Below are 144,179 nucleotides of genomic sequence, written 5' to 3'. Positions count from 1 at the left end.
CAACATAACCAAGTTGTTTTTTTTGCCTAAACCTAGCAGTGAGTGCATGTAATGAGCAGAAATTGACACATGCAAAACTGATGTGACTGAGCGTAATAGTTTCGAAATTGATTTTATGTTTTATTTCTCATTATTACAATTATTCGAGGGACATGATCTGTAGTGAAATGTCTGCACTGTCTTTTTTTGGAGTCAGATGATTATAAAAGACTTGAGGTTTGTGTGGCAGATTTTGTTTTTAGAGCTTGGCATATGAGACAGAGTTATTTGTTAGCAATTGCAAGCTGTATGCCCGACTTTATGTTCTTATTTGGCACTCTTTTTTTTACCACTTCAATGGTATTCTATAGTTGAGTCACTTTGTGAAAAGTGATTAGAAATCTGCCTTTAAGATCACATGTACAACATGAAAAACGTGTGTTTGCAGCTTGTTTCCACTGCTCCCAGGTGGCCAAAAAGGTAATTGAATGCAAGTTTTGGTTTCTCCATTTATTATTATTTTGGCCATTTTGTGCGTTTATTAGAAAACATTAGTGGAAAGATGAGGGGAAACAAGGGAGAGAGAGAGATGCAACAAAGATTCAAACCACGACATTGTAGTTCATGTTGGGCGTCTTCACTCCTAAGCCACGGGGGGGGGGTATTATCTTTATATATCATTGAGTGATATACCTAATTTTACCTTTTTTTCACATATCAACGCCAACTACAAAAGGTGAAACAGCATTGAAAAGTGGGGAAATTGTATGAAGTGACTGCCGTGTCCTCCTGTTCACAACAATAAATTCCTCTTGCTTTGTCCTGGTTTCACCTCCCTCCAGGCTAAATATTCACACTCTCGTCCCTGCATTGAAATTTATGAATATCATCTCTGTAATATTCAGCCAGTGCCCGCCCGCCTGCTATATATATTTATATATAACAACCTTATTAAATCAGTTCAAAGTACGACGATCCCATGATTACATTGAAGTGGAGGGGGGGAGTACAAAAAGAGGCGAAAGGGGGAGATGGAAGAAAAATCAATGCCACTCGGTAATTGCATATTACAGCGTTATTTTGTGCATTGATATTGATAATACGTATGTTTACATTTGCCGTGATTAAAATCAATGCCGTAAAGTGAGTTATGACAGCGTGGCCTGATGGGACGGCTTTCTGGCTGAGAGGGACTAATGAGGTGGTTGATGGTGAGGAAGGATTGCCTCCATCCATCTCTCCACTGAAAACTTCCTGCGAGGGACCGAGGGACCGATTCTCTGTAGCATGCCATGCAGGACTCGTTTTTTTAATCTCAAGATACATTTTCACAAAACATCTCAAAGATTATGTCAGTGGTGAGACCGTAGTGACTTTAAAACTCAATGCATGATGTTGTGACCCGTTAAGGAACAATTCAAACACCAAGAATTCATTATCTGTTCATTCTCATGTGGAGCAAAAGAAATCGGGAAACTAACGGGTTCAAATCAAGGTTAAAGAATGACAAAAAAAATGACTCCAAACAGAAAAAAGCACAGCACATGATTATTGTTCGGAAGAATTCAGAAGTCCGAGATACCCTTAAATATTTTAAGCCATGTTAGTTGCTGGGGTCTGTCGGTTGGTCCACCACTTTGGTTCAGACTGAAATATCCCAACAACATTGGGATGGAATGTAATCAAATTTGTGAGAGATATTTACATTTACAGACTGAATTACACAGACTTTGGTGATCCTATAACTTTTTATTTGGCGCAATCATAAGGTCAAAATTTCAAATTTGTCTAATATGACAAAATACCTGCAAAACTAGCGTCATTTCCATCCGCCTCAGCTGTTATTTGTGCTGAGTGATAATTAGCAAATGTTAGCATGCTAATAAGCTAAGCTAAAATGATGAACATGGTAAACATTTGACCTGCTACACATCCGTACGTTGGCATTGTCACTGTCAGCATGTTCAGCCCGGTCCTAAACAAACACAGGACTTTCAACTAGGAGACCAGTGTTTGTCTCCCAAAGTGGTGTTGAGATAGTTTTGAAGTTGCCTTACTTATTTGTGACATGTTTTCTGTACTTATGTTACGTTGCTTACGTTTCACTTAGTTTACATACTTGATGTTTTTCACGGAGCTACTAGCTAAGCTGTAGTCTTGTTAAAATATCAACCAATCTTTATTATTTTTGCCCTAACTGTATAAAACATGTTTGTTCAGTTATTATTTCAAGCTGTGTGAACTGATCCTTTAATTTCAACGATGGACCCCCCCCCCCCCCCCCCCCCCCCCCCCCTTACTATCTCTCCTTCTAACAAGCCAAAGTCCCTCCACGCTGAGAGCTGTTGAGCTCAATTCCTTTACTAACACTGTTATGTGGCTTTTTAGATGATCCGTTTCACGTTGGCTGCTAATGTTGGCTCAGTGTTTTTGGCATCAGGTGCCGCCGCTAAGTGTATGCTTCTCTATTGTGTAAATGTGTTAGAGGGTGTTTCTGAAATTAGACCCACAGCAGGGAAGCACAGCGGTCTAAATGCACTCTGGAATGCACACATACAGTATGTTCACATGCATTTTACCCACAGCAACAGACACAAATGCACATCTGTGTGGTAACCGCAGCTTCTTTGGAAACCACAGACAGCCATCTCTGATGATGGAGAGACATGTGAGTGCTATCAGATATACACACACTGCCGTAAGTACATCTATGCCCTGGCTGTGTTCTCACTGGTCTGCCACATCTGCTTTACAACGCAAATCATGTGTTGATAGAAGCCAAATCGTTTATTTCCTGAATCCGATTCTTACTTTTAACTTTTGCTTTCGCAAGTAAAACGCAAGTCTAAAATTTGGTTTTAGAGCACCAGTGAGAACAAGAAATCCTGGTCCTACATCAAGGTTATAAACATGGTGAGAAAGTGTAATGCTTTCACACTGGCCAAATTGTTGTTTAATGACTGTGGGAAATCACTCCCGACTGAGAGGGTTGTACATTAACTCGCCGCAAAATACGGTTTGGTTTCCACAAACAAGTCAAAACACTCCACAGATCACAATGCCTTGTGGTTGAGTGTGTGTGTGTTTGTGTGTGTGTGTGTGTGTGTGTGTGTGTGTGTGTGTGTGTGTGTGTGTGTGTGTGTGTGTGTGTGTGTGTGCGTGTAAATTAATATGGAACACATTTGTCCATAGACCAGAGTTTGGGTCAGAGGGAAGCACTTTCAGTCTGAGTGTCAATCCATTGTTGCATATTAGGGACACAACCCCGTCCATTAAGTCAAATTCATGGAAATTGCTTTTTTTTTTTTGTTTCCTTCCACCACAGATGGAGGGAGGGAGGAGGGAACAAGAAGTTAAGAGATGAATAGAGGAAGATAAAGGAAAAGATTGGTTCACAGGTAGAAGGGAGGAAAGCAATACCCATCCACTCATCCTTTAGTTGTCCAGTTGTCAAGGCTCTAACTTTAATTAAAAGTTTCTGCAGCAGAGGTGACCCATCGGTGTCGAGGTGAGCGAGAGGAGAGACGGAGAGTGATTAGGGGAAAGGGAGACGATGGAGAGCAAGTCAAAATATCATCTCTCTTTCTATATATATATAAATATGTATGAATATGTATGTGTGTGTGTGTGTGCATGAGCATCAAGTGTCTGGATAAGTGATGGCGTTTGAGGTTATACCTTCATTCAGCTCAAATGAAGAGAGGGCTTTTATTTGCGACAGGCCGTTATTAAAAGCCGGTGTCACCTGTATATTTGATCATGTTTTAGCTAGAAGCCTGTCCGGCTCCCATTTGCTGCGTTAATCTACTGCTGCTGCTTCCACTGCTGTTCCTCAATCTGTTTCACATTAAAAGCTTCCCAGGTTTTTTAACAGGACTTCACATCCCTAGAGGGCTTTTATTGTGAAACATCTGCAGGACGTGTTTATTAACAGCAGGCCGACTGCTGAAAAGTGTTGTAAATTTTCGAATGCTAAGGCAGCTACGCATGTGTTTGAGATGGGTTTATATTAGAGACACATTTTTGGAAGATGTCTCCCTGCTTTCTTAGCTGTTTGCCTTTTAATATGCTGCTGATGTTGTTTGTTGTTACATTTTAGCATATTGGACATTTCCACACCTTTCAATTCGTCAACAAATCCACTCCACTGTTTTTTCGTTAAGCTACCTGCACAGATGTTTCACATTAAAGGCCTTCCAGTGACCTTCCTAGAAGGCTTTGAAACATTTGCACAAATTTCATTGACAGATTACCGTCGATCAAAAACACAGCAAAGTAAATGCACTTGGAACTAGTTCGTGGTAAAAGTATTACTGTGGAAATGTAGCTTACATTATGCTGAATTTACAATCTCAATACACACCTTTATTCGAGAATTGGCAGTATATGAGAAAATACGCTTGTTATCAGAGAGACTTTTGAGAGTTCATGGTGTTTTATTCTACTGAAGCTGAAATGCATTTATATCTGGAAGCAATCAAAGAGCTCCGGTGCACCCTTTCTTCCTCTGGCCTTGATGGTGTGTACGTGTGCTTTTACGGTTGAGCTGAACATGTGTATATCTGTTTTCTTGTCCCCAACCCCATCAGTACTTTAGGTTGTGAGGGTGTGTGTTTGAGTTTGCGTGTGTGTGTGTGTGTGTGTGTGTGTGGCTCTGCAGCAGACCAATGGATCGTTGCGGTGTGCAGGCCCCGGGGACAGTGAAATATAGCCACAATTAGCCCTGGACACAGTTCAATGATGATAGAGAGGCTCGGCACCCCTTAGACCATGATTAAAAGGCCTGCCCAGCCCACCGCTGATAGAGACAACTGATCTCACATTATTAGTAGTACGATCACCACCAAGCAGCAGCAGCAGCAGCTTCATTCTAATGTGATCTGTGACGGTTTTTGTTCATTTATCATTCACCACTGAACGTATTTAGCTCTTAATTGGCATGTTGGTTTTTTTATTCCTGTTTTTAATGCTTTGCATGTTAATTTATATCTAAACCAATCAGGGCTTCTGCTGTCTACTGTGTCCTCCAAGTGTGATTTCTGGAATGTCAGATTTTTTTAGGTTATTTCCTGATAAAATAATACGTAGCGGGGATGTCTGTAGGTTGTATTTCAAATCGTGTTAAACACATTCATTGCATATATTATGTATTATAGTTGTTATAGTTAATATACATTTGTTGTAACCAGATAAGGAGAGAAGATGTTTTTGCTTTTTGGAAGCATAGGACAAGTTGTGCTTTGCAGTTGGCAACCAGAATTGCTGGGTTTTAATTGGTCTACAGTCTTTATTTGTTTCTTCCGGGTTTATATCCTTTTTTATTCAGTTTTATGTTATTTGTAAATGTCAGTTTTTGGCCCCAGAATTAGAATAAAAAGATCTTTTTTTGGGGAACTATTTTAAATGTGTCTGCAGCCACTCAGCCCTCCCACCTATTCAATATAGGATGCATTCTATTTTCCATTCGCTTCCTCTATTTTCTTTTTTCCCCCTTACTTCCCATCTTCTCCTCAGTTGCCGTCGCGCTCGTAGATCAATGCTGAGACCTTCTTTATCTTTTACACATCAGTAGTGCGGCGCCGTTCAGCCCTCCGCCCCATTTATTCTCAACACCTTTCTTTTTACATCCAGACCTCTGATAATGCTGCTGCTCTGTCTCTATTCAGTGTTCACATCGAGTCTGCACGGGGACAACTCTGCTCATCTGACTGACCCCTGTGCACAGAGAGACAAAAATAGGCATTCAAGCACACACACACACATATATATATGGACAGTAAGTGTATGCAGGCGTGTCCATGTGCTATGGAGGACATTCAAATAGTTGCAGCAAATACAGCAAAGCGGGAACAAGTACAAACACAAACAAGTGCATAAACTAGTGCAAGACTGCACCTGTCTGTGACACACACATCCAAACACTCATAGCCACAACAGCAAGGCAGGTGTGCAGGCATACACACACACACACACACACACACACACACACACAGCTGTAGTGACCATGGGGCAGATATACAATCACAATCACAGCGTCCCTGTCCAAAAACTGTGTGAGGAAAGTCACTCCTTACAAAAAAAAATGGGAAAGGTTGATAGATGGAGGCCTGGTAATGAAATGGAGACATCAAGAAGCATGAAGAGGAGGGGAGGGGAGGGAGGGGAGCGTGGAAACAAGCCGAAAGGGAGAGAGAGAGAGAGAGAGAGAGAGAGAGAGAGGGAGAGAGGGGGAGAGAGAGAGAGAGAGAGAGAGAGAGGGAGAGAGGGGGAGAGAGGGGGGAATAAGAAGAATAGCCTTTCGCCTGTGTTCCATCAAGGGAGAAATTACACATTTACTAAGGTTTTTTCTTAAGACGACGGCCCTCATAGATCAAACCGCTTGGATGTACCAGCCAATTTTCAACATGAAATATAGACACCAGAAATCTATTACACCTGTGTTCTCTCTCTCCCTCTCCCTCCCAAAGGTTGATGCATCTACATCACTGTCTCCCCCCGCGTCTCTCTTCACCTCTTCCTCCGAGGCTTTGGATCTCCCACCGTCTCTCTTGCTCTCTCTGACATGTACACTATGTTATCTGTCGGTACATCTGCTTGACAAATGGAGAAGTCGATCATATTCAATAATTATCTGACCTTTTCCTTTTGCGTTGTATTCCTGTTGCTTCTTTTCAGTGCCGTGACGTTGAGGAGACTTTTTTTTAGGTGCGTAAATCAGAAGCTACCAAAAGCGGGGGCTATTTTCGAGAATCCCATTTTGGAGCAATCTCCAAAAATTGTAGGTTTTTGACTTTGATCTGTACTTTAGGGTGCATTGTTTTTGAAAAATGTTGGAGGTATTGAGGGGAGAAAAAAATTTTTTGTTTTCAAATTGTTGTATTGTGTTCATGGAAAAATATAGCTGACAATGTGGCTAGAGTATAAAGGCAAACCAAGTATAGACATTCATCCCCTTATTCTGAAGAAATGCACCAATACAAGTTGAGTGCAATATGGAATTAAGATGAATAAAACAGTGATGGATATAGTGAAGATCCATAGATAAAAGCAAAAGCAGAATCCCATGACTGAACTGCAGATATTTCTTTTGTCGGTAATTGAATCTTTAAAATATTTTTCTCAAAACAAGTGGTAAAAATTCAGAATATCTTCTTTTTAAACAACAAACATTTATTTCTAAAATCAAGTTTTATTTTCCCTGAGTGCAGCAACCTGCCTCCGTCTTTCTTTATTAAGAAAACAGACTCATTTCGGTAACACTTTAAATGCTCCAATCACCATTCATAGGCACTTTAAAACATTATACACACTAGGTGTACGCGTGAGGATATTTTGATGTATTAATGAAACACAGGATGACTTTGTTATATCTCATGCAGTTTGTTTCCTGTCTGCGCATACATATACACTGTTACTGTCAACTAAAGAGAATACGCCTCAAACTTAAAAAACTAAATTGATATGGCACAAAGGGAGCATTCATTTATAGGGCCCCTTTCAAGATACTCAGAGGGCAGTTGTTATTTACTTACGGTATTACTTTTTAACACAGACCATGATGAACCTGAACCTAACCAATCGTTTAACCACGTTAACCTCGTGGTGTTGTGCATTTCTGCAAGAGAGATGTGAAGCTGGTGTGGAGATATTTATGAAATGTATTTTTGGTTCAGAGGATCGACATTCTTCGTATCCCCGTGGTTTGCAGAAACACACAACGCCAACATTTTTTACCCGCAGACTGATTTGCTTTTCAGGACTTTCAGTACTGTACTTGCACACGTGCTACAATAGTTAGTGCTGATGGACATCTAGAGATCACCTCAACTGAACTGCAAAAAAAACAAACCCCAAAAAGGACACTATTTTTAATCCACTGGGCCCTTTGAACACCACACCTGACAAAATAAGGAAATTAGAGACGTTAAAGTGAAAAAAAAGGAGCTGATATCACACGTCCATTGTTCAGAGAGCTTGAGCTCAATGATGTCAGCGAGGTGTTGTTACAGTCTGACCTGTTAATGGGCAGTGCAGTGTGAACAAAGTCAAACAGCTGACACCTGGACAGCAGGATGTGTTTAGTTCACCGTACATCCTGGAACACCCACTCACAAATCTAACACACACACACACACACATACACACATTATGCTCACGCAGGTTGAAAGTTTTGTGTTTTCAGATATGTCTCTATATGTCAATACAAATTATGTCACAGAAAACGTTAGACATAAACTATTTGAACGTCTTACTAGAAACATGATTTCACAGTGATGACACAGGTATAGCAGCTTTATGGATATTTTGGCACAATATTTATTGGGGTTTTTGATGCTGGTGCAGCCTGTAAAAAGTGTCAAGATATTTGTCGGGCTCTGTGTGCAGAGATAAAACATTCAAACCGGGAATGATGAAATGATCTTCCATAATGATTTGGTAGTTTATGACTCACAACCCCTGCTTGTTGTTTTTGTCCTCACAGTTCTGGCTTTCCATCAAAGATATTTGTCATTCTCAAGCCGAACAAGTTGGTTTCTCAACATTTTACATATTGGAATTGTTGTCCAACTTTTAACAGCTTATGAAACTGTCTCAATTTAATACTGATGCCTCTATATGACCTACATAAGTAAATCAGACCATTAGTGAGAAGACTGTCTATTTCTATAAAGTTATCCGTAATGCTTGTCATCGATACCTTCTGGCGAAATCAGACAAAATCACGTAGGTTCACCAGAGACTTCCTGTCCTGCAAGCCAGCACCGACTCCACGCTGCTGGGGACCCAGGCCCCGCGTTGCTGGGCCCGTTGGAGGAAAGGGAGGCACCGATGAACAAGGACTGAGCGGGGCAGCTATCGGACCCTGCTGCAGTAAAATGAGAGGTTTTCTAAAGGGAATCTGGTGCTCGGAAGCACGGAGGGACTGCCAAAATAAACACAAAATAAAAGTTCCTTGAAGTAACTTTAAAGGTACACATTTAAAGCTGCACTAATATATATTATTTTCTTTAAACTCACTGTTTTGGTGTACGTCCCTCACCATTTGCATCCCCTTTGTGTCCAAGAGCAAAAAAATGTAACAGTTAAAAATCCCTGATGAATCCACAGGACGCAGACTGCACCTCACGGCACACAGACAAAGTTAGCGGTTCGCTCGTGAATAGAGAATGTTGGACTTACATTGTTAAACATGTCCCGGAGTCTGCACCGTGTCTGCTGGATGTGTAAACAGGAAGCTGCTTTCTAACACATTAGCCCTAGAAATAGTATATGATGTCAATGTTGTATTACAGATTACTCCTGCTTCACGCCAAGTGACGAATAAATAAATAAATCTAAATAAAGTAATATACATCGTTATTTTGAATAAAGAAAACACATTGCTCTCTTCAATGTAGAGCAGAAGTAACATAATAACCATCCATACTTCCACAAGTTTCACATGGTAATACACGCCCACTTCATCACGCGACGACTCCCGACTGATAGCTGCTGTGATACAGGAGAAGAGAGGGTAAGTAGAGGGAGGATCTTCATGTAAAATTCACTTAGCTGCCATATGTTTTTTTTTCCCCTTGCGGGACAAGATTAATTACGTTATAACTTGTTTCAGGTTGGGGTGGAGAGAGAGAAATGGCAGCGGCTGCCGCCGACTCCCCCCTCCTCCTCCTCCGCTCTGTGGCGACCATCTCTTAATACATCCTGAGAAATTGAGGTTAAGAGGGGATATCCAGGGGGTTATCTGGCGTCGCGGGCGCTCGGCGTGGGGAGATTGATGGTCTTAAGAGGCCGGGGTGCTGTGGTCATATTCATATGGTAATTCCTCCCCATTGTCCCTGCGGAAACCGAGGCTTTCTTTAATCTGAGAGGGAGGCCTCCTCTCCGTCTCTCTGTTGCAACGAAGCCCAGCGTCACTTTATCATCTCCACAGATGCTGATGAAGATGATGACGACGGATTGCCGGTGACGTCTGGATGGATGTATCACAGCAACATGTTTAGTGTGTGAATCAGAAAGGAGAAGAGGTGGGAGCATTGTTGATGGATAATGTTAGAGGGTGTTTTAGGGGGGGGGGGGGGGGGGGGGGGGGGATACAATGATAACTCTATATTGGATGTTATTTTAATCCCCCTTTTCCTGCCAGGAAAAAGGAGAGATAACTTCCATCCATTTGTGACTAAGAAGCATTTAACGTTAACAATTTCAACTCTTGAAGTCCAATTCTGAGATATCAATCCTCCGTGATAAACGTGTTTAGGTTTTTACACTTGTAAATCCATCTTTTCAAACCTCTGGGATTGTATGAATGTATAATGCTTTTTTATATCTTTTTTTATTTTGTTATCAGCTTTGTGACGCTTGTGCTTTTCAAAGGGGCGCATTTGTGCAAATTGAAATGTTGGCATTCATCAAAATAAGAATGTAAAGCTCATCTTTTAAACCTTCAGCCAAAATCAACCCTTAAAGCCGAAATCCGCAACTTTTGCATGTTTTTGTTCCCTCCAACAGATATATCATATGCTTTTATCCTCGTGGTCTCTAACGCCTGAGGGCAGCGGGGAAAAAAGAACAAGATGTCAATTTTACGAACAAATTGTAGAGCAGTAGTTCAGTACAGATGCAGATAATGTGCAGTAAACCTGCCTGCGGTCGATCCATACACTCACAGGGTGAATCTATACATGCGGACCGAGATCTCCCATAATATATGGCTTATCTATATACTTGGTGGATCTATATATCCAGTACATGGCTGATCGATAGCAATGAATCTGAGCCCAGTAGATAGACAACAAGATGTCTCTGTATGGGCCCAAAACGCCGCACACACACACACACACACACACACACACGCAAACAGGAAGAGACAGAAACAAAAAAATAAGGAGATATTTACTTTACTTTACTGGGTTTTCATTGTCTTACATATCTTTGTATTTCTATTTCTTACACACATACACACACACACACACACACACACACACACACACACACACACACAAGGGCTGTTTACCTGCATTCAACAGAAGCCTGCATGAACATGATTGGTCAATTATGCTCGGACTGCAAACGGAAACCAGAATGCATCCAAAACCAAATTCTTCTCCTGTTGCCTTTTTATTTATTTGTTATAGAGATAAGTAAGAAATAAACACGCTGGTATAAACAGCAAATACCAGCTGAAAGGCCCCAACTGCGGACTCAACCTGGGACCTTCTTGCTGTGAGGGAACAGAGCTCACCGCTGCACCACTGTGTCCCTATTTAAAAAACTCTTAAACATTATATTTGATTTAGCAGTCACTTTCACTTCTAGGTAATTCTGAAAAGATGGTTACTAATTTTAAATCAATTAAAGTTGCCATTTGTTGCTCAACGTCACTACATCACGCACTTGGCTGTATTCAGACCAAAACTAGCACTTTTTTTGTGTTTAAGGTTTAAGATGTCACCCATGAACTGCGGCATCCCCGGATCCAGACCTTTTTTGCATCTTTCTCCGACACCGTCTAATTACGGGATAGAAATGCCCCAAAAATGTTTCAAAAAAGTCAATTAAAGCAAAATACCGAATGTGTATCAGTAACAGAAAAAGGATAAAATATAAAACAAGAAGTCCAGTTTGAAGGCTTGTCAATTTGAACTTTGTTTTGCTGGCTGCCTACAGCCAATGAAGTCGAACCACCCAATGGCTTGAAGTCAAACATAAAGATTTGCTTTAACCAGCAGGTATGCCACAACTAACGTTAAACTACAGTTCCAGTCCTTCTACATATGCTGCAGTGATGCCACAAAGAAAGGGAAATACAGGCCAGGAAGTGATAATAGAGAAAACAAGAATAAGTCTATAAGTCTCATGCAAAAGGACATTTTTATCTAGACTAATAAAAACAGAAATAGAGAGACTTAGAGAGGGGGGAGGGTCCGTACCAGGACACAAACCACAGCTTTGATTAAGTCGAGCTGCAGTGATTTTCTAACCACTGCTCTGATCGCTCCCTTCAACGACCGCCCAGTGACTTCCTGCAGCCCGCTGCTGCTGTGTGCACTTTTCCTCATATCAACACTCACACACACACACACACACACACACACACACACACACACACACACTCTCTCTCACCACTGCCTCCTCTTCTTAATCAATACCCATATTAATCATCCAAAATATCTGTGTGACAAACCAATTATTAATCTGCACCGTCAAGTCCAATACAGTGATAATGAATTTAGTGGGAATGCTGTGGACTCCATCCGTTCATTAACTGCTGATGGCTGCTGTAATGACTGCTCAATGTCACCGGGATATTCTACCGCTATTGATGAAGCGGCGACGGTGGGCGTGCGCGCGCACACACACACACACATACAGTATGTATACATAGAGAGGCATGTTTGCATAAAGAGATACAGTTACAGGTGCAGACAGACAATATAGATGTCTGCCTCGTCCACTAGAGGGTGTCATCTTTTCCTCTCCTCTACTTTTCCTCCTCTCACCCCCTTCATCCTGAACGTCCTGACATCCATCCCAACTAGTCCTCCCTTCTTTCTTCCTCTCACCTTCTACTCCCCCTCTTCATATTGATGTCTTCGCTCTTCGCTCCAATAAGCATCTAATCAACAGCAGAGGGGATCAGATGAGATCACAGCAGGATGATGGATCTGGGAATCATTTACTGGGTCTGGCCCACTCTGCTAAACCACGGGTACGTACCCTCAGGATGATAGGCTGATGAAATGATGAGCTCCACACCGTGAGTCCACTGCTAAATAAGAGCTGGAGAAACTTCAGGATTGGGAATTTGACCCCGCTTTTTGGGCTTTATTGCCGAAGAAAGGTTTATTATTCATAACCTCCATCTGTTCGAACGTAGTTCAACTTCATTCGCTTTGGGTGTTATCTTACGTAATGATGATGAGATTCCAATTTGATATGACTTATTATAAGTGTCACATGACGGTCTGTATTGTTGAGGCCGTCCTATAGACATGAATGCTACATTCACACTGCAAGCCTTAGTGCTCAGTTTTGATTTATTGCTCAAATCTGATTTTTTTCTTTTGTCGCATTGCAAAAAATCATACCTATATCTGATTCAGGACCACATGTGAAAGTCGCCTCAATCAGAATTAAAAAAGATAGGATTTCATGGGATTTGTGCTGTTCACACTCTTACGGGAAAAAACCCAGATCAGAGTTGCCCGCAGTTTGAAAGTAGGCCTCGTCGTTGTAATGTTTTATGGCATTTGACAAGAAAAAAGTCAAACGCAATTATAATGAATATTGACAAATTAATGTTTCTATTTGCTCAGTTAAAGGGGGCAAATGAGGATTAAAACCTCTGCTATAATCCAACAGATTGTTGAGGGTGTAATGTACAGTAGTTACTATAAGATTATTGCTGAAGTCATTGGCACACAACAAGTATCACTAGTAGTAACACCCAATATACTGTATATGTAAAGGTAGAAAATGTCATTCTGTGCTGAAAAAATTCAAATCATAATAGGGTATAGGCGTGAGCACAAATGAGCTCACCATAAAAAACGTAACTTAATCCAAACCTAATAGACTGTCACAGTTTAGCCTAACTGTAGTCCACTTTCTAAAGGCAATGATCCGCACCTGCTCTCACTATCATTAAACAAGCAGGTGACTCGCAGCAACACAAGCAAAAAAAGAAAAAGAAAAAACAACATCTAATCGTCACAATTAGAGGCGTCATCGCAGACGTTATCTATATCTATATCTATATCTATATACTGTGACACGTCAAAATGTCACAAAAACTAACTCCTATTATGTTATTTCTGCATAAACATGTGACTTTTAACATCTTCACTTCAACATTTAACACTTTTCAGCAGCTAAGGCTCCCGCTACACGACCGAGAGGCCCTCAAGTGTTCAGTGTTTGCACACCCGAAAAATAATGATGAATCATGTTGTGCCTCTCCCCGTGTGTGTGTGTGTCATCGTTCAGTGAGTACTCCTGCCCTCCATGTTGTCTGATGCCAGCTCCCCTCTCCTCTCCCAGCAGCCCCCACATTTGCATACAAATGAACATCTAAACGGACTCTATGACATAATTGACTTGCAATTAGAAATTTTCTTGAGCTGGTCACTTTGCACTGGATGGAGCAAGTGCAGAAAATGAGGAACCACACATACACACACACACAGAAGGAGAGAAAAATGGCTGCTATTTTGCATATTAATGAGAGTCATTAGCTGTCGCTTGGCAATGGCTGACAAGGGGACTTATTTATGCCCTGGCCCTCGATGCCTGACTGGGGGAAAGTGTCCACTTCAGCGACCAGCGCTAATTGTTTCTGAGCATGTTGTCCGGCCGATCATCATCATCATCATGGGAAATTAGGCCCGCTTCAAAAAGACGACTTGGCTGACGTTGAGGGTGGCCTATTATGATAACTCTGTGTAAGCTTTTAACTTCTGGTGCTCTACATGAGCCAAGCTTTTAACTTGGACCCATTAAGGGCCTTGTATCTTGCTGTTTCACAACTATTGAATTCCTAAAAGCTGAGAGATGAGCCAGAATAGAGTGACTGGAGAAGCACGCCATTATGCTAATATTTTGATAAATGGAAGTGGGGGGAGTTGTATAAGCTGGACTTTCATGAAAAGGGGCTCCTTTCTGTATTGAAAACAACCCGAATGCAAACAGATATATCCAAGGATTCTGCATCACATTAGATAGTTTCCTCTCTTTAATCTAACATTATTGTGGGTAACAGGATGCTGAAATGCAACCAAAGCAATGAAACCTCGGTGGCAGAAGTCTCTAAGCCCTCCATATTAGAATAATGTCATGTGGCTGCTGGATGTGGGGATTTGTTGACAGATGGCATAAGTTTTCTTTGCAAACTGACAAAGATTTGTTTCCGTCCATAATTTTTTTTAACACTGAAGTAAACAGGACATATATTTTATGCCATAATGGGCTGCGAGAAATATGTTTTTGAAAGGATTATGATATACACATCTGCATATATTTTGGATCAGGGTTCCAATGATTCTGAGCTGTCTGATATTTTAACCATGTGTGGGGTGGCAAAAAAAACAACAATCTGTCCCCGTAAATGTGTCACTGCTGTTTCAGTTAAAAGAGGGCTTAAACAGAGATGGATGGATGAATGGATAGGCAGATGGGTGGATGGATGGTAGGGCGGGTGGGTGGATGGATCGATAAATGGACAGATGGATGGATGGATGGATGGATAAATGGAAGGATGGATGAATGGATGAGCAGATGGATGGATGGGCGGGTGGATGGGTGGGTGGATGGATGGATGGATGGATGGATGATTGGATGGATGGACGGACGGATGGATGGATGGGCGGGTGGATGGATGGATGGATGGATCGGTGGTTGGATGGATGGATGGATGATGGATGGATGGATGGATGGATCGGTGGTTGGATGGATGGATGGATGATGGATGGATGAATGGATGGAGGGATGGACGGATGGATGGATGGATGGATGGATGGATGGATGGATGGATGGACGGATCGGTGGTTGGATGGATGGATGATGGATGGATGATGGATGGATGGATGGAACGGATGGATGGATGGACGGGTGGTTGGATGGATGGATGGATGGATGGATGGATGAATGGATGGATGGATGGACGGTGTATGTACGAGCAGGATTTGTCCAGTATGCAACTTACAAATGTGATATGGTAAATCATTTAATCATGCACACACGCTCACAAAGGATTTTCAGTGAAGTGTAACACATCTTGAGTCAAGCAGTTTAACCTTTGACACAAAAAAGAAAATTGTATATTCATTATTTCTAGATTTTTGATCATCTGTTTATCTACTAAATGATTTATCAAGCTAGAATTCCTCTTCCAACATGGAAATGAGAGGATTTGCAGTTTTATAACAATGTAAAATAGACTTTCTTTGGGATTCGGGCTGTTGGATTTCTGTGTATTTTGGATGTAGTGGTGAAATAAAGTATAAAGAATTTACTGGTCAGACAACTTGAGGACATCAACTTGGGTTCTGGGAATTTGTATTGGTGTTTTTCAGTATTCTTTTTCTCACTCTTAACTACTCTTGAATACTGATTAGTTAAATAAAATAATCTGCAGATTATTCAACGAGGAGAATGGTTATTATTCGCGCCCCTGTAGCTGAGACACTGCCAGACACACACGCAACACACACAAACGTCCTTAGCTGTTGGCCTAATTACCATGGCTACTGTGTACGTGTGCTCATCTGTGTCTTGTTATTGCTCTATTCCTCCAGCATGTAGGTTTATAGGCTTCTTTACTGAAAGGGCTTTCTCATTCTCCGTCTATCTCAGCTGGAGTGCCAGGCAAGCGGCTCTGCCGCGATCTGGAGATGAGGAGTGTGACAACAAAGAGGTGGAGGACAAGGAGGTATTAGTGCACACACACACTCTCTCACACTCTCTCTCTCTCACACACACAGCAGCAGCGCGCGGTAGTTATGGTCTCGACAGCTTTAGCACCCCCATATTGTAAACAGGGGGGTGGTGACCGCCTCCCTGTGCTTGTTAACATCATCTCCGTCATTCAGCAGACGCGGCACTGTCAGCACCTCGCTGTGCCCCGACACAATCAACATTAACCATAACACACACACATACACACACACACGCACACACGCACACGCACACTTGCAAGACACAGAGACTATGTACATTCATTCAGAACTTTACACAAACAGCAAACACACACTCCCACAAGCTAATTTGTTCGTGTATCCTGCAATACATTTACACACAAATATGCAAACACACATACAAATATAGGTACTGTATAGTGGATATATGCACAGGTACACACATTTAACCTCTGCCTATACTGCACACAAAAAAATGCATGCACACACACACACACTATTGCACATCCTGGCAGCGCCCCATGCAATCAGCATTATCCATGTGAGCTCCTTAATGGGCACCTCGTAAAACAGACGACAGCTCTGCTACCAAGAACATCCACAGGGGAGACAAACTACCTGTGCTGGCACACACACACACACACACACACACTCACACTCACATACAGGAACGTGCGCACGGTATCATCCATGAAAACACAGCTTGCACCTGAACAAGTATGAAATTGATATCTAGTTCAGTAGCATTCTTTTATGTTTCCTCCCCTGCATGAGTTCAAATAAAGAAAAGTCTCGGCTCTATGTTTCTCTCTATGTTTCTCTCTATGTTTCTCTATGTTTCTCTCTATGTTTCTCTATGTTTCTCTCTATGTTTCTCTTTGTTTCTCTCTATGTTTCTCTCTGTTTCTCTCTATGTTTCTCTTTGTTTCTCTCTCTGTTTCTCTTTGTTTCTCTCTATGTTTCTCTCTGTTTCTCTCTATGTTTCTCTTTGTTTCTCTCTATGTTTCTCTCTGTTTCTCTCTGTTTCTCTCTGTTTCTCTCTCTGTTTCTCTCTGTTTCTCTCTGTTTCTCTCTCTGTTTCTCTCTATGTTTCTCTTTGTTTCTCTCTATGTTTCTCTCTATGTTTCTCTCTGTTTCTCTCTATGTTTCTCTCTGTTTCTCTCTGTTTCTCTCTGTTTCTCTCTCTGTTTCTCTCTGTTTCTCTCTATGTTTCTCTTTGTTTCTCTCTATGTTTCTCTCTGTTTCTCTCTATGTTTCTCTTTGTTTCTCTCTCTGTTTCTCTTTGTTTCTCTCTATGTTTCTCTCTGTTTCTCTCTATGTTTCTCTTTGTTTCTCTCTATGTTTCTCTCTGTTTCTCTCTGTTTCTCTCTGTTTCTCTCTATGTTTCTCTCTGTTTCTCTCTATGTTTCTCTTTGTTTCTCTCTATGTTTCTCTCTGTTTCTCTCTATGTTTCTCTTTGTTTCTCTCTCTGTTTCTCTTTGTTTCTCTCTATGTTTCTCTCTGTTTCTCTCTATGTTTCTCTTTGTTTCTCTCTATGTTTCTCTCTGTTTCTCTCTGTTTCTCTCTGTTTCTCTCTCTGTTTCTCTCTGTTTCTCTCTCTGTTTCTCTCTATGTTTCTCTTTGTTTCTCTCTATGTTTCTCTCTATGTTTCTCTCTATGTTTCTCTCTGTTTCTCTCTATGTTTCTCTCTGTTTCTCTCTGTTTCTCTCTGTTTCTCTCTCTGTTTCTCTCTGTTTCTCTCTATGTTTCTTCATTGCGAGTTAATTTGACAAAATTAATGAAACCGGTAAGTGTCAAGACTGTTTTACTTTTAAGGAGAATTCTGTTGCATTATAATTTATTCAAACATATTCCAAACCCTCATAACCCTCCACACCAACAACCAACAACCACATATTCTGTGTTTAACATAGAAAACATGCAACAAGCGTAACAACATTACAAAGCGTAGACACAAATCCGGCTAAACTGTTGGCTTGTCTTCAACCCCTCTGATCGCTTGACTGCTTGTTTCTCACCACTCCGGGCTACAGTGTTATCAAGACTGATACAAATGATGATCCCAAATACAAAAAGTAAAGTGTAAATTGTAATAAATGAGTATAATCCTTAAAGTTTCATTTCATTTTCAATTCAAAATGACGTCAATTCAACATTTCAGGAAAATGGACAACAGAGGCCTGCTAAGCAACAAGGGTTGTCAAAAAGACGTCCAAGCAATCAGTGAAGACTGCACCTTCACAATGTGCCGTGACATTCGCATCAACCCGCTATCCAAAAGAAGATGAGACGAAAGAAGGACAGAAAATCATACATACCCAAACAGTGGTGCACTTCAAGGCTCAGTGGAGTTGAAGATGCTATCAGGTAAAGCACCTGGTGTGTGTGGTTGTGTGTGTGGTTGTGTGTGTGTGTGTGTGTGTGTGTGTGGTCACTGGGACATAAAAAGGGAGCACGCCACCCATGTCAGATATGCTGCCCTTTCTGCTAACGGCTCCAGAGGCCACAGAGGCTAACTGCTGTCGCTGCCCCCACCTCTAACCACCCACCCACCCACAGACAGCCTCCACCCTCTACTCACACTCAGGGCATACACAGGGCTGCCGTCCACACGGCTGCGGTCACCCTGTGCGTCCCTCAGCCAGCTAGCGGCGACATTCTCCGATCCACAACTGCCAGTGCATTTGACCTTTCCTGTCCGGGCCTAATCGGATTGTGTCCCTCTTTATGAAATCAGACGCTAAAGGTCAGCGGGCTGTTTAACATGGGGTGGAGGCCCAGAGCTATGGAATTTGCCTTGGCAGTAAATTACCTTTATTATGTTTGGTCCGTGTGATTCTATAGCCTCCCAACGGCCGCGGGGGTTCTGGACGTGGTGATACATGGAGATGGGCTGCAATAGGCCGCGCTTTTCCTCAGGAATAAAAACAACCCGTGAATTAGAAGTGCGGTGCTGCATGATGTTACACAAATGCAACCCGGTGACGCTTTCTTTCACCTCTTGCTTTGTGTTGCGTGTCCTGTCACTCTCTCTCATTTGGCTCTGTGTTGAATATATAACACATCAATCATACGCGCATTTTTATTTCAAAGTTATCAAGAACATCTGATGGAAGCACAATCAGACAGGGAAGACATTTATTAGGGGAGAGGAGAACAAATGTATGACTTGTGTGACTCTTACATTGTAGCGTGCACCCTTCAGCCTCAAACATAATTCCCCGGATCCTTCCAGGTGCAGTTGGATCAAAAGGAAAATCTGAATCCCAAAAAAAAACAAAATCCACTTTTTTCTATTATTTATAGTCCAGTCTCTCCTCCTCTTTCTCTTGTCCATGTACATTTATGAAATAGATTCATAAAGTACAGAGTTTAGCGCAATGTTTTCGCTCAACTTTGAAAATGTTTGCGACCTGCCAACCCACAAGTGTCTTTGCATTGATTGTATATGCAATGGCAACACATCTACAATTCGTTTCACGTTCCGTCTGCACACATTTTGAGCAGGCACACTTTTAATGGGGATTAGGAGTTGTAACTAATGGCTTTTTTTTAATGGTTAATGAATCATTCATTAAGGCTTTATAGATCAGCAGTAAGCCATTTGTAGGAACACATTTCGGTGTGGCCAGGTTGTGAAAAATCCCGTATACTTCCGACATTAGCCCTGTGAGAAACAATGCAGCCCCCTTATTCATTTGAATAGGCTCATCGTCCTGCAAAACTTTTTGCCTTTGCCAGAATGCAATGCGTCGCGAGATTATGTGGCATGGCACATAATCTGCGTTGGCCAATCAAATACGTGGAAGCACCCACTCCTGGTAGATTACTCTGTAACGTGAACAGTGCATTTCTCATGTTTATCTTGCTGTCGTTGCGACAAAGGATGAGATGATTGCTCCTTTGATACATTTCCAACGCAGTAGAGTCCTTCACCATAATATAATGAAACCCTGTGCCAAGGTTTTGCTTGTGATAAGCTTTTGAATTAATGTCTCTCTGACTCAAACTGGACTTGTTGGATCATATTTCATGATCTCGCATCCCAAAATGTGTCTTTAATAATGTCTTTTTTGTATCTATACAGAATTTAAGAAGTGAATAACTATCTTAATATTAATATTAATATTAATAAAGTCATTAGTTACAATCATTATTTTTGATTGCAATTTGGTCTGTCCCAAAAGTCGAAACTTCCCTCTGCTCTTTAAAAAAATGTGGTTGTTTATCTAGTGTATGCATGCATTTGACTCATGGTATAATATTGTGGCTAAGCCATGAAGATATTAAATTCATGCAGAGGAGACAGCCCCACAGCCACTTTGACACGAACTTGTACAAATGTTTAAGTGAGACAGAGACACAGGGAGAGATCAGGGACAGCTGACGAGGATAAAGACACAGACAGACAGAATGACCTGAGATGAAGACAGCACATCATCCTGGATACTGGACGCTGTCTATTTCGGGGGCTGATCCCTTTCTCTCTCACACACACACACACACACACACACATGCCACCTTTGATGCGTCGTTCTTTTCCATCCGAGAAATGTTCCCCGTCAACCGGGGAGTGCTCGCCTGGTTGTCACGTAACCCCTTTCATCCATCATGCGAGCCACTTCCTGATCCCTCACCCCTTCGTAGCAACTGATCATCACTCACATGACACGCTCCCCACATCGCAAAGGCTGTGTGCGCTATCGAATACATGTTTGTGTCACCCAACGGTCAGAAATGCCGCCGTATTCAGGTTGACATCAGACTTGCTCCAGGCTACTAACAGAATGATGATCGGGGATGAAACTGATACGAGCAGACAACAAAGAGAAAACATCTTCAAGGCCTTTTTACGCGCTGTGAGTATCATGAAAGACGTCAGATGGCGGCGAACGTTACCAAAGACGACAACTGTCCTGAAAGATTCTTACCCTCCTGTTCAATCGCTCGTTTAATCACGGCTGTAAAAGCAACGTTCTTTCCTATTCTGTACATCGTGGCAATACTTTTATCTCAATTATGAGATTTAAAAGTCCCCTCCAAACTTTCACTTTACCCTTCATAACATCAGCACGGATTAAAAACAACAACAAAGAGTTCTGAGAAAAGAAAGAAAGAAAGAAAGGAAGGAAGGAAGTGAGTGGTGGATTCTAATAGAATCTTAACTCATCTCTCTCTAAAAGCCTCCAGAAACAATTACAGATAAAAAATGAGCATTACCCATTTCAAACAGAACATGCGCACATTCATAACCCCCCCTCAACCAATTGTAAAAATGTCTCCCCTCTCTGGATGAGCTGCAAACGTTTTCAGACTAATACCATTGGCCTCATTAATTGGCTGCTAATGACTGCGCGGCTTCAGAGCCGATGTGAGCGAAGGGTCGCTGGCACATTACTTTGTCTGGAGAACGTTGTCTGCAAACTCGGGGGAGTGATGCTTTACAGTAAAGGTGAAATCCACACATGTGATTCCTGAGACCCGGGACTCTTTAATCAATATCGACTGAGAGAGCCAGAGATTATCATTTGAACACGTTATCGAGAGACATTCATGATGAATTGGCAGTGGACTTTGTGAACTTTCAGGCTGTCTTTGCAACTTTTGTGCGAAAAGGATCACACGTAACTGAGGATGTGGCTAATTTAATGAAGGTGCTCAAAACCGATCCAAATGCTAATCTAGTCAAACAAGCTAGCTATGTTGAGAGAGGAGCTAAAAACCACACTAAGGTGGAGCTCTCTGTTAAGCTTTGCATTGTGGGATATAAATGTCTACACTTGTTATCATTTCCACCAGTGCTTTTCCTACTATAACAAGGCATAGTAATCAGAGAAACCTCTTCAGCTTATGCATGTCAGCACTTTAAAGTATGTTTTGGCCATGGGTTAATATTGTGGGCTACTTGCCATAGCAGAAAAAGCACAGGTGGAGCTAATACCGTTAACGATGGCTCCATTCCACTAAGATGGAAGGTGCACAATACCAGGGCTCAGTAACTAGAACTTAAAGATGCCTGTGCGAAATTGAGAGCATAGCGATTGCCTCTCAACGTAGCTACGGCTGTGCAGGCGGCTCGCAGCGAACGGTGCTAACAGCGCTAACAAATGAAGCAGTGCTGATCGAGCAAACAGTGTTTACCTGGAGGGGACCACATGGGTGAGGGCTACGCTTCTGCAAAGACGGCGGTAACCGCTGTAAGAGCGCAGTGCAGCGCTCACATGCACTAAAAGGTTTGTGACTATGTTAATCAATATCACAGAGAAGCCAGGATAACAACATACACATATAGAGAGTGGCTTCATTCTCTGCTCAAGTAGACATACTCTGTTACATATTTACATAGCTTCTTCATAGTTTCTGCTCGTATATTATTAATGCTCTGAATTTCGTATAAAACCTTTGAATGGAATGTGGCCATAATTATTATTTGATAAAGGTCTATAGGAGTACTTCTGTCTCCAGAGCAACTCTGATGTTTAAAAGAAACTCAATATGATACGATTTTATATTTTGTTAAGAATATAAAAAACACTAGTGATGGGAGGGAGGATATGAGAGGCTGGGGGAGCCAAATGTGAAACCAAAACTAACTGGATCAAATGCATACATGTAACAAAAATGCAAAACCTCGGTTCAGACTTTGAGGTGTGAAAAAGCCCTTAAAGTGGAAGATAGTCATTTACATAAAATGTCTGTCTCTCTATTGCCGAAAAAGGTGAGCGCTGTGATGATCGATGCCCTCACATTTGCGTTATTACGAACTGGGAGTCTGTGGCGGCATTCCCGAGAAAACTCACAAGAACTGTTTGGATTTCTGGGAAGTAAGACCCCAAAAACACACCTGCAACTACACCATGGGAGATCTTTGAGTTTGCAACTTTAAAGGCGTGACACAGACCTTTACAGGAGTTTGTTTTTATTTTTTATTCTAGCTGATCAGGCCTCCTCTCAGGGTCACCAAACTCCACGACTAAAGAAGATAAAGATGTGAGTTGTTCCCTAAAAAAAACAACGAAACAAATAACGGCGATGCCAAACAAGCAGCCCATAGACACCTCGCACAGCTAGAGCGGCAAAGGAAGCTGTGTGGCTAGAGAAGTTTGGGCAAAACACAACCCGATGCTCATTACCCAAAGTCGTAAAAGTATAATACTCAACCTTGCATTAGGAAAAAACAACAACTAATTTGCACATTAAACACTCTACACTTGTTACGCTTAGACTCTGTTATCATTACGAAGTCCACCACTTAAGCCTGCAACATAAATACAAGGCTGCGGCAGGGCTGTACAGTAAAAACAATGGAGAGCGCACATGCCTTCAAAAATTAACTCGAGTAGCTTTGATAATTATACGACGGCGTAAAATATTCAACGGCGGAGCGGAGGGAGAGCTGTTTAGAGCAGTGCGAATGAGCATCAACTTCATCCAGGACAATAACAATTACAAACTGCTCGCCGCCCTCTTGGCCACTGCGTATCTCACTGTGTCTCACTTATTCCACTTTGGCTCTCTCCTCTCTGTGGTTCTCTCTCTTTCTCTCTCTCCGCACCTTCCATTTGCATCCCTCTTCGCAGGTCGGGGAGGGGGGGGGAGGGAAGGAGATGATTTAAGGTAATGAGAGGAGTAAAACATCATTAGTGCAAATTAACTTTTGTCAGCGGAGGTGATCTTGGTGGGGGCACTTCTGTCACCGGCGGCAGCTCAGATAATGGCAATTTATGCATTACCGTGTGTGTGTGTGTGTTTCGTTGAGTACATGCACGTACACGTGCGTGTGAGATGATGGCCATCGAGGACGCTTTCAGTCTTAAAGGGCAAGTCCAATCTCTTGAGAAGGCCTCTCTCAGGCACCCCCAGGTGTTTTCGTGCCAGCTAATCTGAATGCTGCAGTTGTTAAAGGTGAGAGGACATCTTCATTAGACAAATAACCAAACATCTTGATTAAAAAAGGTACCGGAACGTCTTCCAGATATTCGTTTGAAACGTATAACAATTTTTCCCAGATGCAGCACTTGAATTGTCAAACAGCAGCGAAAGCATATTTCTCACTTTGCAATGAAATGGTTGGTTGTTGTTAGTTCTCATTTGTGTATTCTGTCATCTGAAGTGTTTACAGGTGCATGTTGTTCTCTGTTGTTGCCCTCTCTCTCTCTCTCTCTCTCTCTCTCTCTCTGTCTCTCTCTCTCTCCATCTTTCTGTCTTCCCCGGCTCCAGCAGCAGAGGGAGGCCCGGTCATGTTTAATGCATGCGGTTTGTGTTGCACTCAGCGCCGGAAAATGGGCTCCAGTCCATTAATTAGTAACAAACGGTCGTTGGAAACAAGACAGGCCCAGCACAGGTCAACCAGCTCCAAGGTCTGGAGTGATGTGGACACTGATGTCTGCCCTGGGCCATCTACAGTCTGCAGCTGGGCTCCACACCGCCTCCTGGCCGAGGTACCGTATGTACAACACTGGGCACATTCTGCCCTGAATGACTTATTTCCGGGATGCCAATGCTGGTGGCTGCATGTGCATGCACAGGCCTATGTGTAGTGGGTGGTTCAAACAGAAAAGGGCATAGTGACTGCATAAGGCTCAGTATAGATTTAGTAAATATAATATCATTACTATGGAACATAGAAATTAGGTGAGATGGGGGGGATGACATGTAAAGATGGTCCCTGGCTAGACTTAAACCAGACATGCTGCTAGTACATGGTCAGCATCTTAAATCCTGAGGCCACCAGGACACAACATGTCCAATTCAATATCAGGGGATGCCTGCTTTAATATGGCAGCTTATGATGTTGTTTTAAATTTCCACGTTTTCCGAATTTATTTTCCATACCAAACTACTTTATAATCTCATTTTTTATCCTATTTCAGGTCTGCATTTTTCTGCAGTTGCCATTCAGAGTGTTTAATTACCTCTATGCTAGTTCTTATTAGCAGTGGCGGAGTCCGCCATTTTGGCGCCGGATTCAGATTGCCAATTTAGGTACAATGCATGCATGTAATCCAGAGCAATTTTATCTCGTAGATATCCGCCTCACTGTTTACTGTCTTACAGCCGTATCAGAGCTAGTTAATGCTGAGGGAAACGGCACGAAGCCTCGGTTATACTCCCAAACGGACGCACACACGGACATCTGCGGACACCGCTGACGCACAGTAGTTCTATTTCTACTTTCCGCTCGGAGGACGCGTTCCACACATGCGCGGTCGATCGGCAAACAAATTGGCGGTACGCACTGAGCCCATGTGTACACCCTCTGATGACAACATTTATGTCACGTACTCGCAGACGAGGAAAGTATAACTCCAGCTTTAGCAGTGTGCGGTCGCTCCTCTGCTGTATTTCTTATGGTTACCGTAGTAACCATAGATGTCGCCAAATCAATTTGAAATAGTAAGGGTTGCAACTTTAAATAAATGACGATTCAGGCCTTGTATGATGCAGTCGGGATTAGTTTAACTGGTAATATCTGAGTTAGCATCGGAATTTCAGTAGGTCCGAAAAAATCATGATGTGTCACTTTTTTATGGTTTGGAGCAATTACAGCAAGATCAACTGACTTGGCTTTACTCTGAGCTATGCTCAAAATGTTTCCTGTATTTTTAAGACTATGTGCAAAGGATATCAGTTAATTAACCAGTAGGAATAAATTATTTGTAATTATCACCACAGGACCAAAGCACAGAGAGAGGGAGAGAGAGAGAGAGAGGGGGAGATAAAAATCTTCTGTGTTAATCAAGCCATGATGAATTGTCCATGTTCATACAAACACGGCCTCTTCATGAGTCCCCTGTGCATTTCTTTCACACACGCGCACACACACACACACACAAACAGCACAACAGAGTGGGCGGAGAGCAGATAATTAATTCTATGAAGTGAGTTGGCACAGTGAGGAGACACTGTATGTAGATAAGTGTTGGGGGTGTTGACGAGGTGTGTGTGTGTGTGTGTGTGTGTGTGTGTGTGTGTGTGTGTGTGTGTGTGTGTAAGAAAGTATGGGATTAACTGACCAACATTATGTGCATATGTGACACTGTGTGTGTGTGTGTGTGTGTGTGTGTGTGTGTGTGTGTGTGTGTGTGTGTGTGTGTGTGTGTGTGTGTGTGTGTGCGCAGAATGCCAAGCAGAGGTGTGGATGTATACGATATACTCAGCACGGTGTTAATCTATGTGTGTGTGAGTGTGTGTGTGTGTGTGTGAGAACATAAGTAGTGTAGTATTGCCACCCTGGCGATGACATATCTTAATCTGCTTAGTTAGCGGCCAGGGGTCTTTAGCTAACGGATTATCAGCCAGATTTGAGTAATAGACTCCTCATTTAGCTCTAATGCGTTTTGCATAGAGAGCAACCTTCCCTCATCACTCTTTAAGATGAATCGGCTCCCCAGCTACAAGATAAAAGAAAAGAAAAAAAAAAAATTTCTAAAGATATTAGTCTGCCAGCAACTGCATAAATCATAACATTTTGCTAATGGAGGCAAAGTTAAAACACTTACACAGCCTCTGTACTGTACGGAGACTACACAGTGCACACAGACACACTCGGGTAAGCAAACATACACACGCTTACTGGTAATACTATGTCAAATTAGTATCATTTTGTTTTAAATTAAACTCTCAGAAACATTGCTGATTTTAAACTTGACTCCTAATCACCCATTCTGAATGTTATAGGCCGACTGAATGGCCGTTGTCATTGTTCGTCACTACCATTCTAATGGTTCGGACGGGCCAAACAGCACCTACCACGTCGTAAAACTGAAACGTAGCGATGTGAATGGAAACAAACAACTAAAAAAGGTTTAGGTAACAAAGCTACGCGGTTAGTTTTAGTAAAAGATCGTGGTTTTAAAATTTAAAATAAGTACGTTCGTTGCCTTATTTATGTACGTGGAGTTAGGTAAGTAGGTAAGTTACGTAACAAAAGTACGTTGACTTATTTTACACGGGTAACAAACCGGCCGCCCCGGGTGAAGGTCCTGTGTCCGACCACCACCCCATGTGGACACTGCCGCGCTCTATTCTACGTCACCTGACTTCCTCCTTTGCTCCCGTCGTAATTACTACGGCCACTAGAGGTCAGTGTCATCTTATTGTATTGGTATCGGTGATCAACCATGTGAATAGATTCTGAATCTTCAAGTAGGCCCCTTCTAACCCATACCTATTGAGCTGATAACCGCTGATAAGGCCCATTCAATCGGCTCACAACGGTCGACACAGGCGTGTGATCCCTTTAAGGAATAGTTTGACACTTTGGGAATCACTCTAATTTCCTTTTGTTTACTTTTTTCAAGTTAGACGAGAAAATTAAAAAACAATCTCAGGTATGAGCTAGAGCTAGCAGACGCTTAGCCTACTTTAGCATGAAGAAGGCAACACACAGGGAAACAGCTAACTGGAAAGCTGATGAACACGACATCTCTTGATTGCTTAATCCGTCCAAAAATCGAAATGTAGAAACTACAAGTTATTTCTTGGCCGGGCCATGCTAGCTGATTCCCCCCTGCCTCCAGTATTCATGCTAAGCTACAGGCTCGTGCTGTTAGTCAAGGTGTGAGCTGAATGCAGTCAGTTTTCTGTGTTTTCCAAGGTTGTCCTATGTCTAAAATCTACATCTGCTCCGCCTTCCGTCAGTCCAACCGAAGAGTGATTTCGCCCCCCCCCCCCCCTCTTGTTTTATGTAATAACCTAATAATGTAGCGACTAATTAGAGGTCAAACCACAAGAAAAAAGTCTGAAAAAATAGACACAATCATCTCTTGATCACCTTGCAGCCAACTGCATGGGTTCCCATAGCCCGGATTCAACAACAACAGATGACCTGCAAATAGTTTGTGAATATATCTAGTCTAGTGTACAAATAATATATGAACACACACACACACACACTGTGGGATATCCTGTAAATGATACAGTCCTGACATAAAGGTTGCCTGTATTTACATATGAACCCGCAGGAGACCTACAGCTTCTTCTTTTGTCTTAATACTCATTTATCATCTGATGTTCACTACATTATCTCACCCACCTCAGTGTTTCACCAGAAACAACATATTTGTCATTTTGTCGCCTGTGAACAAAAGTGCAAATTAATGTTGTATTCATCCCTGAGCAACATTGCTAAATACGATTTATTTCAGTTCAAACTGGAATGAATAGATAACAGTCATGTGATTGAAAAATTATGAAAAAATTGGAATCGCTTGGCCCTTCAAACTCCCGTACACTCATGTAAAATCACCTGAATGGAGATATAAGTCTACAGCATGCTGAGGCTGAATCTGTGTGTGACTGTATGTTTTACCTTGAGACACACCTCATTAGATTCTTCCTCCACTCCAATGTGTGTGTTTGTTTGTTTGTTGCAACCAAGTGAAAGATGCATGTAAAAAAAAGAAAAAGGTGGATGCTACAAAATCCAAGTCTCTCTTTCTCTCTCTCTCTCACACACACACACACACACACACACACACATACACACACACACACACACACACACACACACACACACACACACACATACACACACACACACACAGATATTCGCCCACAAACAAACAGACAAAGCAGCCCAAGGCCTACCACTGCCATCACACACGCGACTTGGCCTGTCTGTGTGACACGCACAGTTTGTTTGGTAGTTTTAATTTGACAGGGCTCTGAATAGAGCTTCTGAAACGCACACACACTCACACACACTTCCTCAGACCTACACTCACACACACACACACCTTTAATTTGACAGCGCTCTAACAAGAGCCTGCTGCTTGTCAAATGTTCTCCAGTGGCAGCAGGGATCCGCAGAGCCGAGGGGGTTCTGTTCAAGGACATCTGTGAAAACACACATGCACGCACGCACACGCGCGCACACACACACGCACAAGCTCCTCCACGAACATACACTCGCTTTGAATAGGCCGAGCGAGGCAGCATGCTGCACCGCGCGATGGGAGAGGGGCTGCACACATGCTGAGGGGTTTCTACACTGCTGTTCCTCTCACTCTCCATCTTCCTCTCGTCTCCCCCCCCCCCCCTCCCCCCCTTTATCTAACATTCCATCGGCTTTCTTTTGTGTGTGCCTCTTTTGGTCTTAAGTAGAGGGCTGAGGGGCCGAGATAGACCGGGGGAGATTTTGATGACGGCTCCCTGTCTGGTCCAACAAGCCGATTCCCCTCTGAAACCCAACACACACACACACACACACACACACCAACACACACAAAGACACACATCAGTTTTCTCTTCATTCTTCAATCCGAAACACCAGGAGACCTTTTAAAGTTACTCAAAGGCGGATGGGACTTTGGTCCTGATCCTCTGGATTTCATCCCCTTGAAGGTGTGCGCTTGTGTGCACTCGCTGCGCATTTGTTCCTCCGTGTGCGAGTGTGTGTGTGTGTGTGTGGGGGAGCTCCCATGCTGTCTCGGACTCAGCTTCCACGACACACTTTGCTCATTAGAGGGAAGAGAGGGCAACTTGAGTGACTTCTCGTCAGCTCCTCAACTCAACTTGATCACAAGGCCGGTTCCCGTGGAGCCGGAGAGAAAGTCGAGGTTTGGACTCTGCGCGTGTCGCCTGGGAAATACAGCGTGTGTGTCTGTGTGTGTCTGTGTGTGTGAAGAGATAAGAATGGGAGGACTATGAAGATTAGAAGAAGGGATGCAGCAAAGTGGATTATCTATTGTTGAATTAAACAAATTAATACAAATCCTAACTTAAAAAACATCAAATTTGGAGAAAGAAACATTATTGCACGTGCCATATACCATGTAAAGGGAAATTTACACACACACACACAAAAGAAAATCGTCAGCATCAGCCATAAATCTCACAGTATGTCAGACTTAAAATCAAAATGTCAAACATTGTACAACATCACTTCCAATCACCAGAGAAAGAGGCAGAGACCATTAGATGCTATCTGTTACTGTGTGTGTGTGTGTGTGTGTGTGTGTGTGTGTGTGTGTGTGGGTGTGTGTGTGTGTGTGCGCCTGTCAGATAAAATACTGCACTTGGCCATGCAATGATCTCGAAAGGGGGTTTCACAGGGAAGCCTCCAAAATGTCAACATGTACATAGATACTATAACTTTAAACATTAAACCGAGGTACAATCGCTCTATTTTTGGGGGCTTTGCATGATAACCAGCAAACCCAAAAGTGCAAGAAGGAGAAAAAAAAAACACATTGGCCCGTTTTGAGGTTCCGATTGTAGTTTCCGATAAAACTGGCACTGACGCGACAGCTCGAGATTGCTAAACGGGGGTCCTGCGATGATGAAAAACCACCCGGATTATTCGAATGCTGTAAATCACGGCTAAAAGTCAATGTGTGGAGCCAAGGTCTATGAAACTATCAGTGTGGAATAGAGAACATAGACGATATGTTACCGCATTGCCAAGTGCCACCACTTAATACCATTCATCTTTGGTGCCCCCCCTCATCCCTCTCACTCTATCTCTGCGTTGGAGTGCTTGGCGTCCTCTAAAAGTATGGATCTTGACCGCGGCCATTTTCCGTGGAAGAGGGAAAGGCTAAAGAGAAAGCGCTGACCCCTCTTCGCTGCAATTTTCCCCTCATCAACTTGTGAGACTTCATTAACTTCTACCGGGTAATTTCTTCTCTCAGTGCATTTCCGAGAGCGGGGGGGGGGGGGGGGGGGGGGGTTATGATGTTTTCTTCCCATCCATTTTTCTCTTTTTCCTTTATCTCCCACCCATCACCTGTAAACTCTTCTCTTTGATTTTCTTTGCTTTAAAAACATTTCCAAGTAAATAGGGACGGTAGTTTTTTAAGGGGAAAGAAATGTTGCTACCTGGATGAGGTCAACATTCGGTTTATGAAGACTGTATTTGTTGGTGCTCAAATGAAGACCCATAACTTTTTATATATTTTTTAACCAATTCTCAGCAGTGCAACCTGCAGAGAAGCAGCTTCATGGAGAGGTAACATGTCCTCAGCTTTGCATCCCTCAGGAGCCCAGAATAAAACAGCCAGCACAGCTCAACCTCATCCTGGTCGCCTCGATGCTCAGTTGAGGCCTCGGTGCAGAAGCTGCATGATGGGAAATGTGAGTCAATGCTGCCCTCTTCAGGAAAATCAGTGTCACTGCGTGACATGGTACTTTGCTGAGTTGGATGGGTGTTTTATTTTAAATTATACCATCTCCTGTCACGTGGGTTCACAGTCATTCATAACCCCTTACAGAGGTGCAGGAAGTACCTACTCAAATATTTGACTTTAGAAAAAGTAGCACAGTGTAGCAATACAATGTTACCAGTTAAAGTAGTCAGGATCCTAAATTGTACTTTTTAAAGTATGAGCATCAAAAAACAGTGGAAAAACAACGAGTGTTACAGTTTGTCCCCCCCCAAGGATCTTAAAGTATTATCTTTTGTTTATTATATTTTTGCATCATTAATCAGAATCTGCAAAGTGGATTCAGGGTTCAAGATTCATACGTTTTTGCCGGAGACCACCAGCCGGATCAGAGCAGCCCGCCTCACGCGCACTCCACTGAGCGATGTTCATCCGTCTGCGCCGATACGTAAACTCTCCTCTGTCTCTCTTTCCTCCGAGCAGCTCCGCATGACACACGGAGTGCCGGGGCCAGGGCCGGGGCCCCGGCGCACAGACAAATGCCAATCGCTCGCTCTTCCAAATGTCAAATGTGACATGTCGGCGACATTCGATATAAGCGTCCCTGCCGGACCGATTCAGAGCCACGCTCTTCAAACAGTAATGTCTCATGATGATAGTGTGTGTGTGGGGGGGGGGGGGGGGTTGATCTGCCTCTGGGTCCTTCCGGTCATCGGTAAAGGAACACGGTCGAGAGGTCGACTGAAGTTCAAATAAAACAGCAATATTAGAAATGCTTCCGGCCTTAGTTTGTACTCCAGCCTGTCCACCCTGTACATGAACAACAACAGCTGGACTCACTAACTTTCACTTGGAATATTTAAACTAAAATGTCAGCTTTTATTACTTGTTGTATCGCTGCATTTTTGTGGAGAAAAGCATGGAAATAATCCAGGTCCACAGTACATTGTGTACTCATCCACGGTGCTCAACACAGCAAATTGTAAGAACTGGACAACAAAAGGCGAAACCATGTTTTGAAATTGCAAAATGTCTTTACAAATGTCTCTGACTGTCACGAATGATTCAAACAGACCCGTATCAGCGTATTAACTGCATCATTCCGCTTCGTTTGGAAGCCATCTTTCAGAGATTCACGATCACTCACTGACTCGTTGTTTAGAGAGCGAGATGCTTTTCTAAATGAATTTGGGAAACAACTTCTGCCACTGAATTTCCACGACCCTACTGAAAAGGTACCAAAGAAACCTGCACTAGAGCAGAGTCTCGTTTATGACAGAAACACGACAGATGAACAAAAGGTCAAAGTCACTCAGGAACATTGCTGTTTTTCCCCAGTAACAAAGGCGATGTTAGTTCAGTGGTTTATAATACACCAGGAGTAATGACTGGCAGTGATCCTGACCCTTTTCCCAACATTACACAGTGTGTTATATAATACACTAGGGCTGTTTTCAGATTGCTTCTGGAGTCTCAAACTTCTGGATTTTCCAGGAACTTCAAACAAACTGACAGCCAAACCTGTTGGAAATTATTTATGTGGCAAATCCAAATCATTTGGGATCATCGGAAATAAGAAAGCCGACAAAGGTTTTCTACGAGCATTCAAATTTATTAAAGGCACATCAGCTAGAAAGAACAATAGTTGTGCTGGACACATACATTCATCGTCAATTACCCTTTACGTCAACTAAATCAAGTACACCACATATTAGGATATTAGGACTGATGGGTATTCTACAGTTCCTAGACCAACAAAACAAAAAAAACGCATTTGCTGTGCAAAAATTTGTATTATAATTTTTGTTTTTAAAGTATGACTTTTTGACAGTTGCCTTCATGTAAGCGCCATTGTGATTAAATTTGAATGTCAAATTGCGAGGTTTAAAATCATAAATACATTGTAAATTGTATAAATAGAAAATCTCCAATACCCAGCCTCAGCTTTAGAGTCACTACCACTAACGTACAATGCATCACATTTCACAGCAATATTAAACACCATTTAAATGATCCTAAAGGATGTTATCGTTCCAGTGTATATAGCAACCGTTTGTATCGTTATTTTTTACATATGGTGTATGACGCAAACACATCGCAGCAGGCAGGGTTGGGCCTTTGTGCAACACACACACACACACGTGTGGTTGGTTGTCCGGACTTGGATTAGGCTCGTGACACCTAGACCACATCTGTGGAACCTTCACATGATGCGCACTGGGATGGGAATAAGTCGCCAAGATCTTGTAGCAGTTCAGCTCAAATTCTAGCCGTCCCGCTAACATTTTTGGCTGTTTTCCCCTCCAGACAACTGAGAAGTGGTCCATTTTTTCTTAACAAGACTGATTAACAAGCGGTCAGCTAAATCTAGTGAGCTTCTCTCCCGGGGTTTTCACTGATTCTGGACCATCTGTCTCTTCTTCGTCTCGGCCCCTTCCGTGTCCTTCATGCAGGCAACCAGGAAATCGCGGCACTTGAGGGCATACTGCTCGGGAAAATCCCGGAAGTGGCCGACGTGGGGACTGGAGACGAAATCGAAGCTGTCCGCCGGGGCGCCCTTCTGCTTCACGGCCTCCACGAAGAGCTCGATGTCCCTGTGCCTGATCACCTGGTCGTCTCTGGAGTACAGGTAGAAGTGAGGCCAGGCGGGCGGCCTCTCCTGCACCGCGTCGTAGTGATTCTTGTGGATGTACTTGGTCAGAGGGTACAGCACGACTCGCAGCAGGAAGACAGTCACCGCGAAAAGGGCCAAGAGGACGTACCGCAAAACGGGGGTTATTTTGGGGCCCAGGGTGGCCGTCAGTGCTCGCAGGGCCCCGCGAACATTCCCGCTACCCGGGGCACTGTCCACCAAGGCCCCGATCACACACAGGGAACTGAACTGTTTGTCGCTGTGCAGACACTCTATAATGTAACGGTACAGCATGAAGCCGCCGTTGCTGAATATGTGAAAGAAAACAGGACTGTTCTCCACCTCGTAGTCATACAGGATCTCCAGCAGCTTCAGGGCCGTACCACTCAGCTCCTTGTAGCCAAAGGACTCGGAGATGAAGACCGTCTTCAGGGGGGCCGTGTAGCGGATGGTGACGCATCCCTAAAAGTGGGGAAAATAAAGAAATAAAGAAATGTAGAGGAGTTGCTGTTAAACGGACAAAGCAATAGGCAGAATGTCTTGGGGTATTATCTTTCTTTTCTTTTTTTAAATGAGTTTTCACCTGTTCGTTGTAGATGGAGCTGTATTTGGAGAGGTGTTTGTCTCTGCAGCCAGCCCAGCCCAACAGAATCACAACCGGCTCCTTTGTCCCCTGCCAGTGTCTCTCTGAAAACAAGACACACGGTGAAACTGCGTGCCAGCTAAGCCGTCCCCAGCTGAGCTGAGCTAAACGCAGCTAGCGAGCTAAGCTAACGGCGGGCATGGATCCCTTGTTGAGATAAGCGTTAGCATGTACGCTAGGCTAACGGAGGCATGAGCGTATACAGCACAATGAAATGATGCTCACCCGATGTGCCCGCATCTGGAAACACGATGTTGTAGTCTATTTCATCGTCTGCCATTGCTGCACGCGAGAGTATCACCTGTGTGTGTCTGACGTTGACGTTGGGTTCATTTGGTTGTTGTAAAAGAGGATGATGGGGAACGCTACAGAGCGCTTACATTAGCAATGCCAGCTAGTGACATGTAACACACTGCAGACAGCCAGGTCGGTGGACTGTCACTACACAAGTGCTTCTTCTTCTTTGTGTTGTTGAACAGCAGTTGGCATCCAGCTAATGTCGCAATACTGCCCCCTTCAGCACTACAGTGTTATGTCGGTCAAATTGGTCAAATTCTGCATCATATTCCCCAAAACTAGTCTTGTTGAGCGGCAACGTTTGGGCAAAATATGAGACAATGTATGCTGAGTCTTGTCTTTAATTTGAATTATAAATGGACCATGTTTATGTTCCATAAAACTCTATATGAAATAAAATACTTATTGTATTGATAAGTGTGTTGTTCACCTGCAGTGGAAATGCTGACTTAAACAAGTCTACTAAGATCAGGTTGTGTTAGTAAATTGTATCCCAATGTAAATGAACATGTAAATCTCATAGTCTCATGTTTAGTAAATATTAATAATTAAAATGTGGACAAAAAGTATCCTCAAGTTCAGGTGAAAGTTAAAGAGGAAACACAAAGTGAACTAGAAAATGCATTTCCTGCTGAAAATGCGTTGGAATGCTGAAAGCTGAAATGAATCTCAAAAACATTGCTGAAAATAGATATCCAATTTAAAAAGAATTGCAAAAAGCTTAATAATTCAAAAAGTTGAAAGATTACAAATATGAAGTCATATGTAGCTGAAAGTATGAGAAGAAGAATGCTTTGAAAGTTGAAGAAGTTTAACAGGATTTGAAGATTTTCTCCATCGAGATCCCATTCAAAAGAAAATTGCAAATAGGTTAATATTTCAAAGAATTTAAAGATTACAAATATGAAGTCATATGTAGCTGAAAGTATGAGAAGAAGAAGGCTTTGAAAGTTGAAGAAGTTTAACAGGATTTGAAGATTTTCTCCATCGAGATCCCATTCAAAAGAAAATTGCAAATAGCTTAATATTTGAAAAAGTTAAAAGATTACAAATATGAAAAGTCAAAGCACCCCTCTCCTGAAAGAGCTGAACTTTTTGATATTCGAACGGTTTCTGTGGCTTAAAAAATGTCAGCAGTAGTGATATTTGTAGTAGTAGTACTAGAAGTTGTAGTTGTAGTAGAAGTATTATTAGTAGTAGAAGTATTAGTAGCATTATAATAAGTAGTAGCAGTAGTGATATTTGTAATAGTAGTCGTAGAAGTTGTAGTTGTAGTATCATTAGTAGTAGAAGTATTAGTATTTAGAAGAAGTAGTAGAAGTAGTAGTAGTAATAGCTGTAGTAGTGGTCGTAGTATATAATATAACAGTAGTAGTAGTAGTAATAGTAATGGCAGTATTTGAAAAAGTCTAATTTTGAGCTTAATGTTTACATACAGTTAATCCATGGGGCTTTTATTTTGAAAGGGTGGGGCTGGGTGGGGGGGAGAGGAGACATAATCATAATGTTTGACACATAAACAGAGGTTATTAAATGACAGGCTTCATCACAAGCATTTCAGTTATATTTCACTCTGTGGGGCTTTTATTTTGAAATGGGGTGTGGGGGGGAGAAGGGGAGAGGAGATGGACTCATATTGTTAGATTAACACAAACAGGTTATTAAATGACAGGCTTCATCACAAGCATTTCAGTTAGAATTCACTCTGTGGGGCTTTTATTTTGAAATGGGGTGTGGGCGGGGGGGGGGGGGGGGGGGGGGAGACATAATCATAATGTTAGATAAACATAAACAGGTTATTAAATGACAGGCTTCATCACAAGCATTTAAGTTAGAATTAATTTTGTGGGGCCTTTACTTTAAAATGGGGTGTGTGTGTGGGGGGGGAGTCCTCTTAAAATCTCTAAGACCTGAATGACTGTAAGAGAGAGACACAGACAGACAGACAGACAGACAGACAGAGAGAGAGAGAGAGAGAGACTCTGATTTCTCTGGCAATCTTTCTCATTTGGAGATTATCCTATGTTTTATCATTTACAGCTTACATGACTATTGTCCTGCTCTGCCATGTCTTTCCTCGTCTCTCCCTCTTGTGTCGCGGTGTGTGTAAATGTCACTCGAATCAGGAAACTTATCAGAATACCCATATTTGATTGGCTGAGCTGCATCACGTATATCTCTAAATCATGTGTGCGGCTTTTATTTTAAAATGGGGGGGGTCCTCTAAAAGTCTCTAAGACCTGAATGACTGTATGAGAGACACACACAGAGAGAGAGACATACAGAGAGAGAGAGACAGAGATAGAGAGAGAGGAGTGTGTGTGTGTCTGTGAGTCTGTGTGTTTATCAACATCACTAATGAGCTTCATCAGAAACACCTGTGTCCTTGCAGCCTTTTCATGGAGATTAAACAGGGAAACACCTCTCAAACAAATCCTCAAAACTCCCATAACCGTAGCTCCTATTGCTCCGATATTAATAAATGAGAGGAAGGATGAGTTGAAGAACAGATCCTGTAAAAATTGTGTCTGTAGTGTAAAAAATGTGGCTGAACTGGCGATTTAGAAATGGGGTACCGTGTTCTGTGGAAGATGTTTTTGAAGCAAAATTTAACATTGGTCTCTATGGAGCAGAAAGTTGGTTTTCCTCTCAATTACAGGCTTCTGTGTCAAATGTGTAAATCTGTGGGATTCCACAGTCATTTGTCTACGACAAGGACAAGATTAGCTACTTCTACATCCAGAAATGATGCATGAAGAGTGAAGATTGTGGACACAGTGGCAAAAGACAAATGTTTTTTTCACAAGAATCTCAAGCTGCTCTTCACTCTAGCGGTGACATCACGCACTCTAAGCTGCGCAATACACACCCATTATAAAGTCAGAAAAGGGCTGAAAAATCATAAAAGTTAAATTGCTGCAGTTCAAAAAGTGTAAAAGATATCAAAAAGCTGAATCATGTGGCAATAGCTCAGGGTTTTCTCAACATTTTAAAGTTGAAATGGTGTCTGTAGCTGAAAGTATGAGGAAGTAGAAGGATTTGAAAGTTGAAGAGGATTTGAACATTTTCTCCATAGAAACCCATTCAAAAAAAAAATTGCAAAAAGCTTAATAATTCATAAAGTTTAAAGGTTAGAAATATGAAAAGTCATAGCACCCCTCTGCTGAAAGAGCTGAACATTTTGATAGTTGAACGGTTTCTGTAGCTTAAAATATGAAGGAGCAGAAGAGTTTCAAAAAGTGTACGGAAGAAATATAATAAAAAGAAGTATAAAGATTTGAAGAACAATAGTTGGAATGCTGAACAGCATTCCAACTATTGTTCTTCAAATCTTGAATCTTGGCTGTGTTTAAATTATATATATATATATATATATATATATATATATATGTGATACGAGTCTGCTTTGAAAAAATGCATGGACCTCAATACAGTTTATTCTGTGCATGTTCATACCGAGCAAAATTAGCAAAGCTCACCTTGACCAGCTGAATGGCACATGGGGAGAAGTCACAACAGTATAAATATGCGTCTGTTTCTCTATGGAACAGAACAGACAGTTTAACAACCTTTGGCTGATTACAAATAGAGTGCAACTGCACTTTTCCTTTCACGGAAGCCAAGATTTCACCTTTACTTATTGCCAAAAATTGTATAAATGCCTTCCTGGAAAAACATATGGACAGAACATTACAGAAACAGTAAGTGAAAAGTGTTAAAGGGCCACATGGTCAATTTCAAATTAAAAACTATCAAATTATAAACTGGCATAGAAACTCTCACGGTGTGTTACACTCTGCACTTCTCCCCACCACTGATGATGGCTTCAACTAAAACCTGAAGTCCTTCCCAATACCAACGAAATGCTTCCCCTTTTCCTTTCTCACCAATTTCTTTACCCAGAAACTGATTTTAGTGCAGATTAAGCGATTTCAGAGCCACCCAGGAGTCCTTGTGTAAAGAAGCACAAGAGGGCCTTTCTTTTCAGAAGACATTTTGACATGTCACAGTAGGAAAAGACGGGTCAGGGTCCTGCTGTTGTGCATGCTGGCTCACTTTCACACTGTCGTGGCTTACTGGGACACTTGATTAGAACAGAGCCATTGTGAATGTTATTAAGTCAAATGTCTGCTGTGGAAAAGGCCAGTTAAAAGTATTTTGTAATGATACACAGATTAATGCCACATGTATTTTTGATTTAAGTTCCCACATTTGTTGCAGTTTGTATCTCAAATTCAGTATATAATGTTTTTCAACAGTCAAGTGTATTTTAACAGTACAAGCAATGTGGGCACATGTAATGTAATCATACTGACTGTATCTTGCTCCTGTGCATAGTTCTGTAATACTATGATATATCATTCATGGTGAGCCACAGTTTTGTGCTGATTGAGGAGCTGGATAGTGTTATGGTGCATGCACTCATAACAATAAAATGGTAAAGATAACTATATTTTACTGCCCAGTATTGTGTGCATTTGAATGTTTTGCTTCTGTAAACATGTGTTGCACTATAAAACTGACATGATCCACATTGATGGTGTTGAAAAGGTTAACTTCAATGGAATATATGAAATATTTACTCACTTTATGGAATTAACGATGGGAAATACGCTGTTACCAACCCCGCATCCGACCTGTAGAAAAATATTTGATTGTATTTGTTATTATTATTTAAGTGCTGTTATCTCACATTTTTAGTATAGCATCTTACAGCCTGTTATTGCCACAATTGTGTAATAGTCCACATGCAACAATCTATACACGACGCCCCCAAATTTGGGGGCACTCGGGCTCAGAACCCCTCAAACTCACATGCGGAAAATAGCATGATTATTAGCCAGTAGCATGTATGTGGCTAATTTTTTTTTTTTCGATGAAAGAGCAACGTATGGACAACAACATCATATAAGTCACTTCTAACACACTCCCAACACAGTTATAGGGTACTCACATAAGCAGATAAATATCGTGGCATAAACGCACCAAATCCGGGCCAGAAATCGGCATTGTGAGTACAGTAAATCAATGTTTGTACCCTCATGCTAACGGCTACCCAGTCATACAAAGCATGTAATAGCATTAGCACACGTGGCGGAACACGTAACTAACTTCTGTTTTACGATCCGTACAAACACTAAACCGTTGTGGGCGATCAAACGTACCTTCATGCTGAACTTCGCCGAACAAAATCGTGGGTATGCGCCCAAATTTTATGAAAATATGGATAATAACGTCGCGGAATTTCCGTTGCAAAGCTGTAGTCATTGCTGCCAACTGCATACTGTTGACTTCCGACTTGTTTCCAGAATAAGAGCGGTCAAGCAGGCTTGGGCGAGTGGTCAGACTGCCTGCGACCGGAAATTTCCGCCGGGGTACACGCGTCACTTCTGGCAACTTTATTGTATGAAATCTTTTGAGATCACCACCAAACTTGGCATGAGTCTTCCTAAGCCTGTGACGCGTCTAAGGAGGGGTTGTTTTTGGAAATCGACCGAGGATAGGCTGCCATGCAGCCACACACACACACATGAAATGAGAAAATCCTACAGATGACAGCCAAAACTGGCTCTGATGATGTTATGAATATGAATATGATTCCTATTATCTGTATTTGGATGTATTGAATCATATGAGTGATAAAGAAAGTGAAATATATAGTTATATAGTGTATAAAAGTACAATGTAAGAGCTGCAACAGCTGGTTCGAAAATGATGGCCTCGCCTGACTAAAACCTCTCATTCTTAACTTTATTCCACTTTATTCCACTTTAACCTTTTTTTAATAACTACTGATCAGTTATGCTATGACTTGGGAAAGTTTCAGGGGGCTAGCTGCATTATTTCAATAAGCTTTTATCACTGAAAGTGCATTTTTCCCAGGCGAGGCTGAATATTTTCAATTTCAGCTGTGTTATGTCTTATTTTCTATATTAACCAGCAACATATTCACAATATCACCTATGTAAACTATGTCACAGGTGTTGTGATCTGATTATATCAACAAAAATTATTAAAATCGACCTTGTAGTTACAGAGCTATGGTCAGTTTTGTAGGGCTATGCTTTTTCGCTCAGAGACCTCAAAAACGGCTGCGAGCTTAAGAGGTTAAAACAATCAGAATTCAAATCAATACATGTGAACAGTTTTGAAAACCTCCAAGATCCTGAAGGATGCATGCTGGCCAGGGAAAGTAGCAGCTTGTATGGCAGCTTCATTCCTATCCGGTGCTGCTCCCTGACCGGACTCTGTCTGATGATTGGGGGCGTCTGCATTTCTGTGATGGTGTGTGAGTCCGTTGTGTTGCCGGTGTCGAGTCTCTGTGTCTGTACTGGATCCAGTCGGTTGCGGGAGTGACGCCTGCTGATCACCCAGACGCCCGTTTGTGGTTTGACTTTTTGCACCTGAAGGAAGCAGTTCTGGGAACTCTAAAAACAGCCACTTGCGATCTTTAAAGAACTTTTCCTGGTGCATCTTGTAAAACTTGTCCCAGTATTGGCAAGCCTCTGTGTCAAATTTACCTGTGTGGAGAAGATATTTTCCTAAAAGTTAACCCCATTCAAATGTAACCTGGAAACCTATTTTTGCAGGGAAACATTCTTGCCTTGTTCCTCTAAAGGAATGTGTATGCAGGAATTTTCTTGTGTATGCAGACTCGTATCACATACATATATATATTTATATATATATAATTTAAACACAGCCAAAGCTATATGAAGTCAAACTAGCAGTGGTGTCTTTATGGTACCAACTGTGATCATGTGGACAGTACATTGGGGGTATTTCCATCATATCAGATTACATGAACTTTTGATGAAGTAATACATTTAATTAATTCATTGTAAAGCTATTGTTGATGTCAATCTTTAAGCTTTCAAAAATGTCCATTCAGATTAGTTTTTATAGTTCCGACCATTGTTCCCTCACACAATGGGACACTTGAATGTACTGCAGAATAACTCAAAGCTCTGCCTAGTAGCGACAGTTGAATCAATCAATTAATATGTTAAGGAGAAAAGAGAATCAAAGTGGTTTGAATATAAAAAATCTTTTTATTTTGGGCTTGGCAAATAACGAATCTAATATTAACTCATTTTCATCTATGAAAAAAAGCCTACTTTATTTTCCTCATATAGGACCATCCAGACTACCATGACTCTGTGTGTCACGCCTTTGTCCATGACATTTGCGAGGAGATGGCCTCCTTTCCATTCCCTCCTCGGAGCCTGGATGTTATTCTGGCAGTCTTTGTGCTCTCCTCCATTCATCCGGAGCGGTAGGTGAAAATGAAAAGACACAGGAGAGCCTATATCATTTCTCAGCTGTCAGGCCCCTCCACAACCCCTAAAACACCCCCGTACCCACCATCACAATTAGCTTTGTCTAAATCATTACAGTCCTTACATAACCTAAATATAAATCTAACCGTATTGTGTCACTGAGTGCAACGTATTAACTGTACAGTGGTTAGGTTGACATTTGAGGGGTTGTAAATTTACATTTCACTCACAGAATGCAAGGAATTGTGAACCGACTATCTACATACCTGAAACATGGAGGGACATTTCTCTTCCGTGATTATGGGAGATATGACTTCTCACAGCTCAGGTTTAAGAGAGGTGAGCCTCCAACTTACTGAACCTAATTTGTTTAATATTCTGTATACACTTCTGTGTATGTGGAGTGTTTTTGACAATTGAATATATATTTACTTGTTTAACCTTTTAATCTCTTACAATCAGGACGGTGCTTATCAGAAAATTTCTATACACGAGGAGATGGAACCTGCGTGTACTTTTTCACGAAAGGTATTTCTGAACCATGAGATCTTCATCTCATCACTAATAGTTGCTGACAAGACCGAAGCTACTTTTGAGGACACGGGTGATGTCCTTGGTATTTTTTCAGGGGATTTTGAGGTTTTAGGAACCTTGTAGGAGTTAACATACATGGGTGGGTATTTTGGGGTATTGGAATATGTTGACGCAGTATATTTAAAGGTTCTCCATACGGGATTCAGGGCATTAGTATAGCAGCAAACAACTATTTGCTTTGTAAAGATATAGTGGAATAATACCTGAGCAGTGAATGAAGTCACTCTGCCTCTGTGTGTGTTGTAATGCCAGCTTCTCTGTGCTTTCTTTACATTTTAGTGCATGTTTGTCCATATGAGCGGTTTGCTCTGTCAGCACCGCTACAGTTATGTTTGCACTGTTAGGGCCATTGGCACCCTTAGCTGCCAGCCGCCAGCTTGCGGCTATGCAGAGGCAATAAAAGTCTATTTAGCACCTTTAAGCATGGCTATTTTAAAATTAAAATGTCACATTTTTTCTTTCTTTGTTTTTTTTACAGAAGAGGTTCATGATTTATTTTCCGGTGCTGGACTGGAAGAAATTCAGAATCTGGAGGACAGACGACTCCAAGTGAACAGAGGAAAGAAAGTTGCAATGCACCGAGTTTGGATGCAGAGCAAGTACAGGAAATTATATCCACCTCCACCATCTTAACATCAACACGAAACTGTATGCAATAAACATGTCAAATAAAGCTAGTACGTTATCTGGTTTTGTTTACTGTAGGTCACTGTATTAATATCTAGAGATGAGTGTATTGACTATATCGAGATCATTTTGTAAGGTCCAAGAGGGAAATACAGTGAACATGCATTACAATTCAAAAAATTGAAGACTTCGATTTACAATTATGAATTGAATAAAATGTATTTTTTTATCATCATCCTTAAGTTGTGCTACATATTACAGATGGGAAAAACAAAACTTATCTCAGAATTTTGATACAGCACGTCATAATGTTGACTTGGGCTTCCACAACCTGTTGATATCGTCTTTGTGTTCTTTTAACACGTCTTTATGTTGAAATATGTAACACACAGCATGTGTTGAATGTGCTAACACACTGACTGTGTTGAAAGCAACACAAAATGTGTTGTCCTTAACTAGACAGGCAGGTGTGTTAAAAATGAACACATGATGTGATATTTTTAAACCCATCTGTTTTGAGAGTGCAGAAATACAGTACTACAGTAAAACTACTTTGTTACTTTCCATTACTGACTACATTTCAGGGAGTACTATCGTGCTTTCTACTTCTAAACTGGGGGAACCGGAGAAAACCCTTAACTACCATCACAGTAGAAGTCCCTCAGACTCACAAAGGCTCAAGCCTTCTAGCTGTCACACTGTTGACCTCTATGGGGCAGAGCTCAAGTCCTGCCCCACATCGAGGTAAATGGTAAATGGACTGTACTTGTAAAGCCTTTTCTAGTCTTCACGACCACTCAAAGCGCCTTCACACTTGTCATCATTCACCCATTCACACCCATTCATACGCTGATGGTAGAGGCCATGCCCACCATCAGGACTAACATTCACACACCGTACGCACAGCTACGGGAGCAATTTTGGGGTTAAGTGTCTTGCCCAAGGACACATCGACATGCGACTAGCGGAGCCGGGGATCAAACCACCGATCCTGCTCTCTACTAAGCCACAGTCGCCACAGGTGACCTCCTGTTCCGCTGGTCTTGGTCCCTCTATGATGAAGGACAGAGGACAGAGCAGGAGACTGCGTTCATCTTGAAGAAAAAAAATGAATACATCTCTAAACTGGGGGAACCGGAGAAAACCCTTAACTACCATCACAGTAGAAGTCCCTCAGACTCACAAAGGCTCAAGCCTTCTAGCTGTCACACTGTTGACCTCTGTGGGGCAGAGCTCAAGTCCTGCCCCACATCGAGGTAAATGGTAAATGGACTGTACTTGTAAAGCCTTTTCTAGTCTTCACGACCACTCAAAGCGCTTTCACACTTGTCATCATTCACCCATTCACACCCATTCATACGCTGATGGTAGAGGCCATGCCCACCATCAGGACTAACTAACATTCACACACCGTACGCACAGCTACGGGAGCAATTTTGGGGTTAAGTGTCTTGCCCAAGGACACATCGACATGCGACTAGCGGAGCCGGGGATCAAACCACCGATCCTGCTCTCTACTAAGCCACAGTCGCCGCATGTGACCTCCTGCTCCACTGGTCTTGGTCCCTCTATGATGAAGGACAGAGGACAGAGCAGGAGACTGCGTTCATCTTGAAGAAAAAAAAAAAAACTCAAGCATCCCCCCCCCCCCCCCTCAAGATGAATACCGCATTAAAGAGATGTTTGTTGTTTTGATTTGGTGAATGAAGTTGATATTCACTAAATGTAGGGTAAACCTTACCTTACCTTCACCTATATAACACCAACCCTATTTCTACGCCTGCAGATGTTGGAGATGGCTTTGCCCACAGACGAGTAGAACTTGCAAATGGTACTGCGCTTTTTGGGTGTTGTCATCAGGTGATCTTTGACAGAGGAGGCAATGCAATTCCCAAATTCTGGTTCCTCTAAATTCATGGTCAACAGCACCATTTCTACACTGCCCCACTTCTCACACAGGTCCTGGAAAATGGCTTTGTTATGTTCTTTAAACGTTTTTGAGGTCGGATCAAAATCGACACCCTGGACTTCGATCCACGTTCTTTCAAACAGACGCATAATGATGGGCTCGAAGGCTGCAGTGGTCCAGTACATTTTGGCTTTCCTGGCTATCCGCGAGACCAGCATCTCTATGAATATCTGAACTGACATTTTCTTTATTTTTTCCTGTTCTGTTGCACCTGGCGCAGGTTTGGCAGGTGCTTCCTCACATACTGAGCCAGGAGTTGCTGAAGGTACGTCATCCTCGATGCTGTCGACCGGCAACTGAGTTGATGAAAGACACTCAGGGTCCATTCTCTCACATACTGAGCCAGGAATTGCTGAAAGTACGTCTTCCTCGATGCTGTCGACCGGCAACTGAGTTGATGAAAGAGACTCAGGGTCCATTCTCTCACATACTGAGCCAGGAATTGCTGAAAGAACGTCTTCCTCGATGCTGTCCACCGGCAACTGAGTTGATGAAAGAGACTCAGGGTCCATTCTCTCACATACTGAGCCAAGAATTGCTGAAAGTACGTCTTCCTCGATTCTGTCGACCGGCAACTGAGTTGATGAAAGAGACTCAGGGTCCATTCTCTCACATACTGAGCCAGGAATTGCTGAAAGTACGTCTTCCTCGATGCTGTCGACCGGCAACTGAGTTGATGAAAGAGACTCAGGGTCCATTCTCTCACATACTGAGCCAGGAATTGCTGAAAGAACGTCTTCCTCGATGCTGTCCACCGGCAACTGAGTTGATGAAAGAGACTCAGGGTCCATTCTCTCACATACTGAGCCAGGAATTGCTGAAAGTACGTCTTCCTCGATTCTGTCGACCGGCAACTGAGTTGATGAAAGAGACTCAGGGTCCATTCTCTCACATACTGAGCCAGGAATTGCTGAAAGTACGTCTTCCTCGATGCTGTCGACCGGCAACTGAGTTGATGAAAGAGACTCAGGGTCCATTCTCTCACATACTGAGCCAGGAATTGCTGAAAGACGCATAATGCTGGGCTCGAAGGCTGCAGTGGTCCAGTTCATTTTGGCTTTCCTGGCTATCCGCGAGACCAGCATCTCTATGAATATCTGAACTGACTTTTTCTTTATTTTTTCCTGTTCTGTTGCACCTGGCGCAGGTTTGGCAGGTGCTTCCTCACATACTGAGCCAGGAGTTGCTGAAGGTACGTCATCCTCGATGCTGTCGACCGGCAACTGAGTTGATGAAAGAGACTCAGGGTCCATTCTCTCACATACTGAGCCAGGAATTGCTGAAAGAACGTCTTCCTCGATGCTGTCCACCGGCAACTGAGTTGATGAAAGAGACTCAGGGTCCATTCTCTCACATACTGAGCCAGGAATTGCTGAAAGTACGTCTTCCTCGATTCTGTCGACCGGCAACTGAGTTGATGAAAGAGACTCAGGGTCCATTCTCTCACATACTGAGCCAGGAATTGCTGAAGGTACGTCATCCTCGATGCTGTCGACCGGCAACTGAGTTGATGAAAGAGACTCAGGGTCCATTCTCTCACATACTGAGCCAGGAATTGCTGAAAGTACGTCTTCCTCGATGGCGGGCTTCTTTTTAATCAGAGCACGCAGTACGTTAGCTCCAATGACGGTGTTTTTTTCTGGACCTGTCACAACCAGCATCGGCACCTTGAGTTCATGTGTCTCCAACGTGTCGATACTAAGTTTCGCTAGGATCCACCCACTGACATGCTTAAGCGGGACACCAGCTATAAATCGAATCAACTCTCGGCCGCTGTTTAGCTCGGCCAAAGGACGTACCTCATTCGGCATGTGCTGTTCTACCCATTCAGTGTGTACATATGACACTGACGATTCAGAATGGAGCACCGCCTCCGTGTATATTCCATTTAGTTCGCAGGAAACGGAATAATTGCAAGACTCGATGATGTAACCGTGTGTAGCTATTTTGGTGAACGAGTGAGCGAGATAACGTATCGCAGTCTGGCCAATTATAGGAATTTTCGGTTTGCTTCCCTCCATGATAAGGAAAGGTATTGCAGGATGCATGTGGGGAAATGCGCCTCCATCAAATCTGAACCACAGCATGGTCTCCCCAATAACCGTCCTATTTATCACCGTGGGAGGTTCGCCTGTGAATAGTTTGACCTGTGATGTGTTTACATGTTTCTGCCACCATGCTTTGCTGATCACACATTCTTTATAGCCACAGTTCCACTCTGCTACTGCCTCAACACCATTCAAAACACATTTAAGCTGATAGGGGTCTGTTTCTATTGCGATGACGTCTGTAACATCTGTCACTGACGGTTCAGGAGAAATGAACAGATCTTTAATGTTCCACATTAAAGTTATAAAGTTGTCTGTATTTATGTCCTCACTGGTCTTCTGTTTAGCTACAGTCATTGCTGTTGCGTTATTCTGGTCGGTCATCTTTGATGCTGGTTTTAAAAATCCTGAGGTGAAGATTTAAGATGTAATATATATGTTATTTAACCTGCAGTGTTACAGTTAATTTAATATTATCACAGACGTAAAACCGTGCAGTATGATCTAAACTCTGTAGTCACGTTGTATATGATTGCGCTTGCCTTCTCCTTGTTCAGACTGAACAGCACGTTAATTATCTCTGGGTTATATAGATGTTGTGTCCTGTGATCACAGGATCAAAGGCATGCACATGACGTCATAAAGGTAGATAAAAAAACGCGGGGTCACGACCTTTGCTTGTGCCGCCGTTGCCAAGCAACGTTCTGTTTGGAGCCTTTGTGAAGTCACGTGACCGTCTTTTATGTTTTTTGAAAAACTAGTTGTTGTATATTCTACAGCCCACATTCGTTCCGTCCTACAGTCACAGAGCAGTACGTGAAATATTTTCCTCAGCAATTTTAAAATCAGCATCGAAGATGACCGACCAGAATAGCACATCACCAATGTCCATGGATAGACCAGAAACATCACAGAGTTCAAGTGATAATTGCACACCGTCACCATCAGATCTAACGTTAGTAGAAAGTAAACTACCAGACTTTAAATATGCGCTGCGACAGTATGGATCGCCTGATCGCTATTATTTGTTCGTAAATGAACAGGAAAAGCGAGAGCAACTGAAGCTCATATCCCAATGGCATAATCTCGAAGAGCTTCAAATGTATGCTGATTTAAGGGGCAAATGTTCGACATTTGTGGATACGATATCAGACCGGCTGATAAAGTTGCATATGCCAGACGTTTGGCTCGATTACAACGGGGGCATTGACATTTACGCTGGACATCTTTTCAGTAAAGATTTAGCCTCACCACCCATGGTATGGGAGATTGAAAAAATTAACGCTGTTCTTAAAGAAGTCAAGTTTTTTATAGTTTCTTACATTTTGCAATGGTCAGGCCATAAGCGTAAAGTGATAAACAAGGAATTATATCAGGAGGTTGCAGCTCTTGCAAAAACCGTTCTTTGGCTAGTTCTTAAAGACCAGAAGAGCTATGAGAAGGCATATCCAACAGGAAATGAATTCAAAGTTGGCGATTACGTTAGAATCATGTCATACATGGATACAAATTTTCAAGTGCAAAAGTATTGCATAAACCTTATCAGATGTACAATCACAGAGGAAGTTAAGGATTACCTCTCCTGTCACTTCACAAATGGGATGGGGCCTGAGATTACCCCAGAAATAATACGTCGCAAACAGCCTACATGTCAGTCATGCGGTAACAAGTACTCTCAGCTACTGAACCAAATATGGACTTACCTGAAAGAGGTGAACATTAAGATCGACACGCACGAAATGGACCCTGAGTTATATATACCACCTCCGCCGTCGACCTTCATGTGCAATCGTAGAGTACCAGACCATTTAATCACCCACGATGGGAAAGTCAGCATCGAGGAGGACGCATCTTCAACAAGTCCTTGGTCAGTATATGAGTCTCTTTCACCAACTCCGTCGCCGGTCGACAGCATCGAGAAAGACGTACTTTCGCAAAATTAGCAAAGCTCACCTTGACCAGCTGAATGGCACATGGGGAGAAGTCACAACAGTATAAATATGCGTCTGTTTCTCTATGGAACAGAACAGACAGTTTAACAACCTTTGGCTGATTACAAATAGAGTGCAACTGCACTTTTCCTTTCACGGAAGCCAAGATTTCACCTTTACTTATTGCCAAAAATTGTATAAATGCCTTCCTGGAAAAACATATGGACAGAACATTACAGAAACAGTAAGTGAAAAGTGTTAAAGGGCCACATGGTCAATTTCAAATTAAAAACTATCAAATTATAAACTGGCATAGAAACTCTCACGGTGTGTTACACTCTGCACTTCTCCCCACCACTGATGATAGCTTCAACTAAAACCTGAAGTCCTTCCCAATACCAACGAAATGCTTCCCCTTTTCCTTTCTCACCAATTTCTTTACCCAGAAACTGATTTTAGTGCAGATTAAGCGATTTCAGAGCCACCCAGGAGTCCTTGTGTAAAGAAGCACAAGAGGGCCTTTCTTTTCAGAAGACATTTTGACATGTCACAGTAGGAAAAGACGGGTCAGGGTCCTGCTGTTGTGCATGCTGGCTCACTTTCACACTGTCGTGGCTTACTGGGACACTTGATTAGAACAGAGCCATTGTGAATGTTATTAAGTCAAATGTCTGCTGTGGAAAAGGCCAGTTAAAAGTATTTTGTAATGATACACAGAATAATGCCACATGTATTTTTGATTTAAGTTCCCACATTTGTTGCAGTTTGTATCTCAAATTCAGTATATAATGTTTTTCAACAGTCAAGTGTATTTTAACAGTACAAGCAATGTGGGCACATGTAATGTAATCATACTGACTGTATCTTGCTCCTGTGCATAGTTCTGTAATACTATGATATATCATTCATGGTGAGCCACAGTTTTGTGCTGATTGAGGAGCTGGATAGTGTTATGGTGCATGCACTCATAACAATAAAATGGTAAAGATAACTATATTTTACTGCCCAGTATTGTGTGCATTTGAATGTTTTGCTTCTGTAAACATGTGTTGCACTATAAAACTGACATGATCCACATTGATGGTGTTGAAAAGGTTAACTTCAATGGAATATATGAAATATTTACTCACTTTATGGAATTAACGATGGGAAATACGCTGTTACCAACCCCGCATCCGACCTGTAGAAAAATATTTGATTGTATTTGTTATTATTATTTAAGTGCTGTTATCTCACATTTTTAGTATAGCATCTTACAGCCTGTTATTGCCACAATTGTGTAATAGTCCACATGCAACAATCTATATTAAAACAATCAGAATTCAAATCAATACATGTGAACAGTTTTGAAAACCTCCAAGATCCTGAAGGATGCATGCTGGCCAGGGAAAGTAGCAGCTTGTATGGCAGCTTCATTCCTATCCGGTGCTGCTCCCTGACCGGACTCTGTCTGATGATTGGGGGCGTCTGCATTTCTGTGATGGTGTGTGAGTCCGTTGTGTTGCCGGTGTCGAGTCTCTGTGTCTGTACTGGATCCAGTCGGTTGCGGGAGTGACGCCTGCTGATCACCCAGACGCCCGTTTGTGGTTTGACTTTTTGCACCTGAAGGAAGCAGTTCTGGGAACTCTAAAAACAGCCACTTGCGATCTTTAAAGAACTTTTCCTGGTGCATCTTGTAAAACTTGTCCCAGTATTGGCAAGCCTCTGTGTCAAATTTACCTGTGTGGAGAAGATATTTTCCTAAAAGTTAACCCCATTCAAATGTAACCTGGAAACCTATTTTTGCAGGGAAACATTCTTGCCTTGTTCCTCTAAAGGAATGTGTATGCAGGAATTTTCTTGTGTATGCAGACTCGTATCACATACATATATATATATATATATATATATAATTTAAACACAGCCAAAGCTATATGAAGTCAAACTAGCAGTGGTGTCTTTATGGTACCAACTGTGATCATGTGGACAGTACATTGGGGGTATTTCCATCATATCAGATTACATGAACTTTTGATGAAGTAATACATTTAATTAATTCATTGTAAAGCTATTGTTGATGTCAATCTTTAAGCTTTCAAAAATGTCCATTCAGATTAGTTTTTATAGTTCCGACCATTGTTCCCTCACACAATGGGACACTTGAATGTACTGCAGAATAACTCAAAGCTCTGCCTAGTAGCGACAGTTGAATCAATCAATTAATATGTTAAGGAGAAAAGAGAATCAAAGTGGTTTGAATATAAAAAATCTTTTTATTTTGGGCTTGGCAAATAACGAATCTAATATTAACTCATTTTCATCTATGAAAAAAAGCCTACTTTATTTTCCTCATATAGGACCATCCAGACTACCATGACTCTGTGTGTCACGCCTTTGTCCATGACATTTGCGAGGAGATGGCCTCCTTTCCATTCCCTCCTCGGAGCCTGGATGTTATTCTGGCAGTCTTTGTGCTCTCCTCCATTCATCCGGAGCGGTAGGTGAAAATGAAAAGACACAGGAGAGCCTATATCATTTCTCAGCTGTCAGGCCCCTCCACAACCCCTAAAACACCCCCGTACCCACCATCACAATTAGCTTTGTCTAAATCATTACAGTCCTTACATAACCTAAATATAAATCTAACCGTATTGTGTCACTGAGTGCAACGTATTAACTGTACAGTGGTTAGGTTGACATTTGAGGGGTTGTAAATTTACATTTCACTCACAGAATGCAAGGAATTGTGAACCGACTATCTACATACCTGAAACATGGAGGGACATTTCTCTTCCGTGATTATGGGAGATATGACTTCTCACAGCTCAGGTTTAAGAGAGGTGAGCCTCCAACTTACTGAACCTAATTTGTTTAATATTCTGTATACACTTCTGTGTATGTGGAGTGTTTTTGACAATTGAATATATATTTACTTGTTTAACCTTTTAATCTCTTACAATCAGGACGGTGCTTATCAGAAAATTTCTATACACGAGAAGATGGAACCTGCGTGTACTTTTTCACGAAAGGTATTTCTGAACCATGAGATCTTCATCTCATCACTAATAGTTGCTGACAAGACCGAAGCTACTTTTGAGGACACGGGTGATGTCCTTGGTATTTTTTCAGGGGATTTTGAGGTTTTAGGAACCTTGTAGGAGTTAACATACATGGGTGGGTATTTTGGGGTATTGGAATATGTTGACGCAGTATATTTAAAGGTTCTCCATACGGGATTCAGGGCATTAGTATAGCAGCAAACAACTATTTGCTTTGTAAAGATATAGTGGAATAATACCTGAGCAGTGAATGAAGTCACTCTGCCTCTGTGTGTGTTGTAATGCCAGCTTCTCTGTGCTTTCTTTACATTTTAGTGCATGTTTGTCCATATGAGCGGTTTGCTCTGTCAGCACCGCTACAGTTATGTTTGCACTGTTAGGGCCATTGGCACCCTTAGCTGCCAGCCGCCAGCTTGCGGCTATGCAGAGGCAATAAAAGTCTATTTAGCACCTTTAAGCATGGCTATTTTAAAATTAAAATGTCACATTTTTTCTTTCTTTGTTTTTTTTACAGAAGAGGTTCATGATTTATTTTCCGGTGCTGGACTGGAAGAAATTCAGAATCTGGAGGACAGACGACTCCAAGTGAACAGAGGAAAGAAAGTTGCAATGCACCGAGTTTGGATGCAGAGCAAGTACAGGAAATTATATCCACCTCCACCATCTTAACATCAACACGAAACTGTATGCAATAAACATGTCAAATAAAGCTAGTACGTTATCTGGTTTTGTTTACTGTAGGTCACTGTATTAATATCTAGAGATGAGTGTATTGACTATATCGAGATCATTTTGTAAGGTCCAAGAGGGAAATACAGTGAACATGCATTACAATTCAAAAAATTGAAGACTTCGATTTACAATTATGAATTGAATAAAATGTATTTTTTTATCATCATCCTTAAGTTGTGCTACATATTACAGATGGGAAAAACAAAACTTATCTCAGAATTTTGATACAGCACGTCATAATGTTGACTTGGGCTTCCACAACCTGTTGATATCGTCTTTGTGTTCTTTTAACACGTCTTTATGTTGAAATATGTAACACACAGCATGTGTTGAATGTGCTAACACACTGACTGTGTTGAAAGCAACACAAAATGTGTTGTCCTTAACTAGACAGGCAGGTGTGTTAAAAATGAACACATGATGTGATATTTTTAAACCCATCTGTTTTGAGAGTGCAGAAATACAGTACTACAGTAAAACTACTTTGTTACTTTCCATTACTGACTACATTTCAGGGAGTACTATCGTGCTTTCTACTTCTAAACTGGGGGAACCGGAGAAAACCCTTAACTACCATCACAGTAGAAGTCCCTCAGACTCACAAAGGCTCAAGCCTTCTAGCTGTCACACTGTTGACCTCTATGGGGCAGAGCTCAAGTCCTGCCCCACATCGAGGTAAATGGTAAATGGACTGTACTTGTAAAGCCTTTTCTAGTCTTCACGACCACTCAAAGCGCCTTCACACTTGTCATCATTCACCCATTCACACCCATTCATACGCTGATGGTAGAGGCCATGCCCACCATCAGGACTAACATTCACACACCGTACGCACAGCTACGGGAGCAATTTTGGGGTTAAGTGTCTTGCCCAAGGACACATCGACATGCGACTAGCGGAGCCGGGGATCAAACCACCGATCCTGCTCTCTACTAAGCCACAGTCGCCACAGGTGACCTCCTGTTCCGCTGGTCTTGGTCCCTCTATGATGAAGGACAGAGGACAGAGCAGGAGACTGCGTTCATCTTGAAGAAAAAAAATGAATACATCTCTAAACTGGGGGAACCGGAGAAAACCCTTAACTACCATCACAGTAGAAGTCCCTCAGACTCACAAAGGCTCAAGCCTTCTAGCTGTCACACTGTTGACCTCTGTGGGGCAGAGCTCAAGTCCTGCCCCACATCGAGGTAAATGGTAAATGGACTGTACTTGTAAAGCCTTTTCTAGTCTTCACGACCACTCAAAGCGCTTTCACACTTGTCATCATTCACCCATTCACACCCATTCATACGCTGATGGTAGAGGCCATGCCCACCATCAGGACTAACTAACATTCACACACCGTACGCACAGCTACGGGAGCAATTTTGGGGTTAAGTGTCTTGCCCAAGGACACATCGACATGCGACTAGCGGAGCCGGGGATCAAACCACCGATCCTGCTCTCTACTAAGCCACAGTCGCCGCATGTGACCTCCTGCTCCACTGGTCTTGGTCCCTCTATGATGAAGGACAGAGGACAGAGCAGGAGACTGCGTTCATCTTGAAGAAAAAAAAAAAAACTCAAGCATCCCCCCCCCCCCCCCCTCAAGATGAATACCGCATTAAAGAGATGTTTGTTGTTTTGATTTGGTGAATGAAGTTGATATTCACTAAATGTAGGGTAAACCTTACCTTACCTTCACCTATATAACACCAACCCTATTTCTACGCCTGCAGATGTTGGAGATGGCTTTGCCCACAGACGAGTAGAACTTGCAAATGGTACTGCGCTTTTTGGGTGTTGTCATCAGGTGATCTTTGACAGAGGAGGCAATGCAATTCCCAAATTCTGGTTCCTCTAAATTCATGGTCAACAGCACCATTTCTACACTGCCCCACTTCTCACACAGGTCCTGGAAAATGGCTTTGTTATGTTCTTTAAACGTTTTTGAGGTCGGATCAAAATCGACACCCTGGACTTCGATCCACGTTCTTTCAAACAGACGCATAATGATGGGCTCGAAGGCTGCAGTGGTCCAGTACATTTTGGCTTTCCTGGCTATCCGCGAGACCAGCATCTCTATGAATATCTGAACTGACATTTTCTTTATTTTTTCCTGTTCTGTTGCACCTGGCGCAGGTTTGGCAGGTGCTTCCTCACATACTGAGCCAGGAGTTGCTGAAGGTACGTCATCCTCGATGCTGTCGACCGGCAACTGAGTTGATGAAAGACACTCAGGGTCCATTCTCTCACATACTGAGCCAGGAATTGCTGAAAGTACGTCTTCCTCGATGCTGTCGACCGGCAACTGAGTTGATGAAAGAGACTCAGGGTCCATTCTCTCACATACTGAGCCAGGAATTGCTGAAAGAACGTCTTCCTCGATGCTGTCCACCGGCAACTGAGTTGATGAAAGAGACTCAGGGTCCATTCTCTCACATACTGAGCCAAGAATTGCTGAAAGTACGTCTTCCTCGATTCTGTCGACCGGCAACTGAGTTGATGAAAGAGACTCAGGGTCCATTCTCTCACATACTGAGCCAGGAATTGCTGAAAGTACGTCTTCCTCGATGCTGTCGACCGGCAACTGAGTTGATGAAAGAGACTCAGGGTCCATTCTCTCACATACTGAGCCAGGAATTGCTGAAAGAACGTCTTCCTCGATGCTGTCCACCGGCAACTGAGTTGATGAAAGAGACTCAGGGTCCATTCTCTCACATACTGAGCCAGGAATTGCTGAAAGTACGTCTTCCTCGATTCTGTCGACCGGCAACTGAGTTGATGAAAGAGACTCAGGGTCCATTCTCTCACATACTGAGCCAGGAATTGCTGAAAGTACGTCTTCCTCGATGCTGTCGACCGGCAACTGAGTTGATGAAAGAGACTCAGGGTCCATTCTCTCACATACTGAGCCAGGAATTGCTGAAAGACGCATAATGCTGGGCTCGAAGGCTGCAGTGGTCCAGTTCATTTTGGCTTTCCTGGCTATCCGCGAGACCAGCATCTCTATGAATATCTGAACTGACTTTTTCTTTATTTTTTCCTGTTCTGTTGCACCTGGCGCAGGTTTGGCAGGTGCTTCCTCACATACTGAGCCAGGAGTTGCTGAAGGTACGTCATCCTCGATGCTGTCGACCGGCAACTGAGTTGATGAAAGAGACTCAGGGTCCATTCTCTCACATACTGAGCCAGGAATTGCTGAAAGAACGTCTTCCTCGATGCTGTCCACCGGCAACTGAGTTGATGAAAGAGACTCAGGGTCCATTCTCTCACATACTGAGCCAGGAATTGCTGAAAGTACGTCTTCCTCGATTCTGTCGACCGGCAACTGAGTTGATGAAAGAGACTCAGGGTCCATTCTCTCACATACTGAGCCAGGAATTGCTGAAGGTACGTCATCCTCGATGCTGTCGACCGGCAACTGAGTTGATGAAAGAGACTCAGGGTCCATTCTCTCACATACTGAGCCAGGAATTGCTGAAAGTACGTCTTCCTCGATGGCGGGCTTCTTTTTAATCAGAGCACGCAGTACGTTAGCTCCAATGACGGTGTTTTTTTCTGGACCTGTCACAACCAGCATCGGCACCTTGAGTTCATGTGTCTCCAACGTGTCGATACTAAGTTTCGCTAGGATCCACCCACTGACATGCTTAAGCGGGACACCAGCTATAAATCGAATCAACTCTCGGCCGCTGTTTAGCTCGGCCAAAGGACGTACCTCATTCGGCATGTGCTGTTCTACCCATTCAGTGTGTACATATGACACTGACGATTCAGAATGGAGCACCGCCTCCGTGTATATTCCATTTAGTTCGCAGGAAACGGAATAATTGCAAGACTCGATGATGTAACCGTGTGTAGCTATTTTGGTGAACGAGTGAGCGAGGTAACGTATCGCAGTCTGGCCAATTATAGGAATTTTCGGTTTGCTTCCCTCCATGATAAGGAAAGGTATTGCAGGATGCATGTGGGGAAATGCGCCTCCATCAAATCTGAACCACAGCATGGTCTCCCCAATAACCGTCCTATTTATCACCGTGGGAGGTTCGCCTGTGAATAGTTTGACCTGTGATGTGTTTACATGTTTCTGCCACCATGCTTTGCTGATCACACATTCTTTATAGCCACAGTTCCACTCTGCTACTGCCTCAACACCATTCAAAACACATTTAAGCTGATAGGGGTCTGTTTCTATTGCGATGACGTCTGTAACATCTGTCACTGACGGTTCAGGAGAAATGAACAGATCTTTAATGTTCCACATTAAAGTTATAAAGTTGTCTGTATTTATGTCCTCACTGGTCTTCTGTTTAGCTACAGTCATTGCTGTTGCGTTATTCTGGTCGGTCATCTTTGATGCTGGTTTTAAAAATCCTGAGGTGAAGATTTAAGATGTAATATATATGTTATTTAACCTGCAGTGTTACAGTTAATTTAATATTATCACAGACGTAAAACCGTGCAGTATGATCTAAACTCTGTAGTCACGTTGTATATGATTGCGCTTGCCTTCTCCTTGTTCAGACTGAACAGCACGTTAATTATCTCTGGGTTATATAGATGTTGTGTCCTGTGATCACAGGATCAAAGGCATGCACATGACGTCATAAAGGTAGATAAAAAAACGCGGGGTCACGACCTTTGCTTGTGCCGCCGTTGCCAAGCAACGTTCTGTTTGGAGCCTTTGTGAAGTCACGTGACCGTCTTTTATGTTTTTTGAAAAACTAGTTGTTGTATATTCTACAGCCCACATTCGTTCCGTCCTACAGTCACAGAGCAGTACGTGAAATATTTTCCTCAGCAATTTTAAAATCAGCATCGAAGATGACCGACCAGAATAGCACATCACCAATGTCCATGGATAGACCAGAAACATCACAGAGTTCAAGTGATAATTGCACACCGTCACCATCAGATCTAACGTTAGTAGAAAGTAAACTACCAGACTTTAAATATGCGCTGCGACAGTATGGATCGCCTGATCGCTATTATTTGTTCGTAAATGAACAGGAAAAGCGAGAGCAACTGAAGCTCATATCCCAATGGCATAATCTCGAAGAGCTTCAAATGTATGCTGATTTAAGGGGCAAATGTTCGACATTTGTGGATACGATATCAGACCGGCTGATAAAGTTGCATATGCCAGACGTTTGGCTCGATTACAACGGGGGCATTGACATTTACGCTGGACATCTTTTCAGTAAAGATTTAGCCTCACCACCCATGGTATGGGAGATTGAAAAAATTAACGCTGTTCTTAAAGAAGTCAAGTTTTTTATAGTTTCTTACATTTTGCAATGGTCAGGCCATAAGCGTAAAGTGATAAACAAGGAATTATATCAGGAGGTTGCAGCTCTTGCAAAAACCGTTCTTTGGCTAGTTCTTAAAGACCAGAAGAGCTATGAGAAGGCATATCCAACAGGAAATGAATTCAAAGTTGGCGATTACGTTAGAATCATGTCATACATGGATACAAATTTTCAAGTGCAAAAGTATTGCATAAACCTTATCAGATGTACAATCACAGAGGAAGTTAAGGATTACCTCTCCTGTCACTTCACAAATGGGATGGGGCCTGAGATTACCCCAGAAATAATACGTCGCAAACAGCCTACATGTCAGTCATGCGGTAACAAGTACTCTCAGCTACTGAACCAAATATGGACTTACCTGAAAGAGGTGAACATTAAGATCGACACGCACGAAATGGACCCTGAGTTATATATACCACCTCCGCCGTCGACCTTCATGTGCAATCGTAGAGTACCAGACCATTTAATCACCCACGATGGGAAAGTCAGCATCGAGGAGGACGCATCTTCAACAAGTCCTTGGTCAGTATATGAGTCTCTTTCACCAACTCCGTCGCCGGTCGACAGCATCGAGAAAGACGTACTTTCGCAAAATTAGCAAAGCTCACCTTGACCAGCTGAATGGCACATGGGGAGAAGTCACAACAGTATAAATATGCGTCTGTTTCTCTATGGAACAGAACAGACAGTTTAACAACCTTTGGCTGATTACAAATAGAGTGCAACTGCACTTTTCCTTTCACGGAAGCCAAGATTTCACCTTTACTTATTGCCAAAAATTGTATAAATGCCTTCCTGGAAAAACATATGGACAGAACATTACAGAAACAGTAAGTGAAAAGTGTTAAAGGGCCACATGGTCAATTTCAAATTAAAAACTATCAAATTATAAACTGGCATAGAAACTCTCACGGTGTGTTACACTCTGCACTTCTCCCCACCACTGATGATGGCTTCAACTAAAACCTGAAGTCCTTCCCAATACCAACGAAATGCTTCCCCTTTTCCTTTCTCACCAATTTCTTTACCCAGAAACTGATTTTAGTGCAGATTAAGCGATTTCAGAGCCACCCAGGAGTCCTTGTGTAAAGAAGCACAAGAGGGCCTTTCTTTTCAGAAGACATTTTGACATGTCACAGTAGGAAAAGACGGGTCAGGGTCCTGCTGTTGTGCATGCTGGCTCACTTTCACACTGTCGTGGCTTACTGGGACACTTGATTAGAACAGAGCCATTGTGAATGTTATTAAGTCAAATGTCTGCTGTGGAAAAGGCCAGTTAAAAGTATTTTGTAATGATACACAGATTAATGCCACATGTATTTTTGATTTAAGTTCCCACATTTGTTGCAGTTTGTATCTCAAATTCAGTATATAATGTTTTTCAACAGTCAAGTGTATTTTAACAGTACAAGCAATGTGGGCACATGTAATGTAATCATACTGACTGTATCTTGCTCCTGTGCATAGTTCTGTAATACTATGATATATCATTCATGGTGAGCCACAGTTTTGTGCTGATTGAGGAGCTGGATAGTGTTATGGTGCATGCACTCATAACAATAAAATGGTAAAGATAACTATATTTTACTGCCCAGTATTGTGTGCATTTGAATGTTTTGCTTCTGTAAACATGTGTTGCACTATAAAACTGACATGATCCACATTGATGGTGTTGAAAAGGTTAACTTCAATGGAATATATGAAATATTTACTCACTTTATGGAATTAACGATGGGAAATACGCTGTTACCAACCCCGCATCCGACCTGTAGAAAAATATTTGATTGTATTTGTTATTATTATTTAAGTGCTGTTATCTCACATTTTTAGTATAGCATCTTACAGCCTGTTATTGCCACAATTGTGTAATAGTCCACATGCAACAATCTATATTAAAACAATCAGAATTCAAATCAATACATGTGAACAGTTTTGAAAACCTCCAAGATCCTGAAGGATGCATGCTGGCCAGGGAAAGTAGCAGCTTGTATGGCAGCTTCATTCCTATCCGGTGCTGCTCCCTGACCGGACTCTGTCTGATGATTGGGGGCGTCTGCATTTCTGTGATGGTGTGTGAGTCCGTTGTGTTGCCGGTGTCGAGTCTCTGTGTCTGTACTGGATCCAGTCGGTTGCGGGAGTGACGCCTGCTGATCACCCAGACGCCCGTTTGTGGTTTGACTTTTTGCACCTGAAGGAAGCAGTTCTGGGAACTCTAAAAACAGCCACTTGCGATCTTTAAAGAACTTTTCCTGGTGCATCTTGTAAAACTTGTCCCAGTATTGGCAAGCCTCTGTGTCAAATTTACCTGTGTGGAGAAGATATTTTCCTAAAAGTTAACCCCATTCAAATGTAACCTGGAAACCTATTTTTGCAGGGAAACATTCTTGCCTTGTTCCTCTAAAGGAATGTGTATGCAGGAATTTTCTTGTGTATGCAGACTCGTATCACATACATATATATATATATATATATATATAATTTAAACACAGCCAAAGCTATATGAAGTCAAACTAGCAGTGGTGTCTTTATGGTACCAACTGTGATCATGTGGACAGTACATTGGGGGTATTTCCATCATATCAGATTACATGAACTTTTGATGAAGTAATACATTTAATTAATTCATTGTAAAGCTATTGTTGATGTCAATCTTTAAGCTTTCAAAAATGTCCATTCAGATTAGTTTTTATAGTTCCGACCATTGTTCCCTCACACAATGGGACACTTGAATGTACTGCAGAATAACTCAAAGCTCTGCCTAGTAGCGACAGTTGAATCAATCAATTAATATGTTAAGGAGAAAAGAGAATCAAAGTGGTTTGAATATAAAAAATCTTTTTATTTTGGGCTTGGCAAATAACGAATCTAATATTAACTCATTTTCATCTATGAAAAAAAGCCTACTTTATTTTCCTCATATAGGACCATCCAGACTACCATGACTCTGTGTGTCACGCCTTTGTCCATGACATTTGCGAGGAGATGGCCTCCTTTCCATTCCCTCCTCGGAGCCTGGATGTTATTCTGGCAGTCTTTGTGCTCTCCTCCATTCATCCGGAGCGGTAGGTGAAAATGAAAAGACACAGGAGAGCCTATATCATTTCTCAGCTGTCAGGCCCCTCCACAACCCCTAAAACACCCCCGTACCCACCATCACAATTAGCTTTGTCTAAATCATTACAGTCCTTACATAACCTAAATATAAATCTAACCGTATTGTGTCACTGAGTGCAACGTATTAACTGTACAGTGGTTAGGTTGACATTTGAGGGGTTGTAAATTTACATTTCACTCACAGAATGCAAGGAATTGTGAACCGACTATCTACATACCTGAAACATGGAGGGACATTTCTCTTCCGTGATTATGGGAGATATGACTTCTCACAGCTCAGGTTTAAGAGAGGTGAGCCTCCAACTTACTGAACCTAATTTGTTTAATATTCTGTATACACTTCTGTGTATGTGGAGTGTTTTTGACAATTGAATATATATTTACTTGTTTAACCTTTTAATCTCTTACAATCAGGACGGTGCTTATCAGAAAATTTCTATACACGAGGAGATGGAACCTGCGTGTACTTTTTCACGAAAGGTATTTCTGAACCATGAGATCTTCATCTCATCACTAATAGTTGCTGACAAGACCGAAGCTACTTTTGAGGACACGGGTGATGTCCTTGGTATTTTTTCAGGGGATTTTGAGGTTTTAGGAACCTTGTAGGAGTTAACATACATGGGTGGGTATTTTGGGGTATTGGAATATGTTGACGCAGTATATTTAAAGGTTCTCCATACGGGATTCAGGGCATTAGTATAGCAGCAAACAACTATTTGCTTTGTAAAGATATAGTGGAATAATACCTGAGCAGTGAATGAAGTCACTCTGCCTCTGTGTGTTGTAATGCCAGCTTCTCTGTGCTTTCTTTACATTTTAGTGCATGTTTGTCCATATGAGCGGTTTGCTCTGTCAGCACCGCTACAGTTATGTTTGCACTGTTAGGGCCATTGGCACCCTTAGCTGCCAGCCGCCAGCTTGCGGCTATGCAGAGGCAATAAAAGTCTATTTAGCACCTTTAAGCATGGCTATTTTAAAATTAAAATGTCACATTTTTTCTTTCTTTGTTTTTTTTACAGAAGAGGTTCATGATTTATTTTCCGGTGCTGGACTGGAAGAAATTCAGAATCTGGAGGACAGACGACTCCAAGTGAACAGAGGAAAGAAAGTTGCAATGCACCGAGTTTGGATGCAGAGCAAGTACAGGAAATTATATCCACCTCCACCATCTTAACATCAACACGAAACTGTATGCAATAAACATGTCAAATAAAGCTAGTACGTTATCTGGTTTTGTTTACTGTAGGTCACTGTATTAATATCTAGAGATGAGTGTATTGACTATATCGAGATCATTTTGTAAGGTCCAAGAGGGAAATACAGTGAACATGCATTACAATTCAAAAAATTGAAGACTTCGATTTACAATTATGAATTGAATAAAATGTATTTTTTTATTATCATCCTTAAGTTGTGCTACATATTACAGATGGGAAAAACAAAACTTATCTCAGAATTTTGATACAGCACGTCATAATGTTGACTTGGGCTTCCACAACCTGTTGATATCGTCTTTGTGTTCTTTTAACACGTCTTTATGTTGAAATATGTAACACACAGCATGTGTTGAATGTGCTAACACACTGACTGTGTTGAAAGCAACACAAAATGTGTTGTCCTTAACTAGACAGGCAGGTGTGTTAAAAATGAACACATGATGTGATATTTTTAAACCCATCTGTTTTGAGAGTGCAGAAATACAGTACTACAGTAAAACTACTTTGTTACTTTCCATTACTGACTACATTTCAGGGAGTACTATCGTGCTTTCTACTTCTAAACTGGGGGAACCGGAGAAAACCCTTAACTACCATCACAGTAGAAGTCCCTCAGACTCACAAAGGCTCAAGCCTTCTAGCTGTCACACTGTTGACCTCTATGGGGCAGAGCTCAAGTCCTGCCCCACATCGAGGTAAATGGTAACGCGTGCTATCTCTCCACTCACTCCATAGTTGTAGTCTTCCTCAAGCGTCTTCTTCTAGTGAAGGAATTAAGGCACATGGCATCCATCTTGGAACATTAGCGCCCTCCTCTCCACCGTTGTTACGTTGAGCATCGATGTATAACCACCATAGACTATGATTACCACCCATCAACATTTAGTTTTGTTTCCCCTTAAGTAGCTCGGAAAAGTATATTATTTCATACTTTTTGACTGTAAATATATTTTGCTGTATTGGCTTGTTCCAACCATCTCTTAAATATCTCTGATGTTTTCATTGAATTAAACATTCAAACCAAAGACTCCTTTGGCAGCACTGTTTCATGAAATATTCCATGAATGTTTCCCTGCAAAAATAGGTTTCCAGGTTACATTTGAATGGGGTTAACTTTTAGGAAAATATCTTCTCCACACAGGTAAATTTGACACAGAGGCTTGCCAATACTGGGACAAGTTTTACAAGATGCACCAGGAAAAGTTCTTTAAAGATCGCAAGTGGCTGTTTTTAGAGTTCCCAGAACTGCTTCCTTCAGGTGCAAAAAGTCAAACCACAAACGGGCGTCTGGGTGATCAGCAGGCGTCACTCCCGCAACCGACTGGATCCAGTACAGACACAGAGACTCGACACCGGCAACACAACGGACTCACACACCATCACAGAAATGCAGACGCCCCCAATCATCAGACAGAGTCCGGTCAGGGAGCAGCACCGGATAGGAATGAAGCTGCCATACAAGCTGCTACTTTCCCTGGCCAGCATGCATCCTTCAGGATCTTGGAGGTTTTCAAAACTGTTCACATGTATTGATTTGAATTCTGATTGTTTTAATATAGATTGTTGCATGTGGACTATTACACAATTGTGGCAATAACAGGCTGTAAGATGCTATACTAAAAATGTGAGATAACAGCACTTAAATAATAATAACAAATACAATCAAATATTTTTCTACAGGTCGGATGCGGGGTTGGTAACAGCGTATTTCCCATCGTTAATTCCATAAAGTGAGTAAATATTTCATATATTCCATTGAAGTTAACCTTTTCAACACCATCAATGTGGATCATGTCAGTTTTATAGTGCAACACATGTTTACAGAAGCAAAACATTCAAATGCACACAATACTGGGCAGTAAAATATAGTTATCTTTACCATTTTATTGTTATGAGTGCATGCACCATAACACTATCCAGCTCCTCAATCAGCACAAAACTGTGGCTCACCATGAATGATATATCATAGTATTACAGAACTATGCACAGGAGCAAGATACAGTCAGTATGATTACATTACATGTGCCCACATTGCTTGTACTGTTAAAATACACTTGACTGTTGAAAAACATTATATACTGAATTTGAGATACAAACTGCAACAAATGTGGGAACTTAAATCAAAAATACATGTGGCATTAATCTGTGTATCATTACAAAATACTTTTAACTGGCCTTTTCCACAGCAGACATTTGACTTAATAACATTCACAATGGCTCTGTTCTAATCAAGTGTCCCAGTAAGCCACGACAGTGTGAAAGTGAGCCAGCATGCACAACAGCAGGACCCTGACCCGTCTTTTCCTACTGTGACATGTCAAAATGTCTTCTGAAAAGAAAGGCCCTCTTGTGCTTCTTTACACAAGGACTCCTGGGTGGCTCTGAAATCGCTTAATCTGCACTAAAATCAGTTTCTGGGTAAAGAAATTGGTGAGAAAGGAAAAGGGGAAGCATTTCGTTGGTATTGGGAAGGACTTCAGGTTTTAGTTGAAGCCATCATCAGTGGTGGGGAGAAGTGCAGAGTGTAACACACCGTGAGAGTTTCTATGCCAGTTTATAATTTGATAGTTTTTAATTTGAAATTGACCATGTGGCCCTTTAACACTTTTCACTTACTGTTTCTGTAATGTTCTGTCCATATGTTTTTCCAGGAAGGCATTTATACAATTTTTGGCAATAAGTAAAGGTGAAATCTTGGCTTCCGTGAAAGGAAAAGTGCAGTTGCACTCTATTTGTAATCAGCCAAAGGTTGTTAAACTGTCTGTTCTGTTCCATAGAGAAACAGACGCATATTTATACTGTTGTGACTTCTCCCCATGTGCCATTCAGCTGGTCAAGGTGAGCTTTGCTAATTTTGCGAAAGTACGTCTTTCTCGATGCTGTCGACCGGCGACGGAGTTGGTGAAAGAGACTCATATACTGACCAAGGACTTGTTGAAGATGCGTCCTCCTCGATGCTGACTTTCCCATCGTGGGTGATTAAATGGTCTGGTACTCTACGATTGCACATGAAGGTCGACGGCGGAGGTGGTATATATAACTCAGGGTCCATTTCGTGCGTGTCGATCTTAATGTTCACCTCTTTCAGGTAAGTCCATATTTGGTTCAGTAGCTGAGAGTACTTGTTACCGCATGACTGACATGTAGGCTGTTTGCGACGTATTATTTCTGGGGTAATCTCAGGCCCCATCCCATTTGTGAAGTGACAGGAGAGGTAATCCTTAACTTCCTCTGTGATTGTACATCTGATAAGGTTTATGCAATACTTTTGCACTTGAAAATTTGTATCCATGTATGACATGATTCTAACGTAATCGCCAACTTTGAATTCATTTCCTGTTGGATATGCCTTCTCATAGCTCTTCTGGTCTTTAAGAACTAGCCAAAGAACGGTTTTTGCAAGAGCTGCAACCTCCTGATATAATTCCTTGTTTATCACTTTACGCTTATGGCCTGACCATTGCAAAATGTAAGAAACTATAAAAAACTTGACTTCTTTAAGAACAGCGTTAATTTTTTCAATCTCCCATACCATGGGTGGTGAGGCTAAATCTTTACTGAAAAGATGTCCAGCGTAAATGTCAATGCCCCCGTTGTAATCGAGCCAAACGTCTGGCATATGCAACTTTATCAGCCGGTCTGATATCGTATCCACAAATGTCGAACATTTGCCCCTTAAATCAGCATACATTTGAAGCTCTTCGAGATTATGCCATTGGGATATGAGCTTCAGTTGCTCTCGCTTTTCCTGTTCATTTACGAACAAATAATAGCGATCAGGCGATCCATACTGTCGCAGCGCATATTTAAAGTCTGGTAGTTTACTTTCTACTAACGTTAGATCTGATGGTGACGGTGTGCAATTATCACTTGAACTCTGTGATGTTTCTGGTCTATCCATGGACATTGGTGATGTGCTATTCTGGTCGGTCATCTTCGATGCTGATTTTAAAATTGCTGAGGAAAATATTTCACGTACTGCTCTGTGACTGTAGGACGGAACGAATGTGGGCTGTAGAATATACAACAACTAGTTTTTCAAAAAACATAAAAGACGGTCACGTGACTTCACAAAGGCTCCAAACAGAACGTTGCTTGGCAACGGCGGCACAAGCAAAGGTCGTGACCCCGCGTTTTTTTATCTACCTTTATGACGTCATGTGCATGCCTTTGATCCTGTGATCACAGGACACAACATCTATATAACCCAGAGATAATTAACGTGCTGTTCAGTCTGAACAAGGAGAAGGCAAGCGCAATCATATACAACGTGACTACAGAGTTTAGATCATACTGCACGGTTTTACGTCTGTGATAATATTAAATTAACTGTAACACTGCAGGTTAAATAACATATATATTACATCTTAAATCTTCACCTCAGGATTTTTAAAACCAGCATCAAAGATGACCGACCAGAATAACGCAACAGCAATGACTGTAGCTAAACAGAAGACCAGTGAGGACATAAATACAGACAACTTTATAACTTTAATGTGGAACATTAAAGATCTGTTCATTTCTCCTGAACCGTCAGTGACAGATGTTACAGACGTCATCGCAATAGAAACAGACCCCTATCAGCTTAAATGTGTTTTGAATGGTGTTGAGGCAGTAGCAGAGTGGAACTGTGGCTATAAAGAATGTGTGATCAGCAAAGCATGGTGGCAGAAACATGTAAACACATCACAGGTCAAACTATTCACAGGCGAACCTCCCACGGTGATAAATAGGACGGTTATTGGGGAGACCATGCTGTGGTTCAGATTTGATGGAGGCGCATTTCCCCACATGCATCCTGCAATACCTTTCCTTATCATGGAGGGAAGCAAACCGAAAATTCCTATAATTGGCCAGACTGCGATACGTTATCTCGCTCACTCGTTCACCAAAATAGCTACACACGGTTACATCATCGAGTCTTGCAATTATTCCGTTTCCTGCGAACTAAATGGAATATACACGGAGGCGGTGCTCCATTCTGAATCGTCAGTGTCATATGTACACACTGAATGGGTAGAACAGCACATGCCGAATGAGGTACGTCCTTTGGCCGAGCTAAACAGCGGCCGAGAGTTGATTCGATTTATAGCTGGTGTCCCGCTTAAGCATGTCAGTGGGTGGATCCTAGCGAAACTTAGTATCGACACGTTGGAGACACATGAACTCAAGGTGCCGATGCTGGTTGTGACAGGTCCAGAAAAAAACACCGTCATTGGAGCTAACGTACTGCGTGCTCTGATTAAAAAGAAGCCCGCCATCGAGGAAGACGTACTTTCAGCAATTCCTGGCTCAGTATGTGAGAGAATGGACCCTGAGTCTCTTTCATCAACTCAGTTGCCGGTCGACAGCATCGAGGATGACGTACCTTCAGCAATTCCTGGCTCAGTATGTGAGAGAATGGACCCTGAGTCTCTTTCATCAACTCAGTTGCCGGTCGACAGAATCGAGGAAGACGTACTTTCAGCAATTCCTGGCTCAGTATGTGAGAGAATGGACCCTGAGTCTCTTTCATCAACTCAGTTGCCGGTGGACAGCATCGAGGAAGACGTTCTTTCAGCAATTCCTGGCTCAGTATGTGAGAGAATGGACCCTGAGTCTCTTTCATCAACTCAGTTGCCGGTCGACAGCATCGAGGATGACGTACCTTCAGCAACTCCTGGCTCAGTATGTGAGGAAGCACCTGCCAAACCTGCGCCAGGTGCAACAGAACAGGAAAAAATAAAGAAAAAGTCAGTTCAGATATTCATAGAGATGCTGGTCTCGCGGATAGCCAGGAAAGCCAAAATGAACTGGACCACTGCAGCCTTCGAGCCCAGCATTATGCGTCTTTCAGCAATTCCTGGCTCAGTATGTGAGAGAATGGACCCTGAGTCTCTTTCATCAACTCAGTTGCCGGTCGACAGCATCGAGGAAGACGTACTTTCAGCAATTCCTGGCTCAGTATGTGAGAGAATGGACCCTGAGTCTCTTTCATTAACTCAGTTGCCGGTCGACAGAATCGAGGAAGACGTACTTTCAGCAATTCCTGGCTCAGTATGTGAGAGAATGGACCCTGAGTCTCTTTCATCAACTCAGTTGCCGGTGGACAGCATCGAGGAAGACGTTCTTTCAGCAATTCCTGGCTCAGTATGTGAGAGAATGGACCCTGAGTCTCTTTCATCAACTCAGTTGCCGGTCGACAGCATCGAGGAAGACGTACTTTCAGCAATTCCTGGCTCAGTATGTGAGAGAATGGACCCTGAGTCTCTTTCATCAACTCAGTTGCCGGTCGACAGAATCGAGGAAGACGTACTTTCAGCAATTCCTGGCTCAGTATGTGAGAGAATGGACCCTGAGTCTCTTTCATCAACTCAGTTGCCGGTGGACAGCATCGAGGAAGACGTTCTTTCAGCAATTCCTGGCTCAGTATGTGAGAGAATGGACCCTGAGTCTCTTTCATCAACTCAGTTGCCGGTCGACAGCATCGAGGAAGACGTACTTTCAGCAATTCCTGGCTCAGTATGTGAGAGAATGGACCCTGAGTCTCTTTCATCAACTCAGTTGCCGGTCGACAGAATCGAGGAAGACGTACTTTCAGCAATTCTTGGCTCAGTATGTGAGAGAATGGACCCTGAGTCTCTTTCATCAACTCAGTTGCCGGTGGACAGCATCGAGGAAGACGTTCTTTCAGCAATTCCTGGCTCAGTATGTGAGAGAATGGACCCTGAGTCTCTTTCATCAACTCAGTTGCCGGTCGACAGAATCGAGGAAGACGTACTTTCAGCAACTCCTGGCTCAGTATGTGAGGAAGCACCTGCCAAACCTGCGCCAGGTGCAACAGAACAGGAAAAAATAAAGAAAAAGTCAGTTCAGATATTCATAGAGATGCTGGTCTCGCGGATAGCCAGGAAAGCCAAAATGAACTGGACCACTGCAGCCTTCGAGCCCAGCATTATGCGTCTTTCAGCAATTCCTGGCTCAGTATGTGAGAGAATGGACCCTGAGTCTCTTTCATCAACTCAGTTGCCGGTCGACAGCATCGAGGAAGACGTACTTTCAGCAATTCCTGGCTCAGTATGTGAGAGAATGGACCCTGAGTCTCTTTCATCAACTCAGTTGCCGGTCGACAGAATCGAGGAAGACGTACTTTCAGCAATTCCTGGCTCAGTATGTGAGAGAATGGACCCTGAGTCTCTTTCATCAACTCAGTTGCCGGTGGACAGCATCGAGGAAGACGTTCTTTCAGCAATTCCTGGCTCAGTATGTGAGAGAATGGACCCTGAGTCTCTTTCATCAACTCAGTTGCCGGTCGACAGCATCGAGGAAGACGTACTTTCAGCAATTCCTGGCTCAGTATGTGAGAGAATGGACCCTGAGTCTCTTTCATCAACTCAGTTGCCGGTCGACAGAATCGAGGAAGACGTACTTTCAGCAATTCCTGGCTCAGTATGTGAGAGAATGGACCCTGAGTCTCTTTCATCAACTCAGTTGCCGGTGGACAGCATCGAGGAAGACGTTCTTTCAGCAATTCCTGGCTCAGTATGTGAGAGAATGGACCCTGAGTCTCTTTCATCAACTCAGTTGCCGGTCGACAGCATCGAGGAAGACGTACTTTCAGCAATTCCTGGCTCAGTATGTGAGAGAATGGACCCTGAGTCTCTTTCATCAACTCAGTTGCCGGTCGACAGAATCGAGGAAGACGTACTTTCAGCAATTCCTGGCTCAGTATGTGAGAGAATGGACCCTGAGTCTCTTTCATCAACTCAGTTGCCGGTGGACAGCATCGAGGAAGACGTTCTTTCAGCAATTCCTGGCTCAGTATGTGAGAGAATGGACCCTGAGTCTCTTTCATCAACTCAGTTGCCGGTCGACAGAATCGAGGAAGACGTACTTTCAGCAATTCTTGGCTCAGTATGTGAGAGAATGGACCCTGAGTCTCTTTCATCAACTCAGTTGCCGGTGGACAGCATCGAGGAAGACGTTCTTTCAGCAATTCCTGGCTCAGTATGTGAGAGAATGGACCCTGAGTCTCTTTCATCAACTCAGTTGCCGGTCGACAGCATCGAGGAAGACGTACTTTCAGCAATTCCTGGCTCAGTATGTGAGAGAATGGACCCTGAGTGTCTTTCATCAACTCAGTTGCCGGTCGACAGCATCGAGGATGACGTACCTTCAGCAACTCCTGGCTCAGTATGTGAGGAAGCACCTGCCAAACCTGCGCCAGGTGCAACAGAACAGGAAAAAATAAAGAAAATGTCAGTTCAGATATTCATAGAGATGCTGGTCTCGCGGATAGCCAGGAAAGCTAAAATGTACTGGACCACTGCAGCCTTCGAGCCCATCATTATGCGTCTGTTTGAAAGAACGTGGATCGAAGTCCAGGGTGTCGATTTTGATCCGACCTCAAAAACGTTTAAAGAACTTAACAAAGCCATTTTCCAGGACCTGTGTGAGAAGTGGGGCAGTGTAGAAATGGTGCTGTTGACCATGAATTTAGAGGAACCAGAATTTGGGAATTGCATTGCCTCCTCTGTCAAAGATCACCTGATGACAACACCCAAAAAGCGCAGTACCATTTGCAAGTTCTACTCGTCTGTGGGCAAAGCCATCTCCAACATCTGCAGGCGTAGAAATAGGGTTGGTGTTATATAGGTGAAGGTAAGGTAAGGTTTACCCTACATTTAGTGAATATCAACTTCATTCACCAAATCAAAACAACAAACATCTCTTTAATGCGGTATTCATCTTGAGGGGGGGGGGGGGGGGGGGGATGCTTGAGTTTTTTTTTTTTTCTTCAAGATGAACGCAGTCTCCTGCTCTGTCCTCTGTCCTTCATCATAGAGGGACCAAGACCAGTGGAGCAGGAGGTCACATGCGGCGACTGTGGCTTAGTAGAGAGCAGGATCGGTGGTTTGATCCCCGGCTCCGCTAGTCGCATGTCGATGTGTCCTTGGGCAAGACACTTAACCCCAAAATTGCTCCCGTAGCTGTGCGTACGGTGTGTGAATGTTAGTTAGTCCTGATGGTGGGCATGGCCTCTACCATCAGCGTATGAATGGGTGTGAATGGGTGAATGATGACAAGTGTGAAAGCGCTTTGAGTGGTCGTGAAGACTAGAAAAGGCTTTACAAGTACAGTCCATTTACCATTTACCTCGATGTGGGGCAGGACTTGAGCTCTGCCCCACAGAGGTCAACAGTGTGACAGCTAGAAGGCTTGAGCCTTTGTGAGTCTGAGGGACTTCTACTGTGATGGTAGTTAAGGGTTTTCTCCGGTTCCCCCAGTTTAGAAGTAGAAAGCACGATAGTACTCCCTGAAATGTAGTCAGTAATGGAAAGTAACAAAGTAGTTTTACTGTAGTACTGTATTTCTGCACTCTCAAAACAGATGGGTTTAAAAATATCACATCATGTGTTCATTTTTAACACACCTGCCTGTCTAGTTAAGGACAACACATTTTGTGTTGCTTTCAACACAGTCAGTGTGTTAGCACATTCAACACATGCTGTGTGTTACATATTTCAACATAAAGACGTGTTAAAAGAACACAAAGACGATATCAACAGGTTGTGGAAGCCCAAGTCAACATTATGACGTGCTGTATCAAAATTCTGAGATAAGTTTTGTTTTTCCCATCTGTAATATGTAGCACAACTTAAGGATGATAATAAAAAAATACATTTTATTCAATTCATAATTGTAAATCGAAGTCTTCAATTTTTTGAATTGTAATGCATGTTCACTGTATTTCCCTCTTGGACCTTACAAAATGATCTCGATATAGTCAATACACTCATCTCTAGATATTAATACAGTGACCTACAGTAAACAAAACCAGATAACGTACTAGCTTTATTTGACATGTTTATTGCATACAGTTTCGTGTTGATGTTAAGATGGTGGAGGTGGATATAATTTCCTGTACTTGCTCTGCATCCAAACTCGGTGCATTGCAACTTTCTTTCCTCTGTTCACTTGGAGTCGTCTGTCCTCCAGATTCTGAATTTCTTCCAGTCCAGCACCGGAAAATAAATCATGAACCTCTTCTGTAAAAAAAACAAAGAAAGAAAAAATGTGACATTTTAATTTTAAAATAGCCATGCTTAAAGGTGCTAAATAGACTTTTATTGCCTCTGCATAGCCGCAAGCTGGCGGCTGGCAGCTAAGGGTGCCAATGGCCCTAACAGTGCAAACATAACTGTAGCGGTGCTGACAGAGCAAACCGCTCATATGGACAAACATGCACTAAAATGTAAAGAAAGCACAGAGAAGCTGGCATTACAACACACACAGAGGCAGAGTGACTTCATTCACTGCTCAGGTATTATTCCACTATATCTTTACAAAGCAAATAGTTGTTTGCTGCTATACTAATGCCCTGAATCCCGTATGGAGAACCTTTAAATATACTGCGTCAACATATTCCAATACCCCAAAATACCCACCCATGTATGTTAACTCCTACAAGGTTCCTAAAACCTCAAAATCCCCTGAAAAAATACCAAGGACATCACCCGTGTCCTCAAAAGTAGCTTCGGTCTTGTCAGCAACTATTAGTGATGAGATGAAGATCTCATGGTTCAGAAATACCTTTCGTGAAAAAGTACACGCAGGTTCCATCTCCTCGTGTATAGAAATTTTCTGATAAGCACCGTCCTGATTGTAAGAGATTAAAAGGTTAAACAAGTAAATATATATTCAATTGTCAAAAACACTCCACATACACAGAAGTGTATACAGAATATTAAACAAATTAGGTTCAGTAAGTTGGAGGCTCACCTCTCTTAAACCTGAGCTGTGAGAAGTCATATCTCCCATAATCACGGAAGAGAAATGTCCCTCCATGTTTCAGGTATGTAGATAGTCGGTTCACAATTCCTTGCATTCTGTGAGTGAAATGTAAATTTACAACCCCTCAAATGTCAACCTAACCACTGTACAGTTAATACGTTGCACTCAGTGACACAATACGGTTAGATTTATATTTAGGTTATGTAAGGACTGTAATGATTTAGACAAAGCTAATTGTGATGGTGGGTACGGGGGTGTTTTAGGGGTTGTGGAGGGGCCTGACAGCTGAGAAATGATATAGGCTCTCCTGTGTCTTTTCATTTTCACCTACCGCTCCGGATGAATGGAGGAGAGCACAAAGACTGCCAGAATAACATCCAGGCTCCGAGGAGGGAATGGAAAGGAGGCCATCTCCTCGCAAATGTCATGGACAAAGGCGTGACACACAGAGTCATGGTAGTCTGGATGGTCCTATATGAGGAAAATAAAGTAGGCTTTTTTTCATAGATGAAAATTAATATTAAGTTAATTAATAAGTTAATATTAGATTCGTTATTTGCCAAGCCCAAAATAAAAAGATATTTTATATTCAAACCACTTTGATTCTCTTTTCCTTTTCTCCTTAACATATTAATTGATTGATTCAGCTGGAGCTACTAGGCAGAGCTTTGAGTTATTCTGCAATACATTCAAGTGTCCCATTGTGTGAGGGAACAATGGTCGGAACTATAAAAACTAATCTGAATGGACATTTTTGAAAGCTTAAAGATTGACATCAACAATGTTTTACAATGAATGAATTAAATGTATTACTTCATCAAAAGTTTATGTAATCTGTCTAAATATTTTAGCAGTTCATGACATGGACATGGACGAATACTAATCTGATACTAGAAAATGCATTTCCTGCTGAAAATGCGTTGGAATGCTGAAAGGAATCTCAAAAACATTGCTGAAAATTAAGAAATGGGAGACTACCCATCTGAAAAATGTTGAAGGCCGAAAGCATTTAAACTGCACTGCTGAAAACCCTTCTAGTTGAAATGTCTAACTATGGTGTCTGTAGCTGAAAGTATGAGGAAGAAGAAGGCTTTGAAAGTTGAAGAAGTTTAACAGGATTTGAAGATTTTCTCCATAGAGATCCCATTCAAAAGAAAATTGCAAATAGCTTAATATTTCAAAGAATTTAAAGATTACAAATATGAAAATTCATATCACCCCTCTCCTGAAAGAGCTGAACATTTTGATATTCAAATGGTTTCTGTGGCTTAAAAAATGTCAGCAGTAGTGATATTTGTAGTATTAGTAGTACTAGAAGTTGTAGTTGTAGTAGAAGTATCATTAGTAGTCTAAGTATTAGCATTTAGAAGAAGTAGTAGTATCGGTAGTAGTAGTAATAGCTGTAGTAGTGGTCGTAGTATTTAATATAACAGTAGTAGTATAAGTAGTAGTAGTAGTAATAGTAATGGCAGTATTTGAAGTAGCAGTAATAGCAGTAGTAGTAGTACTAGTAGCAGTCGTACTAATAGCTGTAGTAGTATTAGTACTGGTAGTCGCATGAATAGCAGTTGTAGTATAAGTAATAGTAGTAGTGGTAGTAATAGCAGTAGTGGTAGTAATACTATTGATGGTAGCAGTAATAGCAGTAGTAATCGTAGCAACAGCAAAAGTTGTAGTAGAAGTAGTAGTAGTAATACTAGAAATATTAGCAGCAATAGTAGTAGTTGTCGCAGTATTAGTAAGAGCATTCATTACTTCAACAAAAAAGCCTGATTTTCAGCTTAATATTTAAATAGAGTTAATCCATGAGGCTTTTATTTTGAAAGGGTGGGGCTGGGTGGGGGAGAGAGGGGGAGAGGAGACATAATCATAATGTTTGACACATAAACAGAGGTTATTAAATGACAGGCTTCATCACAAGCATTTCAGTTATATTTCACTCTTTGGGGCTTTTATTTTGAAATGGGGTGTGGGGGGGGGAGGAGATGGACTCATATTGTTAGATTAACACAAACAGGTTATTAAATGACAGGCTTCATCACAAGCATTTCAGTTAGAATTCACTCTGTGGGGCTTTTATTTTGAAATGGGGTGTGGGGGGGGGAGAAGGGGAGAGGAGATGGACTCATAATGTTAGATAAACACAAACAGGTTATTAAATGACAGGCTTCATCATAAGCATTTCAGTTAGAATTCACTCTTTGGGGCTTTTATTTTGAAATGGGGTGTGGGCGGGGGGGGGGGGGGGAGACATAATCATAATGTTAGATAAACATAAACAGGTTATTAAATGACAGGCTTCATCACAAGCATTTAAGTTAGAATTAATTTTGTGGGGCCTTTACTTTAAAATGGGGTGTGTGTGTGGGGGGGGAGTCCTCTTAAAATCTCTAAGACCTGAATGACTGTAAGAGAGAGACACAGACAGACAGACAGAGAGAGAGAGAGAGAGAGAGAGAGAGACTCTGATTTCTCTGGCAATCTTTCTCATTTGGAGATTATCCTATGTTTTATCATTTACAGCTTACATGACTATTGTCCTGCTCTGCCATGTCTTTCCTCGTCTCTCCCTCTTGTGTCGCGGTGTGTGTAAATGTCACTCGAATCAGGAAACTTATCAGAATACCCATATTTGATTGGCTGAGCTGATCACGTATATCTCTAAATCATGTGTGTGCGGCTTTTATTTTAAAATGGGGGGGGGGGGGGGGGGGGGTCCTGTAAAAAAGCTCTAAGACCTGAATGACTGTATGAGAGAGAGAGAGAGAGAGAGAGAGAGAGAGAGAGAGATAGAGAGAGAGGAGTGTGTGTGTGTCTGTGAGTCTCTGTGTTTATCAACATCACTAATGAGCTTAATCAGAAACACCTGTGTCCTTGCAGCCTTTTCATGGAGATTAAACAGGGAAACACCTCTCAAACAAATCCTCAAAACTCCCATAACCGTAGCTCCTATTGCTCCGATATTAATAAATGAGAGGAAGGATGAGTTGAAGAACAGATCCTGTAAAAATTGTGTCTGTGGTGTAAAAAATGTGGCTGAACTGGCGATTTAGAAATGGGGGTACCGTGTTCTGTGGAAGATGTTTTTGAAGCTAAATTTAACATTGGTCTCTATGGAGCAGAAAGTTGGTTTTCCTCTCAATTACAGGCTTCTGTGTTAAATGTGTAAATCTGTGGGATTCCACAGTCATTTGTCTACGACAAGGACAAGATTAGCTACTTCTACATCCAGAAATTATGCATGAAGAGTGAAGATTGTGGACACAGTGGCAAAAGACAAATGTTTTTTTCACAAGAATCTCAAGCTGCTCTTCACTCTAGCGGTGACATCACGCACTCTAAGCTGCGCAATACACACCCATTATAAAAGCAGAAAAGGGCTGAAAAAATCATAAAAGTTAAACTGCTGCAGTTCAAAAAGTATAAAATATATCAAAAAGCTGAATAATGCAGCAATATATCAGGACTTTCTCAACATTTTAAAGTTTAAATGGTGTCTGTAGCTGAAAGTATGAGGAAGTAGAAGGATTTGAAAGTTGAAGAGGATTTGAACATTTTCTCCATAGAAACCCATTCAAAAAAAAAATTGCAAAAAGCTTAATAATTCATAAAGTTTAAAGGTCAGAAATATGAAAAGTCATAGCACCCCTCTGCTGAAAGAGCTGAACATTTTGATAGTTGAACGGTTTCTGTAGCTTAAAATATGAAGGAGCAGAAGAGTTTCAAAAAGCGTACGGAAGAAATATAATAAGAAGTATAAAGATTCGAAGAACAATTGTTATTGTTGGAATGCTTAACAGCATTCCAACAATAACTGAGTATGATAAGGTGTCTGTACACTTTGATGCTGAGTGTACTTCTTCACTTTGTTTTCTTTCTATTGACTCCAGTCTGCATGAAGCTGCTAATGAGTGTAATGAGTTACTACAGTCAGAATGCTTCTGCAAGGCGCTGTATACAGCACCACTGTTACTGTGTGAGTTCAAGTTGTGACTGTGGTACTGTTAGTGCTCTACTCCTGATTTATTAACTAGAACTAACAGAAACAGCCGTCACAGCGATTCCAAAGCATTATTTGCTGTCAGTACCGTACGTTTGCTCTTACTGTACTGTGTTACTGGTTATCTAGGTGTGGACATGTTGTTCTGATCATCCCTCCAGATAAAGCCAGAAGATGAAATAAAGACAAAAGAATCATTGTTAAAGAGCATTTGTGTATTTTTACAAAATCTGAAATATGGGATCAATCATCATCTCACTTTGGCTGAGTTGTCTTACAAATTCTTGCAGAGAAAATAAAAACGATGCCTCTGCATTGCGAGTATGTGAAGTATAAGTAGTAGGTAACAAATCTACTGCTAAAGAAATATAAACAATTTGCAGCACAAAAAAATGGATTAAAAAAAGGAAAAAAGTCATTTCATCTCCCTGGATTGTGTACATTGTCGTAGCAAAAGTTATCACCATTAACATAAACTGACTATTGTCCCTGATATTGTTAAAAAGTCAACAGAAATCATAAAACAGCCATTCTGGTGGCTCTTTTAGCATGTGATGATGAGATGGGTTTCTAATCTATCCAATAATTGTCAATTTATTTTGCTAAAAAACAAAGAATGTCAACCTCACGGTGATACAGGGAAATAGTCAGTAGGATTCATCCTCTGGGGATCATGAATGTAGAAACAATCCATTGAATAGTTGTTGAGATATTTCTGTCTAAACCAAAGTGGTGGACAGACATTGCCATCCATTGAGCCATAGAAATGTGTACACTATCATGCTGTGTGCAAGTGTGCACACTACACTCCAGCCTCCCATACCGTCTTCATCTTCTGCATGTGGGCCTTAGACGACCTGGCGAAGGTGCTTTTAACCACGTTGAGAGGAGCTTCCTTGCCGCTGAGGTAGATCTTATTGAGACACGAAGGAAGACACGACTGCTGCTCCTCCTTCTTCTTCTCCTCCTCCTGCTGCTGCTGCTGCTCCTTTTTCTCCTCCTGCTGCTCCTTCTCTACAGCTCCCACTCCTTCCTTCTTGATCCGGGTGCATGAGTGGGCAAAAATGTATCCCGTCATGAAGGCATCGAACCCGGCCCGGTGCGTCCCCGGGTCGGCCTTGGTCTTCGGAGCGTCGGTCTTCGGAGCGTCGGTCTGAGATGGGTGGTCGGTAAGCATTTCTGTCCCTCCGTCTTCCTCTCGGCTCTCGTTTGTGTTGGTTTTTGTGTTTGAGTCGTGATCAGTCGTGGCAGTTGCTGCAGGGTTCCTGCAGTCGGGGTTGTCTTCGGACACTCCGTTCCCCTCGCCGTCCGTTTTCATGTCCACTCCTTCATTCTGCGGGTTGTTTCCGTCACCGGCCACTAGAGGCTCTGTTTCTGGGCACGGCTCAGCTGGTGTTTCTTCGGGGTCCGACTCCATGTGGGGCATTTTGTGCTCAGGGGCACCGTCAAAGATGGAGGGGCCGTCCCCTGCCTCGCCTCTACCTCTCTTCTTGTCTCTTGGTCGTTTCCTCCTTTTCCTCCTTTCCCCTGTGCCTTTCTCGTCCTGGAGGACGATCAGGTCGGTGTCATGGGACGACGGACACTGGGCGCCCTTTGGACACCAGCCAAACGCCTGTCAGACAAACAAGGTATTTAATAAAAAACATCAGAGACAGACCGTCTATTTGACACAGAGAAGGACGCAGGAAGCCAAAGGGGACTGTGCTGTACGGTTTGATTTCACTTCGCCTTTAGAATGCCAGTAAAACTAAAGTCAAGTAAAGAGTTGAAACTCACAGAGAAGCGCTGGCAGATGTCAGTCTGTCCCTCAGCAGAGGCCACAGCTGGACACACTCTGTAGTCCACGTAGCTGGACATGTGACCGGCATACTGACAGAACTCTACATGGACGTGAGGCTCGGCCCTTCCAGAGGTCACAATGCGACTGTTGTCCAGCTTACTGGAAGGAAGAGGAGACAATATGAGGGAGAGAGAAGGACACGCACCTTCTTACAGTCACATTAGCACGAGTTGTCCTGATGTAGAAAATAACAAACGCCATTCTGTTCTGCTCCTCCCTTCATTCTCTTACATTGGGACTTGTTCTGCATTGTGGTTGACGGAGACACAGCTCAATGTAATTCAATTCAAAACACGTCATTTGTCAGTCCAGGGAAGTTCTGATGCAAATACACAAACGATTCATTCACATACATGAAAACAGTAACAAATATATATTATGATAATCTAAGGAAAATGTTGAAATGTAAAAGGATTGATGGCAGTATCCAAAAACCATGAAGGCATTATTTGTTTTGTTTTCATTAGCTGTAAGCCATAATCATCAAAATTCAAAGAAATTAACGCTTGAAATATATCACCCTGTGTGTAATGAATCTATATAATATATGAGTTTCACTTTTTGAATTGAATTACTGAAATAAATTAACATTTTGATGATATTCTAATTCATTGAGATGCACCTGTACCGCGCGCGCGCACACACACACACACACACACACACACACACACACACACACACACACACACACACACACACACACACACACACACACACACACACACACACACACACACACACACACACACACACACACACACACACACACACACACACACACACACACACACACACACTAAGGTCTCAACACTACAAACCAGTACTCACCACTTCTTGTAGGCATACTCCAGATAGGAGGCAGTGAGCCGGAGCTCGAACTCAGTGACGTATTTGGTGTCGTAGATGCCAGCAGGAAACATCTCAGACAGGTCGGCTGTGAAGATGGCCAAGCGATCGGGCAGAGATAAATAAAAACTCTGGCAGAAAGAGACATTGCATTAAAAAAAGAACACACAGCCATTTAATGAGAGCGGCGTGCTGTGAAAGAGGTTCAACAGCCAATATCAATGTTGAAGGTAGTTACGCTTGACATAGACCATTTTTATGTATACCGTCGTTAGAAGAGAAAAGGAATGAAAGTGATCAGCAAACACAATAAGTTGGTGGTACCTGGTAAAGGAAGGCCATGTCGATGAGGCCGTTGTGCAACACCAGGGGCTTCCTGGCACGCAGCAGTTCGGTGAATAAGGCCCGGATGTGGACGCCCCGCTCGTCTGATGCTCCCTGACAAAGAAGGTGGAGAGAGAAAAACATCATCGTCTGAGGAAGAGCAGTTACCTCTTGCAGGGTCCAGTTCTGTCTACGCGCGTCTCGGCAGGTGCTAAGGAACGTACACCAGCAGCTAAAACATTTGGTTTCCATCACAGGCTCGTGTTGCATTGATTTCAGTAGTTGGCTTTGTATGATGCCATTTATTGTGCAACCACTGAGAAACTATTTAGCGTCAATGACTTTGATAACTGCTTGTACTCGGCTTGCCTGTATTTGTTAGGTATTGGTGTGTTGCTCAGCGTGGAAAGGAGGACGTTGCTCCACTTTCTCCGGTTGCCAATAGCTCTGGAAAGAGGTTTCACACTTGTGGCCACTTACTGGTGTCTATCAGCAGCGCTCCTGCTTGCTTGCATATTCTGGGCAACATTGTGGAACCTTTATATAGTGCTTCATGTTGTTTTCTTCTGGAGATGAGCACTTCTCGATCCACTCCTCCATATGAGTTAACCTTAAATGTGTCCCTATTGTAGCGGCTTTCAGCAGCCTACTTTGTTACTTTGCATCTGCAACCTGCTCCGTGATGGCAGAAGTGATGTCCCCGGTGAACCTGTCGCTAAGCAACCATGGCGACACGTTAGTCTAACGTCTTTTCTCACAGATGCGGTGTGATGCTAAAAAAGGCAAAGGACTTTAAGCCTCTGCAGACGGCGCGTAAGCGTTTATACTCAACAACAAAATGGACTGTGAAGAATAAAAAAGACAGAGTGTAACCGGCAAAAATTCTGCAGGCCGTGATTCTGACATTTTCTGGCGCGTGGCTTCACTACGGTGAGTATAAACTGAGCTTTAGACATCATAGCAGTGGTATGTGGGTATAACATCACGGCTAACGAACCAATCAGACGGCTTGATTTGAGCTACTCGTTTAATACGGTGGAACACGCAGGACAACAAAGAACAGCATGTCAGTATCCTCACCTTACTGTTGCCCTTGAGGTAAGGGATCCCACTGGCGTACTGCTTGTTAAAGTCAAACCCATGCTGGACCAGGAACTGGACTGACTGGGGCTCGATGACGTACTCCTCTGAACACAGCAGGGTGAGGTTATACACCTGGACCAGGTATGTGTCTGCAGCCTGGGGGAAGGAAGAGGCAGAAGATAAAACATCACAGATGTGTGCAGTGGCATTTTCTCTGATCTGAAGATGTATGACATGCGATGATGGTGTAGCAGACGGATCATAGGTCGCAACAAGCTCATCAGATGAATATAAAAATATATTTTTTAGAGAAAGCTTCATCTTATCGTACCTTGTCGTCCAGTTTCTTGTAACAGGCGATTCCCAGGGAGAGGATGGAGCGAGTGCGAGCTGCGAGGCATATGGCTTTGTATCTGTCCTCTATAGATCTGAAACAGGACAGCGAGGGTCAGGTGCCAAGCAAACACTACGAAGTCACGGCTCCAAAATGACTCCAAAGCGAATTATTTTGCATTCCATGGCTGCTTGCGCAACGACCTGCTGATGCTCTTTCAGGTGAGTGCGAGTCAGGAAGAAAGGAAGAAGCGCAGAGAGATTGACTGATAAGTTTACTCACTCAGCCAGCAAAGACTTCCTGTTCCCAAGACCACTCAGCTCCTACAAAAGCACACAGGGAACAATTGATACTTTGATTTTTATACATTGATGAAATCACGTGACAACACAAAGAGCTAAGTTACATCGGAAAAAAAAAAAACATGCAGACTGTAAGACAATGATGTATGTGATGATGATATATGTTAAGGGTTAACTTAGTGAAATAAGTGACTTTCCACCAGGCTGACAGTTGTGTTATTTAATGGTTTTATAATTGTATTGAGACATTATATTTTGGTGAGAGAAAGGTTATTACAACATTGTGGTCAGTCTGGTGAATCAGTTATATTATGCATTATAGTTTTGCTTCTGTGTAACGTTCGTGTCTTTCTTCTAAATAAGAGGGGGCAAACCATGGCTATTACAACTATCATTCCACGCACTTAAAGGGTCTCATTTTACTCAGGTTGCACGCTGGTCGGACAGAGACAGACACTTGCACTTACCGTGTCCAGTGCAATGAAGGAAGCCGTTTTAATGGCCAGTACCATAGCAGGCCAAAGCTCGTTGAAGTTATCATTCTGGACATCAATAACGGGAACGACCAGTGAAGACACCATGTTTGTCTCAACTTAGCTTGATGAGTGCAAACGGCTTATTCGCGCCTGAAACGTTTTCTGCAATCAGCGTTACCGACGTTCTTCCTGGAATACTAGCTAGCTTAATTTAATACCTTGCAAAAGTTTCCATTATCGGCTGCTATATACAGCGTCGTTTCTTATTGCTTACTTGTTGTATTTTATGAATACATTCAGTAATTACTTCAACAGTTATTAATTCATTAACACTTTATCGGGTCGACAGCTAACGGCGCTCCACCGTAAACATTTCAACGTGCTTCTCGGGGTCCTGTGATAACAAAAAACATAGTAGTTGGACTTTTGCCTGAGAACAAATAAAACCTATTTGCCACCAATTGTACACACACAATTTTCATAATTAATGAATATATATTTTCATCGTGACTTGTTAATTTTTCCATTTAAATTGTACTTCTCCGTTTGACTTTCAGCTTTTCAATAAAAAATGTCAAGCAGGCGTTGACGATAGACGCACATAAACACATACGTCACTAAACCTAACTGTCGAGGCGAAGTGCGCCATTTTGGCTCAAACTAAGTCAGAAACATTATATCTTCGATAAAGTATTTTAAATTGTATCCATAAAATACGATGTACAAGTATTCAGGACGCCGCTCTGGTTTCCACGAGATAACACTTAATGCTAATGTACCTTTTTTTACAATGCGTATGTGACGTTAGTTAGCTAAAAGTAACGTTAATGATCAAAAACCCCAGCTGAGCTGCATTGCCAGCCAAGCTATCCTGACTTTTGCTAAATTTACCTTTGCTGCTTGTTTTAACCTCCGCGATGGGTGGCTGCTCCGCCCCAAACTGCTCCAATTCAACCAGCATAGGGAAACAGCTGTTTAGATTCCCCAAAGACCCTGTCCGCAAGAAGAAATGGGTGGTGAACTGTCGACGTGACTTTGAGCCAACTCCTCACTCCAGACTCTGTCAGGTAGCGTTAGCTAAGTTTACACAGAGATCGACATGTTTGTGACCTAGCACTACTTTATTAAAGCGCTGTTATAGAGACAATGCATCAGTTCAAACTAAGACCCAAAGTTAAATTGGATATGAATTTATTTATAATGATGAATTATCTTCTGGGCTCAGTTGATTGCTTTCCTTCTGCTGCATCTGATCTGTATGCATGATCTTGTGTGTGTGTGTGTGTGTGTGTGTGTGTATCATTGGTTGGATGAAATGTATGTGTTTTCCTGTCTTGTTTCCTCAAGGACCATTTTCAGCAGAGCCAGTTTGAGGAGATAGCGAGGTCCCCAGCTGGGGGAAAGAAGCTGAAGCCCAATGCCATTCCCACTCTATTCACTATTGGAGATGCTCCTTACCCAGCAGTCACTATTCCATACATCCTGCTGCCCATGAAACCCGAACCAGGTACATTTCCAATGAAAAGGGATGGCAATGTTAAAACAACAGGAAATGCAACACTAGTTGGACTTTGCTCTGTGTTTATAGTGGAGAAGGAGCTGAACTTCGGGGACCACGGCTATGCCAGACGCACCCCTCTGCCCGGCCTGGAGGAGGAGGATGCAGACAGGACTGCAGAGGACCAGCAGCCCTGCACACAGTGTCACCTCCTGAAGAAACAGCTGGAGCAGGAGATGCAGCACACTGCGAGGCTACAGATGGAGGTAGGTTGGCTGCTGGTCTCTCTTTCAACGTATTCATGGCTTGTATCTGTTGAAAGAGCCGTAGTAAACTCTTTTCTTCTCTGTCAGGCAGAGGAGATGAAGAAGCGCTTGTTCCGGCTCGACCGGATCGAGAAGGGTCTCCAGAACTTTCTGTACGAGGACCAGATTCGCGCCCTGACCCTCACCAAGCGCTCCCGCCGCGCCGTCTGGTCTCCGGAGACCATCCTGAAGGCCCGAAAGATCCGCTGCGAAGTTGGCACAAAAGGCTACGAGTACTTGAGGGATCTGGGGTACCCGTTGCCCTCCTACAGGACTCTATGTAACCGCCTGGAGACTAAGATCATGGTGACGACTGACATGAGCTGTGAAGAGCTGGCGGAGCTGAGCCTGGGCCTCATGGCCACCTGTAACAGTCCCACCGACGGGGTTGGGGACAACGATGAGGAGGAACTCATAGGTGTGTTGTCCTGATCTGGGCAGTTTGCACGACTTGCTGACTCTAAAACAAGAGGACAATGAGCAGAATGCACCACTTTAGACATGGCTTTGCTCGACTCATGCAAGATGCCCGGGGCTGGCAGTCAGCCGAGCGTCGTGATCGTGCTGTTTGTTGCCATGATGAAGACGCTGAGCTACCGTGTGTGGGGAGACGTAGTCTGTGACTAAGAACACCACCAACGGAGTGTGTGGAACGAGGAGACGTATTTTGCTCAAAGCTCGTTGACTTTGTTGCATGTGTTTATAGCTAATTTAACGTGTTTAAACTGAATGTGTTTACATGCACAATAAAACCCTGGTAGCATTCAGGATAGTCCAATGTACTGAGAGCAAATAAACTCATGTCCTGGGTCAGGTGGCTCGAGTATTCCCATACTATGAGGACTATGGCATGTATAAACTGTTTCCTGTACATTAAGCTTTATTTTTATTTTTTGCCCAAAGTATTTATCTTTTAATGGTGTGTGTAAAGCAGTAGCACACAACCGGGTTAGTGTGTAGTAAGATGTTTGCATTTTAAACATTAATCGGTGGTTTTAAACTACGTTGTTTTATTAAACCTCTCATTCAAATGCTGTCAGGAACATTAGGGTTGATATCCTAAATGCATGCATCCTATTTTAATCACATTTGCAAAACTGAAACTAAATAATCAAATCATTTATTGTGGAGCCCATAAAGAGTCAACAAGGAATTAAAAGTAAACCCTCCGTTGGTAAATAACTGCCGCTAGTGCAATTCTGCGCTACATAGGTTGTAACTCTCTGGGTTGCAGTGCATTCGTAGTGAGCACAAAGGGTATCGGAAAGAGCTCAGGCTGGTCACATGACGTTCAATATCCAAAACAACACTGGCACTGTGAGAAAAATAAAGAGATTGTAAAAGAATAAGCTGTGTTTTTCATTGAGTGTGAGAGAGATGTACTAAATAGTGCACGTAGGTCTGCACTGTATATCAGGTAGCTCGCAGTAACAAACAAACAGCATGGTTGCCATCACTATGCTGGTTACATCACAGCTGTCATGAGCTCGACTGAATGCTCTACTAGTGGAAACAACCCGAACCACAAGTCTCCTGAAATTCCACTGAAGTAACTAAATACCTACAATGACCATGAGAGGTGGAACTTCTGTCAGTTATCTTTACCCTGCATAAGCCCAATGAGAAGAGTACCATTTACTTTTGCCCAGGTCGGACTTTGAGCAAATCGCTCACATGATCACATGAGATTAGATATTGGTTTGGCGGTTTGCTTGTTACCGGAGCTGAACTAGGTAGAAAACCAATATGACAAGTTTGGAAAGATTATTTCGTCCAGGTTTGTGAGGACCGACCCGTGCAGCTTTACGGTTCATAAATACGGTGCACTTTTCTTTGACCGACACCACAACTCTCTAGCAATGAGTCTCTCACTGTGACTTCGTCGATCTGACCGTCATTGATGTTGGCCTCCTGCCTGTTCCAAAAGTGCAACCACGCTTTTTTGTTTGTCACATGGTGGCATTCACCTCTCCACAGTCGAACGCCTGAGTCATGCATAGTAAAGCAAATATACTGAAGCAGCTGGATCAATATGACAGTTCTTTGGATTGTAAACAAGACTTGCGGGTCTACAGTCTACAGACGCACGAGGGGGCTCTGCAGGGGCGGCGGTGCTTTGAGCGGAATGCTAAAGTCAGCGTGATATGCTAATGAAAACGCTAACATGCTGCTGTATAGTAGGCATCATGTTAATGTTCAACACCATCTTAGTTGAGTGTGTTAGCACATGCTAACATGCTAATACTAAACAGTAAGTCCAGCTGAGGGATGGCATTAGTTTTAAGGGTATTTTCCATGAACCAATAACAAATTGGACCTAATGTCAGCGCTAGAGGAAAAGTTAAGAGATCACAAAATCATTAGGGATCATTTTCTGCCAATCCATCGATGAGATGTTAAGATGTTTCCCAGGAGAAGGGAAAACTTTGACCTGCAATAAAAAGTCAGGGGATCACCAAAGTCATAAGGCTTCATCCTCTGGGCACCGTGAACAATCTGTACATCATTTCATGGCAATCCATCCAATAGCTAGCTGTGATATTTCAGTCTGGACCAACTGACTGACGGATCGACTGAGCAATCGTTGAGCTAGCTGCTAGCATGGCTTGAAATAGGAAAAGTTATACGGCAGGAAGCCCAAATGGATAATTGCAGTACATGTACACCCTGGTGGAAACAGTGCTGCTCTACAACAGCCTGTGTTTAAAAAGGGGTCCATCAGATTGAAAATAAGTTACACTGATTCCATTATAAATGTACTGGTGAGGATTAACAGTGTCTCAAAAATGAAAATCGGATCCACTGATTTTGGAGGTTAATATAAACACCCCAAATAACACAATCAATAGCCTACGAAATTTGAGTCCATAACAAAAGAAATAATATATACAATTATTTTTAACTGTTAATTGACACAATTGTCCAACAATGCAATGCATGATGGAAATGGTGGAGCTGTGGATGCTCTGGAGTTAAAGGCGCTGACCACGACAAGCCACATCGAATCCTCTTTTCAATTTCAATTCTTACTCACCTTATTTATTCATCTATATAATGTTTACTCTATAAAGTAAAGGCATACAATGCCCTAAAATATAAACAGAAAATGGGAAGAGATGCTCATAGTTCCATAGAAATAAGAATAAATTGCAGTTGGTGGTGAGATAACAATTGCAAGATCGCAACAAAAAAGACAATTGTAAATTGAAAAGAAGGAACTTTTAACTGGTTATGAAACAGTCGGTATTGTTTGACTGCACTTTTGCCAATGTTTGCACAATGTTTGCGAGCCCCCGGCTCAGCCGTCGCCATGTTGAGGCAATCGAAATGCTCCCAATCTCATACATTGCACCTGTACCGTTATTTGTGTCACCTATGCTTTTCCAGCTTGTATGACAAGAAGGGGGAAAAAAGGCCTGTCCGTATTGAACATAGTATATATATAACTCACCTTTGTAGCTCAATTTGCACAGAAATTTCAAAATAACATGCTGTCCATACCAACGTTTTTACCATATTTTGTCTGCGACTACACGTGTTTGATTTGGTGTGTTCCAGATGACATACAAAGGACGTGATAGAGTACAGATACTGGGTCTCTGTCTCTGTCTCTCTCTCCCCCCCGTCTGTTTGATTTGGGGGAAGTGCTTAGTCAACCCCACCAGCTTTATAAATAACAGGGCTTTACCGTCTGTGTGTATGTGGGTCACAGGACAGAGAGCGGACAGAGGTAAGTAGGGACAGCATTTCTCTTTAGGGCTCAAATGAGTGAATAACTGTCAGTCTTTTATTTCAAGAGGTATATTATGAAATATGCCAACCAATCGTATTTGATTTGAAGTTTCTGCATTAGAGAAGTCATTTGTTCTTTTCTAAAACGACACTTAGTTTTCAAAATAGTTCATCAATTTCAGGGTTTGTTTGATGCACTGTTCTTCACTAAAAATAATCTGAACACAGAAAGACTGCTCCTTCATGTTGGTAAAACTGGAGCTGTTGTGTTATTTTCCAGACACCGAACTGCTGATTGAGATCAAACTTTCAATTTTATAACTTCACTTAAAAGTGATTTTGAATCAACAACTAAAAAAGGTTTATTGACAGTTTGGATGCCACTGTGGCTGTAGATATCTCTGTCCCATCCTCTCTTTGTCTTCTCTGTCTGGCCCATTTGCCCCCCGACATTCTTCTGTGCGTTCTGGCTGTTTACCCCATAATAAACTATTTTTGCCAATTATCTCCACATGCGATGAGAGAGACAATGGGGGTTTACTCTTTCAATTATTTGGGGATCAGACTGCCTGGACGTTTGGCTCAGGGCAAGGGGGAAAGCTGCCAGAGATTGAATCCGCTTTTACGTGTACGTGCTGCCCTGCACTGTAGTCTACCGACTGCTTTCCTGGTTTTATTTAGATTATAGTTTAATTGGCTTTTAAAGGGCTACACGTCTCACCTGTGTGACAAAGTGCCTGTTGGTCAAACTATTTTTGCACGTCTCTCTCGTCTGGTAGATTCGGTCCAGCCAGCCAGGGTGAGGGACAATGAGCTGTCTCTCGTTGCTGTGGCTGTACGTGGCCCTGCTGTGTCTGCTGAGGGCCTCGCATGTCAGCCTGATAGTGGAGGGGGACAATGACGCCTCCAGGATCTGCAAGCTCGCCCCCAACTGGACGATAAATGGACGCGCACCCATGCAAGAGCTTCTGGGAAATGTGGTCGTGGTGGCGCTGCTGAAGGCCAGCTGACAGTTCTGTCTCACTCAGGCCTCCAAGTAAGAAAACCGACTCACAGACAAGTATCTACATTGTCATTTTAAATGAGGAAGATTATTATTTAAACATCTTTGAAGGTCAAATTTGGCCTGTAGTCCTTTTTCCCAGAAGACATTTTGAAAAAATGTAACTAGGCTAATTTGCCCCAAAATTGAATAAGTTCTTCCTCAGCCCATACTACACCCTTCTACCAAGTGTACACATTCCCTGATAAAAGAACTATTTGCATGTCTAGGGATTATACAAAGAAGGCCAATTCCTCTTTAGATGCTTTAGAAACAGGAGGTCCTAAACATCTTCATTTGTGTAAACATTTTGCAGCAAAATCAAATAGTTTTACAGGATATTGTTTCTTCATAATGCATTTAATACTTGACTTGTTTCTCTACAGGGCTTGTACAAAGGCAATAAAGTAGTCCATGAATATGAGATAAGAATTTACAGATGATTACAATCCCTCCTCGGCATTGTGGAGGTTTAGTTTATTAAACAAAGTTAACAAGTCATAAGTTAGAGGCACCTTTCTGCTGCTTTTCCAGAAGCGTTATTGAGCGAGTCTGCTGCAATATGATGAGCAAACAGTCAGTTCACTTCTTCAGCCTTTTTTCTTGCTTTAACACTTTAGCTCTCTCTCTCTTTCTCTCTCTCTTTCTGCAGAATTGGAGGCCTGCGTGACAAGCTGAACCGCAGCGACCTGACAGATGTGTCTTTCATGGTAGTGAATGAGCGAGAGGCCCACTCCAGAGCCATGTACTGGGAGCTGAAGAGGAGAGCGCCCCTTGGTGTCCCTGTCTACCAGCAGGCCCCCGATCAGAATGACGTGTGGGAGGCCCTGGACGGTGACAAAGACGACTTCCTGGTCTATGATAGGTGAGGCCTCTTCAAGACACGTGGATCAAATAAAACATTTTTTTCAGTATTATGTGCTCTCTTTATTTATGTCACAACCCCAGTAGGTTTTTAGCTCTCTGATGAGATCAAATATACTATATAAATTACAAACTGTATATATGAACTGGACGTAGTCGCCGTGACGGCACCCGTTGGCTTGTGAGCTGCTGTTTTGAAGCCTCAAGTTTGGCAATCTTTGGCTGTTGCCATCTTGTTTTTTGTAACCAGAAGTGACGTGAGAGAGTGGAGCTAAGTTCAAACAAACGCTGAAGTAGAAATTTGGAGGCGACCAAAATGTTACAATTAACTTTCATGAACTGGAAACACACTGTGAAAGGGTTGAAGTTCAAAGACAAAAACACGGACAACTCCCAGACAACGCCGTGGTAGCCACCTGTCAATCACAAGGTAGCCCCGCCCTAAAGCATACTCTGCTTTATGGTCTGTTTGACTCTAAATGGACCATAATTTACTAAATGAGCATCATGCTGTGTTGAAGAAGACTTGAAACTAGAGATTGAGACCATAAACTCATGTTTACAATGTTTACTGAGGTAATAAATCAAGAGAGAAGTAGAGTCATTTTCTCATAGACTTCTATACAACCAGAGGAGGCGCCCCCTGATAGCCGTTAGAAAGAATACAGGTTTGAGGCGCTGGCTTTGTTTTTCTGACCGGGAGGGTTGCGGCCTGATCTCTGCCCTGCCCTGCCCTGCTTTAATAATACATATTTACAATCACCAATTTCTGGATTATAGTGTAGAGTTCACTCTTGTTTTTAAAATATTTAAAAAGTAAAACTGTGTATTCAAATGTGCTTTGAACATTCCTGTCTTGGTATTAAAAATGAATTTCAGAGACAAAATCATTTGTTCATCACGTGTGAAAATAAGGAAGCAACCAATTAAATTGCAGTGATTCCCATCAACGTTTGGATTCTCTCTCTGTTTCTCCAGGTGTGGTCTGCTCACCTTCCACATCGTGCTGCCTTTCAGTTTCCTGCATCAGGTCTACGTAGAGGCCGCAATCAGAGCCACTTATCACAAAAACATCTGCAATTGCACTGTGAGTAACCACAACACACACACACACACACACACACACACACACACACACACACACACACACACACACACAAATGCTTCCATACACACAAAATGCTTTGAATTGTAACACTCATTGACTCACAAGTGATTTTCAGTGTTTAGAACTCGCTCATACATACCCCATTTTCTGTTAAAGCTGCACTCCTATTTTTGTATTCATGATGGAAAGAATTACTATGCGTAATGTGAAAGAGGTCAGAAGCATAACTCCAAATTAAAGATAACGTTGCGTCATGTCTGCTGGATGTAAATAGGTAATTATAATAGCAACTTGACGATAAAATGGTTTTAGCTTGTTCTGCTGCCCCCTAGTGGCCAAACACATGCTTTAAAATACAAAAATATAATCTAATTTCATGAATGAATGAACATGAGTTTGATCATTCACAGGCCATAACGAACGCGACAACGCACTTTAATGTCAGCCAGACAACTACGATACCGGACACGGACGATCCAGAGGGGGGAGGGACTGCTCCTATAGCGACTCGTCACCACAGCCATCATCATCATCATCCTCATCAGCATGATGCAAGTCAGAATACAACTCTTCATCCTCTCATTCACCACCACCACCATCCTCAGCATCAGCAGCAGCAGCAGCAGCAGCAGCAGCCTGGCAACCACAGTCATCCTAGTAGGATGAAAGTGGATAATTAAGATGCCAGGAGTGTTTTTACTTGCTCTTTCCCTCTTACGTACTGCTTTTGCTTTTGGCGGGAGGTTTTTACTTCGACGGCAGAACATACAGGCAAACAGCAGTTCACGGAATCTCTTTGAGCAGTAATCAGATTGGGGGTTTCTTTGCGAGCACCTCCACCCCTCAGTCCTCTGTGTGGGTAACGTAGCCGGTGCTTCCCGGTCCTCTCTCATTAATGAAGTCTACGGTGTGAAACCTGCCTGCAGGAGGCTGTGGATGGATGTGCGTGTGTGGAGAGATTGGGGTGTGCTGATGGTTATTGTCACCCAGACAGAGTCAGAGGATGTTGTACGCTGCTAGCGAGCAAAACCTCAGTCAGATTACTGTCCAAACATTTTGCTTTTCTGGGTTCTGTTTCTTGCTTTTGTCAATCCTGTCTCCTGCATTATCTAGAAGTGATATGCTGCGCTACATCACTATATACAAATACGTTTTTAGTGCTGTTCCTTTATTCATTTTAACCTGTGCAAGCATTTTGGGAAGTGTCACAATAAATTAGATTAGTATACAATTGAATCATTAGAGGTTATAAATCACACCAGCAGGCAAAGTATTGTTCACTTGTACTTGTGTTATATGCAGTATTACTGGATCGACATACCGTACGTTACTCCGTTAAATCAATTTTGCACATTTGCTGTGGATTTGAAACTTTGCCACTTCTGATTATATACCTGAATGTAGAATTAACCTCTAGATTGTTGTTCTCCATTAAAAGGAAAAGACATTCATGACATGTTTCTCGGTGTCCTTTCTCATTCTGTGAATTGTGCGGTGCCCCTACACTCCATGTAACAGGAGATGTGAGGTTATGTTGTCCTCAAACTGTCATGGCGGCTGTGTGCGGGGTAACAGGGGTATAGGGCCACAACGCTGACAATGCGTGGTTACCTGATATGATGTATTGCAGCAGAGACATTATATGTATGTAGCAGATCAGATACACTTACAAATGTCTGGAACTCAAAGGAATGAGACATATGGCAACTTTTGACGAACCAGCAAGGAATGTGTGGAAAAGGGCTGATAGGACTAGGCGAGCTGTTTCCCGTGCGTCTCCAGTCTTTATGCTGAGCTAAGCTGGCTCCAGCTTCACACTTTGTCTTCCGATCCAACTGTTGTTATATAAGTATAGGAGCATATTTTCCAAAATATCAAACTATTCCTTTAAGAAATAGTAAACTGTGCTCACTTTATCTACTATAAGAAAAAAAAAAACTGGATCTCACCTGGATGCATTGAAAATGAATAACAAAACAATTAGATAATTTGAAACCAAACAAATTATATATATACATATAAACATATATATATATATACGTATATATACAGACAGTATATATATATATATATACATATATATATATATATATATATATATATATACGTATTTATAGTATATATATACTGGAACAGGGTTATAGCTGTATGGAAGGCACCTGACCCGCTATACGAGAATAAACTGCCATATGTCATGCTGGACACACACACGTACACAAACACACACACACACACACACACACGCAGAGCAGGTGGATTACCTCAGTGCTGCTTAACACATGGCTGAGATGCAGCATGCTTTGACAGAGGAGCTGAGGATAAACATTTGAAAACTATCACAATGAAGGTAAGGCCAAGGACAAATATGTGTCGATTCTTGCAGTTCTTAACAATCTAGTAATACAACTAAACGTTCAATTGTTGTTATATCCTTTATTATTATTTGACAGTCTTTTACTTCTATTTTGTCTCATATATCTTTATGCTTTATATAAGAGCAACTGTAAAAGTATTGCAGATTACAATTCCCAACCATGTGTATGTGTGTTGTCTTGAAAATATTTCCTTTAGATGAATCAACGCTGTAGGTCTTAAACCTACTGGATAAAGCTGAGCAGGTTGTGGCAGCCTGGCTATGTGGGGGATGTTCCTCTGTAAACGCTAAACTACTTATCCCTGTCCACACGGCCGACTGCTTCCCCCAACACATTAATCAATGCTTTCACTCCCAGTCAGTGGTTGACGATGGAATATAACTTTTGATGCTTCGCCTTTTAAAAGACTGGGTACTTTAGATATGGCCCACAAATTGGTGGATAAATTGTGGGGAGCGAGTGGACTTGTTCACCTGATTATCTTTCCTTTTGAAAGAGAACAGATGAAACAACGAAGCGTGTTCCGGCCTTGAGGTTTGGATAAAGGTTCCCACTTGCTAAATTAGGAGTAGCGAAAATGACAAAAGAAGACATTTATACGTAAAAGACCAGTGTGTAGGATTTAGGGAGGATCTATAAACAGAAATGGAATATGGTATTAATATGGTATTCATAGTACAATCACCTGGAAATAAGAATGGTTGTGTTTTCGTTCCCTTAGAATGAGCCTTTCATATATGGAGTGAATCTACACACTGCTCCTTTAAAACTTAAAAAAGAAACACAGCAGTCAAAAAAACATATGAGAGCATTTAGTCAAAATAATTCCAAAATAGCATTCAAAACACAGTCATTTTACAATTTAAAACTGGTCATTAATACCCGTGTAATTCCCAGAGACAATACCAAAGTCTGTGTTGGAGACTCTTCATGTGTAGACCTGTATACACACCCGTGGCCAAATGTTTTGAGAATCACACAAGTATTGGTTTTCACAAAGTTTGCTGCTTCAGTGTTTTTAGATCTTTTTGTCCGATATTCCTATTGTATACTGAAGTATAAGTACAAGCATTTCATTAGTGTCAAAGGCTTTTATTGACAATTACATTAAGTTTATGCAAAGAGTCAGTATTTGCAGTGTTGACAAGAAGTTGCTCTCGGAGGATGTTTTGGTACCATTCTTTATTCAGGGCTGTGTTCTTAGGCAACATTGTGAGTGAGCTCACTCCCTTGGCTGAGAGAAGCAACCCCACACATGAGTGGTCTCAGGAGGCTTTACTGTTGGCATGACACAGGACTGATGGAAGCGCTCACCTTTTCTTCTCCGGACAAGCTTATTTTCGGATGCCCCAAACAATCGGAAAGGGGATTCATCAGAGAAAATGACTTTACCCCTCAGCAGTCCAATCCCTGTACCTTTTGCAGAATATCAGCCTGTCCCTGATGTTTGGTCCTGGCGCTTGCTGGACTTGTCGGGCGCCCTGAAGCCTTCTTCACAACAATTGAACCTCTCTCCTTGAAGTTCTTTGATGATCCGATAAATGGCTGATTTAGGTGCAATCTTACAAGCAATTCATCTGATCACTCTTCATAACACTCTGGAGTATATGCAAAATTGCCGTCATAAAAACTGAGGCAGCAGACTTTGTAAAAATTAATATATGTGTCATTCTCAAAACTTTTGGCCCCGGGTGTAGAGTAAAGAAGATGAAGGAGAGGAAGTAACCGACCTGCTGCGTGCAGAGCTTTCATCTGCAAACACTAGATGGCAGCACTGTCGTAGGTTAATCGTACATGGCAGTTCATCACCCTGTCATCCACATTAGGCAGCCATTCATCAAGGGGATTATTAGTTATTATCCATTATCAAGAGATACGTTTGGATTAGTGAACATAATCCTTGCCTTGTAATCCAGATCATCTCTGAGTGGTTTAATGAAATTTGCAGAGGGGTGCTATTCTTTTTGTAAGACCTTTCAAAGAAGGATGATGGAGGATGAGCTTACAAAGTTTGTTGTTTAGAAATAATACTTACTATGAGCAATAATACGAGTATGAGCAATAATACTATTGCTCATACTCAGTGCAGTGTAGACTTTTAACACATTACAAATTGTTGTAATTTATTCCCCCAGATGACTTTCTTTGCACTCATCTTCTTACTAGCTCTGATGAAGTTTGCAGAACCGAAGCCTTGTGAGAGTACAGCACAACTTTATTTTGCAAATCCGTCTTTGAGGGCACCTTTGCAGAATACAACATTAAAGGGGACCTAATACAAAATACTAACTTTTTCAGTACTTTTGGATAACCAGAGTGCATACCAACGCACAAACTGTGACATAAGAAAACCCAGTCAGTTATTGCTGATCAGAAAACATGTAATTCAACAAGCCATTCATATTTGTCTCCCATTCCTTTGCCCCATGAGGCTTCATTAGAATATACGGCCCGCCCTACAATCTGAGTATTTCCATCCACGCCTTGAGAACTACCTTTGCAAAGGTGCACCAAATTCTTTCTCGCAAGCCAATCAAAGCAAATTGGGCTTTTTCTGGAGGGTGGCCTAAAGAGACAGGCGCTAAAACGGAGCGTTTCAGACAGAAAGTATGAGAAAAATAATGTCTTTTTTGATAATTAGAGCATGTAAACATGTTACAGTAGACCCAGAATACAACCTAAAAATGAGCACATGTCCCCTTTAAGACTAGAATATTAGAAATAACATGTAAAATATCATTCAAATGCAATCAATATGTACAATAATAGCATCAGTTGATATAAGAAATAGCATTCAAAGTAGAATAAATTCAATACAATTTTTTTTACAAATTCTATTCCACACATGTGTGAACATGTGTGAACATGTGTGAACATGTGTGAATAAACGTCCAACATCTGGCCTGGAGAGAGATTACCAAATGTAATTTTCAACACAGTGTTGTAGTTCAGTTCAGTACTATTAGCTAATGAAATGTTCTCCTGCTCATGTGTATCCATGTCAGGGGGTTCCAGCTCTCACCGTGTGGCAGAAATTACAATTATTCTACCAAGGGATTTTAAGAAATGGAGGCAAGTTTTTTATTTTTCCACTTCATCAATATTTCAGTGATATATTGTTATGTCAGACATTGACACAGTCTGTGCTCGATCTATGCTTCTCTTTCGCCGTCTCTCTGTCTAGACAAGAGGACAGACAGTTGGCTGCTGGTCTACTCTCCTGTGCCAATCAGCTTCATCTTCCTGTGCTACCTGGTCATCATATGGGTGGGGCCAAAGCTGATGGAGAAGAGGCAGCCTGTCAATCTTAAACCCGTCCTGATAGTTTACAACTTTGCCATGGTCTGCCTGTCGGCGTACATGTTCTATGAGGTACTGTGTGTGGTAGCATTTGTAAGGGTTGTACGTAAATGGGGTGGGTGGGTCGGGTTTTCTAATGTTTGCATGTCAGCAACCTCCTAACAGCTGTTGGCATGCAGAATGTAAAGAACTGGATTCTCCTAATACCAAAATCATCCAAGCTTGTAGTTGGAGAAGCTGTAAGATAGGGAACAAAAACAGGTGCAATAAGATATATATTCTCCAGTCTCTTCATTTTTCATTAAAGCTACTCTTATTAATATTTTTGAATAGCAATGGATCAAATGAATATGTGTGATGTGAAGAGGGTTGTTCAGAGGGAACCCACTGAGAATAATCACTTGACTCTGCAGTTCACCTCAACGTTTCAGAGCTCGCATTCTCTCTACTGGCCAGCAGGGGGCGACTCCTCTGGCTGCAAAAAGAAGTCAGATTGTATAGAAGTCTATGAGAAAATTATTATTCTTCTCTCTTGATTTATTACCTCAGTAAACATTGTAAACATGAGTTTATGGTCTCAATCTCTAGTTTCAAGTCTTCTTCATTACAGCATGATGTTCATTTAGTAAATTATGGTCCATTTATTTGGTTTCAATAATACTTAGATGGTGATTGGCCAAAAACCAAGATGGCAACTGCCAATATCCAAAATGGTGATGGCCAAAAATGAACTACGTCCAGTCATTATATGGACAACTGCAAATTAATGTTAATATTGCACCATACCTGCTGGATGTGTAAATCAGCAACTTTTTAACAATATACATGCAAGGCGATTCTTTATTGTCATTGTTGTTTTCACAGCTTGTTTGTGCTGCCCCCAAAAAACTATTATTATTGAATGTTTAAAAGGACAAAAGTCCTTCATAGCTGTGAAGTCAGACAGATAAAGATCTCAGAGGAAGTATTCATGAGCCCTGTCCTCCGAGTCGTCAGTGAAACAGGAAGTGATTTCCCTTTACTCACAACAGGCAATTTGTGTGTGACAAAATGGGATGATTTAGAGAAAGCAGAGATAAAAAAGCAGCTTTTGTCTTCCCAGTTTACAGCCTCTTCCTGGTTGGCCAGATACAGTCTGCTGTGCCAGCCGGTCGACTACAGTGACAGCCCACTGGCCATGAGGGTAAGAGTTTTTACTAAACCCTCCTTTATGCAACAATTTATAGATAAAGCTCCACTCTGGATAAATCATCTGTAAAAGCACCTCACAATGTGTATCCTAAAAGACAACATATTTTCCTCCTGGTTGGGCAGATGGCCAGCGTGTGCTGGTGGTTCTACTTCTCCAAAGTGATAGAGCTCAGTGACACTGTGAGTATGAAATTAGTGAAAATATAAACAGCACCTCCTGAATAAAGTGACAGATCTTCTTTTTCAACATGCTAACCTGCACGTGTACGTCTGCACCTACAGTGCTTAACGCATTTAAAACACCTGCATGCAAGATCTGACAGAATGCCTGCCTTTGTGTGTGTTTGTGAGGTTTAGATATTTTTCATCCTGAGGAAGAAGAACAGTCAGCTGACCTTCCTCCACGTTTACCATCACGCCACCATGATCTTCAACTGGTGGGCTGGGGTGAAATATGTGGCTGGGGGCCAGTGTGAGTGCACGTCAACCCACCGGCCCAGTCTCACAGAAATGTCATGAGAACGGAATAAGTTGTGCAAATGATGTCTATTTACAGCACACACTTTTAGACACACATGCTCCCGGGCTTAAAATGTAATAGTCATCCTGTGTATCTGTCCATAGCTTTCCTGATTGGTCTGATCAACTCCCTGGTCCATGTAGTCATGTATCTGTACTACGGCCTGGCAGCTTTGGGACCGAGCGTGTCCAAATACCTCTGGTGGAAGCGCTACCTCACCTCCCTGCAGCTGGTCAGTATCTGCCTCTGAGTGTGTTAGTGCATGTGTGTGTGTGTGTGTGTGTAAGTGTACTTTACTGACATTAATTCCTACATTCACTTCGCCTCTGCTATTTCAAAATTGTTCAATTATCACATTCCGATCGTTGTCTCCATAAGTGAGACACTTTAATATGTTAATGTGGTAAAACGTATCTCAGTACCTCTTTGGGTAATTTTCTCTGTTCATGTTTTTGCATTATTTAGTCTGATCATTTTGGGTGCTTGCTAAACAACCTGTAGTAAAACCTGTAGCATGAAGGCAATTAGGCATCTTCAAATTAAATGTATCCCTTTTAGCATCCTGTATGTGAAATGAAGCTGTTTCCAGTGTTGTAGTACATCGGCAAGTCTCTTCCTCTCGCTATATATATATATATATATATATATATATATATATATATATATATATATATATATATATATATATATATATATATATATATATATATATATATATATATATATATATATATATATATATATATATATATATATATATATATATATCTTTTCATGTTAGGAATGTAGAGTGGAAAAAGAGAAAGCTATCAGGATCGTCTCGGTCAGCGCTAACATGCAAATTACCCAGCAACCATCATTGCATATCCATATGACAAATATACAGGCACAATTTTAAATGTCTGTGAGGTCTTATAAGACCTCACAGACATTTAAAATTGTGCCATATATATACCTCAAAAAGGTAAACCCATCTCCATCATATTTTTTTATTATCAATCTACAACAAAATTATTCAACATCATTTATAAAAAAAAAACTATAAATAAACTATAAGAAAATTATTCAATGAACTGAATATTTTTTTATTTTATTTGGTATTTTTGTCATATGGATATGGTGCAGCCATATAGAAAGAAAAACATAAAGTACAGGATGCATTGTGTCTTCATCAACGCTATAAAACAGATGGTGCAGTAGTTAGTTAATCTGTCTAGTTATGCCAACAGCCAATCAGAAGAAAGACAAATCAAGCAGGAGGCCTCGTGTTAGGCTCGTCAAAGTTGAGTACTTCGAGCTTTGGAACCAGCTTACAGTAGACACGTTTTTTGGACACGTACCTGAACACTAGGGTCGTAAATACAGACAGCAGCAGGGCGGTTGCACTGGGACCGGTGGGATGGGGGGGGCTCATAAAGATAGCGAACCCTCCAACAATGTGTTTAACACGGATAGGGCCCTTGCGAGTGACTCAAATTGGCACCTTGTAGATACGCCTGTGTCAGTATATATATGTTGTTTAACCTGGTTTTTAGGTTGTTGTCAATCGCTTTGTATTTCCTTAACGTCTTCCTCAGTTTCTGGTCACTCAAAGTGGTACTGGTATTGTCTCATTCTCTCATATCTCTCCTGTCTGTCTGTCTGTCTCCCACCCAGATCCAGTTTTTCATATTAACCATCCACACCACCTACAACCTGTTTGCTGACTGTCACTTCCCTGACTCCATGAACATGGTTGTGCTTGCCTACTCTCTCAGCCTCATTGCTCTCTTCAGTAACTTCTACTACCACAGCTACCTCGACAAGAAGAACACCAAGAAGACATAGGAAGGGAGACAGAGGGGACTATATGAGAGAGAAGAGATTACACAAATTTGAAACAGGAAGTACAGAAAGGGGAAAAGGAGTGATGACAGAGGGGGCAGCTAATTCTGCTTGTTTGTTATGGTAAATGGACTGTACCTGATTAGTGCTTTTCTAGTCTTTCTGACCACTCAAGGCCCTTTCACAATACTTATGTGAATGACTTCATGTCAATGAAGCTATGGCAGCTCGATTTATTACATGTACAAAATACATCAACATGAAAACAATTTTGATGTGTTATGAATGATATATGTGCCTTAAACACTCACACACAAACATGTTTATTACTTATGAGGCTCTTCCATTTACCACAGTCATGCATTGCTTCTGTTCATTCATCCAGCACCAAGACCACAAAACACACTCAGCACACATTAACCCCTGTTTCATCACTCCCCCAGCTGCTAATGGATGAGACGTTGAGTCGCTTCATTCTTCTCTTACACCCATTGGATGGCAGTCACAGCCAATCAACTGTTGGCTGCCATTAGCTCTGTATCCATCTATTCCCTCCCTCCCCCCCCTTTTTTTAGATCAGGGTCCCCCTCCCCAGCTTCTATTTAATCCCTCTTAGCAACCCACAACCCCCCTGGTTCCATCTGTCATGATGTAGAAGGATAATTGCAAGGCAGTGATCTCCTCCACTCCCCCTTGTGGGCTGGAATGAATTCTGCTTCCCTTGTATTGCATGTCCCCTTCCACCATCACTTATTCCCAATCTGTTCACTATCTACATATCTATACTTTTCTAGCTCCAGCAGTTTCGACTGTGCTGTCCTCCAAACTCAACAGAACACCATCAAAAAGCACTCTGGAATGACAAAATCAAGCCACTCAGAGGAGTCATTTTAAACCAATCAGCACAATGGGGCAACTTGACACATTTCAGGGAATCAACCCTTTACATGTGAGTTTTTTAAAATCAACTTACAAACACAACAAAAGCCAGACTAGTGCTCTCAAAAAAAGGATATTTTATCACTTAGCAAAATTAAAAACACTATGACAGAGTGGAAGGTAGAGTTACATGTCAGTCAGGACAATAGTGCATTCAAAACTGACCGCAGAATTAAATCACAGACTCGTTGACTCCTGAAAAGGCTACGCGGATCTTTTTCACAGTGGACATTTGGAAATGTTACAGCAGAATAAGTACAGGTGTAGCTAATAACACGAACATTGACAGCATGTCATTAATGTGCTTCACTTTAAAAGTTCTGCACGTTGCTCATAATATGACTCTTTAGAAACTCAATGGGGCCACAATTAGAAATGTGACACTTGTGCTTTTCCTGTTATGACAATTCAAAACATCTCACATGACGTGAAAAAATAAAATCCTTTGTGAGCATAAAATAGGTATTCTGTAACAGGACTGCAATTTGCATCAAAGCGACACACAATTATGCACAGTCCGGCATGAGAAGCACAGAACTAAGACCAGTGAACAAATATTATGGTTTGTTGAAGCATTTTCCCTCCTTCCTACAATCAGACAAGCTTAAGTCTGGACAAAGACGACTTGTCGAACATGCAGGTTTGGAGCAAGTTCAGAAGCCATCTTTGTGTGAGTCATTGTAACAACTGATTTCTTAGTTGTCCAATGTTGAGGAACTGTGAGACTGTTTCAAAGCTGCACAAGGAGCTTTTAGGTGGACAGAAGGTCAACATTAGGGACTGTGAAGGTTTGTCAGAAGCTAAAACACTGCACAGTTGTTTATAATACCACGGTGACAATAGTGGTCATCTGTGTTCATTGCTATGGTTGATCTGAATATGGCCCAACTCATGACCTCCAACATAGAAGGTTTTGACCGCCAGTAGTGCTATGGAGCAATGCCTGTATGACTGAGGCCTCAGTTTTGTTTGCTTCCCACACATTATTTTAGACCACAAGCTAGCGAACATGGATTTAAACCATGCAGGTTTAAAAGGTATAAGATATGCGATCAAGAGCCTTTCGATTCTCAAAGGCTCTCAATATGGCGACTGAGAGCCGGCGGCTCATAGCTAACGATGCTAACAGCGCTAAACAGTGCCAACTAAAGCAAAAGTACAGCTCCTTTAACATGAGGAAGGCGGTTCAACACATTCCTTATGCTGCGTTTAATCTCGTCATTCGCACTGTGTTACTCGCCGGGGACCATTTGAATACGCGGACGCGGCGGAGAGGGGGCGTGGCTTATAGCCCTGGAAGCCATTATTAACTTATGCCATTTATTTCCGCCATCAACCATGGAAAAAATAACCTCTATTTCTGCTTAGTACTTGTTGTGGAAGTCCCAGATATCCCGGGAAACTAAACGCCGTCTTGTCTGGGTTAATAACATCATCAGAGGAGCTCCGTGGATTTTATCGAGGTGTATTCACTGTATCTTGCAAGCCACACGTCGGCTGGTTTACTACAGCTGTATGAACACAAAATAAACGGATTTCGCTGTGATTTAACTGCAATAAACGGAGAAAAAGGGATGCCGAGATAACTACGTAATGATGCCGATTTGTAAAATGTTTGAATTCATGTTTTGTTAGTTTTCTCCGCAAGACAACAAGCAAATAACTTTTAAAATACTTGTTTTCTCAAAGGAGCTCGGATCGATCGGTGCTGTGCTATGCTAACATTGTAGCAGCTCCATCAACACTCAAAATAACGTCATCTAGGCGTAAATACAGCAGCGTCTATTCATTGTTTGTACATATACACATAGTTTGGTCCGGTCTCTACTAATATGAGGTATCGTAGAGCTCTGGGTGAACACAGATGGCTACAGTATTTGTGGCAGGTCATCAGTGACGACAGGAGGAGCATCTCAATGCTGATAGGCTATCGCGGCGCAGCGTCAGGCGATTTTTTTCGCCGAAGTTGAAAAATCTCAACTCGCGCCATTCACGTCACTCCAGCCTCATCGCGTCTGTGGATAGACTTTGTATGTAATCTACTCACGCGAATAATTCGTGCCGCGTTTCCTGTGAACGCAGCATTAGGCCTCAAGGATACACACACAATGCACTAACTGTGGTACAAGAAAACTCCACAGGATAACTTTAACATGTTTGAATTTATTGTTACAGATTTTTTTGTTTGGCAGATGAGAAGCTACTCTGTAAACGTTTTGCAGAGTCACTGTCTGTGTGTGTCACTGAGTGCAATACATCAGTGTATGGCCAGTACTAAAATAACACACTTGTGTAGCATTATAAGCCTTATTTTGCCGCTGGCAAGTACTTAATCTGCTCTCCATTTCAACACAAGTGTGTAGAAGCACACACGCACACACACATACACATACACAGACACACACACACACACACACACACAGACAGGCAGCTGATTGCCAGAAGCCCATTTAAAGAGTGATGTCCCTCGGCCTCACTTAGGGCACAGCTCCAGGTTGATTACTGCTGAGTGCCGTACAGCTCAGGCATGACTGACTCTCTGGCATGCAGTCACTTTGATCAACTTATGATTCTGCAACCAAATGATGGGTTTCATTTTGAGTGTTTAGTGCCAAGATAGTCACATGTTTCACCGAAATATTGGCGCTTTTCACTTACATATGACGTGAATAACGTCTGATCGGCAAGCGCGTTAATCAAAACACTTTGAGTGCAACAATTGATGCATACACGAATAGATTTCTCGTGTGATGAACGGGCTTGAATCTGTTTCCTGAGTTCTTGTTTGTGAATGACTTTTTGTCTGTCTCCTTGGTAACAGTGTGAGTCGGTGTTTAGGCTGTGGTCAGCGAGAGGCACACTGTAATTAATAATCAGGTTAGAGAGAGAGGATATTGAAGCGCTGCTGCTGCTAAACTTCCTGGCTAGTGAGAGGGACAGAGATACACACCAGCGCACACTGAAACACACAGCCATAATTGTTGATAGTGAGAGAGGTTTGGGAATAAGAGGCTGCTGAGTGTGCTTGAAGGTGAGCCACTGGGTTGTTTCATACAATGAGGGTTAACAAGAGACTGCGGCAATCTTATCGTGATGGAGCGCACTCAACCAGCAGGCAAGCTAGTGTTAATCAGCCAACCAACCAGCAAGTAGCTCCCTGTCAAGTGCCTACATGTCAAGCGTGAAACTCCAAGTAGGGGCCAACACAGACTCCTTCCACGTCTCCATTTTATTACCTCAAGTATAAATCGCATTTGTTTGAAAACATCAGTCACTCAGTCGTCACATTGTGTCTGTGCATATGTGTTTCTTTGTTTTCATTAAGAGAAGCCCCATCTGTTGGTGACATCGTCCCCATTTATTGACAATGGGATGAACCCAGTGCCACCTGTATCTGTGTTATCAAAGTTATATGGGGGATGTGCCATTTGTCTTGACAGGCATGATTTATGGCTTTTTATTGTTTGCTGTGGGTCAGACAGTCTCAGACAGAGATAGACAGAGATGTGCTTCAGTGGGGCTCAGGTCCACAGGGTATTACTTCATTTTATTTATATTTGCATGAACCCGATTCTGTAAATTTGCCCTGTTAGCCAAAATGAATTCCTGATAAGGCTGTTACATTTTAGCCAAGCTGGCGGTGTGGCTCCAGGGGTGGCAATGCCGGTCGGTGTGTTGGTCAACCACTTTGGTCCAGACTAAAATAAATTGCTTCCTTTTAGCGAAGGATAAAATGATTTATGATTCTCAGTCCTTTTTTCAGCTACCAAAAGCTAAAAAGAGGATATTTAGGCGTTTTTAGGAGTTGTGAGCAGTCTTCTGTGCCATGAAAATTCACAGAAATATCACAAATCTCTCACTGGTACTTGAGGTACTTGCTGACTTGGATGGATTACTAAACGGGCCGAACGGGCACAGGCCTAGGGGCCCAAAATGTCAGGACCCCCCGTGGCCATCACCTACAAAATTTCACTCAAAGAGACAACCACAAAGGGACTCAAAATGATCACAAAGAACCAAAACGCCTACAAAACGATGCAAAACAACTGGAAGGAGACACGAAGAGACCACAACGACAATGAAAAGGGGCAAAACAACCACAAAACAACACAAAACAACACAAAACGACTACAAAAAGATATAAAGAGACTCAAAACAACTACAAAGAAATGCAAAAAAGAGAGACCCCAAAGACACTCTCAACAACCATGAATAGGGGGATAAATGGACTGTACTTGTATAGCGCTTTTCTCGTCTTACGACCACTCAAAGCGCTTTGAAACCACATGTCATCATTCACCCATTCACACACATTCATACACTGATGGCAGCAATCTGGGGTTGAGTGTCTTGCCCAAGGACACATGGACACGGACTAGTGGAGCCGGGGATCGGACCGCCGATCCTCTGCTTGAAGGACGACCCTGCTCTACCACTGAGCCACAGTTGCCCCTGCTAGCTTGGCTAGCAAAATGCTTCCATAAATCATGTTGTAATATTCATTGGGATGCTAATTTTGGCAAGCCGAAAATTATCACTATGTGGTGTCAAGTCGCCGTGGCAGCGGCCCTTTCAATCACAAGGTAGCCGTGCTTTAAAGCATACCCGGCTTTATTGTTACCGGTTTACTGTAAATGGGACATCATTTTGTAAATTAACATCATCTTGTCTTGAAAAGACTCGAAACTAACGTTTGAGACCATAAAGTCATTAGGAACACTTTTACTGAGGTAATATATCAAGTAAGAATTTTGTCATTGGCTTATATTCAAATAAACTTCATTTTGTAGTAGTCACCCCCTGTTGGCCATTAGAAAGAATGCAGGTTTAAGGCCGTGGCATTGGTTTCACCTTGCAGAGTGTCGCCCAGTGGTTCAGTGGCAATACAACGATAAGTGTTTAGCTTAGAATAAACATCGGCGGGGGAAACAGCTAGCTTAGCTGAATGTCATTTTACAACTTAAAAGTTGACGTATTAATGCGTTGAGTCGCCTGTATATACACGTTTAGAAATAGAAATGGAGACATTGGAATTAACGCATTGTTACCTTCGACAGTGGAGCTATAGAAAGCCAGGCCACCTGCTCTCCTGACGAGCTCTCTTGATGATATATAATAATAAGCTAATAGCTAAAAGCCAACAAAAAAATATTACATATTCTGTTCACTGGCTTGCTCTCAAATGTATTAGGAAGCTCTTTGTCCTCTGTTCAGCCCGGCGTACGCCTTCACCTCTTCACATTGTTTAAAGCACCAAGGTATTTCTTGAGCCCTGTACTTTTTCCTTTGCTCTACTTGCCTTTCATCTCCTTTGCTGATCTCTTATCACTTTTCTCAGCTTCACTCCTCCTTCTCCTCCCTTGCCTCCTTCCTTCCATCCTTCCCTCTCATCTCCCTTCAACTCCTCCTCCTCCTCCTCCTCCTCCTCCTCCTCCCCTCCTGCCAATCGCCCCTCCTCTCGCCCCCTCTTCACCCTCTGATGATTGCCGAGCACATTTCATCTGACACGAAGACAAAGGGCTGGGTACACATGTGGTTTCTCTGTGAGTCCCGTGTAATATGAAATATTAATGTAGGCATAATTTGGCTCTCTGGATGAGGTGGGGGTGGCGGGGGGCTTTATAATCACCAGTGACTGCCGCTTCCTTCCCCCAAAGGATGGTGAGGCTGTCAGGATGGATTGAGGAACAGTAAAGATAACAACAACAGAATGCTTACTGTTGGCGGCTACCGTGGCCTATTTCTGTCTCGGTGCTTAATGGTTGTGTTGGCTCACTGCCCGGGTTACTGAGGCAGCTCTCCCTGTCAGCCTCTTCAAAGTTAAAGGTGCTATGCGCGGCATTTTTCAACCATCAACAGTCATGGTCAAATTAGTTGTGATCGACTGGTATAATAACCATAAACAATTGGTAGGCTCTCTTGCACACCAGTGCTTTTTTTTTTTCACGTCTCATATTTACCATAAACCGCTTCGCTGCAAAGACAATGTTTCTACTTGTTCCTTAAGTTTTCAGTCTTTTGGATCATCGCACACGTCTGTTATCAGAGAGATCCAAAGGCAAAGTAGCTACATTTAGTACTGTACTGACTCAAGTATCACTTGGAAGTATTTTCAATTTAATGCTACATACTTCGACACCACTCATTTTGAGAAGGAAGGAGTACATTTCACATATAGTTACTGTACTGAGCAGATACACATTTTATATACAAAACATAATTATTTTATGAAATGTGACATATTGTTACAGATCAAACCAGCCAACAGTATGTATTATTAGCACAACCTAACAATGTGAAACGTTCTTTCACATTCATGCACCTTTAACAATAGTATTATAGTACTATAATATAATAGTATCTTTTATTATATAATGTTATTTTTACTTCAAAAACACATCTTCTTACAAGGGGAGGGAAAATATACAAAATACACATTCAGGTGTGTATTTGACAAAATCTGGTTTACTATTTATTTGAATTTGTATTAGCGTCTGTATATTTAAATGTACCCAAAGTTAGCGTGAGAGAATGCATCATTTGCATATTTTAACATAAAATTTAAGAAAACTTGACTTAATGTCAGTAATCAACTGGTAACGTTTCATGTTCATACATATATTCTGAAGGTTTTTACGGAGGGGTTTGTTTATATATCATTCATAGCCTGATTTATGTCATATTCATAGACTTAATGAAACAAGAACCTGACTTTATCCAATGCATATCTAGACATACAATTTCAGAAAACTTGTAAAACAAGCAAGCTTTGTCTTAGTTTAAGAAAACCACTGGGGGAGTTTTGAGGTGGTATCTATTAGTTGCATTTTTTTTTACCCTATTCCCGTGGAGGGGGGAGGGGGGGGGGCCTGCCCTTAAGCAGCGGAACAAGCTTTAAACATATGGACATATCAGCAGCTTAAAAAGTCGTGACGAACGTGTTAGCACAGCGCAGCCTATTTATTTATTCAACTCCACTAGTTGAATATATCTCTCTCTCTCTCTCTCTCTCTCTCTCTCTCTCTCTCTCTCTCTCTCTCTCTCTCTCTCTCTCTCTCTCTCTCTCTCTCTCTCTTAGTGATTTATTCGTGGAATTACAATACACCTGATCAAACCAGGTGAGGCTGCACAGTCCGTGTGAGCAAACAGGAGTCTGTCTAAAGCCACATTTTTCCACACCATTTCCTAAGTGTTCATCCCTCTTGCATGGCAAAAAACTTTCGCATCAAAGCCGAGCACGCGCGCACACACACACACACACACACACTTCTTTCCCATGGGAACCAGCTTTTTGCGCCCTCTCTTCCACTATCTACACACACATTCATGCTCAGTGACACCACGCTCACACACACAGACAAGGTCACAATTTGTCTCTCACATGTTTAATTCTCTATATATAATTTTGTTCTCTTTCACTCTCTTTCTTTCTTTCACACACACACACACACATAAACACACCCACATGGGCTACAGTTGCGTCACTAGTGAATTACCATGCCGTTCCGCGTTATTAAACATGACACTCGGCCCAGATAATGGAGCCTTTCTTCATCTCAATTTGGAAGGCTAATCTTATTGCTTTGATTAGCAGCAGCTTCATTTGCATATCAAGGCCTCCCCGCCTTTAATTCCTCCATCGCAAATCCCCTCTCTATAGCTGTAGATAAAAGGAATCTATCTATATGTATCTTTCTTTAGAATCTTTTCTTCCTCTCCCCTTCCCCCCCTCTTTTGTTCTTCATTAACTCCTTGTTCATTTGTTTGTATTCTTGTTTTTTTTCCTGCCTCGCTTTTATATTTTATTTTCTTCCGCAGTAATCGTCGGCGCGGCTCGGTCGTATTCATTTCTCCCCGTCTTCACATATACATCAAAAGATGTGTATCTGAGGGAGGCGAGAGTGAAGCATGACTTCATCGAGACGTGATTGGGTTATTAGGCAATGGCCAGCAATCCTGGTTACTTATTGTCATGTGGGATTTCACACAAAAGTTTCAATTACAGCCTGCTATTAAAGTGTAACCACAAGTTTACAGCATCGACAATAAACTTCAACGACTGCACTTTGCCCACCAATCATTCCGCCGTGAATGGTTGCATTTGGTTCGACCTTGAGACAAAATAAATAATCTGAGAGACGGGATGATTGTTATTTTTTTATTGACTCCGGACCAATTCCAGTCAAATGCCGGTTTTCAGGAGAATGGAGTCCCTCAACTGGTTGCATCATTACGTTTGGTGTAAAGATATAGTCTTACTCTATGCATGCTGCATATACAGTACGGTATAACAGTGTATGTGACACTCTGTGGCGTGGTGGTGAAAGAAAAGGGAGTAACGTCCAGGTGGTGATCGTCTTACTGGAAGACCAGCAATCTCTGCCAATCGACAATCAGTTGCGCTCTCTGAAAAGTATTAATGCTTCGAAATATGACAGATAGGGTACAGTGTGTGATGATATACAGTACATCGTGGAGTTTTTCCTCTGTTGATCTGGACATTTGCTCTTTTTTTTAAACTAACCAATTTGCCTCTAAGCTGCAGTTCTCAGCCACATCTCAGCGATGTATATTTGTGAAGCCATGACAATACGTTTCAAAACTTAAAAGCTACAAACTCTCTCTGACATCAAACAATGGCAGACATGAATATGATATAATGGTGTGGGTGCAGCCAGCTGTTAGCTGCTTTAACAGTCAATTTCAGAAAGTAAAAAACATCAGAGAAAAGGAAAATAAGAAGCTAAACACAGCCCATTAAAAATAGGAAACAATATTATGCATCTATTAAATTGATGCTTTATGTGTTTGCAGTCGGCTTATTTGCACAAGCTGCTTGTGTAAAAGGTAGCCATGTGTCATTTCTGAGGTGAATCCATCATTATTACGCTACTGCTGGATATATTTTCATGACCAATAAATGATATGCATAACTTGAAGTACTTCTTTTCATATTGCTCAGTTAATGAATGAATCACGTACAAACACACAAGCGTTAAACGGTAACTGACAAATGTTTATCGTGTGATTCCCCAAAACTCCTCAAGTCTGTACTTGAGTGCTTGAGTTTAACAAACTTGGTTACATCCCACCGTGCTGATGTTCGTCTTTATGGAAGTTGATTCATTTACAACCAGATACGAGAGAAAGGGAAAAACACCAGACCAATGCAGCAGCTTAAAGTAGAAGAAATGTGCATCACAAGTTCACAGAAGAGCTGGAATATTATGTGGGAAAGGCTGCATGATGGAGAATATTCTGGAAGGTCCAAGTACAAGAGGTCAACCTCAGCCCAATGTCACATTGCAGAACACAATTCACCCGGCTGTAAAAAGTGGGGATGGCATGTTAAATGTGTAGAGAAGTGGGGTTTTTTTTTTTCTAACTGCATTGCTGCACTTCAGCACACTGACCTCTCGTGTGAGAGTGAGAAAGAGACAGTAAAAAAGAGAGAGAGAGAGAGAGAGAGAGAGAGAGAGAGAGAGAGTGGGTGTCTTTTATAGGATGTTGGCCAATAAGACGTTTTATGTATCTATGAGGCTCCAAGGCCATGTTGGCTTTTCACGGTTTAGAAACACCGTGAACAGAATTAGAGGATAATGTCGCTGCAACGCACGAGCGGCTGGGAATCGTCCATTAAGATGACTACATGACCTGAGCACTTCGGGCTTTCAATTCCGACAAAGTGCGAATGGGCAAAAAGCTTTCGATGCGGGCACTTAACTTCGATCCCACACAATGCAGCCTCTTTCACACACCACCGTGTGCTGTGTTTTTCTTAAAGGACGATTTAAGAAGCAGCACCTTTGCTGCCTCACATCTACTGTCTCTTTCAATTATCTGCAGGGAGTAATGCCACTCCATCAACTTTGTGCTATCGATTTCAGTGAATCATGTCAAACATTTGGGCGGATACCCTTTTTCTGGAACGTCCCAAACTTTTATCATAGTATTTTTAAGACCACCTTTTTTGACATTGTCAGGTTGGCACAAAAGTATATTCATGAACCCAAATGACATGTCCGTGCAAAATCTGAATAGATAAAAGGAATCAAAGTCACGAATCAACATTAATTAATTAACATAAAATGTATAAATGTCAGTTTAATCTGATAAAACACCCCCAACTTCCTCATTTCCTACGACAATGTGTGGTATTGTTTGTCTAACCAGGTTTCAATGTCCAAATTTAACTGTATAACAACTCATAATGATTTACATAATGATGACCTCATCATCTTTGACACTGGCAAGATGTCACTCTTTGTGAGCAAAATACGCTGCGTGAGCTATACAGAGACTCCTGCAAGTTCAACTGGAACCCTTTTAGGGGACGACTAACTCTACAAGACACACTGTGCGGCATGACGTTTTTCCCATACGCACGTGTGTGCTGACAAATAGCTACCACAGGGAAAATACCAAATAGGAAAAAATAGAAAGATGGAGTATGTGTTTGATTAGCAGTATAAATGGCAGCTTTGTTATATTTCAGCCAGACCAGTACACCTCATTCTATAATATGCTTTTCTGTGATAGTTAGTTTATGTTAAATCACATAAAAACACCAAAACTAACAATGAATGTATTTAACACAAATCATCGTATAGTCAAAGCCTGATTTATCTTATTCCTCTGTGCCAGAGAGCTAAAAACACATTCATAGGCCGCATCCCTTCATTTGGCGACATGTTCCTTTATCGTGATGAACATAGGCGCTGTGGTTTATTCCACATGCAGTGTCTTGGTGCCCAAAATGACCTGCTAGTGAACTGAATCTGCTACAAATGGTCCTCAACAGATGCTCCCGTTTGAGTAAAGTTGGCTGAAAGCTACAGAGCACCTGTTTTGGGAAATTCCTTTTAAGAAAGTAAAAATGCATATATTTAAAGATTTATGTCTTTGGCAGGAACAAATGGGGCTGGGATTGAGTGCCACAGACCTGAACGTATTTAGACTGACCTTAAACTGTTGGTTTTGGTCTTTTCAAGGTTTTTGTTGACGATGATAAAAATACAGAATATAATACCAGCAATATATATTCATAAAAAAATTATAAAACTATATTTAGGAACATTTACCATGTAAGAACAACATACACTATTAACACATAATTAAGGTTTTGAAACGAGTGTCACTACTTGTGTCAGCGGGCCCCTCTATCACACAGGGCTACGAGATTCCATAATAATGCAGGACCCAGTTTTACTTTGAATGGATGCAAATTTCCTAAAAGATTTACAATTGATCGAATAAAAAAATTATAACAACAACTCAAAACAACATACACACAGTAAGCCAGGGGCCTTTTGGGGCTCAAGGGGGTAAGGGGCAAGTTAGTCATTGCAGCCTTAGATTCGCTTTTTAAACCGTATCTGTATCTCCTTACACAAATACTGAAATGACTCACACCACGTTTCACCATACACTGGAGTCGTCTCGATGCCAGCCTACGAATAACGACTTTGAACGAGTACACGATAATCTTCTTTTACAGTTCGGACCATTCACAATGTAAGATAATAAACTACTTCAAATAAAGGGATTATATTTTCAAACAAAGCTTTTTTTTATATTTCATTTTAGACTCCTCAGCAGTAAAAGTGGAGGCCGCGACCATAAAGCCAACGCAGGGGAGTTCATTGACCTGGAGGTGAGCTACGAGCTCACGCTGGTGAGCAGTCAGCGTTTTACTCACTGCTAGGGAACTCCATAAACGCCCGTTCACGCGGGTTATTGCCCTCTCCCTCGTAGCCCATTGTAGTCATCATATTCAGCAGCAATCGCACTCTTGTGTCATCGCATGCAGAGGAGGGGAGGTGGCGAGAGGTGTGCGGTATATATACAGGGAAGAGCCTCGGTCCCAGACACCTTGCTTTTCCCTCAGCTTGCCTCAGCATCTCTGCTCTCGCTCCTCCACACGCCTCCAACACCGCAGCAAAGAATGGCCTTCGCCGGAAAATGGGAAACAGAGAACCAGGAGGGGTACGAGGCTTTCTGCAAGCTGCTGGGTGAGACAGACCGAATCTGGAACTCTTGCCTTTCACGTCACTATTTCTGTCCTCTGTGATTGTCTAGACTGACATTCGCTTTTACAAACTCACACTACTCTTGTTTTCCCGCACTCTAGGTATCCCCGATGAGATCATTGAGAAGGGCCGTGACTACAAGCTGATCACAGAGGTCACACAGGACGGGGATAACTTTTCCTGGACCCAGATTTACCCCACCAACGCCTCGGTCACCAACAAGTTCACCATCGACAAGGAGTGCGACATGGAGACCATCGGAGGAAAGAAATTCAAGGTACAGGAGGCAGAAGATCCAGAGTTTCTTCTTAAACCCTACTTAATCTTATGTTTCCACCTGTGGGAGGCACATATAGGGAAGGAATAATGAACGTACCCTGGTTCCCTGACTGATTCTAACCTTTGTGTTTTCAGGCCACCGTGCACATGGAGGCAGGCAAGCTGAGCGTGGCCTTCCCCAACTACCACCACACCTCTGAGATCAGCGGCGGCAAGCTCATCGAGGTAAACACACGCACTTGGGCTTTAAGCACTGACAAGCTAGCGCGGTGACAACAGCTATTACACTCAACACCCCGCAGGGATCATTAGAGTCATTAATGTTATACTCCTGCAGTCGGGGGGGTCGGTATCAGTAGCAGTTCTGTCTCACGTTTAACCTTTAAAACCAGCGTCAGCGCGAGATAACTCACTACAATCTTTCCAAGTGCTATTTATGTGCATCTCCGTGTGTTTCCATCCCAATTTTATGCTTTTGAGAGGTTTTCAAGAATTCATTTTTCAATTCTTAGAAAGGGAGGAAAACTTAGAAGCTGAAATGCATACAGTTATTACCAGAGAAAGTATTCTGGAAGCTATTCATATGCTGTTTACATTTGTACAAGCAAAACAATCTCTTTTGATTTTATATGAATTTGAAGTAAAACAAGACACATATATAACATACTCCTTGTTTTAATAAAGTACCACTTCTTCTGTCTCTCTCTAGACCTCCAAAGCCGGCTCCGTAGTGCTGAAGAGAACCAGCAAGAAGATCTAACCTTTGACCTCTTGAGCAGTTACAACGGAGACCTCAGCTACTACTGCAACGAATAAACAATAAATACAAAAATATCATACAAACATGAACCGGTGTCTCCGTCTACACTTTGTAGTGTTTCTGTGCGTCCTATTGAAGTTCCATACTTGTAAGGATAATAATCCTTATTCACAAATTTGAGACAGCAATGGCCATTTATTAATGATCGGATACAAGCATAATTTATAATCATAAGCCAGCAGGTAATGTCGCCTGGAGTTTAGTTTGTAAACAGCATTTTCACAACCATATTGTGGAGATTGTTATTGTTAGTTATTTCTTTATGTCATAACCACTTTCAAATAGTGTTTTGAGATTTAATTTCCACATTTATTCAGGTTACTCTCATCTGTTGGATGGGGTGACTGCTCTACATTATTTACCTAGTGATCAATTTTGTGTATTTGGCTCCATATTGTCACCGTGGTAACTGGAGGTCAGTCAGAGTTGATGGGTGTCGCGACTCAGTTAGTCGAAATGCATGGTTTTTGCTTTAATTTGATTAATTAATCAATTTAAGAACGCTTTACACTCACAGACCACAAACGTGAACAATAGACTGCTTGTCACAGCCGCAGTAATGACACAGTCCAGAAAACACGGATGACGTGGGAGTGAGACAGCATGTGTGCACACAATAGTGAGAGATGTTTCATTACAGCAGGTGCACAGCGATGCTCAGTTAACCTGCATTGGACACATTGGTGTGAGACACTGTTTGTCGCTGTAAAGTTTAAACAGAGACTTCAGCCTGCGGCGCACTTCATTCACTTCACCGATGCCTTAATGTGTTCTTGCGATTGAAAAGCTCCGACCTGCTGCGAGACGCAGAACTTTGCAGGAGGCGTGACGGCCACTTCACACAGGCTACCTGTTCTCCCTCCCCACTTGTCAAACACCCTCGGCTTCCCATAGTGGGCCCATTAGTTTTTTGGAGTGCGGTTTTGAGGCTTCAAGTTCGGCCATCTTGGATTTTGGTAATCGACATCTTGGTTTTTTGCAACCAGTGAACAGAAGTGACCAAAATTGGACTGCGGAGGAGGGACTTTTCAGAACAGTAGGTTGGCGCATGATACCGACGCACAAAGTTTCAACACTTAAGTGTCTGCATGAGACGCACCGAGCTTTTCAACTAACTAAACTAGTAAACCCATCCCCATCATTATGAGATGGTCAGAGCAACTGATGTTGTGTAAAGAGGAAGAAAGTCTGCTAAGGATGGGTGTGAGTAGATGTTGGAAAGTAAAAAAAAAACAGGAGACTGCTGTTTGCACCAAAAAAAACAGCCAAAGTCCTTTGTTTTGTTACATAACTTCTGTATAACAAACATACTTATCTTACATAAAAAACACACTTATCTGAAACAAAACCTTAATCCTTTCCTAAAGCTAACCAACTTTGTAAAAGCTATTTAAACCTACGTTGGAACTTTATTTTGATGAGACGGTATGCATTTGACCAACGCATGCTGCACTTTCCCTGTGAACACTGAAGTTTATTTTGAAAAGGCACGTGACAAGTGGAAACGATCTAAAACCAAATATGACACAGGATGTCTTCCTCAATCTGAGTGCTGCTCTGCTGCAGTGCACTCAGTGCTGCCACGACTGGATGGAAGTTATATTGCAGCAATACTGGTGATTACTGAGACAGATTTTTGTCTTACTGAGAGGTTAGTGTCTGTTAACCAACCTTCTAGTCTCTCATACTCTTGACAGTCGCATCTTTCTCTCGTCTTCTCTTCTCATTTTCTTTCACACTATCCTTTTCTTTTTCTCTCCTCTGTCCTTTCCTTTCTGCCTGCCGTCTCTTCCTCTCCTGCTTCTGTACTTCCATCGTCTTCCGTCCTCTCCTCTCATGTCCCCTCCTTGTCTCTCCCCACATCTACCCTATTTCTCTGTGGCTTCCAGCCAAGCAAATAATCAGTTAATTAACCAGCTCAGTCCCAGGATCATTGTAGCAGCTCTCAGAGGAGCACTGTAAAGGCTCTTGCGTCTCTAAATTTACAGCTTCATTAAGTGGACCGGAGTAAGGTACAAATCTTTTGAATAAAATTGCCAGACTAGAGCCTCGGTGCATCTGTGTGTGTGTGTGCGTGTGCGTGTGCGTGTGTGTGTGTGTGCGTGTGTGTGTGTGCGTTGGCCTTGACTTGAGAGCCGGTGACTCAATAGCTCCCTAATGAAAACAAAATCTCTGTTTTTTTGCCTCTGAGGTAGCGATTGTTTTGGCGTAATAAGGATACGTCCTCTCTTGCCGGCACCGATGCAATCAAGATGTTACACTCCTGGAAAATTAGGGTTGGAAGGCAACAAGCAAGGTGTCATTTGAGCATGTTTGTGTAGCTCGGCGCTGGTGCAATCACTCTGCAATATCACTTCCTTTGTCCTCGCAGACAAACAGGCCTAATTGGCTATTTCCAAGGCTACTGTTTCTGATTGGCCATTCTGCCTCCTTCTGATTGGTCTCCATCTCGGCAGCCACAAGTGAAGGGAGAATGGCTTGTTAGCGTCTCCATGTTGTGTTTCCCTCTCTCTCCCTCGGAGCCAAGCCACAATATGAACTTTGCATTCCCCCATAAAATACTTCTAAACTTAAAGAGGGTTTCTGTAGTTCGACCTACTTTAGCAACTTGCTAATCACAGTAAACAAAAGCAACAGGATATTTTTGACAATCTGCAGGTTTATTGATGAGGAATTACTAACAGACTAACACAAATTTACACTATTTTTTTTTTATTTAAAGAAGCAGTGTTTACCATAACCACCATAGTCTCTGCATGCTGGGTTTCTTCAGGATGCCTGTTTCCTTCCCCGACAGTCCAAAGACATGCAGCTTAGGTTAATTGGAGACTCTAAATTGCCCACAGGTGTCTGTATAACAGTAAGTGTCCGTCTGTCTGTAGCCCTGTCATAGACACGCAATCTGTCCAGGGTGAACACAGCCGCTAGTCTCCAGCCTCTGCACACCAGCGCCAGGGTAAGGGGGTACAGATAATGGATAGGTTAATGCAGGGATCACTGATAGGCGGGCCGCGATCCGAGTCCGGAACCGACCTGAACCTAAAACCGATAGATAATTGAGAATTATTACATTTTGACGGAGCGCATCTATTTTAACCGGCGCAGCTTTTATAGCTTTTGCGGCACTCGTTCAGCGGTCCAGGAAACACACCGACCAACAACATGGTCTAACATTTACACAACGTTGTAAATCACATAACCTGATGCTACTCAGCCAATCAAATACGTGTATTCTGATAAGCTTCCCGACTCAAGTGAGATTTACACACAAAGGGAGACGGGGCGAGAGTAGTCGGAGGATAATATGTGAGTCAGAAGTTATTTTACATGGTGTTCTCCAAAAAGAGAAAAGTGGACAATGAGACCAGAGCCTTTAACCAAGAATGGACGGACTCTTATATGTCAATTCCTCCTCGACAGTTCCAAACCAGTGTGTCGAATATGTTCAGAGACCGTGGCGATTATTAAAAGTGGCAATGTGAAGCGCCACTACGAGACACAGCACAACTCTTTAAACAAAGCAAACCTACCCACTCAAATCTGAAATTCAGATAAAGAAAATAAAGCTAAGAGCCCAATATGATCAGAATCCTAATGCCGTGTTCACACCAAACTGCGTTCACACCAAACGCGACGCGAATGATTCGCACCGCGTTTGGTGTGAACGCACCATAACACATGAATTCACTGTCCAACAATGCTGTAAACAAAGGGGGGAATGAGGCTGAAACAAGTGGTTTCAATAACCACGGACACAACGTTAGACCTTGCACACAAATTTCTCTTATTAGAAGATGAGAATAAAATAAAATCGTGGCTTTTTTGGGTGACATCACTTCCCGCCTGAATGAACTGAATTTAAAGCTGCAGGGCAAAGACGATTCACTTCAATTCATTTTTCTATTTTAAGATGCACATTTCTTACAAGCTTTCTGTTATGTCATTTATTCTTCAATGCAGTCATTATTTTTCTGGAAATGAGAGATCATTTACTTATTATTAGATTATGTATTATTTATAATTCATCCAGTTCAATTTGAAAACTGACAATAAATATTGTTGAGATACTATTTAATTGAACTTTCTTTATTTGATTTGACAGTCAGTTGTTGACTACATACAGAATACAACTGTTGGCTAATTCAATATATATATGAGACTAAATCATAGCGCAAGTTAGACATTATTGTGATGTTCCGGACCTTTGCATGAGGAAATTCTCTCTCACTGGACCTCGTTGAATTGTAATTGAATACCCCTGAGTTAAAGTTTTTTATTTACTCCCCCAGATTTAAAATAAAAAACGTCGGCCAATAAAACCACGCCGTGGTCGATTGAGGAAGTACAGACATTCCATTGCTTTGTTGCCAATTTAAGGATCCAGCGAGAGAACAGCAGTTTGTGCAGCATTGAAGATGATGTCATGTCAGTTTCACTATGACGTCACGATGACGATGGTAATATCTGCAGTGGAGAAAAGTACCGGTTACCAAAAGCGAGTTGAGTCGAGACATATCATGCAGTGGAAATTTGACATAACTAGCTCGTCATGCTAAACCCGGTTCTTTGCCAAATATTGTCACTACATTGACGTTTACTCCGGCAAGGTGTGCATCTGCTGCTGCCATCGCTCTGCTCTGACGCACCCTAAAACCTGCTTTGAGTCCCCTGTGCCTGGATCCAGTGCTACCTTTACTCCTTCACAACACGTAACCTCTGCACGGAGTTCCTGTTCCTCTCTGTGATCTAGCGGGGATAAGTGAGGGATCGAGACAATAATAAAAACTAGAAAGAGCGAGAGAGAGAGGAAGTACGCTGGGTAGGATAATGAAGGGGTGACAACAGCACATTAGGCATTAATAACCTGGAATTACCGGTGATAACCATGGTAACACTGGCAATTTGATGGAAGTTCTCCTGTCTCGGTGACAGGTGGTTGGTGCGACTGGATGGAGAAGGTAAACTTGTGTGTGCGCGCCGCTCGATTTAGTGTTAATTGCGTGCATTTTCAGCCTATAGCCATAGCCGGTAACAAAGAACCCCCTGCTTTTCTCTCACCATGCTTCTATTATTTCATTGTTGCTGTTCTATTAGATATTCCCATTTGTGGTGGAGTTCATTGTATGTTCAAAGGGGGCTGTACCCGAGCAAAGCACACATTTAAGTGCAGCATCTCAGCGTTTATTTCTTCACAGGTCCACGTCCACACAATTTAGGATACATTTTAAAGCACAGTTTGAGGTATGTGCTCGGCAGATTGTCTGAAAGCCCCTAACCATACACGTTTCTGACAACACAACTCTTTACAACACAATGTTGGTTTCCTAACCAGGAAGTCGGCCAGGTCTGTGTTAAGATTACCACAAGAGAATAATACTGTATGTCTGTTTCTGGAAAGCTCTTTCAGCACCGAAACACACAGGGCTGTTTTCAAGTGAACCCACATCGGAGAGTATTTTTTGAAAAGCTGGTGTAGAAGTAAGGCCAAAGTGGAAAAAAGATATGCTTTTTTAAAAGTTGACCCGTATTATTGTGAATACAGGTCAGTACAAGCCCCCCAACCCAACAACCCCACATCTACACCACAGCTTTTAACCACAAAGCCTCCTCCACATCTGACCCTAAGCTGTTGGCAGCACAGAACCTTTGCTATCTTGGCTCTTGGACTGTGCAAAAACCCTCCCTCTAAATAATAGAGGAGCCCCCCCCGCCAATTGCTCATTCAAAGGCAACATTTTTATTATTTCTTTTAGCTTTTGGAGCTCTGCAACTCCTTCCTATGTCTCACCACGTCTTCTATATCCGTGCTCTTGCTCAGCTGATATTCTAACCTTTCCTTGGAAATTGTTAAAGCACTTTGGTCAGCTTGTGTTGGCTTTTTAAATAAAATGGCTTGACTTGACTAGAGCCCAATGATGGATTGATGACCTGTGCAGACTGTGGCCCGACTTTAACCCAGAGTATTGGATGAGATCCAACCAGCCCACTGCAAACCTGAAGGATAAGCATTCTAGTGAATAAATGGACAGATGGATTAAAACCTAGTGAAACAAAGGGGTGTCATTTATTTACAACATCACCAATGAGATTTTATAATGTGATGATAATAATAAATATTCTAATGCCTTTTTTCAGTGGGCTGGCAGTAGACCTAGAATAAAGGAGTGTACTGTCAACATGACTGTTCTTTGCTGGCACAATTCAGCCCTTCATTCACTACATTATGCAACCATACATTGAGTTATACATTCAATGAGGCTTTCAGTTCTGCAAAGAGTTCTGCATTCACTCCTACAATCAGTCCTACAGCATAGCCCTGCATGAATCTTCTTGCTAACAGTCCTGCACTCAGTCCGCCACAAAGAGTGATGGGGTAGAGTATGGATGAAAACAAATACATATCACAAAAGACACAATCTTTTTTAATATCAGAATGATACAGATTAAATATAAACACCCTTGATTTTATGGGGACATTTGGGTGGAGGGAGTTGGTAGAGACACTTCGTAGAGGGTCACTGTTGCAATGACGACTCGGGGATCAAACCCTGTATCCGATTTATCCTTCTGTGCACATGACAGATTAATTTACCAATGAGATTCTGCACGATTTGAGTAGAAGAGACCCTGGTGTGTAGGCCCTATATCGTATAAACTCAAACCATTGGTCTCCTTTCTTGTCAGCCAGCTAGCAGTCCTCTATTCATCCATCTAGAGAGGCTGACTCCTCGTGCCCTGTGGCCCAGAACAGGGTCTCTCTCCAGGGGACAGTAGCCAGCTTTGTTCCCCTATCATGCCTCGCATTCCCCAGACCTGCCCCGGTTCCCTTAGATGCCTACTCCGTGGGCATTAGGAGCAGCCAGCCAGCCTGCCAGCCGGGGATCCAACATCTAGCCGGTCAGCCATACATTCAACCATTCATACGTTGGAGCGGCTGACTTCTTGTACCCCCCTGGCCCAGAACAACGCCTCTCTCTGGGGGACAGTAGTCAGCATTGTCACCCCCCCCTCATGCCTCACATTCCCCAGACGTGCCCTGGGTCCCCCCTCAAGGCACAGGGCACTGGGAGGGGCACGGGCCTCTCTACGCCCCCGTTTCCCTTTCTCTCTCTGATATTATCGCTCTTTTAGACCCCCACCGCCATTACATCTCTTTTTTTTCCTAAAGATATTCTCTCCCCAGCCCTAAGCTTATGCTCTTTTTCTCCCACTAAGCCATAAAACTGACAGTTAACAACCTTATCTCGCCTCTCTGAATCTCTTTCATTCTCCTCCACTCCCACACACTCTGTATCGCTCTTCTTTTCTCAAAATCCTCACCTCTCTAATTCAGTTTTGCTTAGTTGAGTGTAATCAGAGTGCCTATATAATACCTATGGTTACATATTCCTACACTTATTCTCCCTGACTCCATTTTTCAACTTTTTCTCATGCTCTGAAACATTCCAAGTTTTCCACCTGAAGTCAGCTCTCCAAACTGTTCTATAACGCAGCCTCAGCACCAGCCACCGGCTCTCCGCCTTTGAGCTGCTGGCTCAACGCAAAACACACAAAAAAACCTGATCCAGCGCCAGCGGCTGTCTGTACCTACAGCCCACTTCTATTCAGCCAGGAGAAGGGTGGGGGCGTAGGCCATAATTAAAGATGGCGTCCTTGCCGCCGCACAATGGCTCTGCACAGAGAAGGCTTTTATTGCGTGTATTTTTCTCAACGGGAGAGTGGGCAGTCTACCCTCTGTGAGCATTTAATTGGTTTAACAGCTGGAGGAGAGGTGGAGGGGGGGACCTGTCCAATGGAGGAGAGGAAACAAAGGCATGGAAGAAATAAAGTGCGAGTCACCAGGATTTTAAATTTGTTGGGTCTGATGTTGATAAATTTATCAGCGGCAGACTGATTTTAGATATCGTGCATCAGAGTGGAGTGAATGATTTGCAGGCCTGTCACCTCCCATCTGCGTTCGTTACGATCCAAGTCGTTGGCAGGTAACATTTTCCCTGCAGCATTATAGGGATATTATTATCTTTTAGAAAATATGCAGAGATTAAGAAGAGCGAGGCAGTGCCTTTTTTTTAAAGGATTTTTAAAAACATACAGTACCTTCCACCCACTTGTGAGGCTGTGAATGTGTGTGTGTGTGTGTGTGTGTGTGTGTGTGTGTGTGTGTGTGTGTGTGTGTGTGTGATTGGAATTGCTCGGTGTTTAGTGTGTGTGTGAATGCTGACAAGTGTCTTTGTCTGGCCTCTGCCAATAAATGAAAACTGGAGCAGAGCCTCGGGGCAAGGTGAGGCCACATGTTCCTCTGGAGGATTCCACTAATGGAGATCCACTGTTGGGTTGCAGGACCCCCCCCCCCCCCCCGCCAGGGGCCACGGTTGGGGATTAAAAATGTAATCCATTGCACACATTACCAATTGCAATTCGGGGTGCAAGTGGCCACAGTTCTCTACTTTTTTAATATCCCTTCATTTTGCATCCACCTCAATGTTGTTATCGGAATGTTCTTACAGATATGCTGTTCCGCTCCCTGGAAAGATGATGGGATTATACCTTAAAACCATTGCTGATTTATGGACCTAAATTCAAAAGAAGACATTTTTTACAATGCAGTCATCCATAAATATGTTGAGTATTGGCAGCCTGGAAAGAAACAGTTGCATTCGCTTTTAAAGCCAAATAAAAATGACCCTTAATAATGTGGCAGTCATAACGTTTAAAGTCTACACGTACACGCGCCTTTGCAGGACAAGGGTGGGGTCTCATCCACTATTTATATGGTAGTGCCAGGTAGATTTCTACATCCCTGATGTGGCTAAACAAAACGAACAAGCACTAAACATCTCAGTATCATAGAGGTTTCAGCTACTCGAAAAATGAATCAGTTACAGCGCATCTTACTCAGCGTAATGAGTGAAATGCAGAGCATTCAATAGTAAGTCAACTCAAGCAGAACTGATTGCAGGCAGAGTTTAGGGATTGTTCAAGGCAAATCAATACACATTTTGGGGGTGAAATTTAGAGTGCGCTCAGTGTTCAGTGCTCTTTAACCCAACTCACAATAAAGGAAAGGAAGCAATAAAGGAGCGTCATATTACTTAAATTCTTTACCACTGAGGGGCTGTCACAAAGCCTGCCGGTAGGTGACGTTTCAGGCACAACTGCTCCTCGTCAGACTGAAGTGGACAATGCATGGCTTCATCTTAGATACACTCATGATACATTCACATGATGCGATCGCGTGAACCGAGTGTCATAGTAACATAGAAATAGCATATATCGCAAGGACTCTATATAAGCGTTCACATGAATGGCTCGAAAGTCGCCATCAAGTATGGGAATATACTTAAGAGTCGCCTCTTATTTACCTATACGAGGTGCACTATTAGCAACCAAGGACCAACAGTAAAGACACTATACAGAGGATATAACTGAGGAGTAGTGGGTTTAGGGAGTCACAACAAGGGGCGAATGTCCATTTCTTCGGTGAGGCCGCTTGGATGACATAGTCTCTAAAGTGTACATCCAGAATAGTTTACGTTTGAAGAGAAGAGTGTTAATTTGCTCAAATGATAAACACACACACCATCAGATGAACACACATTTCTATTCCTTTTGTATGTTCAGTGTTACACTTACTACTTATGTACAGTACAGCGGATAAAATAAGTATTGAACGCATCACCATTCTTCTCAGTAAATATATTTCTAAAGGTGCTATTGACATGAACTTTTCACCAGATGTTGGTAACAACCCAAGTAATCCATACATACAAAGAAATCCAAACAAATTAGTTCAGAAATTAAGTTATGTGTAAAAAAATGGAATGATACAGGGAAAAAGTATTGAACACGCTGACTGAAATTGATTTAATACTTCGTACAAAAGCCTTTGCTGGTAATGACGGCTTCAAGACGCCTCCTGTATGGAGAAACTAGTCGCATGCATTGCTCAGCTGTGATTTTGGCCCATTGTTCCAAACAAACAGACTTCAAATCTTGAAGATTCCGTGGGCCTCTTCTATGAACTCTGATCTTCAGTTCTTTCCATAGATTTTGTATTGAATTCAAGTCAGGTGATCATCTGGGCCTTCTATCAGCTTTATTTTATTTCTCTGAAACCAGTTGAGAGTTTCCTTTGCTGTGTGAAATGTCCACCCTCGTTTCATCTTCATCATCCTGGTAGATGGGAGCAGATTTTTATCAAGAATGTCTCGGTAAATTTTTCCATTCATCCTTCCTTCAATCATATGAAGTTTGCCAGTGCCGTATGCTGAAACACAGCCCCACACCATGATGCTCCCACCTCCAAACTTCACTGTTGGTATGGTGTTTTTGGGGTGATGTGCAGTGCCATTTCACCTCCAAACATGGTGTGTATTATGGCATCCAAAGAGTTCAAACTTGGTCTCATCTGACCAGACTGTATTCCCCAGTATTTCACAGGCTTGTCTAAATGTGCAGCAAACTTTAAACGAGCTTCAACATGCTTTTTCTTCAGCAGTGGAGTCTTGCGTGGTGAGCGTGCATACAGGCCACGGCGGTTGAGTGCATTACTTATTGTTTTCTTTGAAACTATTGTACCTGCTAATTCCAGGTCTTTCTGAAGCTCTCCACAAGTGGTCCTTGGCTCTTGGACGACTCTTCTGATAATTATTTTCACTCCTCTGTCAGAAATCTTGCGAGGAGCACCTGGTCGTGGCCGGTTTATGGTGAAATGATGTTCTTTCCACTTCCGGATTATGGCCCCAACAGTGCTCAATTGGTTTCAGAGAAATAAAATAAAGCTGCTAGAAGGCCCAGATGATCACCTGACTTGAATTCAATACAAAATCTATGGAAAGAACTGAAGATCAGAGTTCATAGAAGAGGCCCACGGAATCTTCAAGATTTGAAGTCTGTTTGTTTGGAAGAATAGGCCAAAATCACACCTGAGCAATGCATGCGACTAGTTTCTCCATACAGGAGGCGTCTTGAAGCCATCATTACCAGCAAAGGATTTTGTACGAAGTATTAAATCAATTTCAGTCAGCGTGTTCAATACTTTTTCCCTGTGTCATTCCATTTTTTTACACATAACTTAATTTCTGAACTAATTTGTTTGGATTTCTTTGTATGTATGGATTAGTTCGGTTGTTACCGACATCTGGTGAAAAGTTCATGTCAATAGCACCTTTAGAAATATATTTACTGAGAAAAATGGTGACGCGTTCAATACTTATTTTACCCGCTGTATGTGTTGTATCTGTTTTTGTATAATGTTTTATACTCAAATAAAGCAAACACAAAGATATTGTAATTTAAACAAAAACCTATTATATATATATATATATATATATATATATAGACATACATTCTATGCCACTGCTCCCAAAGCTAACCTGTGGCCCTTTTGTTGCTAAAGCTCTGATTACTCATTGAACAACTGTGCACACATTTGCCTGTGTGAGGAGTTAGCTTGGATAGTGGGACATTTAAGTTTTGCATTTTGAATGGCATTGATAAAAAAAAGTGTGAATTAAAACTGCAATCTGTTAAGCAGGTAATGTGCTTGTATTTCATGAGTACATGAGTACATGAGTTACAGGTTGTGGTCATTGTATCTTAAGTACCAACACTAGTGTGTAAACAACTGAGAAAAATGCTATAATGGCAAATACTTTCCCCATGTGTGGGTGATTAGAATGCCTTGCGAGCGAAACTACTGCCTGGGTTCCACAGGACTCAGAAACGTAGGAGGGGGGCAGGTGAACAATGCACCCTCACCAACATGCTTCTGAGGTTTTTTTGGGGGGGACTTTCAAGCACTCTGGTTGTGTCAGGTTAGAGAAACAACTGGAGGCTTGGGTCACCCACTCTCTCTTGTATACCCTGTCCTGCCAATCTTCCCAGCTGTTCCCACTTTCCTCATCAGCCCAGCAGTCACCTGGCCCTTCCCAGCTCACCCCTCACCTGCATCTCATTCTATCATCAGCACTGCAGCACTTATACCAGTATCCCACATTCACACTGTTTCTTTCTGGCAGTCTTGAGTATTCGACTCAAGTATATTTCTTTGGGTACACACACACACAAAGCGCCCTACGTATATCTTGTCATTTAGTACATAAAGTTCTCACTATCTCCTGTTTTTTTGTCTTACAAGCACATTACCACTAAACATAAGAGGGTTTATACGCTCCACAATACCCCCACGTTCTCTTCAGAGTGCCTATTCATCAGCACTATATCCATCATGATATGCCCACCTTGTTTCTATCAAATGTGAGCTTTAGTGGAGGCCTAATGGGCAAGGTGGGAGGGTATATGGATGGAAAGATAGGTGGTAAACACGTGTGATGCGTTGAGAGGGGGGACTTCCCACAGCTACACCCCAGAGACAGAAAAGCTTATTTCACACTTCATTTCATTCTAATACCCAGAACAACAGCACAGGAAAACACACTTATATACACACACACATGCAAACAAACATCTCTTTAATATATTCCAAATGTGGGTAAGCACACACACGCAAGCACATGAACTTATAAACACCATGCATTTCCACGTATGAACATGGGTCCATGCACACATTAGTCCGTCACCCACACACTTAATAATGTAGAGGGGTTGGGAAGAAGGGAATAATAGATTATAGAGAGAGTAATGAAATAAGGTTAAAACCCAGAAGCATGATCATGTTCTAGCAAAGAGTGTGTGTGTATACGAGATCCTGTGTTGAGTTAATCTCTAAATAAAAGTGTTTGTGTGGGCTGAAAAAAACAATCACTGCTCATGAACTGTAAATGCATTCTGTTGCAATTCTATAAAGGATTCTTCTGAGGTATTGATTGCCAATCGACACAGTCAAATTAAATGTGAGCAAAACAATGGCTATTCAAAGGGTGAAAGGGTGCTCCTTCGAAATCTGGTGCGGACCAAACAACGGAACTCGGTTCCGCCGGAAAACGTGGGTTTCGATTTGCTTCAAACTGCACCAGAGCTGGCATCGCTTTGGGTGATCCGACCCAGATATAAGAAATTAACCAAATAACGGTGCATTGTGGATTGAAGGTGATCGGAGACTTTTATCGCGTACGGGATCAACATTGTGTCAGGTAGTAGCAGACGTGAAAAATATCTCTTGGACAAGCCATGGACAAATGAGGTGAAAGCCCCCACTGAAATATAGCCAGACAATGACATAACACTTCTGAAATATTTGATTGGTAGAAACTCCAAAGCAAAACCAGAAAACACTGAAGTGTCCAATATAGGCACGACTGTGACCAAGTGGCGAGCAGGGCCGTCCTTCAATCAGAGGGTCAGCGGTTCAATCCCCGGCTCTGCTAGTTGCATGTCGATGTGTCCTTGAGCAAGACACTTAACCCCAAAAATTGCTCCCGTAGCTGTGCCTACGGTGTAGAATCTGAATTGTGAGTCACTTTGGATGAAAGTGTCTAATAAATGCAACGCTAGCATTTGTTTACAAAATGTTTACAATGTGTGGTGCGCTTGACAAAGAGCAGTGTGGTTAGTGTGAACACCAACCAATGTAGCAACCAATGTAGCAACTCCACCCGATTCACACACAGTTCACGGAACTATAGGTGTGAAGGCACCCCGAATTTTGTTCATCAGCACAATGCTATTTAAAGTGAGAAAATGCTAGCTGGAATAAATGCTAGTTTCAAGAATTTGGTATGACTGTTAATAATCAAAACCTGTTTAAAATGTGAGTAGCCTTGTCTTTACTTTGTATACTTGGTTGAATTGTACTTCTCTTAATTTTCAGGTTGGTTTGGTGTATTCCGAGCTAGTCATGTTTGAACTTTGTGTACTAGGGATACTTGTTATTTGGAAGGAGATAGAGGTTTTAAAAATGTTACGTTTCTGTGTAAAATCCTGTGGAGCTAACATTAGCAGAGTACGTTAGCACATAATTAACTAGCGTAAGCACTTCTGTGCTATGCTAGCTACTGAGGGTAGTGTTAGCTACTTAGCAAAGCTCATCTGCTCATTGTTTCAAATTACTCTTTCTCACTGCACAACATTTTTCAATATTTGGTGGTGTGAAATGTATATTATGTTTACTATATTTTAATGCAAGGAATAAAATATTTAGCATGCTCAAACATTAGCAACACATATGTGGAGGTGGCCACAATAAGCCACATGAATACTACTATACAGTTCAAGGGTCAACAGCAGTCTGAACTTGACTTGGCTCCGACTTGTTGACTTTCCTAACTAGTCCGAATAAATAACTGCACAGGTCCTGAGTAAATCCTGCTATGTGAGTGATCAAATTATTGCAAAGGCAGAGATTATCAGTAAACGCAGAAAAAACGAGATTACAACGAGGTGCAGTGGAGGAGGACAGGGGGATGTGAAAAACACAAACAACAAATATTTGCTACCCGGTCAGTGGAGACCAGATCTGGCCTTTGATAGGGGCCCTCCTTTTACAGTCGATTACAAATACCAGATTAAAATGTTGTTATCGTAGTGCATTCACACGCTTCCTCTCATTGGTTGCCTCAGCTGTGACAGGTCTGTTTGTCAGACCAAAAGATTATCACTATATTAGACAGAAATACAAAGATACACACACAGTAACACACACTTGCTCCTATCACTAGCAGTGTGTGCATATATATATATTATATATATATATATATATAGGCTACACATGTACATACCATAATGATGTGATCCTAAGTCAATACTCTCTTGTCTGTGCGCGAACGTACACGTCTGTGCGTGTGTGTGCATGTGTGTTTAGTGAACCAATCCGATAATTGCATTGAGCGATTGGAGCTGACACCTTGCACTTTTCATGTTATCAGTCATTAGTGAGAGTGCAGAGCATTATGGGTGTTGTAACCCCTCTCTCTACACACACACACACACACACACATACACAAAATCCATCCCTGCCTGTCACATTTCATTCATTCATCCATTGTTGACAATATAAAGGGACACATTTAAACTCGATTTCACAGCTCGGTCTGATTGGATATTGTTTATTTGTGTGGTTTTGCATATCACATGTAAACACAGCCACAACATGAGCTAAAGTGTTTTGCATCTATCCGCCCATTAGATAGTGAGTGTACTGGTAGTGCCGGCGGGGTCAGGGTGTCCCCCCGGTCAGGGGGTCACCAAAATTCCGCTCCTACTAAAGTCCAACAACCATCCGGCTCTGTTGTGTAGTAGTAATACTCTCAAACTCTTTTTAGAATGATTTTCTAAAACGTTTCTACGTACAAACCTGTGGAGCTAACATTAGCATGTATACTAACTGTATAAACATGCTGCTTTAGCAACAGTGTGTAAAGACCTACCCGGCTTTAAAGCAACAGTGTTGTTCCTCAATTTCATTGTCTTCTGTCTCGATCTCCAGGTGATGTGGTGGTTCACTTTTATACTGTGATCTGTAGGCTTTAGCTTCTACCGTTATCTTTTTCACTTGTGTTTGCTGGTGAATCAGTTTGACATCCTGGTGAATTATATTCACATAAAGGAACAGTGGCTGATGGAAAAATACACAGATTTACAATTTATGTCGCTGACATTTTTTGAATTTTGATGGAAACAACTTGTGAGGCTGTGAGATGATAGTATTAGATGCACACACACAGAAAACGTGGGTTAGGCCAAATTAAACTAATTACCTAAAACATCCCATTTGATGAGCTGGTTATTGGGCAGCTATTTTTTGGGGGCAGCATTGGAGTATATAAGTGTAATAGAGATATACCAATCACCAATCAATTATTAATGAATCCCCTGATCTTCACTGGAGTAACATGAATAAAGATAAAATGAAATAAATAAATAAATCCCCTTTTGGGTGGAACTTTAGACTGCTAATTTGAATATTCTTGGTTCTCGATTCTGTAGCACCATGACATCACCGCCAACACTTTCTGAATGCAGCAGTTTGTTGCACCTCAGACCACAGACACACTACGTATCAGTAAACTTCCATCAGACATCTGCAGATGTTTATATCTTCAAATCATTTGTTTGAAACTTCAACGACGCCATGTCATCTGAGTTTACAGAAGAGTGGGTAACTGCATCCTCCGGGAAAGAGCGAGGTAAGAGCCTCAAGTTACAGCTAATAGTCGTCCTGGAAACTTATCTGGACTGTGGTCCTATGCTGTGACTAGCTAGAAATTGTATTTACTTTGACATAACAATACAAAAGCCTTTAATAACTTTAAGTGATCAACAAAAACACAGTGTCCCCATTATTTTCAACATATCAGGATATAAATATAATTACTACACATTGACAGGTCCCAACACTTTCAGCCAGATGTGCAACATTACTCATACTTAGTATTAGTAACTAAATGCGCTGGTGTTGCAGGATCACCCATGGAAAAGGACATCAGCATCTCCGCTGACCCCCGCAGCAAGGTGCAGGTGGGTGTCGGTGTGAGGAAGAGGAGGGCTGGCGATGATGGCGAGATGTCCGGAAAACGGATAAGATGTAGCAACCTCATCAACCCCACTGAACAACACTGTGAGGTGTCAGTGGAGGATACCAGGGTCCGGAGCGGCAAGAGAAAGCCCAGAGAAAAGACACCAGTGGATCCCACGTGATCTCCCCAGAGGATCCTCCCATGGTGGCAAATAAAAATAAAAAGGTTGGTGATGATGGTGAGGCACCTGGAAAGAAGATGAGGTCTAGCACCTACTTTAGCGCTACTGGGTCCAGCTTTGAAGTGAAGGAGGATGTGAGCGCTGACGATGTAAGCCACAACATCAGCACCTTAGCCGAGGAGGAGAACATCTATATGATGTCCTCCTCAAACACAAGCAGAGGTAAGCTGATGTTACGATGTGAGGGTTCTGGGACTGAGGATGTCGCATGTGTACAGATTGTAAAGCCCTCTGAGGCAAAATTTGTGATTTGTGATTTTGTGACAAAAATAAATTGAATTGAATTGAATGGCGGGAGAGAAAATTGCATGAAATATTTAGAAAGCTGAAGCTTCACGTTAAGGTTAGGACACAATATCAGGGCAGTTGAAACAGAAGAATGTAGGTTTACGAATATAAAAGTAATTAAAAATCTTTCAAAAAAAATCTTTGTGTTTAGCTGATTTCGAGAACAAGTACCATCAGCTCGGTCCGATCGGCGCCGGAGGCTTCGGCTCAGTGTAAGCCGACTATCTACCAGTAAGTCTTAGAAGCACATGCTGACACACTCATACCTTTCACTGATTGTCAGGAAGCAACCAAACCAACTAAATCACTCGTACCTCTACCCGTGCAGGTGGCCATCAAACACATTCCCAGCAAGGACGTGATGGGTGAACGAGTGGTGCGTAATCTAAACTGATGTTGAACACCAACTGTTGAAATGAAAACTTAAACCTGAATGTTTAAAAATGTCTTTCACAGACAAGCTACCACTGTTACAGCTGCTCATAATTGAGCCGTCCCTTCAAAACGACATTCAGTGTTTTTCAAGTTCACAGTAGCTGGCTAGTTCACACAGGGTAAATGAACTAGTTCACGTTCCAGCGTATTTAAACGAGATTCATAATCCCAAAATATAAACTAGTTTGCATTGACATCTTCCTACTTTCAGTTCACCACCAACCGAAAAAAATGAGCACTACACTGATATTCATATATTGCCATTTATACTTGCATTATCAAATACGTTGCTACTTCTCAAAGCTGTTGCAACAGGTCATTTACCTCTTGGTATGTACGCATTTATTTTCTGTAGGCTTGCAATGGGAGACTTTATGACATCATTCTTGAGGTAGCCTTCATGCTGAAAGCTGCAGATCTACCAGGATCAGTTGGACAATCTGCTGCAGTGTCCCTTTTGGACTGGTACACGCTGGGCCAGGAGTTAATACTGGTCATGGAAAAACCAAACCTCTCAAAGAACCTCTTCAGGTATCGTCAAGCCCACAGAGGATCCCTGGATGAACGTGAAGCAAAGGTACGGAACATGGGGAGGATTTCCTGAATATGTTGGTTTGATTTAGTCCAACGCTAGAAAATGACATGTTGCTTATTTACTTTGGTATATGTTTACCATAATTTACACACGTTATGTCGTTAACAATATGCTGTTCAAGAGACTTTTCCATTCTATCAAGAAGAAAACTCTGCCTTACAGTCCAGTTCTGTCCCTGTCTCAGATGATCCTGAGGCAGGTGGTGGACGCAGCCATCAACATGCACTCAAAGGGCGTCTTTCACCGGGACATCAAGTTACAAAATGTCCTGATTCACCTCAAAGCTGATGTACCAAGAGTTTGAGTGATCGACTTTGGCTGTGGCATCTTCTCCACGGAGCTGCCTTACTATTCCTTCAGTGGTAAGATATCTGGCATCTGCTATTCACTCATCTCTGATGATGACTTTCATGTTGAAACAAAGTTGCTCCTTTTCCTCTTTCTTTCTTTTTCCTCCATCTCTTTGTCTGTTTCCTCCCATTCCTCTGTCGCTGTGTGTACCAGGTACCACTGCGTACGCCCCTCCAGAGTGGTTTGACAGTCAGAGATACTGGGCCCGCCCCACCACTGTTTGGCAGCTGGGCGCGCTCTTCTATTCATTGCCGAGTGGAAGTGAGCATTTCACCACCACGGCCTTCATCCGAAACTGCATTAAAATCGACAGTGCACTGTCCACAGGTAAGACAAACGCACGGTTTCATGCAAGGAAGTGTTAACGATGAAAGCAAATCAGTTCTTCAGATTTAATATGTCTTTGATGGGATCACTGCAGCTGTCCACTTGATAATTTGACGTCTTGCTTTCTGTCTTGCTTTTCAGAGGTAAAGACGTTGCTGCACATGTGTCTGGCCAGAGACCCAAAGAAGCGTGCCACTCTGGAGGAGCTACAGCTCAGCCCAGCCCTCAGAGAACCCCATCCTTCACCTGTCCAAGGCCTGGGCTCTTTCTCATTTCCAGATACTGTGCCTCCTCGTCTAATCGCTCCACGATATTTGGGCTTGTGAACCGGAAATAGAGCTCAGGCAAGACCTAGAGATAGGCTGCACCCACCAGCCTCATTCTCAGACTCAAGACAGAATCACATCTCTATAGTGCAGGAAAGAGCATTTTTTAATATGGTCCTTTAGCATTATTGACTATTTCTGCTTTGGGTCCTGTTAACTCTGTAGTTTCTGTTCCCGTTGAGATACACTTAAGCCCCCCTCACATCTGTCTGCTGTGTTCGCCGTACTGGATCCACCCCCTCAAATGTGCCTGTGAAACTGGTCAATAATGACTGGGAGGGATATGGACAAAAAACAACAACAAAAAGGACCTATTTCAAGTGGACCTATCGACAGTAACAACATTGGATCTTTTCCCACCTTTGGATCCTGTTGAAGCTCCGGCCGTTCGTGTCTCTCTACCGGGTCTTCTTCCCAATTTCCTTATGGGTTTGGGATTTTGGGAGTTGTTCCTCGTCCTCTTCGAGAGCTTGGGCTAGTTCAGGAACCATTGCTCTTGAAGGTTACAACACTGTATCTTATATTAAATGACTTTGAGTTGCTTGCTTCTGGTGTTTATTTTTGGTAAAGCTGTGTGAGAGCGAAATGTCTCTAATGGCAACTCTGACTTAAACCAGAATAAAAATGTGAACGTCATATCATAAGCCTCTAAAAAGCATTCCAACTGACACAACATGTTAGAATAAGAGCTTTCAATGAAAGCCAAGTCTTCTGAATCAGCAACCATGAACTGGAGAGTGAAAGAGGTCAACAGCTGAATATTATCAAAGTATTCCAGGCTTTATGACCCTGTCTATTTAACGGCTTCCTAACCACAAGGCATTATAGACAGGTAACAAATAGTCACTCAACCTACATCTACTTCTCACAATTGCCATATATAATACAGTATTTTCTACGTATTCAATTAGCATAAATACACCGGACATCAGTGTGTTCATTTCTGTAATTTTCACTCTTTAAATATGTTTTGGAAATTGAATTTAAGTTTCTTGAAAGAGAGCAAACTCTGAATAAATGAATGTAAAAAGAACCATCTCGGAACTGGACCTGAACCTTGAGTTGCACACAAAAACTCAAACAGCTCAAAACCATTATTTTGTCTGGAGGCTCCTGTGACAGAACACCAGTCTGTGCAGAGGAAATCCATTATTCAATTAACATATATACTACCTTTCCATTGTTTAGATTGACGCTGAACTGAACAAAAATGGGTTCAAATGCCATAATGAACCAGAATTACTGCCCCATCATGGAGTGCATATTTTGTCAGCTATTTTTAGATTTAGTCTTAAACATAGACTGTATATGAGAAGTGGACGTAGTCATCCTGATGTCATATGTGGAATGCGAAGGAGTGACTTAGTGATGTCGGATACGGCTCTGGTAGCGGCAGCGGCCTGTCAATCACAGTGAGCAAGCCCCAAAGCAGACTCCACTTTATGGTCTATTTTACTCTAAACGGACCACAACCTATATCAGTGTCCTGTGAGGAGCTACTGGCAGCTATGGGCGTGGCTTAGGTGTGTGGGAGATGAGACAGATAGACGATTGATCGTTCGAAACAACAATGGCGTCTCCAGAAGAGGTTAGCGTGGATGCTGCAATAGCCTCCGTTTTAATTAATTGAAAGAAGAGCAAAGAATGGCACAGAAGGCTCCATAGAAAAGACGTTTTCCCTCTTCTGACTGTCCTCGACGAGAGCTTGATTGACAGATGGTTCATCCAATCACCTGCCATGTTTAAGTGACTGCCATTTTCCTAACAGTTTCCAATGACAGCTTGTCAGATGGTTCTGTGTAACACCATCTGGCAGGTCAGGTTAGCAAGTGTCCTCTATTTTAAGATTAGAAGTCATGGGTTCACAGCACATATTAGTTCATCCTCATGGCACAATGAGTGTTTACCAATTCATCCGAAATTTGTTGAGACACTTTACTTAAAACCACAAATGTGAACCTTGTAGTGGTGATGGGGAAACATTGTGGGAATCACCAAAACATTAGGAGTCATCTTCTGGGGAACATGAATGTCTAGTAGATTTCGAGATATTTTGCAAGATAAGCAAAAAATTTGACCTGCTGGTGGCGTCAGAGGAAAAGTTAGAGGATCATTAAAGTCTTTAGGATTCATCCTCTGGGCACAATGAATGTCTGTGACTAACTTCATGGGAATCCATCCCGAAATTGTCAATGTATTTTGCATGAAAACAAAAATGTGAAACTCGTGGTGGCTCTTGAGGAAAAGAGTCACCAAAATCATATAGGATTCTTCTGGGGACCACGATTGTGTGTACATAAGTTCACGGCAATCCATTCAATAGTTACATTGCCATCCCTAGAGCCATGCTAATGGTTTGGCTAAAACACTACAATAGTATAAGGTTGAAACAGAAACTGATCGTGTTATATCAGGTTGCATTTTTACTTTTGAACACCCCCATTTCCTCCCTCACTAAAAGCATTTTGTCTGTCGATTCCACCTTTCATCCCGAAGAAACATTCAACATTTCTTTTGAGAGTTCCAACCATTCCCAGCTAAAATGTTTACAGACACTCAAATGAACACATGAAATCTAGGCTTTGCTGCCTACCACTCACACACAAAACCTCCCATTTGGGTTTGTTTAGGGTCACAGAGATACCTCCTCAGATCGAGTGCAAGCCATCTGGTGCTACATTCACCACGCCATGGACTCATATGGAGTGTGTGTTCATGCATGTGTGTGTGTGTGTGTGTGTGTGTGTATGTATGAGTTTGTTTCGTAGGGGTGGGGGAGCATCGGGCATGTGGCCCCACCCAGGTTACCTTCACTGCGTGCGGTGGTCTGGAACCTATAGATCACTGCACCCCCACAGACACACACACTGTCACACACACAGTGTCATACACACACACACTTCTGGGACGACAACTCAAGATCCCTTTTGGAGTGTGTGATGGTTAGCTGCGTTAAGAGGATGGTGAGGGCAGTGGGGGACTATATGGGTGGAGATGATAGAGTGTGGTGGTGAGATGGAGCAGGGAGAGGAGGGCGGCTAAGGGTAAAATGATGGCTCAGGGCAATGAAGATGGAGTGGTGGCTGAGGTGAAGAGGTGCAGCGAGGCGGTGATGCAGAGTTTAAAGCTGGATTTTCTCCCGTGCACCCGTATGATATGCGCGGCAACCTCTGAAACGCGAGCTGCATTCTACCGGCTGAAATCATTCTGTTTCATGCTCACTGCTGCCTGTGATGACTTACTCATTGAAGAAGTCATAGAACATCACAGTCCAACGTCAGGCTCACATGGGACAGATCGTATAAAGATGTTTGGCTGTGTTTTTTCCCAACTCAACAAACATTTATGGCTTCACATTCTTTAACAAACCTATAGTAATCTACTATCAGGGATTGCAGGAGCTCAGCGTGTCGGAGGATCCATGCATGTGACAAGAAAATAAAAATCAATCGAGAAAATCCTGTTAGTGACAGCTGTGGGCGCAAACAGCAATCCAGCAGAACAGGACAACCCACCCCAGGGATATTTCCAATGGTGTATTAAAAAGCCGAAGTAGTCAATATTTTCATAACGAGGATTAAAATGAATAGTGTAATGGGAATGTTGTCCGAATCATTCAGACTGGACGTGAAACAGACTTTACCCAGCCAGCTCCAGGTACAAAGTCTTCGTAATGTCCAATTGAATATCATGCGTATAGCTCGGAGTCATTGCCCGGAGAATTCACGGCAGGTGTGTTGATCACGTTTCTATCATGCGACTGGCACAAACCCTGAGGAAACTCCGAGGGTGAAGAAGGGAACACGAACACGAAAATCTCAACGGTGTCGAGATTCGGGGAACATTCTGTCGGTAAGGGCTGACGCCAAAATCGTCAGAAATTTAAGGAACGGCAAGAGACTGTTGTTTATGACCACATTACGTACAGCCTCCGTGACCGTGGTGAAATCCGCGTCATGTCCTGCCTCCTGCAAACTCTACCCAGGCTCCACTCCCTGTCTAAACAAAACTTCCAGAATTTCCATTGGGTGAGAATACGTCCCCCTGACACCAACAATCTCCTGTTGTGGGCTACATGTGCGAAAGGGAAACTTGATTCTCCGCACATTGTCCGGAGTTCATATGAGAAAATTACTTTTATTTGGTCTCCTCGGATCTACAGAGCTTTTTATCACCTTTCAGCGATTCTTTTGGTTTTCCAGCTTGCATATTCAACTCTCATCAACCTTGTTTCCGGCTGCAGTTGGCAGCTTTTTGGGGTATCTTCACCTGCCCAGCAGCAGCTGGCAGTCAACTTTGGCAATTAGCTAGCTGGTCAACATGGTGGGGTTTTAAGCAGCCAAGAGCCAGATACAGAACTGATGAGTTTTATATTGGACTTACATGAATCAAGTCATAAACAGAAATATGTCTCCAGATAACACTTCTAAAGCTGCTTGATGCATGTGCTGGATCTGCATGCTAACACATTTAAAACAACTTCACAAGGTGATAATATGTTACATGCGGCATGTACAGCTTGTTCTAGTGCCCCCTAGTGACAAAAAATGAACTAATGATTAACAAATTTTAAAAAACTGGAAGCATGTACAGAATTCAAGCTAGCACAAAGGCGCTGACATGTGCAACTGCTGCAAAATGAGCTCACAAAGACTTGAAACTAGAGATTGAGACCATAAACTCATGTTTACAATGTTTACTGAGGGACTAAATCAAGAGTCATTTTCTCATAGACTTCTATACAATCTGACTTCTTTTTGCAACCAGAGGAGTCGCCCTCTGCTCGCCATTTGAAAGAATTTACTTCGATTTACTATGTTATTGAAAGGTTACAAAATTTGAAAACCAACAGTGTTCAAAAGGTTTTATACGAGGAGATTGTAGTTTGGTTCTGCTTTTTTCATTTTTTATTGTGGATTACAGACTTTTCTGATTGTTGTATTGCTTTAAAATGCTTCGTATGTCATACTTTATTAAGTATGAACAAAACATGTCTGCTTATTGGCTGTAAGTTTTATGGAATTATATCTAAATGGTTTCAATGTCGAAAGGAATCGGCTAAGGTGGTTCGGGCATCTAATTAGGATGCCTCCTGGACGCCTCCCACTGGAGGTTTTCCAGGCACATCCAACTGGGAAGAGACTCGAACACAGAACACGCTGGAGAGATTACATCTCCCAGCTGGCCTGGGAACGCCTCAGGATCCCCCAGAATGAGCTGGAACATGTTGCTGGTGAGAGGGAAGTCTGGGTCAGCCTGCTTGGCCTGCTGCCACCGCGACCCGACCCCGGATAAGCGGAGGAAAATGGATGGATGGATGGATGGTTTCAATGTGTACTGTTGGGTTATGGTTACAATCCCGTCTTGGAGAGGCTTTAGTACTTAAATGAGTTTAAACAGCGTTGAAGTGTGGTCTATCAAACATTCAATGTTGATATTTATTCTTTGAAGAACTTGGAGGGAGAGTGTGTATCAAAGCAACAGAGAGTCTAAGGTGTGTGAGCCTGTTCTCTTAATAAATGTTGTATGATGAGCATGATCATTAATTTACAGCCGGCCTCGGTGATGATGAAACATCGTCAGGTGGACCTGAGAGAACTCCCAAACGAGAACACACAAACACCGAGGCATTTGCATACACAAACATGTGGATGTCCTTTCATGCAAGCACAGGCAACAAGCCATGTGTCAGTGTGTATACAGCACACACAGAGACACACACAGAGACACACACAGACACACTCAATTCCACTGCTTGTCAGATATCATTTTCCAGATGACCAAACAGAGAAAATTAATTTCACAGCTCTGATTGGTTAATAACTCTTTGTTTAAACGTGGTCATTTGTCTGTCTTTAGAAAGCCCACAGAGTGGTTTGTTAGACTTACCACCAATGAGATGCCACGATGTGTGTCTTACGCCAGTTTCATAGTAATGACAGAAAAATGATTAAAAGGGCATTTCATGATTTGTCGTGTCTGGAGGAGTGCTACTCAGCCTGTGGAAGCAGTTGTCCAGTGTGTTCATTACATTGAGACATATTAAGACTTGCATTGACACACCAAACGTACATAATATCACTTAATGATATAGAGCAACGATGGCGAGGTTTGCCGAGGAAATGGCTTTGCTAGGTAGGGATTCATCTTGCACCATTGGAAAGGAGAAGATAACTAAGGCCCTGTCCACATTACCCCGTTTCTCCTTGGATGCAGATTTGTCAAATAGAAACGATCTCCGTCCACACGGGAGTTTCAGCATCATTCTCGAGTTGATCTGCGTCTTCTAAGCTAATTTTAACATTACCGCCAATGGAGAAATGCTAACCGCGATTAGCATTTAATACAACACAAATGTTATACTAAACACGCGAATAGAATATATCTACGTACCTCTTTTCATGCTTCATAAATACATACTTACAGACTAAGGTCTCTCAAGGCTACCAAACGGAAGAAGTAAAACGTTAATGCAGCGTGTCTTCTCATTAGAATCTAAAAACAACGAGCTGCTCCATAGGGCTGATGCCGGTCACGCCGCTCGCTAATCACTCCAATAACAGCTGCTTCCTTCACAGATATGCAGACTTTTACTGCACAACAGCTGCTAGCTGCTGCTAGCTGTTGTGCTAGCAGCAACGCTTGCAATTAGTTATCCATGTTGAAATGAATCGCTGGTAGCCCAGTTTGTTTTCTTCCGGGTACGGGTCACGTGATAGTGAGTGTGACGAATCAGGGACGGAGACGTCATGGTTGCCAATAACCAATCCAGTAGCGAACACGGGTGTGGGCGTAATTTTTTCTAAGCACATCCGTATCCGACCGTCCACACGCAAACGCAACCCCGGAGTTCTCAAATACCTCCAACCTCGGCGGAGTTTTCAGATTCCTCCATTTAGGGTGCTCCAAAACTCCGGCGTAGTGTGGCCGCTCAGTGTAAACGTAGCAAATACGGAGTAAAAACGGAGTAATGTGGACAGGGCCTAAGCCTGCTTATGTTGTCTTCACTATCAACAATCATCAGCAGAAAAAATAACTGTAGAAGCTCAAGCTGGCCAATCACAGTTCAAGTGGTCTCCACATGGTACTTCCTGCTTCTGCAGTCGCAGAGGAGGTTCACGTCACCGACGGTCACCTTCATAGTTACGACACAGAGGAGAAACTCCAGCTTTACTTTGGTCAGACACACACACACACACACACACACACACACACACACACACACACACACACACACACAACAAAGATGTTAACAGAGTGAGAGCTAGCTTCCCCTCTTGGCGTTATCTGATCTGCAATGCTAATCTGCTGTATTTGTCTCCTGTCAAAGAACTGTTTATTGCTGATTCTCTCAATACACTTAATCCTGTTTGAACATGCAAATGAGGGAGCGAGGAACAACACGACACACACACACACAAATAATCACAAACACACACAAACAGAAGGATGCTTTCAAGCAAGCACAGCGTCGGCTAATGTGAGCACCGTAGCGCACACACAAACACACCAGGCAACCAGCAATTTCTCCAACTCACACAAGCCATTTGGCCGATGTGGTGGCTGATGAGACCATAAGGCTGCTGGGTGTGAAATCATGTCCGAACAAACACATGCACACACGTACACACACACACACACACACTTCAAATCACCCCTTATCACCATTAGATACATCAGAAACACACCCACACACACACACACACACACTCCAATCAGGGCCCAATGAGCCCATACAGAGAAAGAAATGGGCAGCAAAGAGAGAGTTGGAGGGGGGTTGGGGTTAGAGAGACAGGATAGAAGACACTGATTTCTGTAGCTTTGAAGTAATGTCAGCAATTTCAAATGTAACCCTCTCTCTCATTAGATGGGAGTCCAATTAGAGTGAACGGAGCCGAGAGCAGGGCTGAAATCAGAGGTAAAAACTTGCTTGGCATTTTATTTTACGTTCCGTATCGGAACTTCAGTTTTAGTTTCGTCTACACGGTATTGTCTGGTGAGTTGACACCACAATACTGGCTTAAATGAAATGCCTTTTCTATCTCTAATTAAAGGCAACAAGATTCCACCTAGATTCAGTTCAAAGCAATTTATTTTAAGTGTCACGATCAGGCTTTGCCCTGTGTGTTCTGTGTCTGTTTCTTTCTGTAGCTCCTCACTCACCTAATCAGTTCATTCAGTGCACCTGCCAGTCACACTCACCTCATCAGCTCATTACTCTCACCTGTTCACTCTGCCTGGTCACTATTTAAACCCCTGTCTTTCACTCACTCACTGCCAGATCATTGTGTTTGTTTTCCGTCCAACCCGCCCGTTTTGCTCGTCCTGTTCCCGGTTTTCCAGTCTGCCTGTTCTGCCTTTTCCTGCCGGATTTTCCCCCTCTTCTTTTGTCTTGTCCCTGGATTCCCTGTTTTGTTTTTGGTTGATTAAAAACCTTATTTTTTCACTACACCTGACTGTCTGCGTTTGAGTCCTCATCATGCCCCGTGACAGAATGATCTGGCCCAAGATGGACTCAGCAGACCACAGTATGGAGTGTCGTCTTCCCGACTGGTATGAACAATTCATGGGAACCCGTCTGGCCTTTGGAGGACCTCGAAGTGTCCAGAAGGCAGACCGTGACCTAATGGACATATCGGTCAAACCTCGAAGGAGGCAGAGGAAGGGCCAGACTCCCTCTCCCGCTGGGCCACAGCCGACTCCAGCTCCCCGTGTCAGGTCGGCGGTTCGACCGACTCCAGATCCCTGTGTCCGGTCGGCGATCCAGCCGACTCCAGCTGTCGCCTCGGAGCAGCAGCTATCCCCAGTCCGGGCCGCCGCCGTCTCCGAACCACAGCGACCTCCAGTCCGGGCCGCCGCCGTCTCCGAACCGCAGCGACCTCCAGTCCGGGCCGCCGCCATCTCCGAACCGCAGCGACCTCCAGTCCGGGCCGCCGCCGTCTCCGAACCGCAGCGACCTCCGGTCCGGGCCGCCGCCGTCTCCGAACCGCAGCGACCTCCGGTCCGGGCCGCCGCCGTCTCCGAACCGCAGCGACCTCCGGTCCCGGCCGTCTCCGAACCGCAGCGACCTCCGGTCCCGGCCGCCGCCGAACCGCAGCGACCTCCGGTCCCGGCCGCCGCCGAACCGCAGCGACCTCCGGTCCCGGCCGCCGCCGAACCGCAGCGACCTCCGGTCCCGGCCGCCGCCGAACCGCAGCGACCTCCGGTCCCGGCCGCCGCCGAACCGCAGCGACCTCCGGTCCCGGCCGCCGCCGAACCGCAGCGATCTCCGGTCCCGGCCGCCGCCGTCTCCGAACCGCAGCGACCTCCAGTCCCGGCCGCTGCCGCCTCCGCGCTGCAACGACCTCCAGCCCTTTATCCCCCTGAGCCCCAGTCTATGGACTCCGGTTGCCCAGAGCCTCATCTCCAGCCCCTGGAGACCTGTTCCCCGTCTGATCTCCAGCCCCTGGAGACCTGTTCCCCGTCTGATCTCCAGCCCCTGGAGCCCTGTTCCCCGTCTGATCTCCAGCCCCTGGAGCCCTGTTCCCCGTCTGATCTCCAGCCCCTGGAGCCCTGTTCCCCGTCTGATCTCCAGCCCCTGGAGCCCTGTTCCCCGTCCGATCTCGAGTGCAGTTCCCCTCCTGGTTCCCAGTCTCTCGAGTGCAGTTCCCCTCCTGGTTCCCAGTCTCTCGAGTGCAGTTCCCCTCCTGGTTCCCAGTCTCTCGAGTGCAGTTCCCCTCCTGGTTCCCAGTCTCTCGAGTGCAGTTCCCCTCCTGGTTCCCAGTCTCTCGAGTGCAGTTCCCCTCCTGGTTCCCAGTCTCTCGAGTGCAGTTCCCCTCCTGGTTCCCAGTCTCTCGAGTGCAGTTCCCCTCCTGGTTCCCAGTCTCTCGAGTGCAGTTCCCCTCCTGGTTCCCAGTCTCTCGAGTGCAGTTCCCCTCCTGGTTCCCAGTCTCTCGAGTGCAGTTCCCCTCCTGGTTCCCAGTCTCTCGAGTGCAGTTCCCCTCCTGGTTCCCAGTCTCTCGAGTTCCGACCCCCTCCTGGTTCCCAGTCTCTCGAGTTCCGACCCCCTCCTGGTTCCCAGTCTCTCGAGTTCCGACCCCCTCCTGGTTCCCAGTCTCTCGAGTTCCGACCCCCTCCTGGTTCCCAGTCTCTCGAGTTCCGACCCCCGGACCCCCAGTCTCTCGAGTTCCGACCCCCGGACCCCCAGTCTCTCGAGTTCCGACCCCCGGACCCCCAGTCTCTCGAGTTCCGACCCCCGGACCCCCAGTCTCTCGAGTTCCGACCCCCGGACCCCCAGTCTCTCGAGTTCCGACCCCCGGACCCTCAGTCTCTAGAGTTCCGACCCCCGGACCCTCAGTCTCCCCAGTCTGCCAGGCCGGCCATCCCTCCTCCGGACACCCTCCACCCACCCGGTTGTGGACTCTGACTCTCGGCCTCGGAGGAGTTATAACCCTCCTCCGGGCCCCCACCGCCCTCCCTTGGAAGATGTTCATGTTTTTGT

The 144,179-nt window shown here is 42.6% G+C and overlaps 7 protein-coding genes, 4 long non-coding RNA genes and 2 pseudogenes across 12 annotated transcripts; 10 read left to right on the top strand and 3 right to left on the bottom strand.

Moving 5' to 3' along the window:
* Positions 1 to 33,089: 33,089 nt before the first annotated feature.
* Positions 33,090 to 35,227, bottom strand: tmem53 (transmembrane protein 53). Its single transcript, XM_076078382.1, has 3 exons — positions 34,999 to 35,227; positions 34,714 to 34,817; positions 33,090 to 34,592 (listed from the first exon to the last, which is right to left on the bottom strand). Exons 1-3 carry the CDS (start codon positions 35,051 to 35,053, stop codon positions 33,891 to 33,893), a joined length of 861 nt encoding a protein of 286 aa, XP_075934497.1. The 5' UTR covers positions 35,054 to 35,227; the 3' UTR covers positions 33,090 to 33,890.
* A 6,892-nt stretch (positions 35,228 to 42,119) lies between these two features.
* On the top strand, positions 42,120 to 43,633 carry LOC142934026 (uncharacterized). The gene is made up of 4 exons (XR_012947661.1): positions 42,120 to 42,346; positions 42,583 to 42,689; positions 42,813 to 42,878; positions 43,423 to 43,633. It is a non-coding gene; the product is annotated as an uncharacterized LOC142934026 (long non-coding RNA).
* Positions 43,634 to 51,754: 8,121 nt separating this feature from the next.
* Positions 51,755 to 52,494, top strand: LOC142934013 (uncharacterized). Its single transcript, XR_012947657.1, has 3 exons — positions 51,755 to 51,995; positions 52,232 to 52,338; positions 52,462 to 52,494. It is a non-coding gene; the product is annotated as an uncharacterized LOC142934013 (long non-coding RNA).
* Position 52,495: 1 nt separating this feature from the next.
* LOC142934021 (uncharacterized) lies at positions 52,496 to 53,282 on the top strand. Its single transcript, XR_012947658.1, has 2 exons — positions 52,496 to 52,527; positions 53,072 to 53,282. It is a non-coding gene; the product is annotated as an uncharacterized LOC142934021 (long non-coding RNA).
* Positions 53,283 to 61,392: 8,110 nt separating this feature from the next.
* Positions 61,393 to 62,930, top strand: LOC142934008 (uncharacterized). Its single transcript, XR_012947655.1, has 2 exons — positions 61,393 to 61,645; positions 62,720 to 62,930. It is a non-coding gene; the product is annotated as an uncharacterized LOC142934008 (long non-coding RNA).
* Positions 62,931 to 64,033: 1,103 nt separating this feature from the next.
* On the top strand, positions 64,034 to 65,892 carry LOC142934192 (tRNA N(3)-cytidine methyltransferase METTL8, mitochondrial-like; the record flags this gene model as incomplete). The annotated part of the gene is made up of 2 exons (XM_076078653.1): positions 64,034 to 64,447; positions 65,504 to 65,892. Coding segments are annotated over 2 exons (789 nt in total), but the record flags the coding sequence as incomplete, so codon positions are not given.
* Positions 65,893 to 72,734: 6,842 nt separating this feature from the next.
* LOC142934191 (tRNA N(3)-cytidine methyltransferase METTL2-like) lies at positions 72,735 to 78,444 on the bottom strand (annotated as a pseudogene).
* Positions 77,888 to 83,295, bottom strand: toe1 (target of EGR1, exonuclease). Its single transcript, XM_076080011.1, has 8 exons — positions 82,887 to 83,295; positions 82,400 to 82,440; positions 82,115 to 82,211; positions 81,781 to 81,939; positions 80,701 to 80,814; positions 80,359 to 80,507; positions 79,467 to 79,629; positions 77,888 to 79,302 (listed from the first exon to the last, which is right to left on the bottom strand). Exons 1-8 carry the CDS (start codon positions 82,998 to 83,000, stop codon positions 78,493 to 78,495), a joined length of 1,647 nt encoding a protein of 548 aa, XP_075936126.1. The 5' UTR covers positions 83,001 to 83,295; the 3' UTR covers positions 77,888 to 78,492.
* A 236-nt stretch (positions 83,296 to 83,531) lies between these two features.
* Positions 83,532 to 86,047, top strand: LOC142935681 (uncharacterized). 2 transcript variants are annotated; one of them, XM_076080014.1, is made up of 4 exons: positions 83,533 to 83,962; positions 84,243 to 84,402; positions 84,484 to 84,659; positions 84,747 to 86,047. In XM_076080014.1, exons 1-4 carry the CDS (start codon positions 83,813 to 83,815, stop codon positions 85,128 to 85,130), a joined length of 870 nt encoding a protein of 289 aa, XP_075936129.1. In that variant the 5' UTR covers positions 83,533 to 83,812; the 3' UTR covers positions 85,131 to 86,047. The 2 variants fall into 2 exon arrangements, with proteins under 2 accessions (XP_075936128.1, XP_075936129.1); XM_076080013.1 differs by having other exon boundaries at positions 83,532 to 83,962; positions 84,243 to 84,659.
* Positions 86,048 to 88,397: 2,350 nt separating this feature from the next.
* selenop2 (selenoprotein P2) lies at positions 88,398 to 92,124 on the top strand. The gene is given in 7 exon segments (XM_076078625.1): positions 88,398 to 88,432; positions 89,210 to 89,231; positions 89,234 to 89,466; positions 90,125 to 90,337; positions 91,315 to 91,427; positions 91,685 to 91,710; positions 91,855 to 92,124. Coding segments are annotated over 7 exon segments (912 nt in total).
* Positions 92,125 to 93,785: 1,661 nt separating this feature from the next.
* On the top strand, positions 93,786 to 100,657 carry elovl8a (ELOVL fatty acid elongase 8a). Its single transcript, XM_076078613.1, has 8 exons — positions 93,786 to 93,791; positions 96,825 to 96,891; positions 97,004 to 97,191; positions 98,222 to 98,302; positions 98,434 to 98,490; positions 98,668 to 98,782; positions 98,935 to 99,062; positions 100,487 to 100,657. Exons 1-8 carry the CDS (start codon positions 93,786 to 93,788, stop codon positions 100,655 to 100,657), a joined length of 813 nt encoding a protein of 270 aa, XP_075934728.1.
* A 12,880-nt stretch (positions 100,658 to 113,537) lies between these two features.
* fabp6 (fatty acid binding protein 6, ileal (gastrotropin)) lies at positions 113,538 to 114,661 on the top strand. Its single transcript, XM_076078342.1, has 4 exons — positions 113,538 to 113,604; positions 113,724 to 113,899; positions 114,037 to 114,126; positions 114,611 to 114,661. Exons 1-4 carry the CDS (start codon positions 113,538 to 113,540, stop codon positions 114,659 to 114,661), a joined length of 384 nt encoding a protein of 127 aa, XP_075934457.1.
* A 16,733-nt stretch (positions 114,662 to 131,394) lies between these two features.
* LOC142934169 (serine/threonine-protein kinase pim-2-like) lies at positions 131,395 to 133,699 on the top strand (annotated as a pseudogene).
* Positions 133,700 to 144,179: the final 10,480 nt, after the last annotated feature.

Source organism: Anarhichas minor, unplaced genomic scaffold, assembly GCF_050575085.1.
Source record: "Anarhichas minor isolate MPS153535 unplaced genomic scaffold, ASM5057508v1 ptg000006l, whole genome shotgun sequence".
NCBI classification, from domain to species: domain Eukaryota; kingdom Metazoa; phylum Chordata; class Actinopteri; order Perciformes; family Anarhichadidae; genus Anarhichas; species Anarhichas minor.
This window is presented reverse-complemented; position numbering and strand designations above follow the sequence as displayed.

Coding starts and splice junctions, on each gene's coding strand:
- tmem53 (XM_076078382.1), bottom strand. CDS start 35,053: ATGGCAGACGATGAAATAGACTACAACATCGTGTTTCCAGATGCGGGC. Junction 34,818..34,998: donor TCCAGATGCGGGCACATCGG/GTGAGCATCATT, acceptor TCTTGTTTTCAG/AGAGACACTGGCAGGGGACA. Junction 34,593..34,713: donor GCTCCATCTACAACGAACAG/GTGAAAACTCAT, acceptor CCCCACTTTTAG/GGATGCGTCACCATCCGCTA.
- toe1 (XM_076080011.1), bottom strand. CDS start 83,000: ATGGTGTCTTCACTGGTCGTTCCCGTTATTGATGTCCAGAATGATAAC. Junction 82,212..82,399: donor AGGAAGTCTTTGCTGGCTGA/GTGAGTAAACTT, acceptor GTCCTGTTTCAG/ATCTATAGAGGACAGATACA. Junction 80,815..81,780: donor ACCTCAAGGGCAACAGTAAG/GTGAGGATACTG, acceptor CTTCTTTGTCAG/GGAGCATCAGACGAGCGGGG.
- LOC142935681 (XM_076080013.1), top strand. CDS start 83,813: ATGGGTGGCTGCTCCGCCCCAAACTGCTCCAATTCAACCAGCATAGGG. Junction 83,963..84,242: donor CTCACTCCAGACTCTGTCAG/GTAGCGTTAGCT, acceptor TGTTTCCTCAAG/GACCATTTTCAGCAGAGCCA. Junction 84,660..84,746: donor CTGCGAGGCTACAGATGGAG/GTAGGTTGGCTG, acceptor CTTCTCTGTCAG/GCAGAGGAGATGAAGAAGCG.
- elovl8a (XM_076078613.1), top strand. Junction 98,303..98,433: donor ACAGCCCACTGGCCATGAGG/GTAAGAGTTTTT, acceptor CTGGTTGGGCAG/ATGGCCAGCGTGTGCTGGTG. Junction 99,063..100,486: donor ACCTCACCTCCCTGCAGCTG/GTCAGTATCTGC, acceptor TCTCCCACCCAG/ATCCAGTTTTTCATATTAAC.
- fabp6 (XM_076078342.1), top strand. CDS start 113,538: ATGGCCTTCGCCGGAAAATGGGAAACAGAGAACCAGGAGGGGTACGAG. Junction 113,900..114,036: donor TCGGAGGAAAGAAATTCAAG/GTACAGGAGGCA, acceptor TTGTGTTTTCAG/GCCACCGTGCACATGGAGGC. Junction 114,127..114,610: donor GCGGCGGCAAGCTCATCGAG/GTAAACACACGC, acceptor GTCTCTCTCTAG/ACCTCCAAAGCCGGCTCCGT.